A 143,742-nucleotide genomic window follows, 5' to 3' on the forward strand; every position below is an offset into this window, starting at 1 on the left:
AAACTAATTTAAAAACTATGGAACGTGGAATTAAAATTTTATTTTGTTGCAAATACTTTCTCCTTCTCTGTTGGTGGGAGTGTCGGCTAGTCCAACCACTATGGAAGTCAGTATGGAGAGTGCTAAGACAACTAATAAGGACCCGGCGTGATAGCCTAGCTGCTAAAGTCCTTGCCTTGCATGTGCTGGGATCCCATATGGGCACTGGTTCTATCCTGGTGGCCCGCTTCCCATCCAGCTCCCTGCTTGTGGTCTAAGGCAGCAGTTGAGGATGGCCCAAAGCCTTGGAACCTTGCACCTTTATGGGAGACCTGGAAGAAGCTCCTGGCTCCTGGCTGCGGATTGGCTCAGTTCTAGCCATTGTGGCCGTTTGGGGGTGAATCACTGGACAGATCTTTCTGCCTGTGTCTCCTCCTCTCTGTATCTGCAGTACTTGCCGAGCTGCAGGGCATCAGGCGCTCTTGTGTTTTACTGGTTTCTATGTCAGGAGGCTGCTCCTGATGCCTGAGGCTGGCTTTGTGTTTCCAACGCCCTAAGAGCTCTATTTCATGCCAACATCATACTCAGGATGGTTTATTTTTTTTAAAAGATTCATTTATTTTTATTGAAAAGGAAGATTTACAGAAACAAGAAGAGACAGAGAGAGAAAAAATTTGCTGGCACACTCCCCAAATGGCTGCAATGGCCGGAGCTGAGCCAATCTGAAGCCAGAAGCCAGAAGCTTCTTCCCGGTCTCCTGCTTGGATACAGGGTCCCAAAGCTTTGGGCTGTTCTCCACTGCTTTCCCAGGCCACAAGCAGGGGGCGGGATGGGAAGTGGAGCAGCTTTAACATGAACTGGTGCCCATATGGGATCCCAGTGCTTGCAAGGGAAGGATTAGCAAACGGAGCCACCATGCTGAGCTCTTTGGGGTGGCTTTTTTCCAATAGGTCTTGCCAGGAAAGAAGTTTTCTCCCAGAGAAAGAGTTGTGTCTGCCCCACCAACAGCCTAGAACGATGATTGAATGTTCAGGAAATACTCTTAGAAGCACACACGACAGAGCAGATGAGTTGGTGTATAAAGTAGCATGCATCTACATCTTAAAGAGCCCAAAGAGCACACAGTGTTATAGACCTCCTTAAAAACAATAATAACACCTTAAAAATACAAGACCGGTCATGACCAGGAAAGTGTATTTAAAACAAGAATTGAATTCCCGACGGAGTACGAGGTTTTAGGTGATCCAGGTTTCTTTTTTGTGAGGGCTCCCTAAGTAATTTTCCAAACGTGCTGCCGGGTCATATCAGGTTTCTCCAGCATGCAAGCTCTCCACAGCTCCAGGAAGCCCTGCTGCTCACAGGCCTAGACGCACGTGCTTCCTGGTCCAGTGCCTGAGTGTGGCCCCTCAGTGATGGCAATGCGCGTCTCTGGCTCCCTGTCTCAGGGAAGCATTTATGTCACAGGTGCCCTTCTGAGTTAATTCGGTCTCTGTTGAATGATGAGGAAATGTAGAAATTTTATCCTGTGTTATCATTCACAAATTTGAGAAAGTGGAAATTCTTTCATCCATGTTAAGGATCAATCTACTTAACAGGCTCTTCTCAGCTTTCATTCTCCTCGTACTAGGTCCTGCCTTCTCTTCTGATGTTTTTCAGCCTTGTCTAATCTCTCTGTTGTTGCAGGTGCAAAGTTGCTTCCTGAAATAGATGCAGCGTGCTTCCCACTTACGCAGAAGGCTTTGGCTTCCCAGCACTTCCCACAGATGCCTTGGAGAAAGCCTGCTGAGGCTCCTGAGGATGCTGGGCTTCCGCTGCGCTGTTTGCTCAGAGCTTCACCCCGAGCCGGAGAGAGGCTGCCGGGGAAGAAGGACAGGCGGAGGTCAGGCTCTGGCCCGGCAGCAAGCACACAGGGCCCAGGGATCAGCTGCAAATTGGCAACTCCCTTATCAAGTCTTGACTTTCACACTCGACAGCCAAGCAAATCCCCCTGTGATGCCAGTGCGTTTGCGCATGAGTCAAATGTAAAATCATTGGAGCTATTTATAAAAATAGCTTGCAATTGTATAACACATCTGGTTTACAAGATACTTTAATATACAGCCAATGTGCCAGGCGGTATATGCCAGCACTTTGATCTCCATGTAATAATTGAACATACATAAACTTACTGTGTGTGAGGCAACAGTTGTAACAATACAGTTACTTCCATTTTATAAAGTTTGAAAAAGAATTCTTAAGTCCTGAGAGATTAAATCATGCACTTCTGTTTTACATGTGCAAATTGCTAGATCTTGAGGTCTGTTAGTTGGTCGTTTCAAAATGTATCCAAATTGAAGACAAATGTGATGGTCGAGACTAGCAGCAAAGCATGGAAGGCGTGGTCTTGTGTGTAGAAGCTCCAGCGATCACTGTGACTCTGATTAAACATGTGGCCCACACAAGTAACAAGTAAATGTAAACCGATGATACTCAAACCATAAACACAAAAATGAGTGATGTTCAGAACCCAAAAGTGGAAGATAAAGAGCTGAGTTTCATTCATTTTGGTCTTTTATTTTTATACAACATGAAAGAGAGTTCTGCTTAGGAAAGAGGCTTTGGAAGGGCTCTCGTATCACTCGTGTGGCTGCCGGCCCTTCACAACACAGGAAATCTCTTTTCAGCCCTCAGAACTGCATGGCTTTCTGCATTTGTTTTTAAATTAAAAAAGAGAAACGGACCCAGTGCTGTGGAGCGTGGGCTGACCGTGCTTTTACTGGCCTTGTCTGTAGAGCAAAACTCATGGACCATGTGCTGCCAGCGAAAGAGCCGAGTGCTTTCCTCTGAGCCGGATGGTGGTGGTGTTCAGCTGGGACCCCTCAGGAAGGCTGTACAAATGAGCCACCTGTCACTCAGAGGCGTGTCCTCCCATTCTTTTCTTTATCCAAGCATTTTTTTAAAAGATTAATGAATTTATTTAAATGGCAAAGTTGAGAGAAATCTTTCATCTGGTGGTTCACTTCGCAGATGGCTGTTACAAGCAGTGCTGGGCCAGGCGTCAGGAGCCTCCTCTGAGCCTTTCTCACGGGTGACAAGGGCCTGCACACTTGGGCAATCTTCCGCTGTTTTTCCCAGCCCATTAACAGGGAACTTCATTTGGAAATGAAACATTTGGGATACGAACCAGTGACTATGAGATGCCAGCACTGTAGGTAGTAGCTTTACTTGTTCTGCCACAATGCCGGCCACCCAAGTCATTTTCTGTTCTGTTTTGTTTTGGATGGCATAGAAAGCACTGAACAAGTGAGCAAGGGAGCCGGAGAAGAGTCCACTGGTAACCCCTTAAATGGACTAGGGGACGTTCGAAACTGAGATGCAGAAGTCCAGTCCAGACCTCGATATGGATGTCAGGAACCCAACTACTTGAGCTGCGAACAGTGCCTCCCCGGGTCCCTGTTGTCAGGAAGCTGGGATCTAATACACTGGAGTTGGGATCTGGAGTCCTAATCACTACCTTATGTGCAACGTCAAATGTTTTCTCCTAAAATGACTTCTTGAAATGTACTTTACATGGCATAAAATTCTCCCACCTTGAATATGAATTTCAATTTTGTTAAAAAGTATATCAAGTAGTCCAGTTATCAGCACACACCAGCCACAGCACAGGTCTGTCTGCTACCCCCCAAACACATCTTGTGTCTACTTACAGTTAGTCCTGGCTCCGACGCTGAGCCCCAGGCCACCATTGACTTGTTTTCTGTCTTGATATCTTTGATTTGTCTGGATTTTTAAAATAAATGGAGTGGTACTTTGGTCAGACCTTGAGGCTGAACTACGATGCAGTGTGTTGAGGAAGTGTGCCATTGCAGAGGCGTGCCGCACTGTGTGTGTACAGTAGGCAGGCATTCCAATTGCTTCCACTTGATGATGACCCGAGAACAATGAGATAGAATAAGTTTGGGGTTTGGAATCACAAGTCCCAGGCTGAGTCCTAGTTCTGGACTCCACATCGTTAACCACATTCTTTCTTCATCAGCAGAGAGGAGGTCACCCTGACTCCCCTGTGCTGCCGCCCGGGGACTGGTAGACACCAAGTGAGGTAATATGTGTGAAATGCTTCATGAACTGTGAACCAGAGGACAAATGAAAGGCGTTGTTACCAAGGCCGCCTTCTCAGGTGTATTCAGATGGAGTGACTTTCTCAAGATTTCCCTCACATTCATAGAAGAACTAAGCTTCTGCCTTTAGGAAATACCTATGGGGTGTGTGTGTGTGTGAGAACTTGGGGCTCTTACAATCTTCTCTGAATCAAAACCTGCTAAGAAACATTTTAGTGTCATTCTGCCTCTGAAGTTTACTTGCATCTTAACCCTCATTTTTGATTTTCAGCTAAAAAGCTTTCTTTCCTTCTGAAGAGTCTTCAGACGCTGTAGACTCCCTGCTGGAGGTAACAACTCTGTGGTGCAGCTCAGGTTTAATCAGGGTCCCCGGCCCCCCACAGAACCTTTGGTCTCTGCAGTACCTCCTGGAATGATCTGGGGAAGCCCATAGGCGTGGGGGGGGGGGTGCAGCCTAGATGGGCAGGCTTCCAGTCAGTTGACAAGAACCCTTAGCAAGTGTGAGGAGGTGATTAAACTGCTGCCTCACTATATCAAGGTGTAGCCCAGGACCAGCACTGCGGCACACCTGTGACACTCGGGTCCCCTATGGAGTGCTGGTTCGTGTCTCTGCCACTTCACTTCCAATTCATCTTCCTTGGGACCCAAACACCTGCTTAGCAGACCAGGGTAGCGTTCTGGACTCCTCATGTCAGCCTGGCCCCACCCTAGTGATTGCAACCATTTAGGGAGTGAACCGCAGATAGAAGATTCTTTCTCTCTGCTTTTCGAGTAAATGCATGCTTAAAAACACCATTAGCAACGACAACAGCAACAAGATGTGTTCATATACTGAGGGATGTTTCTTGTTGACTGTTGCCTATCAGGCCTGGGTACTGAATTTCCACAAAGCAGAAGAAAGCTACCTTGAGAAGACAGTGTGGACTTCATTTCAAAGAGCAGTAACTCTCCAGACAGTGGGACAGCCACTCAGGAGGGGAGGAATGCATTTAACACCTTGCACCGCTCAACCTTATCTGACACCACAGGCTGCGCCCAAGAAACTTCGTCCTAAAGCTCAAAAGGGATCCTGCAATGGCAGACTGCCAGGCCAGTGGCGGCCCCCAGTTTACTAGAATCTGAAGTGTCGGATGTGAGTTCCTGGCGAGTGCCTTTAGTAGAATCACCCGCCAGGGCAGCATTAGAACTTAGGTGTTCCCAGGGCTGAGCTTCAAATTACTGGACTGTCTGCTTCTGAAAACAGCAAATCCCCAAACAGCTCGAGCGTTCTCTGGGGTTGCACAACACGGGCCACTGAGGTCAACAGAGTCTTCTTCTATATTTATCTTCACTCCATTGTCAATAATTGATCATGGGATCTTTACAAAACTAAACAAATCGTAGTGTATTATGTGCTTAAGGAAGTTCTCTGCTAAGTTTTCATCAAGTGTTGTTCATTATTTTAGGCATAATAGATTCCATCTAAATCCCTAGCACTATTTTTCATGTTTTCCAAGCCAGTCATGGCCGTCTACAGGCCAGCACCATGAGACCAAACTTCGTCGCTTTCACAGGTCTGGCATTAGACATTATCACTCTGTAATGACAGCAATGAGAGCTTCTGTTTCACAGCACTTATCCTGTGTTGGATTTGCTGCTCATGCCCCAATCTCTTTGAAGACCAAGTAGCTAGTACAGCCTGGTTCAAATGGCTTCAAAGTTTTGCTTTGTTTTAACTGATAATCTTTATTTGTATATTTAATCTGATGTACTATCAAGGTTGCGGGTATTTTTCATATTTTTAACTGACAAAATGTATCTATGTGGTACAACATGATGCACTGAAATGTGTTTACGTGGTGGAATGATGAGGTTGAGCTGCTTAACATGCAACACATCTCACATGTTTGCCTTTTAGTTGTGAAAACAGTTAAAAATCCCGTCACAGCAGTTTCCAAGTGTACAGTGCATGTTGTTAACGCTATGCATCATGTTGCAGGTTGGCACTCTCGAACTTTATTTCTGCTCTCTAACTGAAATTTTGTAGTCTTTGAGCAAATCTGTTTGACCTTCCCCATCGACTTCTCAGTCCCAGGGAACGGTCTCTGTGCTTTCAGCTCTGAATGTGCCATTGTTAGGTCCTACTCGTGAGTCAGATCACATGATATTGGAACACAGATATGTCCCTACTGATTACAGCGCATATGCACCTTCAGTAATATGACATACGTCAGTTACATGTGCAGGCAGTACAGATGTAGGCCATATATGTGTACTTCTGTTAATGCTCTGTTTCATGGGTACCTTGGTACAGCTTAAAATTTTTAGATGTTCTAAGCGATCTTGGATTTGAAAGGTGGCTATCTATGTAGGAGTGATGAGACTTCAAACCGACATCAGGTGTGTTCCCTGTGCCATGGGAGACTCCACTTTGTGCTTGGACTCACGTGTACCGGTTTTTCAACAGCCTGCATCCGAAAGGATGCCGCCTAGGAATTCTGCCTGCCCAGGGTGTCTTCCCACGCTCTGCGCTGTCTCCCTGCTGCTACGAAACGTGGCCTATGAATCGTGAAAGTAATCAAACTGCATCATGGGGCTTCAAAAAGTTTGTGGCAATACATATTATATATATATAAAAAATCTACATCTGGCATTCAGCATTTGCATCCACATAGATGAGCCTCCCATTCTTCCAGACTCTGGGCTTCAATGTACTTCTTGAAATTATCTTTAGCCAGAAATGGTGATAGTCTTGGGTAGTGACCTACAGAAGAAGAAGCAGCTGAACACAGCACCCGGCTTCAGTGAGAGTTCCACCGTGCCTCTTTCCCCTGTCTCAGCACCCGGCAAGGATCAAAGCCACAGCAAGCGAAGCAGCCCTTGAAGTCCTGGCAGCGGGGCAGACGCTGTCCGAGCTGGCCAGTGCGGTCCACGGGGGCTCAGCGGGTACCGCTCTGGGCGAGGCAGCTGTGCTGTCTGCACGGTCAAGGGACGTGTTCTGGGAGAGGGGCCTGGGGAACTGGAAATCAACTCGTCGTCGTCCTGCCCTGCACGCTGGGGAACAAGGACCCTGCCGGAAGAGCGGATGGCGGCGGTGGGCGGTTCAGAGCGTCTGTGCAGGACGCAGCACGTCCCCTCTCTTGGCTGCGGTTTCCATGTCCATCACAAATGCCCAGAGGACTCTCTCAAAACCTGTAGTGTCTGCAGTTGGTGTCCTCACAGCCAATATTTCACAAATACGTTTATGCAAAAGAGCCCAAACTTTAGGATATTAGAGTTTAGTGTTTCAACTATCATAAAATAGACCGTGGTCATCCTCATTATAATTTTTTTTTATCATTGTTTATTCGGAGTAATAGCTACAAATAACAAAGCATTTTAACTAGAACTAAGAAAGCAATACAGGAATTATGAAATCATGTGCAAAATGTTACAGTTCAGATGAAAAGATTTACAGTTTAATTTATGTAAAAATGTATTTTCCAAAGAATAGAAGTTAAAATTGTAGCTGTGATTGTATCGTCTTCTCGTACATAGCTACCTTTCATTAAGAGCTAAAGCTAAACACAATTTGAATCCTGTACAAACCAGTGAGGTATTCCTACTGAAATATAGGAACTCTTAAAAATAAATATGAGAAAAGTACATCATTAACATCTAAGAATAATACATTGAAATGATCACATTATCAAAATTCTATGATTAGTTCAGGAGATTTAAAGCTGTCATTTCACAAGGACATTGCCCACTGCTTTGGTCTGCGTCTTCTACAACATCCATCCATTCATTCGTTTGTTCAACAAATATTTACTGAACTTCCTCTGTTTGGGGACTGCGGCCCTGAAGGACACCGGGAGACGTGCAGATGTAGCTGTGCAGTGTGCAGTCTCATGGGGATGACACACGGTAACACAGCAGACAGCACTGCAGAAGGCCTGGGCAGCAGGCTCCCCTCCCACAGGCAGCCGCGGTGGATCTCGGGTCCTCATGAGGTGAGGAAGGACAAAAGGAAGTGAAAAGCAGGTTCAGGTGGAAAGCGTGGGACACAAAGCCCGAGGCACAAGAGGGCTGGTCAATTCTACAGAAGTGCTTCCCACCCCAAGGTGCTCTGCTGCTCACTGGGTGACAGGTGGATGTTTGCCCATCAGAGGGGGAAGTGAGGATACTGCTACGTCTTCTCAAGGCGCTCAAGTCACTTGATTTCAGTGACTGAGTTAGTGACCGTTTTATTTTCTGGCATGGAAATGACCCCTCTTTTAGGAAATGGCCACGATGGTATGTTTTTAAATAGATGCTCCAATTTTTTTTTAATTAACCAAAACAAGAACTGCCGTGGGGAATTTGAAAGTCTGGGAGTCCTGGTTTAAAGAATGACGTTGTGGAAGGTGTTTAATATGGTGAACGGGGGCGGGAACAGAAGGCATCAAGAGATAAGGCCGAAGGGGGAGGCGGGAGTGAGATCATGCAGGCTGCATGATCCTCTGGAGCGACTTGTGGTAGGGCAGTGAAACCGCTCACATTTGTGACAAATCTTTCTGGGATGCTGTGTGTAGGCTGTGCATGTTTGGGCAAGCCACAGAAACTGCACTGTAATCCCAGTGTGAGAGGTAACTGGCAGATGTGGTCAAATCAAAGACCGTCAGAGGTGACTAGGTCACTGGCCACAGAGACATTGTTAGGGACCTGGGAGCGTGGGAGCAGAAGATTCCAGATGCATGCCAGAAGGAGCTCTTCGGTTCAGTGGGGCAAAGACAGGTGCAAAGTGACTGTAGTCACTTGATAGGGAGAATTTGAAGATCTGTAGGAAGTGAAGATAATCAATAGAAATATCAATATTGATTCTTTAAAAATGTAAAGATTCTTAAAGTCACAAAATACGTTAGCCCCATAAACGTGATCCATGCATTAAAATCTACAATGGCTTTAAATTCAGTTAAGGTTGGAAAATGATTCCAAGCACTTCTCTGAGGGAATCACATTTTAAATAGTTTTTAAAATCATGTTTTAAAATATTATTTAAAAATCATGGCAGCTTTAGCGTTTGCCCGTAGAGGTCATACTCTTTAAACAATAGGTATTTTTGAATAACTGGTGGTAGAGGAAGCTTCTTCAGTAAGTCCGGCTGGCTGAGTCGCTGGAGTCCCATAAGCCTTCGGATCCTCAACCGACACAGATGCTGCAGCGAACACGGATTCTCTAAGATAAAGAAGGAAGCAAGCAAATATTAAAGACAGGGTCAGTGGACAGATGCACGGGCTATAGACTGTTTCATGAACGTTGCCATTCTGCCCAAGGTGCGCCTGCCTCAGCGTCTGGTTCTAGGGGCTGTTGAGTTGCAGGTGTGTTCAGACCACACTGTGGTATCCAGCCCCATGGTCGCAGGGATTCAGTCCACCTGCGAGCAGGAGGAGGCTGGCTAGTGCTAAGGGCTCAGGCAGAATGTAACGGAATGAAAGGACGTGGTAGACGAGGGTCATATCCCTGGAGCTGAGCATGGCACACGTGTTTCCTACTTCCTCTCTTCTCAGTTCCTCTGACGAGCTATGACCCACAAAGCTTTGACACAAATTCATGTGTTATTTAGACATCAATCTGAAGCTTGCCAGGGTCTGATATCTAATCATTTTATATTTAAAACATGACTATAAATACCAATGTGACTTAGTATTTGATGTGAAGTTTATCCTCAGTTTAGCTAAGTTGAAATTATGGCACTGATACGTGAGGGACTTAAACAATCCATGGAAAATGGAATTAATAAGTCAGTTTATTTTGATACAAAAGTTTCTGAAAAAGTTTTCACAAAGATATTTTTCAAGAACTTTTTGAAAACTTTGTGTTGGCATGGATTTCAATTTTTTTTTAATTGGAAAGGAGGATATACAGAGAGGAGGATAGGCAGAGAGGAAGATCTTCCACCCAATGGTTCACTCCCCAAATGAACGCATGGCTAGCGCTGAGCCAATCCGAAGCCAGGAGCCAGGAGCTCTTCTGGGTCTCCCACGAGGGTGCAGGAGTCCAAGGCCTTCCTCAACTGCTTTCCCAGGTCACAAGCAGGGAGCTGGATCAGAAGTGGAGCTGCTGGGATTAGAACCGGCGCCCATGTGGGATCCTGGCGCATGCAAGACGAGGACCTTAACCACTACACTGTCGCACTGGGACCTCTTTTTTTTTTTTTTTTGTAAGAAAAGGAACATCTTTTTATTTTCATTTTCCCACGACCCCTCGCCCCCGCAGCAATATGAATTTGTAAGAGTGTAAAAGAACAACCAGGCAGATAACCTGAGAGATGGCCCCTGGACGCTCAGCCTGGGTTACAATCCTGGTTCTGTCATTCTTATTTGTGTGACCTTGGACAAGTAACTTAACCCCTGAGATTTTAGTGCTCTCATTGCGAAATGTGGACAGTATTGGGAAATACCTCCTGTTTAAAGATTAACCAAATTAGTTCACATAAAATATTAAAAAAAGCATTTGGGCACATTGTTACTATTCCATAAATGTTGGCTGTTGTATAATTTAATAAGAACCATAATGAGTTTCTGTTACATTTGAGACTAGGCTCAATTTATCTTTTTAGAAATTTAAGTGTCTTACAAAGATTATTGAAGAAAAATCCTTATCATGAAACTCTGGAGAAAAAAACCTAACTTTTTAAACCAGGTCATAATTAATTTTTTCACAGACAGCTATGTGGGTACTTCAAAATGTTCAAGGAAACTAGAATTAATTCAAATGCTTTTGAAATCTATGTATCGTTTTTCAAACTATGCATTTTTTGGTGAGTTTTCTGAAGACCCCTTGGGCCTTCTGTGGAGAATTCTGCCACCCAGTGGTTATGCACACTCATAGCAATCAACTAGCTACAGGAAGAGAGCAATGGAAAACTTCACTTTTTCCCCGCCTCTTATTCATATGGACTCTCTAAAATGATCAGAATTGGTGACTCTTCCAATAATATCACACAGACTATTATTATTTTAAAGCAAAACCTTGACTAAGATAGGAATTACAGTAGCATTGTAGAAATGTTTTGAAGCAAAGCTCTTTGGAAGTAAAGCAGACAAGGGTTCAATTCCTTGTCATACTGATTTTAAACACATCTTGGCATGTCCCCTTTTAATCTTCAAACTATTTTTTAAAAAGATGTACTTATCTTTATTACAAAGTCAGATATACAGAGAGGAGGAGAGACAAAGAGGAAGAGCTTCCATCCGATGATTCACTCCCCAAGTGGCCAGAACAGCTGGAACTGAGCCAATTTGAAGCCAGGAGCCTCTTCCAGGTCTCCCACGCGGGTGCAGGGTCCCAAGGCTTTGGGCTGTCCTCGAAAGCTTTCCCAGGCCACAAGCAGGGAGCTGGATGTGAAGTGGGGCCGCCAGGATTAGAACCGGCGCCCATGTGGGATCCTGGTTCGTGCAAGGTGAGGACTTTAGCCACTAGACTACCATGAGTGGCTCTTCTCAAACTATTTTAAACTTTTAAATTGCGAAATAAAATGCAGCTAGAGGAACTACACACACAGATTGCTATAAACATCATTCGATGAATACCATTTAATTGTACCTCCCCTGCTCATGAAATAGAATATTTCTAGCTTTTCTAGGATTCCCTGCAGTCACTCTAACCTGGATGTCTTCCTCCATTCCCACCATCACTTCTGACTTGTATCTAGTCACTTCCCTTGGAGTCGTATCAACTGTATGCTCTATTGTTTCAGTGTAGTATTTAAATTGATATGGCATTCAAGTCTCTTTATACCCTTATCATCATCCTTTTCTTTAAGATTCATTTATTTGGGGCCTGGCGCGGTGGCCAAACAGCTGAAGTCCTCACCTTGAAAATGCCGGGATTCCATATGGGCACCGGTTCTAATCCCGGCAGCTCCACTTCCCATCCAGCTCCCTGCTTGTGGTCTGGGAAAGCAGTCGAGGATGGCACAAAGCCTTGGGACCCTGCACCCGTGTGTGAGACATGGAGGAGGTTCCTGGCTCCTGGTTTCGGATCGGCACAACACCGGCCCGTTGCGGCTCACTTGGGGAGTGAATCATCGGACAGAAGATCTTCCTCTCTGTCTCTCCTCTATGTATATCTGACTTTGTAATAAAAATAAGTAAAAATCTTTAAAAAAAAACCCACATAGTTCTGAAAATAAAATAGAACTGAAAGAAAAAAAGTCAAAGACAGCATTAAGACATTTCCTCCACTTAATTTTTAACTTACAAAATGTAGATAAAACTTTCGGTCATTACCTAGGATGTGGCGGATCTCTGGCCATTCTCTCTGTGCTTCTAGTGCAGACTTGAGTTTCGCACACAGGGGCACATAATCCATGTAATCTATCAGCACCCGGGTGACGCTGCCCACCATGTGTCTCAGCCAGGGAACTGTAATAAACTCACAAAACTGAGAGAATTGACGAAATTTAGTTTAACAGTTGTCTTATCCTGTCACGTACATAAGCACTTGTTGTGTAAAACCACTTTCTCTTGTTATGGGAGAGATCTCTTTAGATAATAAAGCAGACATGGAAAATAAGCTACAAAGTGCTTTCCGTGTTTCAGTGTGACCATGAGCCCTGAAGTACATGCATAGCTCTGCCGTTCAGAGATCAACTCAACAGTCCTGCTCCTTTCCATCCAACCCCACTGCCCTACCAGACAGACATAACCTGACACCCACATGCGTTTCACAAGCTCTGTTTCTCTACATTGTTTCTAGTTCTTCCCACACCCCTTTAGCCGATCCTATTCTGCCATTCCCATATCACTGTGAGCAAAAATTTAAGAAAAATCTAAAGTTTAGGGTTGGTTTTTCTCTTCTTGCAGCATTCCTAAGTGAGTTAAAGTTTGCAAGAAATAGAATGATAAACCTGAAGGAGAAAATGCTTTAGCTCACCGGGTTGTCCTTTATCACGCAGGACGTCCATCCTGGAACTACCTCTTCTTCTATCTCTGACCACACAAATGAATTCCCGAAGATGTCCCCGTGCATGCAGTCAAAACACGTCTCCACCTGATAACCATGATTCAACAGCAGCCGCAGCATCACTTCATCATTGAGGGCATACTGAATGGCACTGGGGAAATGGGTGTCATTCACACGCATGAAATAACAGTTGACATCAGCCCCGTAGGAGAGAAGCATTCGGACAATCTCGTGATTGTTGGCCCTGACGGCCACAAGCAGACAGTTGAGGGGATCGAGGTTCGGGTCTGCACCCGCGGTCAGAAGGACTTCCGTGCAGTGGATGTCGTTGTTAGAGACTGCGAAGTACAGGGCAGTCTTCCTCTCGTCATCGTAGCTCTGGGAGATGTGCTCAGCGAGGAGGCTGTTGACGTCCAACCCGTTCTCAATGAGGAGTTCTAGGCACTGCGCGTTTTGCCCGTCCGCGGCTGAGTGAACTGGAGTTAGTCCGCTTTTTGCAATTGCATGCTTGGATGTTACCGGGATAAGATATTTCAGTGCACTGGGAAGCAAGAGTGAGAATATTATCCGTGCGGCATTGAAAGTCAAGAAACCAAAGAGAGCAGCTTCCTCACTAAACAATGAATGCAGTTGGCTTAACTTTTCTTTATGTTCTCAAGAGATTATTATTCAGAAACATAGTTTAGTATAATTCATTTCACTTTTGATTTGTTTTTTGCTTCCTACCTGATGTTTGGTTCTGTGGTTGCATGCCCCCCTCCCACTTTCCCATTTGTTTCTGAATAACACTTTTTAAAAATAACCAGTGCTATTAAAAGTAAAGGATGAAAGAAAAGTAAACCATTTGGGTCCAGCAAAATATCCTAGTGACTAATTCATCACCTTTTGTGTGCCAGGATCCCATATGGGCACCGATTCATGTCCCGGCTGCTCCACTTCCCATACAACTCTCTGCTTGTGACCTGGGAGAGCAGCGGAGGATGGCCCCACGTGTGGGAGACCCAGAAGAAACTCCTGGCTCAGCGCTGGCCATTGCGGTCACTTGGAGAGTGAACCAGTGGACAAAAGACCTTTCTCTCTGTAAATCTGACTTTCCAACAAAAATAAATAAATCTAAAAAGAAAAAATAAAGTAAAAATAAGTAAACCCTTCTGATGCCACAGAAATGCATCGTGAGATCTGGAAGTGACCCCGGACATCAATTAGTCCAATATCTTCATTTAATATGTAGTCTGGAGAGGGAAAGAGACTTGTCCATGGTTGTGTGGTTATATATGAAGAAAGGACCAGAATTTAGACCTTGCGCATTCTCATACATTATTTCTGTTCTTTGCTGTTGGTTATATATATATATATATATATTCTGTCTTTTCCCAGTGCAACATGCAATTGAATATTACCCAAATGAAGAGTCTTTCTTAGTTCATCGTCTTGCAGAAGTCCAACTGAAATAACTAACCACAGCGTCCTTTCTAAGTACCTGTGATAAATAGTTGTGACTTTCTCACTTGACCAACCAGCTAGATGTTTGGAAGAGCCACAGCAAGGTGAAGGATAACTTGATCTCTTGTGCCTAATTCAGAGCTACCAAGTGTGAATTTACGAACACTGGGACTAAATCCAGATAAACTTTAACAGCGTGTCACTTAGCGTCAGTTACGTGTCATCAGCCAGTTAGCTAATGGGGCCACTGAAAATGATCAAGCTGCATTAAGCTGCATCAATGATCAAAGCGTTAGGACTTATGGAATGCATTTGACTTGTTAGGACTTATGGAATGCCCTCGTGGTGGACAATTTAAAAATGATGCTAGACTTCAAAAGGTGCAAAAATTAGGACAAATTTTGTGACTTAAAAATCTAGTCACTGTTTAAATGTAACGAAGAAATATAAGCTTAGAATGAAACTGTTATGTTTAAGAATTTTTTGACATTATACTAAAATATCCTGGAGATACTAGGAGATAATCGAAATCAGACGAATTTTAATCCTTTGCTAAGGGCAGTTTTTAACTTTTTGCTAAACTTTGTTTTTTCAATAGAAAAGGGCTCTTGGCCAGCTTATGCAGAATAACAATAATTTCTGCAAAAGAAATTCTTTTCATGATAAAAATAGCATAAATTCATTTTGAGGAAGAATGAGAAAATGAAAGGGATAAAATCAAACAAGTTTTCATCATCTGAATACAAAACTCGTGAACACTTTGCCCTACTTCTCCTTCAGAGAGCTACTTAGGATTACAATAGTGCAATTTTCATTTTAACCGTCCAGCATTGGCCTTCTCGTTTATTACTCACAGATAGTGTCCCTCATAGGCAGCTCGGTGTATGGGAAGGTGTCCTGCTCTGTTGGGGACATTTGCACTTCCCCCGTATTCCAGCAGGAGGGAAATGCAGTCAGGGTTGCCGTTTCCAGCCGCCTCGAACAACAAGGAGGCACCATCATCCGCCAGAGCGAACACGTTCCCACCTGTTGGCACAGAGCAGGTGGCAAGGTGAGAACTTTGCAGAATTGCTAAAACAGTCCCCTTAGCAGAAACCTGGTGTTTCCCCTTCTGGTAATGACTTCAGATAAAAACTGTGGAATGAAACACATCTAGTTGCTCAATAGTTTCAATAAACACTCACGTAGCAAGGTTCATTTTATCAGAAGTATCTTTGCCTTGCCAACACCTAAGAGAAATCAGCAAATCCATTTTCCTCTCAGGAAAGGACATATTTATGTCTTTTAAATTTGAGACAATAGTCCATACTCTATTTCAATTTAACAAATATCATTTGAGCACTTTGTGTATGCAAACAAGGGGTGTGAATAAATTGAAGTACCTTTAAAAACTTAAAGGGAAACCAGAATAGTGTCACAGAACAATACAACAGTCAAGTGACTTGGGAAGTAGGAGGCTTATGGAATGGAAATGCGTGGGAATTCTGGCTCTGCTGCTGATGGTTAGGTCTGGTCCGGCATTCACTTCTCTCTAGTTCCACTTCTGCATCTGTACCCACGAATAACACAGCATGCATTTTTCGCCGGGCTTGTTTGAGAATCAAGTGTGCCTAAACGGAGGAGGCCTTCAAATTGTTACTTTTTTTTTAATCCCCAGAAAGGGCCCTTGGAAATTGACAACTGATATTTAAGTAACTATGCCAGCACCTTGCAACAAGGAGGTGGCAGAGACCAGGTTACAAACTGGGTCTATCAACTCCTTATCCTGTAGTTGTAGAAGACTCTCTGGAGAGTTTAATGGAGGGCAGGGACACAATCTGTTGGGGAACATCGGGAGAAGACCTACCCAAGTGGGGTCCCCAGAGGTTGACTTTGATCTGAGCTGGAGAGTCCTGCAGCTGAGGGTAAGGGCCTGAACCAAGCACAGAAGGAATTCCAGGCATATTTTGGACTCCTGCAAGTTCAGTGTGGCTGAAATGTAGGATACAAGACGGGAGTGATGAGGGCAATTCTGGACCAACAGTTCACAGAAGGATACAGGGGGAATGTCTTGAGCAATTTACACAATCATGCCTGTCCCTGAAGGAGAAGAACCAAGTTGCAGCAGGTCGTCTTGACACACAGATGGTAACAGGGAAGATCGAGAATTGTTCTGGGATGATCAGATTGCTCCAACAAAGATCCCAGGAAGCCGATCGGGATGGCAGGATTGCAAAGATGGAATCAACGGAGATGACAGGGGATTTTGTAATTGATTAGATTGGGAAAATAGCTGAGGAAGGCGTTAGTCCGGATTAAGAGAATTACGCTAATAGAAAGTTCAGTTTAGAACATGAATGTGAGATCCCCGTATCGCCTTGATGGAATCGGGGCTGTCTCTGAAGACAGGCTAGATCGGGATTACATTTCCATATTTTGAGGTCACAGCTTGTAGGTTTCATGGGATCTTGGAGCAGAGGCTGCGGAGGGGTTAGATATAAGCCTGATGGGCAGTGACTCGCAGGGAAGGACGAGGACGCTGTGAGAGCGGGAGAAACGGAGACCGAGAGGCAGGATAGGTGGGAAAGTGTAATTCCTTCTTACGCACCTTTGTGGATGAGATGCTGTAATACATCGCAGTGCCCATACTCGGCAGCCACACCCAGCGGTGTGACTCCAAAGCCATCTCGCAGGTGGACGCTGGCTCCGTGCTGCAGCAGCAGAGCTAAGATGTCCTTCCGGCCTTGCTTGGCGGCCTCGTGCATTGCTGACCATCGCTTGACACACGGCTGGTCCAGGCTGGTGTTGTGTTTGATCAGAGCAGACACCATGTCATAGGAGCCTTTTTTCACAGCTTGAAAATGATTTCACAAAGAACAGCCGGTGCTTAGTTGGTATTGAACTAATTATCAACTTTTATTATCAAAGTAAATATTAGCTCTTTTTTTTTTTTTTTGGTCTACTGAGGCATATTGTATGCCTCAGACCTCTTCCATCACCTATGCTGAATTTCTGTTTGTGAAATATTACTGTGCGAGATGCTGCTGCCCTCCCTGGAAGACCCAGTGGAGAGAGCAGCCTTGCATGTCAAAGGTGCGCGGTGAGGATGGGAAGTGTGTCTACGCTTTCTGAATCTTAAATTCTTCACCGACCAAATAGAAATAATATCTACTGTCAGGTAGCATAAGTTAACTATAAAGTTAAAATATTTACTGTTGTAATAGGAGTTGAATAAATGATTATTATTAGCATAGACTATACACATATATTATTAATAGAATTGGGATAGCTCGGCTGTTTCAAAAGGGTGAAATCTGGGACAACTAAACGAGTACAATTTAGGGAACTCACTGAATCGAACGGCGCTCTCCTGCTTGTTTCTAATAGCTGGAATCACAGTCCAATGGGTTTTTATCCCTTTTAGATTATTTAGGGAGTGTCCTTGTTCAGATGTCTACACTTCTGGGACAGGAAGCACACCTTTTTTTTTCTTTTCAACAAATAAAATCTTAGTAAGTAACCTATAAGTTACATTCACATACTGATTCAGTACTGTTTATTTTTTCATTCTGTTAATATATGCTATTTATAGAAGAGGCTCTGGGTTAAGCACTGTGGACCACAGGAAAAAGATTTGGTTTTCACTGGGAAAAATATACAGCAGATGTTTTCCCTGCCTTCCATTTGAAGAAAAATCACAAAATTGGCCCCTTCCTGCATAAGGCAGAAGATGGGAGGTCTTCTAGAATATTCTAGGCACCAAGGAAGCAAAATTCAGAGAGGACTAAAGCCAGGATGAGGGAAATGGCTCCAGATGGGCTAATAGAAGGCTCAAGACAAGCTGTTCTTCTCGTCTGCCTGCAGGCAAGCGACGGCTGCGCCCAACCCCAGCTGGTCTCGGCTCGCTGTCTGAAGAGGAAGCTGTTGACAAACGCTGCTCTGCGTTGCCCAGCTGCTGCAGGCGCCTCTAATTGCAGCGATGACCTCACCCTAGCTGGTGTTATTGCAGAGCAAACATCAAGAGAGCTAAACAAGCTGAGAGAAACGTGTCCTCATTTGTCTTCTCTCTCCTGTTGCAGTTTTTATAATTAAAAGAAAAGTTTTAAACTAATGAACCTCTTCTTTCAGGGTGGCTCTTTTTTCACTCCAAGAACATACTGCTTGGTGACATTCATCTCCCTTCACAAGAATAGCAGCGTTTTTAGGACATTTTCAATTCAAAATAAGCTTCAAGATCAAAGCCTGATCAGTTCCAATTTAACTTTTAGGTACCTAAGAATATACCATAAATAAAATTATCAGCATTGTGAGAAAACCCTCTTTAATACATGATAGCTCATAAAAATGACCAAAATGATGAAAACTGGTTTAAGATATCTGACTAGCAAAAACAAGAATTTTAAACAGTTCTTATGCTTTCATACATTTATTAAAATGGTAGAATTTATTAGACACATTTTAAAAAATTCTATTCTTCAGAATTCCTTCAGAAATCTTTAATCTATAAATTTACACCTTCAATAAAATGCTTACAAGAAAACAAATTTAAAGACTGAATTTATACATTTTATAGGTTCTTTGGAACATTTTGTAGTTTTAAATTTGTTGTTTGTTTCTTTTCCTATATATCTGTATTTTGTTTGTGTCATTTACCTATTATCAGCCATGAATGATTTTCTGTTTAGTAAAACATTCAGAGAAGAGGGACTTTTCTGAGATATTTTGACAAGAGCTGGCAAATTGCAAGACGTACAGATGTGCACTGATGTGTGAGAATGCAGAAGGAAAATGAACAGAAGGTCGTGGGTAGTGGGAGAGAGCAGGATTGGATGCTATGCCAAACATCTCCCTGTGTTCTCCTTGCCAGAGCTAATGACCTTCCACCTGGGAGCAAGTGACACCCAGACCACAGGCATGGTGGAGGGGGAATCTAGGTAAAAAACCCCCTCTACGGGTTTGTCAAATCATCCCAACTCCAGTGTGTACCACTGACTGGGCACTCACATGTAACGTGACTATGTTGCATCAGCATGCTTTTTGTGGTGGCCAGCTGACAGAGGGGGAAGAAGTGCCCTGGTTATTATCTTGGCCATCTGAAGGTATTCCATACAGATAAGAATGATGGCAACAGGCTAAGGATGACAAAAACGGCATTGGACAGAAAAGAAGAAACAATATAAGCAGGCAGGTGGTAGACAGCAAATTTCAAAGCAGCCCATTTCTTTCAGAACTAAACTGAAGGTGCCGCGGATGATCCATTTTGCTGTGAAACCTACAAGGACTTGATGCGAGTTCCAGAACCAAAGTTCTGAGTGTGCTAACACAGACATGACGAGGACAAAAGAAACCACTCCAAGGATTTCCTTGTTAAACTTTTGTCCTCTCTTTGCCATAACCAATTGGTCTTAAAAATACATCATTTCCCATTGTTAATTCTATTTCCACTAGGATAGCTCACCAATAGAACTCCTTCCCCATACTTTAGCTAATATTACAGAGAAATGAAGCCAGAATATAGAACTTTGGAATGTGTGTAAATGTTAAATGCTCTGTTGGGGGCATGAAGCATTAAAGGAAAAGGCAAACAAATCAGCGATAATTAAAAACTTAGCTGCTATTTAAAAAACAAGTGGATTGAAAGTAGCAGAAAAGAATAATTTAGCATGTATCTGATAAAGCAATACATTCATATATTCATACGATTCTAGAAAAGAGCACCTTTTTCTAAAACTTAAAAGGTATCTATGGAAAGAGAATCAAGTATGTGGATATTGTTACAAACACTGCATGGGATACGTTTGCCTTTAAAAAAACATACCACCTTAAAATGTTAAACCAGTTCATAGGTGTGTACTCCACTTAGTGTATGTAGAGCTAGCTCAGGAAAAGAATCCTGGTTGATTGATGGGAAGTGCCATGTGATTGCAACACAGACTGGTTAGCATCTAATGGGAAGACTGCCTGCTAATGTTACTAATACAGCCCTCCATACACAACTGAGTTTGACCCTTCGTTCTCATGCTGCTTTCCTTTTAGCAACAGATCCCAGCCCACTCAGATAAAGACAAAGTGATCCCAGCCCACTTAGGGTGGTGATACGACAAAATCTAAACAGGAGTGGAGCAGGGTCTGGGGACAATGTCCAAGTCATCCTAAACAGAAGATGCTGTCCCAGGAGTTACTCCTTCCTGCTCTCTGCTACCTGGGAGCTGGTGCTGCCTACAGCACCCTTGGAAGCCCTTGGAACAGTGGCAAGGCCATCCTGCCAGCCCCGGCCACTCAGCTGAGATGGCAAATCTTTCTTTTTGTGTCACTGCTGTGTCTGTTATTTCTTGTTATAGAAGCTTTGCCAGTGCAATAGCTGTAACAATTAGCTTGTTTGTCTAATCTCATCTGAATTTGGAACGGTCCAAAGCTCTGATGTGTGGCAAGAGCAAGCAAGAGGAATTGAGCCAGAATCACCATGTGCTGTGCCGAAACTCTTCATGGAGCCCAGTGTGCTGGGGGCAGAACACCTGCCTGGGAGATTTCCTGGCTGGACCACCAGTGCTGCATATGCCTGCCCAACACTTAACCCAGTCTTTGTAGATTCACTGCTTTGTTAGCCCCCAGGTTTCTTTGAAGGTACAATATGTCATAGCACGTGTGACACACATTTTCCACCTCAGTTATGTCCTGGCCTCTTTGAGAGCAGCAAGGTTTTCTTCCACTCAACTTCATGTGAACCTGCCCAGTGTAACCCCAGACATAGTGGGAGCTCTCAGTGAATGTTTCTAGCCTAGATAGTGTGAGCTGCTGCTGCTGAATACAAATGCTAAAGATCAGGACTCGTTGGAGTTTCCTTTCGACCATTTTCAGGTTACTTCAAAAACTCAAAGGATTCCACTGTGAATAGCAGCTGAAGTGGTTCCTCACCGCATGGCTTCAGCTTGCCCTGGCGTAGCCTCTTCTCCCACCATTCCCTGATCACATCCCCTGGGCCTGTCCTCTTTCCTCTTCTCGTTCTCCTCCCACTACCATTCACAGGCAATTTTGTGAAGGGTCTCCTCTCCTGAGCATCTCTCTGCATTTTTCTCCAGTTTTTACAACAATTCCACACGGCAGATGTTGCATTTCTGTTTCACACAGGAGGAAACAGGCCCGCAGGTGCACTCTCACAGCAAGGCAGATCTCATAAACAAGAGCCCTGCTCTCCTGCAGTTCATCTCTCTCTCTCTCTCTGTCTCTCTCTCTCTCTCTCTCGCCCCGCCCCTTGAGCAGACGCTCCCCTGTCCTACCTCAGCCATGAATCCCATCACAGGGAGGCAGGAGCTGTATCTGTGTGTGCAGCTTTGGCGGGCTCCATTTGATTCCAAGGTAGTTGGGGTATCTGTGATGCTGATGTGGACCTGGCGTCTCCCTTTCAAACCACTTTTCTACTCTTTCTTGTAGCTCCAAGTTACACAAACACCCCTGCTTGCATCTGGATGCCACCCAGAGAACATTCCTTCGGAACTGGCACGTCTAGCCTCAAGACCTTAATTCAGAGCCCTGCTGGTTAGTTGCATTCTCTGTAGCTGAGTTCTGAAAGCTGCACGCATTTGCCACATCTACTCTCTTTGCAGGAAAGGAAAGCAAAGATCACGGGGCAGTTGAGATGAGAGTTAGGGGAGAGGCTCACGCAACGGGAGGGACCGAGGTCACATCATTTCACCCAAGACACAATGGTTGCAAACACTCATTAAATATTTCTTATTTGTTTCAACCTATGAAAGCTTTAGGGAAAAAAAATCATTTACCTATCAGCAGGGGAGTCTCTCCTTTGTCATTTTTCGTGTTAGGCCACACACCCTTTTCTAGTAAAATTCTCACGTTTTCCGCCCTACCAGCTTTGACTGCCAATGTCAAGGGTGTTTCTCCATCACAGGTCTTGAATTCCCACATTGTCTTGTAAGATGCTGAGAAGTAAAGGCATTGTGTTGAGAATTTTTAAATATTCAAGCAAAAGATATCCAAGAGATCAGAATCAACCAGTATTATGTGCGCACAGTTGAACCACATCATTGATGCGTCTGGCTGTATCATGTGGCTATCTGGCTAGTTTTGTAGGTGGAGACTCGAGAGCTAACTAGCAAGTATTTATTAGTCACAGAGTCAAAAGAAGGTACACTCATAGCATTCTGTAAGATACTGACACGTGAGAAATACTGCGTCACATAATGCTGTCTTCTTTTAAGATTTATTTATTTTTATTAGAAAATCATATATACAGAGAGGAAGATCTTCTGCCCACTGATTCACTCCCCAAGTGACTGCAACGGCTGGAGCTCAGCCGATCCGAAGCCAGGAGCCAGGAGCTTTTTCAGGGTCTCTCCCACATGGATGCAGGGTCCCAGACTTTGGGCCATCTTCCACTGCTTTCCCAGGCCACATGCAGGGAGCTGAATGGGAAGTGGGGCTGCTGGGATTAGAACCGGTGCCCATATGGGCTTCTGGCATATGCAAGGCAAGGGTTTTAGCAGCTAGGCTTCAGCACCGGGCTCTGGCCTTTCTCTTAAGCCAGCATGTCATCTTGAAGTGTTTGGGTTCAAAAGTCTGTTTTACTCCCAGTTCCAATTTCTTGCCAATGAAGATCTTGGGAGGAAGTGGTGATGGCCCAAGCGGATGTGCCCTGCCACCACGTGGGAGACCTGGGTTGAGTGCCTGTCTCCTGACCTCAACCCCAAACTTAGTGTTGACTCGTGCAGCTATTTGGGAAATAAACCAGCACTCAGGAACTGTCCTCCTCTCTCTTGCTCGCTATAAAACACAAATGAATTATGTGTTTAGATTTGGGTTCTATGGCCAAGATAAGGCACTATATAATATGAAATATTCCCAAATCAGGAAAAAAAATTAAAAATCTTATACAATTCTGATTCTAGGTATTTCAACAGGTACTAATGTTTAACACTGGACTTATGTACCACAACATTTGTTCATGTTCATATTATGAAAAAATATGCAATATTAAGAGAAATATTGTAAGTATTAATTATTGCACTAAATAATAATCTTGTGGAAATCCAAGAGGTCGTTCAAGATGAAAAAATAAAACTGACTTCCAAAAGAAAAGGCCTTTCTATTTAAATCAATTAATTTATTATATAGGCAAATTTCTATTATTTTTAGGTGCTTACCGCACCCTCCCTCAACCCTCACCCCACAACTTGTATCATAGGGATGCAAAAGCTGAACTCTAATGTTACAAAATGAACTTGTTTTTGCATCCCGAGTTTAAAACATGGGCACTCCATTTTCCGCACCCCAAAGGATCTTTCCCGGTCCTCTTTGTTGGCTGTGTTCACTGGGAGCCCCCTCAACTTCTACATTGTTGCTCTGGTTTAGTCAAAGTGGTTCAACAGCCTCTTACCATCCAGAACAACCTCAAGGATTTGCTGCCAGGGCTGCACAACAGCTTCATGCAATGGGAACCAGCCTTTCTCGTCAGCTTCGTCCAGCGCGAATTTACACTTCACATACTCTTGGAGCTCAAGAATGTGACCTACGTTGGAGGCATCAACAGGTAACAAAGCTTTACTTTGCCGGGATGAATCTCCATCCATGTCACTGCAGACAATATGCCCATTTACCTTGCTTTATTGCCTTCACCAGTTGTCTGTTTTGATCACTTAAGGGTACAAATCTATCAGAGGAAAAAAAATAAACCATGTTTATTCTAGTGATCTACTTCAAAGAACCAACAGCTAAGTGTAAATTTTTTTTACGTAATTTAATGAAAAGAACTGTAAGAAATGCACAAATCTGAATGTGTCTACTTTAAAAGATGTAAAGGTCTAGGTATCAAATTCAGAAAATGTTCTGATACGTTGGTGCCAAAACCAACATTTTGATTCCTATAAGCAGCAAAAAAGGAGTAAACCAGGACCAGGGCAATGGCTCAACAGGCTAATCCTGGACCTGCAAATGCCAGTCTGATTTTATGATTTGGGGACTGGGGTGGACTGGGGCGGGGAGAGGGAGGACTTAGTTTCTGGGTACTTATTTCTTCATTTGAGAAAATAATGAGACCTTTAAGGCTTATTCCAACTTTCAAAACTCTGTACTCACTAACTATTGATGCTTTCAACTTAATAATTGCTCATTAGACATTCGGGAGCTTAAGGGCTGCGTCACATGTTCGTCTTTCATCAACTTATCCACCAGGGAAAACAGGCACCGCATTGACTGAGGAAGCTTCCAGTCACCAGCCCGGCGGGTGTGAACTATAAACCCTCACAGCTATTCTCCAGGGGATGGCTGGTAGGTGGAAACAAGGAGTTTCATAACAAATGTATTTAATTTTATTAAGAAGAAACAGCTGCTGCATTCTGTGGTGGGGAATACTTCCTGGGGAACTCTCAAACATTTGTTGGAGCTAGGGCAATAAATGAAAATTGCCAGTTGGTTAAATGTAACATTTCCATCCTAAAAGCTCAAAAGCCATAATTTCGTAGCACTAAATCTACCAAAAGTACTACAAATATCCAGAATGTATACAGCAGCGGAATGCTAACATACAGCACAGTTTATCGTTGGTGGAAAGTGCATCTTTCAAGAGAAAATTCACTGTTGCTGTTTTAAATCTTATGACTACTGCTTGTATAATATCTCAGTTTTATGTGTATTTTCACTTGCTAACTCCTGTCACTTGGCTGGTGGGTAATTAGATAAGTGGTAGATTATATACTACTTTGTCCTATTTAATAAAGCTCTGTGACTCTTCACCAACCCATTGAACTTACATGCTTACGTGGATTTGCACTCATGTTTCTATTTAAGGATGATGGACTAGAGCTGTTCGTGCTGAAGGGCCAGTTGTGCCAAGGGCAGAGCCGGAGCCCATGGAGCGCTCTGCACTCCTCTCTGGAGAATGGTTGTATGAAGAGTAACTGCAAATTTATTCAAACTACTCATTGCTTTCTTTGGCTCATATTAATTCAATTATAATTTTTTTCATCTAACCGGTGTCCATTTTCCTCATGAGGTGGGAATTTATGGAAGATCATGTTGCTAAAACGTACACACTGTGGTTCTTGCAAAGGCATTCTGCTTCCAAGCAGAAAAAAAGTAAACATTTTCCTAAAGGAGTCAGGAAATAAAGCAGTTTTGTTGGGAAAAGTCTATTGGAACACTACCTTTCTGTATACAATGCATTCTTGCCCGCTTCGATGGATTCTTGAATACTGAGCTGAACATCGTAACTTGTAAGATGGTCTTCCTCAAGGTCATCGTTACCATCCATGTCTGGGTATAATTTTGAAAAGGGGATTTCACAGTATCGGTTATTCAGGGCTCACATAAAACAAATACAACGTGAAAAGTGAAATTACACACCTTTTCCCCATTTAACAAGTGCATTACATTTTAATCCATAAGAAGCATGAAACCTATTTGGTCAACCTGTATCTGTGATCTCCTTAACTTTGAAATACATTTTCAAATTTGTAAAAAAAAAATGAATATAGAAAACATTGTTGAAAAGAGTCACTTTCAGGGAATTTCCAAAACAGAGTTGACCTGTTTTGTTCCTCTTGTTCCCCGAGGCTAAATAAGCTCAGGCAGCTCACACACTGCTGGGTGAAGTCTAATGGACAAACTGTTCACCCACTCAGTAGAATCATTCTGATTTTGGAGTTCATTGTTTGCACCACTGGCCTTCTGATCGCCACCAACAGAAGGCATCTAACGGTGACAATGTTCAGAGTGTGCATACGTGACATGCCACTAAATGCACTCTCTTCTGCTGTGACAGCCCTGTCTCCTCGGAAGAGGTTCTATCAGCAAATACATCCAACTGCTACTTTAAGTTTTATTTCTTGTTAATTGTTCCTTGTCTGTCTCTCTTTCCTACAATAAGTAGAAAGCAAGCAGTCGGTAACCCTGGTACCTGGAGATGCTCTCTTGGGCTCTAAATGTGTCTTGTGTGAGCGAATGAGTTAAGAAAAGGGCATTGAGCCGTTTCTGTATTGATCATTTCCCTGGAAAGATTCCTCTCACTGAACAAAATTTGATTGCTCACTTCCCGTATGACTCCATTTTGCTCACTGCCATACTATTGTATCTCTTTCTTCTTCATTCATGAGATCTTCCAGCTACTGCTCCACCCCCACAGCCCATACTGCCTTCCTACGCTGGAAGTCCTGGGTGAGACTTTATCCAATCCCTCTCTGGTCTTCTCTATCTGTGAAGAGCTACTTCTATGTGTGTTTTTGTTGTTGTTTGTTTGTTTTTTGTCCAGCATCTGGATTTACACTCATTCTGTATTTGCTTTGCCAAATCTTCACATACTTGTACTTGGTATTCCCACTGAAACTGCCAGCTTTCTAAAGGGAATAAAATAAATCTTACTTATTTGTATGCTTTTTCCCCTCTGTCCCCTCTCAGAGTCAACTATAGAGCACAGCAGCTTTTGGGGGGGTCACTGTTAAAAGGCAGTTAGGTCTGCAGGCAGCGCAACGGGGTCACAAGTTGTGTGGTCACACGCTCCTGTGGCATTGCCTGGTGGCTTTCTCTGCTATCACTGTGGTGATGGGCTGGCATGGATCTGGGGTCAGTAACGGGATACAGAGCCTTTTGTCTGTTACAGTCACGAGCTGAAATTTAAGCCCATTTGACATTCTGGCTTCCCGTATGTGACCTGTCATAGGCTCCTCAGAGAAGCAAGCAGGTTTGTGGAAAGTGTTTTGTTTTATTGTTGGAATGTCCTTCTAGTTACCACCAAAAAGGAAAGGGTTGACGTGATGAGAAAACGCTGTTGAGGAACAACTCTAACCCAACACCAACTCTCTGAAACATTTTGCTGAAAACTTGGGATGAAGCAAAGATTGTTGAACAAATGTGCTAAGCCGCTGGGGCACAATCAAAGGAGTAGCACAGGGATGGTGTGGAGAGATTAACGTGTAAGGCCAAGGGGAAGAGGGCATCTGTTGATATGTACTTGAAACTTATACAAGGCTCACAAAATCCCACTGAAAATTATCCAAATAAGGCAGCATTCAAGAATCTAAGATTAAACAAGGTACTATTTTAATAACTTTTTTAAAAGAAAAATTTTTCTTTCATTATATTTGATAGGCATAGAGACAGATTCTCAAACAAGAGAAAGAGAATTGTGTAGGCAGAAAGGAATACTGACTGTTGGCAGTCAGGGCTGGGCCACTGCTGGGGCCATGAACTCCGTGTGGAGTCTCCGTGTGGATGGCAGAGACTCCCTGCCTGAGTATCACCCACTGTTTCCCAGGGTGTGCTCAGCAGGAAGACAGAATCAGAAGTGAAAACACAACTTGAACCCAGCCTTTGGTTATGCACCGACATCCCGAGCAGTGCCTTAAGCACTTAACCAAACACCCATCCCTTTGAAGCCTTTTAACACCTAATCATTGGTTCTTCACTTTAATTCTCTGAATATTGAGAGAATCCTTTTAAAAAATCATTTTGGATTTCACATCAGGTCTGGATCCAGAGAAGCCAAATAATAGCATAATTTGCTGTTTATGAATTGCTTATTTACAAGAGACTTGGGACAATTATATGTACAATTAACCTCTGCTTTAGGAGCACCAATTAGTCTTGTTTAGGGGCAGGAGGACATTGGATGAAAGCTGGGTTCTCTCTCCAGAGGGACATCATCTACTCCAACATCTCATGCCACTTTAGAAAATTCATGCATCCTCTGACTCTTTCCCATACCCCTGATAAAGATGCACCAAGTTAAAGATTTCCAAGGGCTAACTTCCAACTATAGTATCCATAAATCAATATGTATTAGTTTGCTTTACAGATGAGTTAAATCTTCAATATAGACAGTGGGAAAAGGAAAAGTTTGATGATCATGTAAATTTTAGAAAATGTATTGTAATATCAGAAATAGAGAAATAAGAACTGTAAACTATCAAGTGCTTGCTTTATTACAAGTCCTGTGCAAAGCATTTTCCACACATTACCTTGTTTTGAACTCTTCACTGTGATTCTGTGTTGTAGCGTTACAGAGTCATTGTGCAGAAATGAAAACTGGCTTCTAAGAAGCTGAAAGTCCTACCCAATGTCACAGGGCTGACAAGCCGTCAGAGTCGAGTGGGAATACCTTCACTTCCAAGGTCTTCCAGAAGCTGCCAGAAAATACCATCACACTTTATTGTCCTTATAAGAAAACACTTTGATCATGCTCTTCACAGCCAGCTCTTGATGACAATAAATTCCAAAAATAAAAAAATAGCTTCCAAGGACACGTAAATCTTTTTCTTTGGCTCCATGTATTAAACCATTTTTTTTTCATTAAGGGTGGTCTGAGGTATCCTAAGCTTGTCTCCATTCTGTACCTTTTGTTTTGGAATCTAAACATCACTGTCGAAAAAATAGGATCAGTGTAGCAGTTGGTGCCTGCCTGAAATGGTCAGGAGATTGGGACGATGTTGCAAGGGCTGATGCAGAAGCGAACACGAGTACATGACACTCTCCGCATTGGATTCTGTGAACCAGTTCCCAGCTACCACCTGTCCCAATGTCTCATTATTAAGGTGGTTGGTGAGTTAGTGTTACCTCTCATAGCTTCTGTGGGACATGGTAGCTCTGTGAGTGGGGGAGGTCAGGGATGAGGGGAGAAGGAAGGAGACCTGCCAGGTCAGGGAAAGAGCGGAAACCTGAAAGCCAGGTCCTCTCACCTGCATCACTGGCTCAGAGCCTCATTCCCCGAGTGGCTGTGTCTGAAAGACATCGCATGCTTATTCTCCTGTAATGGGTGAGTGGAGCTGCGAGGTAGGTGGGTCCAGCTCCAGACAATAACAAGCTACCTTTGTGGTTTGCGCAATGGAGGTGCAGGGAGAATAACAATGCTTTGATACTATTCATAGCTATTAAAATAATAAACATTAAACATCTCTAGACCATATACATATATAAACACATAGAAATATATTCTATTTAACAATGTTTTTTCCTGGACACAGTAAAAGCTCCTATCTGTGGCTCAAGTCAAATATTGTTGCATTCGGGGCTCAGTTAAACATTAATGATACACTGCACCTCCTTATCTCTCACTCTGCAAAAATACACCACTAATTTCCTGCCAGTGGAGGCAGCTGCTCAGATCCTGGCCCAGCATTCGCAGCCTGGATAGCTGCATCTGATGAGTGGCAAAGAGTAAACATGACCTGTGATTTCTCTGTGACTGAATTCTTCTGGAACAGGGAAATAGAACTCCAGGATCTGAAGACAGTTTTAGTGTCATCCCTCACCCTTGGACATGCCCTTGCAGAAGCCTGTATTCGCTCATGCTTTGTCTTTCTTAGGTCAGCAGGCTTCAGAGTTAAAGATTATGAGCTCGCCCCACCTGTAGATTCCATTTCCAATATGCCCAGCAGACACTGGCAAGTTCCGCCTTTTGCACTACTGTGACAGGAGCTCCCCATGGTCCCACACAACCCTTCCTCTCTGGCCAGCTTTAACAATTAAGAAAAACATGAAGGGTGAATCCTAATCTTCAAAACACTCTGCCATGCTCTGGGATCGCTTCCACAGAGCCTCACTGAACAAGTGTCCTTCTGCAACAGGAGAAGCCTCCAGACATCTCCCAGGAAGGCTTGTCAACTCTACTGACACTTCTGAGACCTTCCAAGGCTGGACAAATACTCTTCCCACGACATGACCTCACCTCATGCACATCTTGGTTGTTTTCCTGTACACACACACACACACACACACACACACACTTATCCATCTCTCTTTAAAAGTGACTCTGAAGGCCTGATGCAATGGTTCAATGGCTAAATTCTCATCTTGCAAGCATTGGGATCCCATATGGGCACTGGATAGAGTCCTAACTACTCCATTTCCCATCCAACTTCCCTGCTTGTGGCCTGGGAAAGCAACAGAGAAAGTCCCAAAGCCTTGATACCCTGCACCTGCATGGAAGACCTGGAAGAGGCTCCATGCATTCCAGGTCTCCCACATGAGTGCAGGTCCCAAGGTCTTGAGCCCACCTTGACTGTTTTCCCAGGCCACAAGCAGGGAGCTGGATGGAAGCAGGTTTGCTGGGATAAGAACTAGAGCTAATGTACTGGGCCCTTCTACATGTCTTTATGCTCTTGTGACAATGAGAAATAATCAACAGAAGTTGGCACTGGACAAAGCCTCCAAGTTAACCCTCTTCAGTGATTTTGCACCTTTTGAGAAAACCTGTTTATCTATTCTGTTAGAGACACCACAATCGAGTATTAATGTCTCCTGGTAACTGAAGCATCATCGAGAACTACTGACAAATGTCTTCTTGAACACAAATGCATAGTGCCAACTACATCCCTCTGTTCTACTAACCAACGAGACAGGGGTGTCGACCCACCCACTCTTAGTGACCTATTAAGGCCATTCTATGGGTTATTCAAACATATGTATTTACTCTGTTCTATATTCCATGCATAGCACTAGACACAGACATGCAGGGGTTCCTGCCGTAAGGCCATGTATTCTAGACTTTCCCCCGAAACTACCACCAGCATCATCTTTTTGTTTTGTGGATTAGCATAAATTGAGGCACACAGTGGATCCTCAACCCCTATTTGTTCTCTTGAATAATTGCTGCAGCTGACATCTACAACAAACTTAAACACAGTGAAAGGATTATCCCCTTTAATTTCTGCAGCAACCCCTTCTCCCTGCCCCACACACCTCTCACAGAGGAGCATACTGAAGCAGAGAGCGGTTAGGTAATTTACTCGAAGCCTGCGCATCCACTGAGTAATAGAGCCATGCGCCACACATGCAGTCACCTGCCAGCAGAGCTCCTCCGATGCAGTTGGTGACTAACGAGTCTCGTTCCCTAACCTGAAAGTTCGCAAGCCTCAGAAAAAGCTTTCTGAAGGAGTTTGAGCAAATTTAACTAACAACTCCAAAGGAAACAGAAATTTCAGGTAAATTTTGGTTTGAAAGTAAGACATTCCTATCAAAATAACCAACATATAAAATTATGGTATTTTATTAGAATGATTTAAAGTTGTCAGCACAAAGCAATGATATAATCCTGTGTGTGTCCAAAGCACTGCCAGTTTGCAGCAAGCCGGGCAATGTTACACACAAAAGAGTTCTTAGACAGGTGGGAATGACGCCAAGCCAATTTTAAAGGCTTTCCAGACGTAATCTTCTGAGATTTGATTTAAGTTTTTCCTTCTGCCTAATTTAAAGAAATTTTCCAATCTGAACATCAAATACTTATCTTTTGCAAGTGATGAAAAAGCCTTGATAGACATATTATTTTAAAATACCTTTTAATTATTTATACTTCTTATAAGTATATTTATTCTTGATCTATTTTTATGATTCTGTTATGCTTAACAATTATGCAATTGAGTTGATGTTGCATAAACTAACCAAACAAGTGTGACTGTAGTCTACATGTTAGTTCTAGACAGAAATTCTCACAATTAATTGGAAAGAAAGAAATGAGTAGTTACCATCATACGCATTTTCATCTACATATAACATTGCCAGTCCTGACCTACTCTATAAGCTGGTTGGCAAGGTACAGGTCAAATATTTCATAATCTCACCTTTTGGAATGATCATCTTGTCATTCTTACCCAGGGACCTGCCTTCCTGAACCAGAGGAAGTGCCTTGCAGCCAATGTGTTCCTCTGTGTAACTAAAATTAAGTATCCAGTTGGTGGTTAAATTAAGATCTGACCTTGTACAACTGAAACACAAGCGGTCCCTGGCAGGAGGCTGAGTGTCCCCCATGACTGCTCTAGACTCTCATCAAAAGAAACCCAAGCCCAGAGATAAAATAAGATTATCCATGTCCTGATTGATTTAGAAAAACTCTCACAAAAACAAACGATCTGCCAACTGGGTGGCACAGAGGGCTCCTACTAAAGGAACAAAAGCAAATCTCAAAAAAAAAAAAAAAAGTAAACCTTTTGCTTGGAATTCAAGAAGATAAGTTTGTGAGTCTGTGAGCTCACAGACTCCCATCTGCTTTGGACAGATTTTGACACGTGCTGTTTGGTCATTCTTCATCGTTCAGGCTTGGGTTAAATCTCATTAAATGCAGTCTTCTCATGATACTAATTAAATGTATTAAATGTCTTTCCTCTAATTTGCTTTTAATACTAGCTGTGTCATGCACGATTGGAGGGAGGCCAGTGATATCTGACCAAGAATTTTTAGGTCGTGTTTCAAAGAATCCACGGTCCAAAACAGTTGGGTAGCAAATGCAAGGTAAGGAAAAAATTGGAATTTGAATTGAGGAGGGTTTTGTGGGCTTCATTAGGTGCCTGTCTCCAGGCAATCTCTTTGGGAACAGCGTTCAAGTTTCCCACCGTGTACTGCTATGTTGCATATGCCTCACAGCCCCTCAGACTGGGTCTCCAGACATCTCTCACCCCCAGCCTAGGATGCTAAGCATGAGATTTTGCAGCGAGCTCCTGAGCACAGGCATTCATCTGCCTCAACTCCACGGGACTGAGAAAAGAAACACAAATTGGGGCATTTGTGCGTTGACCTAGGGAAAGCAAATGGGAAACACTTGGAACCTTGTCTGGCTTTATGGATTGAGGAACACATGCAGTCTCAAGAATCACCCCTTCCCAGCAGGGAATGAGAGACATGCCGTGGGAACACGGGAAATGGCTGAGCGAGCCTAGGGTTCCTCTTCGGGCAGCCAGGTGAATGTGTTGACTCTGGAGGCCACGCAGTCAGGGCTAGAGGAGATGACTTCTTTGAATGTCAACACATCAAGAAACATGAAATCCAAGGAAACACAGCATCACCAAGAGAACACAGTGATTTTCTAGTAACTGAACCAAAAGAAATGAACATGTGTAGATCTGCCTGCCTAAAAAAGAATTCAAAACAATAATTTAAAAATGTATTATTATTTTTTGAAAGTCTGATATACAGAGAGCAGGAGAGACAGAGAGGAAGATCTTCCATCTACTGGTTCACTCCCCAAGTAGCCAATGCCCAGAGCTAAGCTGATCTAAATCCAGGAGCCGGGAGCTTCTTCCAGGTCTCCCACGCGAGTGCAGGGTCCCAAGGCTTTGGGCCATCTTCGACTGCTTTCCCAGGCCACTGGCAGGGAGGGGAACTGGATGGGAAGTGGGGCTGCTGGGATAAGAACCAGCATCCGTGTGGGATTCCAGGGATGCAAGGCAAGGAGTTTAGCTGCTAGGCTACTGCACTGTGCCCTAAAATAATTATTTTAAGGATGCTTAGCAAGCTAAAAGAGTACATAAATAAACAATTCAAAGATACGAAGAGGATAATAAAAAGAGAAATGTCACAGAAACAGACATGACCAAGAGATGAAAAAAAATCTGTGAGCTGAAAAACAGTTCCTTTGAAATCATTCAATGAGGGGAAGAAAAAGAATGTAAAAGGAAAGCTAAAGGTTATAGGATGCATGGGACACAACAGGGAGTAATAGTATGTATACTATGGGATGCAAAGAGAGAGAAGAGAGAAAAGGAGAAGAAAGCTTATTCAAAAAGCAGTAGCTGAAAATGTCCCAAGTTTGAGTGAGATATGTACATCTAGTTCAATGCAGCTCAATCGTTATAAAACAGGCTCAATATCGAAAACCTCGCTGAGACATGTTATGCACAATTTGTCAGTCACTAAGGAATTTTGGAAGCAAACATTCTGGCCCTGAAAGGGCAGGAGGAAGTCACGGGGCTGGTTTATGTAGGAAAATGTCAAGAGCAGAGTCGAAACTTTCTCTTTACTCTCTCTGCTATGAAGATGTTTTAACACTAAGATTTAGATTCAGGGGCCCAACGAGGTAGCCTAGTGGCTGAAATCCTCGCCTTGCATGTTCCAGGATTCCATTAGAGTACAGATTCGTGTCCCATCTGCCCCATTTCCCATCTGGCTCCCAGCTTGTGGCCTGGAAAAGCAGTAGAGGATGGCTCAAGGCCTTGGGACCCTGTACCAGTGTGGAAGACCCAGAAAAAGCTCCTGGCTTCAGATCGGCTCAGCTCCAGCTGTGGTAGCCACTTGGGGAGTGAACCAGTAGATGGAAGATCTTTGTCTCCGTCTCTCCTCCTCTCTGGATACCTGCGTTTCCAATAAGAAAATAATTCTTTAAAAGAAGATTTGGATTCAGAATTTGTTGTAAGTTAGTAGGAGTTGCTCTCTGTGTGCAAATAAACACGGGACCTCAGCAACACCATTTCTGTTTGCGGCTGAGGAGGAGAAGGCTCTGGATGGAGCGCTAGGAAGCCCGCTTACTGTGTCTAAGACATGTGTTTGGATGGTTTTAGAGGCTTGCAGAGAGCTTCTGAAAAGTCTCCCTGAGATCTCAGGTTTTTTTCCAAAAAACTTATTTAAGAAACACACACACATACAAAGAGAAAGAGAGAGAGAGAGAAAGAGAGAGAGAGAGAGACTTTCCCTCTGCTGGCTCATTCCCGCAGGGCTGGACTGGGTGTAAGTGGAACCAGGAACTCCATCTGCATCTTGCAAATTGGGCGGCAGGACCCAGCGCTTGGACCCTCACCCGCAGTGTCCCAGCACATCAGCCTGCAGCAGAATGGGAAGCGGAGCAGCTGGGACTCAAACTGGCATTCAGTTATGGTATGCTGCTGATGGAAAGAACGGCCTAGCCCACAGCTCTACAATAGCAACCTCATCCTCACAACTTTCGGCATTGGAGAAGGACAAAAAGAGAGAAAATCTGGAAATACACGCGGCTTAAGAAACAGCACAAAGCTTTCATTTTACAACATAACTTATAAGTCATTTTTTGTATTAAGTTCTCCTCACAATTTGATATATATTAATTCAGTCAAAACACTTTCCAAAGCTTTTGCATTATGTTATGCAACTCATAAATGCTTTACATCTAGACAAGGAAAAGGAAGGCAGAAATAAGAAAAAAATATATTCTTAGGACTTAAGTTGGGAAGGCTCCCCAGCACGTGGTATGAAGACTAAGTATCCGGACATTCTGGTTTGCTTTTGTGGATGATCTGTTATCTCCACCCCCACAACCACAGTGCAGGAGAAGAGCCAAGAGTAAAGAGACTCTGTTACTTGGTCAGTTAATTATGATGATATCCTGGTTTTAAATGCGGAGGGTTGGAGAGTTGACGGCGTCTCCCTACACACCTGGCTCTACTTTGTAGAGAAGAGCTTTAAGCCAAGAACGGAGGCAGATAGCACCTGCGGACTGCGCAGCCGGCAGGTGGAAGCCGCTGCTCCAGGCAAGGCGGCACTGCCCTGAGCCGCAGCTGTGCGCGCAGGGAACCAGCGCCATCTGGTGGCAGGAGCGTCGCCCAGGAAAGGGCTCACTGTGCAAGACAGAATTTTGAACTCTCCAAGATTCAGTGTGCATTGTTAGTACTGATCTGTTTTCCTATCAGACCTACCCGGTTGGCCTCTAACTGGGCCTAGGCACTGAGTTTTGGAGTGTTTGGGGGCTTAATCACAATTATGATGGCTAGTGTTTATTGAGATTTATGTTATCGCGAAGCATTTTGTTGGGCCCTTTTCCCAGGACTTCTTGTGCCCTGAAACTTGACTTTGAAGAAGCAAGGAGACTGAAATCCATCTTCCTTTCCACTCACCCCCGTGAGTGTCCTAGTGAAGGGCTGTAGCGACACGGAGAGTGGGGGAAACTCTCAATTGCACAAAAGTGCTTTGTGATGCAGTCCTGGTATCCCTGTACGCCTGAAAAGCAGGTGCTAGATTAAATTCACTGGAGGAGGAAGTAAGACTTAAGGGGCTAAGTGAAACTGCTCAAGGTCAGATACCTTTTGAGGGGAAACGGCTAAGTGTTTCCACAAGCGTGACTGTGTGTGTATAGGTGCTTGTATTGTAGAATCACGGCCTTCCCTACTCCCAGTAATCAGCAAGCTCTGCTGTGCAGTCTTCCTACCTGAGCAGTTCTTGGTCGAGTGGTCCAGAGCAGAGCAGACCCAGAGCTGCTCCCGGACCTCGCAAGTCTGCTGTGATGGCTGCTTCCGGAAGGGATCAAGCAGGGCCGTTGCGTGCTTCTGGAAACAGGCTTTGCTCTCCCAGGATTCCTGCGTGCCTTGCTCACTGGCTCAAATGCCCTTCTTTGCTTCTCTCTCATTTTCTCTGTGGAAGTTCTTCTGCTCTTTTAGGATCTTGCTTAACCTTCCTTCTCCATTCCATGAACTTTTTCTGATACTCCCAGAACCCTTAACCCCCCCCCCCCAGCTTCTGCCATTTGCCTAGCATATTTACTTCATCTGCCTTGTAAAGTATTTATTTGAGTGGCAGAGAGAGACCAAGAGAAAGCTCCCTCCATCCCATTTGTTCACGTCTACAACAGCCAGGGCTGGATCAGAGAGCCAGGAATTCAATCCACAGACAGGGATGCAGGGACCCAATTCTGGGGGCCATCAAGGCTGCATCTTGGGGTTTGCACTCACAGGAAGTGAGAATCCAGTGCCAGTGTAGAAGTCAAACTTAGACACTCCAATGCAGAATGCCAGTGTCTTAGCTGCTGGCCCAAGCATTCGCCCCATACATAGTAATTCTTCACATCAGGTTTTACTGAAACTTCTTTGAGGGCAGGAGCTGTAACTCCTGGGTTTTGCACACAGTGAGCAGTAGTAAGCAGTGAGTTCGGTTAGGCCTGAGGACATGAGCACCAGCTAAAGCATCCCAAAGCTTCATCACGCAGTATGCTCCCACTTAAACATCTAAATTGGTATTTCATAACAGAAGCAAAGACTCCCTGGGAGCCTTACGTCAAATCTACAACGCCTTCTATAGCATGACGGATTTGTTTTCTTAAAAGAGCTGGTGAAGAATTTAATTAGTGTGATTCAACGTAATTAACTCAACTCCCAGGAGCTGAAGGAGGAATAGATTGGCAAATCCCAGGCAGGTTGTAAACCAGTTCTGAGTTAATTTTAAAAATTAATTTTGGCTATAATTATCTATTAAGCCCAAAAGCTAGAGTCAGGCAGAGATTAGCTGGAAGGTGAGAAGGGGACCATTAAGAGCAGTTTTGACATTATTTTGCTTAGGACTAAATTGGTAACAAAAATAATTTGTAAAGCAAACACCTGACTTAAAATTTCTGTGATGAGTACATTATGATATAAAAATTTAACAATGGTTATTTATTTCAAACGTAAACTTAACATTCTTGTTCTTAAATCATGACTAAGAGTTTCTCAAAGAAACTTTGACATCTCATGGGAAAATGTATTACTAATAAGGAATCAATTAACACTAACCTAATGTATAAAGTCAATGTGATCAACATTTTTCCAAACCAAATAACATTTATTATAAATGCTATTCCTTGATTCTTTGTATGTAAGATATCTTGCATGTAAATTGCATCATCACAGATTTGGTTTCATGAAGAAAAATAAAATCGGGTGTTTTAAACAAGTTGATGGAATCTAAGAAATCAAACTCTATAAAGAGCAAGGATCCAGTAGCCTGAATTCCAACATTGCGAGCAGACTGAGCCATAACATTCTAGCCGTTCGTGGAAGGCCTCCCTTGCAATTCAAAGGTGAGGCACTGGATGAAATGACTGTGGCAGCAGCAATCCCCGCTATAGCTCAGAGAACATTCGGGGTGGGCACCGTGGTACTGCAGGCAAACCCACAGAGTCATGGGCATCCTGTGCCAGTACACTGGCTCAAGTCCTGGCTGTTTCGCTTCAGACCAAGCTTCCTGCTAATGAACTTAGGAAATGATGGTGGCTGCAGCCCTGGTGTCTGCCACCCATTTGGGAGACCCTTGTGGAGCTGTTGGCTCCTGGCTTCCGTCGGCCTCAGTCCAAGCCGTCACAGCCATTTAGCGGTGAGCCAGCAGACAGATAATTTCTCTGTCTCTCTGTCATTCTGCCTTTTAAATGAATAAATAACCTTTCCAAAGACGAGTAAATACCAAAGTCAGCCAAGTCTCTCTAATGAAAATAAATACAAAAGCTGGTGATGATAATACCAGGCAAACTGAAGCCTCAGTTTAACTAAGCCTAAAAAAATAATGAATGTATTAACAAACTGAGTACTAAAGGCATAAGGAACCCATTTTTGGAGTTCTGATTATTTGTTTGAAAGACGGAGTGATGGCAGAGTGAGAGATCTTCCATTCACTGGTTCTCTGCCCTAATGGCTGCAATAGCTGGGTGAGGACCAGCCTGAAACCAAGAGGCAGGAGCTCCATTCAGATCTCCCGTGTAGCTGACAGAGACAGATGGGGCAGGGAGCGCGTGAGAGACAGGGAGCTGGGCGACTCAAGCAGTCTGCAAGCCACAGCGACACATCACTAAAACTCCATCCCTCTCTGTGACAACATTCCTCTTAGAGATTATTCAGACTGAACCCCTGTCCCAACTCTGTGCAGTTTGAGCTGCTTCCTTCCCAGGGCAGGGAAGACTGGAACCTTTAACCCTTGCAGCAATGTAGCTCATTGCTCCTACCTGAGGACAGAGGGCATCTGAACATCTCTCCCAGCTGAGGAATTCTCTCGTTACTCGCATCGAGACATTCCCCAGGGCTGAAGCTGGGGCATGTCGGGTAAGTCTGCCATCTGTGTCACTGGCATTCCACAGGAGCACCAAGTTTGAGTCCTAGCTGCTCCACTTCCCTCCCAGCTCCCTACTAATACACCTGGGAAAGCAGTAGACTTGACCCTATTGCTTAGGTCTCCGGGTCTACATGGGAGACTTGGAAGAAGCTCCTGGCTTCAGATCGTCCAGCTTCAGCCACTGCGGCCATTATGAGAGTGGACTGGGAAGCAGCAGGTAGAAGGCTCCCTCTCTCTCTTTCTCTGTTTCTCTCGGTGTGTGTGGCCATGACTATCCCTCTGTCTCTGTAACTCTGCCTTTCAAATAAACAGATAAATCTTGGGGCGGGGAGACATTTTCCAATCCCCTGATCACATAGATGCACAGATGTTGCCATTTTGTAGTTAATTCTGCTGTAATTAGCTGCAGAACACCATTGTCAGAGAAGCATGGAGCACCACTATGAATCTACCCCATACATTTGGCGAGGAAAACCTAGACATGTTCCTACTCATGGAACTGGTCAGTCTTGTAGTACCTTAGCCGGGATCAGTTAGCTCTGTCTAGCCTTGACGTTTCTAGAAAATACAGCACAGCAGAAGCTTGAATCCAAAGTTTATAAGAAATGAGAATGCTTGCATTTTTATAATCACATGGCACCATATTCTAGAAGAAATCCAACAATGATGGACATTCTTAGAGCCTGGAGCAACAGGGAACAATGACCGTGACCTCACAAACCGTGATTCATCTCAGTTCCAGTGATAACATCACCATGGATTGGTTTGGAAAGTCAGAACATTTCTATTCAGTCTTCATGCGTGTGACCAGCTCTGTATGTCACTTCACAGAGAGACCAATGATGCATCAGATGGGTAGCTCCTGTTGCAGGTTCTTCATACTCACCTATGGGCGTGTGTGTCTGTCAGATGTGATTGATACATATATGTGTTTGTTACAATATATATCTGTTCTAATGTAGTTGTGGATGCTTTAAATGCTAGAAATTGAAAAGCTGTGAGAGTAATCATGTATGATAAAAGTTTATTTTTGGGCAATCATGGCTGGAAAAATCATTTCTCCGCAGTTCATGTTTCTAGAGACAGTTCTTCTAAGGAGAAGAGACAATGACAGAACTTATCTACTACTCAATGTGTTCGTTTTATGGGGTTGATGTCACAAAGCACCACAAATAGGAAGATTTACACAACAGAAATCTCACTGAGACCTGGGAGTCTGAAAGCCATGGGCTAGGATATGTTACCTCTCTCCCAAGCTTCTGGTGGTTTTCTGGCAGTCTTTGGTGCTTCTGGGCTGACACAATCATCACCTCCATCTTCACCTTCATCCTGCAGAATGGTTTCTCTCTGTGTGTGTGTGTGTGTGTGTGTGTGTGTGTCCAGATCTCTCCTTTGACAAGACCCCACCTCCATGTAGTTCATTTGCGATGACTTCAGATTTTTATTTTTTTAAAGATTTGTTTATGTGTATCAGAAAGTCGCATTTCCAGAGAAAAGAAGACGCAGAAAGATCCTCCATCCACTGGTTCACTCCCAAGTGGCTGCAATGTCCGGAGATGAGCCAGTCCAAAGCCAGGAGCCAGGAGCTTCTTCTGGGCCTTCCACATGGGTGCAGAGTCCCAAGGCTTAGGGTCATTCTCTGCTGCTTTTCCAGACCCCAAGCAGGGCGCTGCATGAGAAGTAGTGCAACTGGGATACGGACTTGCACCCATGTGGGATCCTGGCATAAGTGAGGCAAGGATTTAACACTAGGGTTTTGCATTGGTTCCTTGCAATGACTTTATTTGCAAAAAGTCACATTCTGACATAGCAGAGATTTACACATCAATGTCTGAATCTCGAGGGACTCCATATTAGGGTTCTCTGGGGAAACAGAATCAATGGATATAGGATAAGGAGCTAAGAGATAATGCTCATTCGTGAACTGTTGAAACAACTTCGTGGTGTGTGTGTGTGTGTGTGTGTGTGTGTGTGTTTAGAAAGAGAGAGACACACACACATAGAGCATGCTGAGATACTTATCATAAGAATAGAGGCCAAGCACCCTCATGGTCAGCCTTCTGTGGGCTGGAGAACCAGGCAAGCTGGCGGTGCAATTTTGTGCCCGTCCAGAGGACTATGCTATGGGACCACTGGTTAGATCTTGTTTGGCGCCTGAAGGCATAGACACATGAGGACTTGAGGCAATGATGTCTAAGGGTGCAGAATATTGGGTATCCCAGCTCAAACGAGAACGAATGGGTCCACCCTTCTTGGCCCCTTTGAGCTTCCAGCAAATTTGATGATGTGTAGCCACACTGGTGGCTATAACGTTCTCAACTTCAGTCTGTGGATTTCATGGTGATCTAACCAGAAATAGTCTCACAGACCAAGGATAAAAACATGGAGAATGCTCTGCCAGCTGTCTGAGAATCTTTGAGCTTGTGCAGTTTGGAGATTTATGTGGGATAAGTTCAAAAAATTAAAAAATCAAATTAGAAGATCAATTTCTTTAAGTGCAAAAACATTTTGAGATCTCTGCCTATGAGGAGTGCTCAAACAATTGTGAGAAAATACATGCCACTAAAAAATTAGGCATGGATTCCAAATTTTTCAGAACAAACTTAGCATTATTGAAGTTTACTTTTGTTTACTTTAAGGGCAGGACGAATGGGAAAGCCAGAAAGGGAGATCGTCTACCCACTGGATTATTCTCAAAATGTCCTCAATATCTGGCCGAGGGCCAGGCGGAAGGCAAGAGCTAGGAATTCCATCTGGGTTTCCCCTCAGGAATGAGAGATTCAGCTGCCTGAGCCATTTGCACTGCCCCACAGGGCGTGCAGCAGGAGGCTCCAAGGGAAGTGGAGGCAGTGCAAGCGCTGGCTTAGCCCTCTGTGTCACAACCCCTGTGCCAACTGATCTTTTAATTCATCCCCCCCCCAAATTGCAGTGACCTGGCATACATGTGGACCTATGCAAGTTATGCTTGTACATATATAATGTACATATTATATAATGTGCAAAATATATACATTATATGTATATGATGCATTATAGTTACTATCTATGTACCCAATCTATTATGTAATATAGATTATGTTGCACACATGTCTGATTGATTCAGGAGTTGAGGTTTGAGAAGTGAGGTGTGGGGCCTTTGTAGCCAGGTATAGACAACAGCTTTTTCTTGATTGAAAAAATTCCACAAGGGCTTTGTGCAAAGCGCTGTTGAAAAAGAGTGCCCTAGCTACCGGGTTGAAAGCCATCAAGGTGAAATGACACATTTATAACAGTTAGTGGATGGTGTTATGTTTCAGATACTGAGTAGGCCATTTTGCACACATTAACTTATTTTATGTATTCTAGAGAGAACACAAAACGATAACAAGGAAACCTGCTTGGGGTATTCGTATTTTTTAAAATGGATTTACAGAAATTCCTTAAATATTCTAGTACCACTTTATGTTAGGGTGATTATAAAAGGTTGCAAGTATTTTCCCCCCACCTGTGGGTTTTGCTGCTTCTCTATACAAGGGTCAGTCTCGGAATGGTACTGTTGAAAGCCTGCGAGGGGCTGGCTTGTGCCGTCCTCGGTGGCTGTTGTGCAGAGTCCCTCCCCTGCGAGGGGCTGGCTTGTCCTCGGTGGCTCATGCGCAGAGTCCCTCCCTGGCTCCCTGCACTTAGTTTCCCCACTGGCCAAAGGATACACACCACTCCCCTGACAATCACCTCTTCCTCCGCAGTATCTACTCTTCTTCCCACAGGGTCGGCATCTTTGTGTACTGGGATTGTAGCCCAGTTTTGAAGGACATTGTAGCTTTCTTTCACTGTGTGTGCTTTCATTATATCTAAGAAACCACCATGGAAGACCAGGGACCACTTTGGACGCTGCTTAAGTTCCACTATCGCCCCCTTTATGTAGTTAATGAAATGATTTCATTTTACATTAAAATTTAACTAATATATAACTTGCAAATATATTTATTTGAAACAAACCCAAAGGGAATGACGAACTCGCTATAAGCCAAACTAAGAGCAGATTCCTAGACCGGCTGTGTCGGAGATCTGTTTCCCTGAACTTCGGGGTAAATTGTCCGTGGCAGTAGGGACAAATGCCAACACGCAGCCCAGCAGCTAAATCCTCGCCTTGCACGCGCCAGGATCCTATATGGAGTCCCAGCAACACCACTTCCCACCCAGCTCCCAGCTGATGGCCTGGGAAAGCAGTCAAGGTCAACCCAAAGTCTTAGGATCCTGCACCCGTGTGGGAGACCCGGAAGAAGCTCCTGGCTCCTGGCTTCAGATCAGCTCAGCTGCTGGCCATTGAGGTCACTTAAGGGATGGATCTTTCTGTCTCTCCATTCTTTCTGTAATTGTGACTTTCCGATAAAAAATTTTAAAAAATCTTTAAAAAAATGCCAACACAAGCAATCACACGAGCCTACAGCCTCCAAAACGAGCCTCGCCCTCGTGTACCGACGGAGCAAGCGTTCCTTTCCGACTTTTGGGACCGGCACCGCACAAGCTGCCCTTGTAGGAGATCCGGAGCTGCAACCCGTCTGTTGCCACGGCGACGGAGCAGCGGCTAGCGGGGTGGATTGAGCAGGTCTGAGGGAGGCGCCACGCTCTCGGCTCCTCGATTGAGCGAGTCTGAGCGGCTCCCAGAAGGCTGTGCGCTGTTGGCAGCTGGGGCAGACATGGCGGGCTTGGTGAAGAAGGTGAGACGAGCCGAGGTCACTTGGCGGGTGTTCCCTGCGGGCGTGGAGTCCTGCCGGCGGCCCGTGTCCCCGGGGGCTGGGCGAGGGACACCCCCACGAGCTGGCTCGGCCCGAGGTAGCCCGGAGTCGTGGCCGTGCCCCCCGTAGGTGGGCGGTGGCAGCCCCGCCAAGCAGCATGAACCGTGTTGTTTTGTGTTTCCGCAGACCACTGGCCTCGTGGGGTTGGCTGTTTGCGAGAATCCGCACGAGGTACGTACTTGCGGTGTTGAGAAACGCCCGAGTTGTCTGTCCGGGTGGGCCCTGTGACCTTGCCTGCGGACACGTCCCAGCCCCCACCTGTTGTCCACTCCGGGGTCCCCAGTGGACAAGCCCTCCCAGCCCCCACCTGCTGTCCACTCCAGGGTCCCGAGTGGACAAGCCCTCCCAGCCCCCACCTTCTGTCCACTCCGGGGTCCCGAGTGGACAAGCCCTCCCAGCCCCCACCTGCTGTCCACTCCGGGGTCCCGAGTGGGCAACCCCTCCCAGCCCCCACCTTCTGTCCACTCCAGGGTCCCGAGTGGACAAGCCCTCCCAGCCCCCACCTGCTGTCCACTCCGGGGTCCCGAGTGGACAAGCCCTCCCAGCCCCCACCTTCTGTCCACTCCGGGGTCCCGAGTGGACAAGCCCTCCCAGCCCCCACCTGCTGTCCACTCCGGGGTCCCGAGTGGACAAGTCCTCCCAGCCCCCGTCTGCTGTCCACTCCAGGGTCCCGAGTGGACAACCCCTCCCAGCCCCACCTTCTGTCTACTCCAGGGTCCCGAGTGGACAACTCCTCCCAGCCCCCACCTGCTGTCCACTCCGGGGTCCCGAGTGGACAACCCTGGGATCGCAGGTCCCCGTCCCGAGCTCCTGGAAGCCTTCCTCACCGGCAAGGCGGTTCCAGGAAGGTCCCAGGAGGGGTGGCAGGGACGCAGACCCCGGGCAGCCTGTTCTCTGTGGCAGGTGCACCGGCAGGAACAGAGAGCAGCCGGGACTTGAACCTGAGCCCGTGTGGGATGTACGGCGTGCAGGCTCCATTTCTCCATTTCCTGCCTTTTTGTCCCCCGGGGTCTGTGTTAGGGGCTGTGGATGCTTGTGACCCTGTGTGGCAGCTATGCCTGAGCCCTCCCTGGCAGTCTGCCCGTCCCACCCCGGGGGGTGCAGGGCAGCACGAAGCTGCAGCCTGGGACTCTGCCAAGGAGGCAGGTACCCCGCGACCCACGGGTCTCCTGCCACCGTTTTGAACTTGTGTGGTTCATCAAGCCTGACTTCTGGGTCTGGGGCGTGAACAGCGCACGGAACATCCGTGGCTTTTCCCCTCTGTTTCTCTGATGGTAAATCTCTGATTCTAAATCTTGTGAAGGATTAAATAGCTAAAAGATTTAGTTCTCGGACTTTATTCAGGTTTGTTTTCTACTGGAGCTAGGACGCCCGTCTCATGCACCTTGGAACGCTGAGGTTTCCGTAGCAAACAGCCCCCGGGCGTGTGTCAATGTCTGGTGCGTTGTGCATGTTTCCATTCGGTGTCGAGCGTCTGGCTTTTCCCGAAACCTGCTTCACCTTCAGGTGGCTCTCACTCATCTCGGTGGCTTGTCACTGCCTTCTCTTGACCCCCTCCGTCAGGAACTTGGATACCGCTTCTGATTGCTTTCCTTGTTTACCCTGCATTGGTGGTATTTCAGTAAATCCCGTGCATTCGACCTTCAAAATGCTGATGTGTTTCCATGATGCGACCTGGCATGCTGTGGCGTCATGACCTGCGCTCTCCCATTGGCAGCATACTGAGGACTGTCAGGCTAACTTCCTCTCTTTCCCTGCTTGGAAACTCTCGCAGTCCTGTTGCCACCGGACGTTGTGCTAAAATGTGAGGCCAGGCCACTGCTCTCCCTAAAGCCCTCCTATGTCTTTGCATGTCACCGAGTGAAAGCCTGGGTTCTTAAAGGGCCTGTCTAGTGGGCCACGTTCTACTGATGTATCTTGGTAGTTGGCTGTGTTTAGAAAACTATAGGTATAATAGGGAGGGTTTTTTAAAATTGTTTTTCTTACTGTTTTCAAGGTTTTTTTTATTTTACTTGAAAGACAGAGAGAGAGAGAGAGAGATCTTTCATCCTCTGGTTCATTCCACTCTTGGCTCTAACAGCCAGAGCTGGGCTGGTCCAAAGCTGGTAGCCAGGGTATTCTTCCAGGTCTGCTGTGTGGGTGCAGGGGCCCAAGGACTTGGGCCATCGTCCACTGCTTTCCCAGGGTATCAGCAGGGAGCTGGATCAGAAGTGGAACAGCCAGGACTCCAACCAGTGCCGTTTTGGGATGCTGGCACTACAGGCAAAAGATCAGTCTGCTATGCTACCGTGTCAGTCCCCTTAAAAACCACTCCTAAAGCTGCTCAAGGCTTGAGTGAGAGAGTGAGTGTGTGTGATACACACACGAGTACATCAAAAAAGGAAAAATAGAATTAAAAGATAAGTTTCTTTTGCTACGTAAGTTTTTGACATTTATTCATAGTGTTTTTTAGTAAGCATTTTCTGTGAACGTTTTGAAGCCTGCTGTATGTGAATGAAATGGATTATTAGCTCCTGTGGATTTTGTGCAGTCACACTAAAATAAGTTTCAAACTTACTGTAAGGAAAAATGATAAAACATTCTGAATTACGTACTTAGGGTTGTTTACCAAATTGTGGGTTGTTAGTTACTGTGAGTTAGGCTAGGCTAAACCTCACGAGGCGACTGGCTGAGGGTGGTGCCAGTCAGCTGGGCTAACCCTCATGAGGCGACTGGCCGAGGGTGGTGCCAGTCAGCTGGGCTAACCCTCACGAGGCGACTGGCTGAGGGTGGTGCCAGTCAGCTGGGCTAACCCTCACGAGGCGACTGGCCGAGGGTGGTGCCAGTCAGCCGGACCGACAAGCAAGAGCACTGAAGCGTTGTGACTTGATGCAGTTAAATTTGATCATACTGATTTAATGATTGCAAACGTGAAATTCAATAAGAAATAGTAAAAAACTAAAAGAAAATGTGTAGTGTCTGGGACCTCAGTTTGTGAAACATTGATTTACTTAGTGAGTTTTTTCTTGAGGGTGGTAAAGCGCAGTAGGTTGCTTTTTTCTACTAATCATCCTATCTGACTTATGTACACGTGGCTGTGTAGATAACACACATGAGTACAGCAGGTGCAGCGAGGCAGGGTCAGGGGTCTTGTGTGTGTGTGTCTGTGGGAAATGCTGCTTCTGTTGTGTGGTAGAGTTTTAACCTGTGGAAATTGATGTGGTTTATCTTTTCAGAGGCTAAGGTTACTGTATGCGAAGATTCTGGATGTTCTTCAACAGATGCCTAAAGCTGCAGCGTACAGAAAATACACGGAGCAGGTCACAAATGAGAGGCTGAGTGTGGTGGAGACGGTGAGAGAGCCCGTTCTGCTGGTGTTGTATCCAAAGGACGTTTAGCAGCAGCAGCAACACAGTCGAGTTTTTACTTTTTGAATATTCCAAACTCTTGTTTCTTTTATTTTCCCTCCAGTTCTTTTCCCCTCATCTTTTTTCCCAGTTATCTAACAAATTACTCTTTACTGGATGTTTCTTATATATTACTCATTGAATGGATGTTCTCTCTCTCCAGTACCTCGTTTTTAAAATTTATTTTCATATTACTTGAAAGAGGCAGAAAGGCAGAGAGAATTGTCAGCATTCTCTTGTTTACCTTCCCGATGTGTACACTGGCCAGTGCTGGGCCGGGCTGAGGGCAGGAGGAGGTGCGCAGCCCAGCAGAGCTGCCGTCTCGGGCCTCCGAACATTGCTCGGCCTTTCAGGAAGTAGACAGCATCTAAACCCACTGGTGGTCTTGGGCAGGTGCACTGTAATTACTGCTGACTTTTCATAACTTACCATATTTTCACCATCGTTAAATTTTCATACTAGCTGTTATTTTGTAGATTGTCTATAATTATTCAAAAGAGAGCTCAGAAACTCTAATTTACCCTCGTGCCTAAGTGGCCTGGTATATGTCTCTTTTGAGATTCAAAACAAGAAAGTTCAAAGAGCATTGTTCTCTTTAGGTGCACAGTGATACAGGTTGATTTGGAACTTCTGTTCGTAGCTTGGCAATTGCAGAAGTAATTTCCAGATATTTCCAGAGTAAAAGATTGTGAAGGGAAACTTAATATTTTTTTTTTTGCTTTATTTTCATGTTTTTTTAAAAAAATGAGCTTATACATTTTCTTCTCATTGAAATCTGAGAAGGTTCCCTTTGTTCACAAAGTGAATGTCCTCGGCTGTGCCTTTGACTCTTGCTCACGCCTGGATTCCCTGGTTTATTCCTGATGCTCTTTGTACCCTGGCTCTGTCGTTAGCTTTCAGATGCCTCAAAGTACAGGATCCTGAGCATTGAGATGTGCTGCCTTGTTAAAATCTTTTTCTTTCATTCTTTCTTTCCTTCTGAAATTGTAGGAATCAGATGTTAAAAAATTAGAAGATAAACTTCAGGCTGGTCAAATAGAAGAGGTGATTCTTCAGGTAAAGGAAGAACTTGATGTTTGGCTTAAATGTTGATTTCACATAGAAACACAACGTGAGACCTAAACAGGGAACTGTGTTTCTTTTCTTATGTTGTCTCATCAAATGTAAATGAACTGAACATAGAAATGGGGTACTTGTAACGGATAGATGGCAGTTAACTGTCATTGATTCTGGACTCAGTTTCTGAGAGTTCACTGGAAATTGGAATCTGATGTTCTTTAAGTTAGCCTTAACACAGTTTAGTTAAAATGATGGCCTGTAATTTTAGTAATGTTATCCTTTTTTTAGATGCAATTGGTTATTTTAAAGTTGATATGTTTTATGTGTAAAAATACTAGATGTTTTTAATTATAAAATTAAAATGTGAATTTTTGATTATTAAGCATTTGGTCAAGTTAAAAAAACAATTTTTAATTTGTGGGTATACTTGAGTTTTATTTTACATTGTTTTCAAATATTAACCCTGATAAGAATTGGTTATTTGTATAATAAAATTTAAGCATCATTGTCAAGAGAAACTGAGATTGGAAAAATTAATTAAAATTATTGTTTACAGGGTTTAGATCTTTTTTTATTCCCTCATACTATAGCAGTATATCCGCACACTAGAAAAAAATATCCTCTAGTCTAATTTTGATTAACCTGAATTTGAATTTTTCCCTGTTTTGATCATGTGTGTGGAATAAAAGTAGTCTAAAGGAGTGGACAGGTTGGAAAAGAATACGGTTTTGCATATTCAAGATTTGTTTTTAGAGTTATCTACATTATTTTTGTTGAAAAATATAGTGTTTTTGCGTAAGGAACAAAGTGAACATAGCCTCTTCAGAACAGTACTGATAACAAAATTTTTTTGTTTCTTAAAGTTGGGTGGGGTATAGTAGCGGACTGGGTTTATGCTGACTCAAAGCACATGCTAAAAGTAGCCTTCAATCACAGTTGGTTCTTACTCTGTTTCACAACATCTAAGTGCTTGGTGTGCAGCAAGATGGCCTGTTTTTCTTTCTCAGTGAAACATGGCTGACAGCCAAGAAGAGAATCAAATCAAACACTTAGTAATATTTTTGGTAGGAAAGTTTTTAAAGTATTTTTTTTTTACAGGGAAATCTTAAAAACAGAAACACCTTTTGCTATCTTGAATAATAGTTTGATTTATATAGTTGTGTATTCTTTTTTTTTTTTTTTTCAACTTATTAGGATCAGGATCTTGAAGTAAAGCTAGGAGTTATTCTTGGTCTGTAATACTGAATTATTTTATAAAAACATCACAGCAGTGTTTCAGAAAATAGCCAGTTTAACTTGGGTTGAAAAGAATGCTTAATTTAACGAGAGGAACTGATTTCTCATTTCTTCTGTTTTAGTTGTGAATTTTCCTCACAATTGGTGATAAACATAGACTTCTAGAATATGTTCTTGTGTTTTGTGTTTTATGAATTATATCACTAATACGCTGTCACAGTGCAACAAACGTTTTGGAGTACCTTTATACTTCTGATCCTCAGAGAACTGGAGAGGCACCGTAGGCTTAAAATCTCACCAGCTGAATTTGAGAACACTAATTACAGCAGGTATCAGGTGCATGGAAATCAGAAAATAGCTTCTCTTAGTCCCAGTTATCTAGTTGTGAGAATTAAGATGATTTCATTATGTGTTATTCATTTGGTGGTGGAATAAATCGTAAGATACTATTCTGATAGTTAAATTTTAGTTAAGTAGCTCTGAAAACATCAGTTGAAAAGTAAAATCAAATGATCTTTTTAAATTTTTTTTAACAACAGGCTGAAAGTGAACTAAGTCTGGCAAGAAAAATGATGCAGTGGAAGCCATGGGAGCCGTTGGTGGAAGAACCTCCTGCCAACCAGTGGAAATGGCCGATATAAATAGGTTGATGGGAAATGGATTTAATGAAATGTGCTATTATTTTAAAACATTTCCTTACTATTGATATTTTGTAGGTATGTAAAAATTTAGAAGACTGATATAAGATGTGTGTGGGAGACTTGGTAAAGTTAGGAATTATGGTGATAGGGTCTCGTGACTCAATTTTTGAATTGTAAAGTATTCACTCTGATTATTTCAAAGATAGTATTTCTTTGACCAGAAAAGGTTGTGGGGAGATTTGAAAGTTAACTGAAAAATTCCCAGGGAGTCTACAGAACAAGTATCTTCAGTTTGTAATAATTGTTATTACCCGAAACAGTTTGAGAAGGAAATGTACTTAGATATTATTGTGTAAACAAATTTCCAGGTCATTGTTAGGAGGAAGTAATAAAAATGTTTTTTTGAGAGAAAACAGCAAAAATAATTGGCATTAAAATGTTGTGTTGTTAACTTATTTGGCTGTGATGTGATGTTTACAAAGAAAAAACATGTTTAATTACTGATTGCCGCATTCACTGTCAATTTATATTTGAATTACTCCATTTATTCCTATTATCTTAATTTTATCGTATTGTTATTCTTTTATCTTTGGTGGATATTATCCTCAAATTACAATTTATTGTACTGCTGAAGAAATTAATTTGGTACTCAAAAGATGTTTTTTGTTGTACAGAGGTAGTTTGAAAATTTTTTCCTTTGTTTCTGGAAGTTGGTTCTCTGGTAGCCTTTAACTTTATTGACCATCTCAGCCACATCAGAATAGATGTAGAATGTCCTTTAAAAAAGTGAGTTTCTTTAAATTAAGTGAGCTTAATGAAGTTCGTAGGAGCTTGGCCTGTGAACAGGCCTGTATCTCTGTTAGGTTTTCAGAGTGGATTCATGAAATGCTTCTTGCCGTGGCACTGATGTGTGCAGCTGGCTGTCTGAAACACAGGACTGCTCTCCGGTAACATGTCCACGGGTCCTCACCTTTCCTCTCCCTGCATCATTTCCAAATACCTCATTAATCTAACTTGGTATTTTTGGCCTTCAGATATAATGCTTTTGTTTGTGGCTTGGAATTCATCCTCACTCTCACACAGCGAGCCAGGGTGTCAGCTGCCCAAGCTCTGCTGCTTGCCCTCCTGTGCGCTGGAAGCAGAAGCAGAACTCCAGCCCAGGCCCTCCGCAGGGGTGCCAGGGTGGGCTGAGCCCAACAAATGACGTCACAGAAATGAGAATGGGGCTGACAGAAGCAAGTAAAACAAAAAAGAACAAAAATAAAGCAAACCAGAGATAACAAAAGGAATCAGGAAACTAAGACAAAGAAAGGAAACAAGGAAGGAAAAGCAGAACTGAGGGAAATGTGGCGTGCTTTGTGTTTGAGCAGATGGTGCCTGATGTCGGCTTTGCTGCCCTTGGGGCCAGGCCCCAGGTGGTCGGCCTGGGAGAAGGGGGAGGTGGCCCCGTGCTTGGGCCCCTGCCCTCCCTGCAGAGATCCAGAGAGAGCTCCAGCCTCCTGCCTGGTCAGGCTCTGGCTGTTACACCTGTATGAGAGTCAGTCAGTAGATAAAGATCTGGCTCTAACTCAGTCTTTCAAGTAAATAAATCTTTAAAGAAAAAACAAAACAAAGCGAAATAAGAACAGGGAATGAAATAGGAAAAAAGAAATTGCTAGTTATAGAATGATAGCTGGTATGACAATGTTTTGATGCTGGCTAGTGGGCGTTGTGTGTAACTGATGCAAATACTGCAGGTTAGACTTCTGTTTCTGATAGCGGGAACCTGACCATGATGTAAGTAGTACAATTTTGCAGCTTGGAGCCTTGGAGAAACAGACAAAACAATGATTTAATAACATCCAAGGTCACATAGCTGATAAGATGTAGAGCTAAGCTGAACATAGTACGGAATTTACCTCCAGGCTCCAATGTGATGGCTCAGTGGCTAAATCCTCGCCTTGCGTGTGCCATAATTCCATTTGGGCACCAGTCCATGTCCAGACAGCACCACTTCCCATCCAGCTCCCTGCCTGTGGCCTGGGAGAGCGGTGGAGGACAACAGAAAGCCTTGGGACTCAGAAGAAGCTCCTGGCTCCTGGCTTGGGGTCAGCTCTGACTATTGAGGCCACTTAGGAGTGAACCAGAATACAGCGAATCTTTCTGTATGTCTGCTTTTCCCATAAAAAAAATAAGAAAAGCTAATTAACATTATGTACGTTTCACTTTTCAAGGGAAGAAATCAGCAATGCAAATAGGAAACTTTCTGTTACAGGCTAAAAAAAACCTTTTTTTTCTCCCAGCCTCTGTGGTTATGTAAACAAGGAAATAATTAACTTCTTGGGGAAATGTGTTCTGGGATCTAGGGTTGGGAACCAAATTGCTAACGTCCGGGCATTTTCTATCTGCTGATGGTTCCTGTTCCCGTTAAAGCTCACTGTATAATTAGTTGTAGCCTATGCTACAATTATGTCATGTTCAGTTTTTGAATAAACTACTAGAAGGGTAGTAGTTTGGTACAGAGGAGGATACGGTTTTGTTTCAGACAATATACACAGGAACCCAAAGTGGAAATATGATAAAGAATTTGAGTTATTGATAGGAACTAGAGAAACTTTAAAGGTGTTTATTTAGAGGTAACAATCCAACACTTTAGGGAATGAAGGAAATTAGTGACTTGTCACAGACTTCCCCCAAGCTCCGTTATGCTAGCATGTCTAAGAAGGATAGAGTGCTCCTTAGAGTGATACCATCAGCACTGTGTGTGTGTGAGCAGTGAGCACCAACACTGTGTGTGAGCGGTGAACATCACTGTGTGTGGAAGTGAGCACCAGCACTTTAACCTTTTATTACAGAATTCTTGCATTTTACCCTTCAGCCAACTAGAGGGTTGATTTTTTGTTTTCTATGTGAAACTGGCCCACAATTCTAACTGTAAATTTCAATTTTAAAAAATCTCTGAAAATTGATTTCCCACCCATTACTCATTTGGAAATAAAACTACCCCTAAACTACACAAAACCTTTGTGATCGTTATCCCACTAGAATATGATTGTGAATATCTTTTACAATAAAGTATTATTGCATTGGGCTCTGGGCTGCTTCACAGAATTTATTACATAACATAAAGCATGTGTCCATATTACCTTTTAAAATCCTGAAAAATTCTGAATATAAAAAACGATCTGTGGGCCTTTCTTAACAAGCTCATAAGGAATTATTGAGATGTAAATTTGATCCAGATAGAGAATTTCACAAGTATCTTTTCAGGTCCTTACTTCTTAAATCAGTCCAGTATTTGTTTTTGAATGCATCATTGCTTGACATGATGTGGTTTCCAGTGTGTCAACAATGGGAAATACCTTGAAATGCTTGATTTCAAAAAGCCACTAGGTGGCATCTTCGTAAAAATAAAAACATTCAAAGAAATAATGTAGAGAGTCAAAACATTAAAAAATGCACAAATGATGTTTCATGAGAAAGATGTTATCTGGACTTGTAAAAACTGAAGAAATGTATGGATTTATTGTAAAAGAAGTGAAAAATGATACCTTAAAAATTACTGTTCTACTTTTGGAATTGAGAGTGTTAAGAGTTGTTGTCAGCTTGCTTTTGCGTTGTTTTATGTAACCAGACAGCTCTGTGTGTGTGTGTCTGGCTCGGGTGTGCTGATAACCTTTCCGTGCTGTGTAGACCAGCCCGGGAGCCTGAGCAGGAAGGCACGTGCCCTGCACTGAGATGAAATGGGTTACGTTGCTGGTGCTGCATTCTCTCTATCCCACAAGGGGCCTGTTTGAGTACCAGCCGCTCCGCTTCAGCTCCTGCCCCTCTCTGTTGTGCCTGGGGCGGATGGAGGATGGCCCAGGTGCCGTGGAAGGACAGGAAAATGCTGCTGGCCTAGGGCTTCAGCCAGGCCTGCCCTGGCTGTCACGACCAATTGAGCAGTGAGTCAGTGAACAGAAAATGTGTTTCTCCCCCTGTATAACTATTCTTTACAGAAATTTAAAAAAGTTGGAGATCTCATTCTCCTTTGTCACTAAATGTATTGGCGTTTAGTTCCTGGGAGTAAGGATTCATTAACATAACTATGATGTCTTAATTTAAAAACATAGGTGACTAAGGTCATCAATGCAGCCAACCATAAGTGGAAAATGAATACCTAGTGGCTGCCAAGCACATGGACATGATAAGGTACTTACACTTGTGTACCACCCTGCTTCCCTGCTTCTGTTCCTAACCTATGGCATAAAGTGAAGAAGTGGGAGGTGGCCCCGTGCTTGGGCCCCTGCCCTCCCTGCAGAAATCCAGAGAGAGCTCCAGTGTGTGTGTGTGTGTGTGTGTGTGTGTGTGTGTATTTTAAAATCTTGGCCCAAGTCAGACCTCTCGGATTTCTTCCCAGATCCTCTACTAGACCTCTATGTGTTCTAGTTTCCTCGTTAGAAAACGAAGCTAATAGTTGCTCTGCAATAAAATCATGATGATTAGATCAGATATTGTGAGGTGTTTACTAACAGTGGCAGTTGAGAAAGCCAGGAGAAGCTTGTTGTATTTGCAGAGGAATTTACTCTCTTCCCGCAATACGATTTTGTGCTTCTGTCCTTAAAAAACACCATTTATATTTAATGATTAACAAAAGTTAACTTATGGGGGAATTATTTAAGATCTCCAAATTTAACACAAGTAGGCACCTGCTACTGTACACCTGCGTTTTTCATTGTGGATTTTTTTTTTTTTTGCCTTTCGATAATTTTTTCCATATTTTGATTTTGTTCGTATCTGTGAGGCTTACATCGCTACGAGTGTATCGTGGGTGTTGGAGGGAGGCAGGCTAACTGCGGGCGAAGGTTCCGGCGGCCACGGTCCTCCCGCTCCCCGGGAGCCTAGCGGGTTCCTCGGCTTCGCCCACCGGAACCGCCGCCTCTCGCTGGGGTTGCTAGGATACGACCGGTAACAGAATCCCGGAGTGCCAGCGCTGCGCCTCCGGAGTCCGGGCACCGCCGGGAGCCCAGCAGCCGCCTTTCTCCGCGAGGTAGGCTTCCCTCCCCTCGAAGGACTCCGGTTCGGGGTTGACTGAGCTCCGTCGGGGCTGGGCTCCGGTTCGGGGTTGACTGACTTGAGCTCCGTCGGGGCTCGGCTCCGGTTCGGGGCTGACTGAGCTCCGTCGGGGCTCGTCCCGCCCGCGCTGCCCCGGCCTCCCGGCGCTGTCGGTGGAAGCCGCGCGAGGACTGGCCGGTTAGGGGCTGCCTTTCCAGCCCGGCCCGTCCGGCGGGAGGCGGGAGGCGGGAGGCGGCAGCGCCGAGGCAGAGCCGTCGCCTCGCACGGGGCGCTCCTGGCGGCAACGGCACGGGACGAGGCTGGCCCCGCGAGGGCCGCGCCTTCCCGCAGACGTGCATTCCAGGTAAACCGTGCGCCTCCCGCACGCTCCCGCCGCCTCTCTGCCCGAGGTCCTCGCCTCTTGACACATTTGCAAAAGCCCAACGTGCCCATGTTTGGTTGGTCGCAGGCTGGACTGGAACCCTGCCTTCCTGCTTACACTAACATCCTAGCTGCCTCATAAATTATGCCAGACATTATAGGTGAAGGGGGGACCCTTGTGTGCGTACCTAGGAAAGTTATTAAACGTTTCAACAGGGTTGAAATGTCTGATAAGACGCATACAGTCGGAAGCGTGGAACATTGCCTTTTACCTACCCACCCCCTGCCTCCAGTCCAGTTCTTCTGGAAGCATTGTGTGCGTTCACGGTATGTGATTGTCGGTGAAATACGGTACCGACTGTTCTGGGCTTTGCTTTGGCACCTAGGGCTGTGTAGGTTGAAGCCGTTTTCTGCAAAGTGGATGGATGAGAAGCGCTTCTACACAAACTTTGGAAACCGTCATAAGCAAACTATCAATACGTGTCACTAGCTGTTATCTAAAACTTATATGTAATCAGCGACAAATAGGCATGAAAAAGGTTTTTGTTCTGATTCAGAAAGCAGTGTAAGGATGAAAGGAAACCGAAGGGTGTTGCTTGTGTGCTTTGTCGTTTATGTCTAGTATCTGACGCAGCAAGAGTAGAGTATTTACACAGGCAAATATAGCTTGTTCGGATACATATGGGAAATGCTAGGAGCCACTGTAAATTAGTTCCTTAATCAAGATGGGTGAAAGAAAAAAATGAATATTATCATAGTGGTCATGTTTTCCACTTAAAAAAATGCAAGCCAGTCTCCAGTAATTGACCTGATGCGCTAACCTGCCCAGAAGCATCCGGGCTCTTAGCTGCCTCATCAGGGAGGAAGCTCAGCAGTTCTGAGATTGTTCTAAGTTGTCAGGACCCTCTGCTCTGCCTCCTCCTGGCCCCGCAGGTGCCTGCAGTGAAGTGCAGCGCCATCCAGCGGTGACGAGCGCACAGTCCCAGCTGCCTGGATTTTGGCCCCATAGCCTCTTGCTAGCTTTATGACCCAAACAAATTATTTACTCTGTGCTGACTTCCTTCTCTTCAAAACGCTCACAATGATACCTACCTGAGAGAATTAGGCAACTTAGTATATTTATATATTTATATATTTATTTATTTATATATTTATATATTTCTTATTGGAAAGTCAGATTTACAGAGGAGAGACAGATAATTCTTCATCTGCAGGTTCACTCCCCAAGTGGCTGCAATGGCCGGAGCTGAGCCAGTCCGAAGCCAGGAGCCAGGAGCTGCTTTCGGGTCTTCCACACGGGTGCAGGGTCCCAAGGCTTTGGGCTGTCCTCAGCGGCTTTCCCAGGCCCCAGGCAGGGAGCCGGATGGGCAGTGGAGCAGCCGGGACAGGACCTGGTGCCTGTATGGGATCCTGATGCATGTAAGGTTGCTGTTGGTAAACTGCTCCCCCTGTGTTGTGCAAGGAGTTGGTGACAGGATATTTTCAAGTTGTTTTTTTCAAGAATACTTTTCTTAATTTTATTGTTTCAAGATTGTCCTTTTGTTATTCATTTCTAGTTTCTGTGGTGTTTCATTGAAATTTTATCAATGCTTTTTGCCTGATTTTTTTTTTTCTAGGCTAATCAGCATTTTAGAAAATTCGGAAGCTACATTGTAGTATATCATGGACGTATACCAGTGTTGGATTTGCTGTTTTGTGTAGAAGCTTTTTCATATGTAGTAAGCATGTTTATCTTTTTCAATTTAGAAAAATGTCGGATCAAGAGGAGAAAGAGTTTGATTCAGTTGACCCGGAAACAGAAAATGAGGATGCGTTTGCTACAGAGAACATTCCAGCTCCCTCAGGAGAGCCTGAAAGAGCAGAACAAACTGAAAAGCAGGAAGCTGAAGCAGATGGGCCCGGCGAGGGCAGGGACGTCCCGGAGGAGGGGCGGAGTGACCACAGCGTTTCAAGCCTTGAGTCAAGCGAGGAAGGGCCCCCGGCGGAAGAGGGTCGCCCACCCAGTCAGACTCCGCCGATTCCAAGGCAGAAGCGAAAGCAGAGTCCAGGGGACAGTCTGGAACTTCTGGACAGAATAAAGGCCGTGAAGGAGGCTTTGCAAACGTCCGTGGTCGATTCTTCAGCAACAGGTATTGGTGCCCAGGAGGGATAGTACATTTCATTTCCTCAGTGTACAGAACGATTCCTTTTTCTTGATTGTTTATTTGAAGACTTGCTTTACATTTACAATATCACTTTCCCTTTTCCTCAACCAGTAAACAGCTGTATGTATTATCTGTTCTTGCTTAACAGATGAACAGCATTAACTTTTAAATACAGATATGTATGTATGTATGCATATGTATATATCTGTATTCAAATGTTAATTATATGCATATATATTTAAAATACAGTAGATTTTAAAAATGTTTAGGGACCTTGAAAATGCAGGCAATTCTTGAGTGTGGCTCAAGCTTCTTTTGCGTTCCAGTTTTGAATTGGTTGTGCATATTTAATAAGAGGCAAGATGGGAACAGCTTTTACTCAAGGATTCCTAGTTCTGTATCAGGTGCTCATTCTAGACTTCATGCTGCTTTTACATACTCCTAAAGTCTGCTCAGTGTTCGTTTTTGATAGCTTCAGAAAGCTTATTGTCTTTTCTTGTAGGCCAATTTTAAATTGATACCCAATGTAACGCTGACCAATGTGGGGCAGAGCACAGGTGAGCAGCCGGAAGGGAGTTGCAGAGAGATCTTCCATTTGCATGTGTAACTGCTGCTTTTCCTCCATATCCTTGAACCTCGAGAGAGTTTCTAGCCTTAGGGTAGAGCACAGGGGCCATCATTGAACAACAGGAACAACCGCTGAGTGTGGCTGCTGAAACGCAGGTTGCGAATCCAGTGGGAGAGTTTACCATGGTGTGGAGTGTCCCCACACCGGTGAAGGGGACAGGGAAGAGAAGTGCCTACAGCGGTTCCACCCGGCCGACCGAAGCAGTCTCCTCTTGGTTTCATTGTTCGCTGGACATTGAGCTTCCATTTCTGGATATTTCTGTCTTTGCCTGTTCTGTGATTTATAAGAAATGTGCTTCTCCATTTTTTGATTTTTCAAAAATTGTTTTGAGCTTCACAAATTCTCTGAATATAGTTCCCTGCCCTGAAGCTACTACTGTGAAAGTTTTCAAATATTTTAGTCATAGGTTTTGGCACCCTTAAAATGGTTAAAATAGCTGCTTGGCGGTGTAACATCTCTTTAACACCTGAAAGTATCCTCTTCGTTGGTAGAGAACTGGAAAAGCAAAGTTGAACAAACTCAAAGAATCTCAGTGATGTGATTGCCTAGTTAAATTTTCTTAGGGCATTATTGGTGAGTGTCTCATTTAGTTTTAAAAAACACCATCTCAGGCATCTCGAAATAAAGAGTTTTCGGTCTACAATATGTGATCTGCACTTCATCTTCATGTGCCCATCAAAATATAAAGCTTTAGATAGAAAAGATTTGCATTGGTTTTTTTTGAAGATTTATTTATTTTTATCGGAAAGGCAGACATACAGAGAGGAGGAGAGACAGAGAGGAAGATCTTCCATCCGATGGTTCACTCCCCAAGTGACCGCAACGGCTAGTGCTGAGCCACTTCAAAGCTAGGAGCCAGGAGCTTTTCTGGGTCTCCCACGCGGTGCAGGGTCCCAAGGCTTTGGGCTATCCTTGACTGCTTTCCCAGGCCACAAGCAGGGAGCTGGACGGGAAGTGGAACTGCTGGGATTAGAACCAGAGCCCATATGGGATCCTGGCGCATGCAAGGCGAGGACCTTAACCACTATGCTATCGCGCCAGGCACTGCATTCATCTTAAAAGGCTGTATTTCCTTCCTGTAATCTATGACTGTGTACAGATTTTATGATAACAGTTTTTTTCAGCATGCAAGCATGTGGCATTTCCTGTTTTGTAGAGTGGGGTATGAACTATATTATGAGCTTTATAATGCCCATTTTTACAGTTTTGGGACACCATTTCTTTCTCAAGATCTCCCTTTCCGGTTCTTACTACACAATAATGCTTGATTTTCTGAAATATTTGCTGTATTTATAACTGAAAAATATAAACCAGTTATTGACAGTGGATGCTAATTCTTGAGATGTTGAATGAATTTCCAAAGCAGAAGCCTACACCAGGATGTTGGTCACTTACTCTGTGCGGTGAGGAGACCCGGCACAGATGGGCTGCCTTCCACGTGGTTAAAGTATTGGTTGATAATTTTGTATCTGCAGATAATAGGTTGCTGATCCTCTATGCTTCACTTCAATTCTTTCTTTTTTTTTCTTTTAATCTACAGTTAAAGTTATACTTATCCCCGTGGGCCAGGAGATTATAATTTCTTACAAAGTTGACAGCATTTTTAAAAATCTCAAGGATTATTTTTCACAATTCTTAAGTGTCCCAGCTTATTTACTGCAGATAAAGTATGCAGGTAAGTTTGGAGATTTACAAAGTTAGTCATAGCTTGGTTAGTTTTAACATGCAGCGAATCAAAACCTTTGGTTTCTTAAATTAAATATTTTGATGTTTTCTTTTTAGATATCATAGTTCTGCAATTTTGTTCTGAACACATTTTTCTTGAGGACATATTTTTCCAACATACTGTGCCAACTACTCAAAGAGGAGATGCGTATCATAGTTTCCACAAGGCATAATGGAAACAGGCGTGAAAAGCCATGGGAACGGGAGGAAGGAGCCTAGGATATTGTAATCCGTCTAAATAATTAAATGATGTTATGGTACTAGGTCAAATCCCAAAAAGACAAGAAGGGTTCAAGAAGTGTTGAATGACTGGAAGTAGATTAAGTATGGGAAATGGGAGCAGAAGCTAGGGAACAAGGGCCAGGAGCGGTGCTGCCCAGGACGGGGGGGCCCGGCAGGGTAGCGTGCCGTGAGGGCATTCCCGTGGCGGCAGGCCTTCATGGTGCGTGCACAGTACTGAGCAGCCCGCTGACGCTGCATAGGCCTTGCATCGTAATAGGAAGCCTCTGAAGGTAACTAGACCAACATAACTGAATATATGTTTTCACAGAATGCATCGTAGGCAAATGCCAATATTTTACCTTAAAGGTTTGGAGATTTGATGGGCAGTTGGTGTTGTGGTTAAATGCCTCTTGGGATTTTCAGTGCAAAACTAAACTTTATATACATACCTTGAAATGCATTCATTTATGTCAGTTTTGTATTTGGAGGGAAAGAAAAGGCAGAGTTCTTTGGACTTCTGAGTGCACCAGGGGGCTGGGGACTGAGCTAATCATGCTCTTCCTGATCTGGCTTGCGGTGATGAATAACACACTGCAGTTTTTACTAGAGCCAATGTTTAGAATATTCTGCTGCTCCTACTGTAGAATGTGTTTTTAAATATTAAGAATTTCCATGTTTATTATGCATTTACTTGCAGTGAGTTGAGACTTGGAGCTCTGTTTACAAGGCTGAATTCCTGCTCACGAAAGCCACTTTCAGTCTTCCTGATTTGAAGTATAGCATATATGTAGATATTTGGTTTGGAGGATTTTATACAAACATGTGAGCAAGAGGTGGAGCCATTAATCCTGCACTAAATAACTAAACATGTTTAATGTTTTCCATCTACTTAAAATGAACACATATGATTAAGCATTTCCAGAAATCTATTGCATATCATGGTAACTATAGTTAATGAGAAAGCTGTATACCTGAGGGGTACTGGGAGAGTAGATTTTAAGTATTTTTTTTTTTTTACTCACAAAAACAAAACTATGTAAAGCAATAGTAGACATACATAGTTAGCTTGACAGGCATTCTACAATGTTTAGATATATCAAAAGATGATATTGTGCACCATTAAAAAAGAAGAAAGCCAAATTACTGTCATGAAATTTCTTAAAATTTTTATTTTTTTAGGAAAAATTGTTAAAAATAACGAGTCTCTAATTCAATATGGAGTCAAGCCACAGGATATTATACAAGTGGAAATCTTTTCTGCAAATCAGGAACTGTATCCAATCACAAATGTAGCTGTACTAAAAAGGCTCTCTCACATCATAACTGTCACCATAGAAACTGGTTAGTTACTTGATGCTTTTTGGACAAAGTATTTTACACTTTCTTTATACTGGAAGTTTCATTCAATTTTGGATTTTATCTCTTCAGGCATTGATCAGTCCCAGGAGGTAGTTGTTGAGATTATCAAATCTGACTTTCATAAACCATTTCTTGGTGGATTCAGACATAAAATAACAGGCGTAGAATATCATAATGCTGGAACGCAGACTGTACCTAAAAAGATTTCTGGAAGACCTGATGTATTTTGTAGGGATACACAGGTAATATTTTTAATTTTTTTCATTTAAGTTTCTGAAGTTATAGCATCAGCAATCACTATAACATATGAATCTAAAAATCTAAATGTACAGAAATTAAAGTAATAGAAATTAAATATGTAGAAAAATAATTCTCCTGGCTCTGTATTTACATAGTGGGCACTTACATTTCCCATGTTTTTATTTTAGACAGTTTCTCTGAGAAAAAAGTTCCAGCAGACTGCAAATACAGCATCCACACAAATGACTAAAATTGGTGTGTATGTCTCCAATATAACTGACAAATTGGTAACACCAGGAAAATACTTCTCCTCTGAAGACCAAGGTGACCGCAGATTACAGGCGGTGAGAGAACTTGATAGATGAATATGAAAAATATGATTTGAGTATTTAAATCAGTGAATTGTTCCTTGCTGTCTGTGTGTTTGACTAAGCCACACAGGCTTGCGAAGGAATTCCTGTGTGTGTGGGCCTTGTTTTATGGGTGATAAAATGAATCTTTATCTCTAATATGAGGAACCAGAATATTACATATTTCTAGTCTGAATAATTTGCATAATGAAATCCAGGTGCTTTTTATGCTGCGTTTGGTCACCATCAGCCTTCTGAACAGTTCTGTGCCATGATACTAACTCCTGTTACAGAATAAATGGCTAGTGCTGAGCCATTTCGAAGCCAGGAGCCAGGAGCTCTTCCAGGTCTCCCACGCGGGTGCAGGGTCCCAAGGCTTTGGGCCGTCCTCAACTGCTTTCCCAGGCCACAAGCAGGGAGCTGGATGGGAAGCGGGGCTGCCAGGATTAGAACCAGCCCATATGGGATCCTGGCACTTCATTGACATCTCAATTTTTAGTTTATACATAACCGACTGCTATAAAACTTACAATGGTTATAGGGTACTATTCAGCTGTCTTGTGTCTTTTTTTCTTTATATTTACATTTAGCAGCTTATAGTATTCAAGCACGATTTTTACTGAACTTCGTGTATTTTAAGATAGTCCAAACAGGCTTATAACTCTAACAAGTCATATGGTAACAATTGGGGAGCAGAACAGTTTTAGGAGGGCTGTGCAGAGAAATCTTCAATAGCTTAGTGAGGAGTAACTGATCTTTGTGTCCTGCCTAGGAAGGTATATGGGAATGCAAGCTGACTTTCTCCTCTCTGTACTAAGCTTTCCTTAGTGGTCTGTGTCTAACTGGACTAATTTTGGGGGCTTGGGAGCAACCCTGGTGGTCATTGCAAGAGAGGGTGGGGAGCCAAAGTTGGAGCTAAGTAAGGACCAGAGAAGGCTCCTCTCCTGAGTCCCGAAGGAAGTTGACTGTTCTTCTGTTTCTGAGGAACATACCTGTATGTTTAGAGACTACAATTTTACTCAAGTATGAGCCTAAAGTAATGAAAATGGAGATAACCTGGAGACGATTAAGGTTGATCACAATAGTAGTATTATTTATTGAGGATGTGATGCGCAGGATTGGCTAGGCAATGCATGTCACCATTTTACACATTGAGGGTCTTCAGTAGAGCAAATAGCTTACCCCAAATCAGTTAGTGAGTAGCAATGGAGGATTCAAGTTGATCGGTGCGCCTAAGCATTGTGCTGACAGCCAACGGTGAAAGTGTGATAGCCGGACCTGAGAGCCCAACAGCAGTGACAAGCCGTGTCTGTGACTTTACAATTCACGTTTTGAGAAGATCTTGCGGGGAACGAACCACACGTAGATCCCAAGGTTTTGTTGTTGCAGCTGGATTGGAAATTATCTTTGTTCCCTTTTTTATCATCTGATGAAAAAGTTACCAATAGGCTTCAAAAAAATTTGCTTTTAATGTGCCTGTAGGTGATAAAGATTCAGACGCACTACAGGCGATGGCATGCCAGGGTCTTGGTAGAGAACTTAAAAATGCAGAAGCAGCTGAGACTGGAGTGGGAAGCTGAGGAAGAACTAAGGAAGCAAAGAGAAAAAGAAGAATGGATGCAACTGGACTATTACCGGAGGCGTAATCCTAGGACGAACGATGACTTCGAGCTTCTTTATAATGCGCTAGAGCGTAAGTTTGACACTGACTTTGCATAAAATATTACCTTTTAATTTTCCTTCCATAGAAAAAAATTTTACGGGAGACAAAAGGAAGACTGTTACTTTTATGTAGATTTGCTGGGAATCAGGACTAGAGAATTTAGAAAGACAAACAATATCTTACATTTGGGACAGGAATTAAAGCTGGGATAAACTTTGAAATGCTTTCATGTTAGTCGATAGTTGACACAATATGTATGCTGCTCTGTGAATTTTAAGTTTTGCTATGTGATTTAATGAGATATTCTTGCTTGTGACAATGAGGTTTTCTGATGGATTGGGCAATTGGTGTGCTCAGAATGAGATGTGCTTTCATCCATCAGTCTGGCCTCTGGGGCGATTCTGCTGAGAAATGGTTTTGCAACAACCTCCTAATCCCCACCTATTTGTAATAATATGTGAATGTACTCACCTAGGGTCTGAACAGTGACACCTGTACTTTCCCTCCCACCCCCCAGTACTTGCGTCAAATCACCAATAAATTAAAACTTCACTGACTAGCAAAAGCCAGGCACTTTCTCTGCACCATTCCCTTCCTTAGGGTCCTTTCCCTGTTGCCCACTTTTCAATCTCAAGTTACATGTCACCTAGTTGAAGTCTTATGTGATTGGCAGAGTTACAGCAGGAGAGGAGGGCTTGTGGCAGAGAGATAAAGAGGAGACCAAGAGGAGAGAGACAGAGAGAGAGAGAGCGCGCGCGAGCTAGCGAGCCATTCACTTTCCAGATGGCCACAGTGTTTGGGGCAGCTTCATCCGGGTCTCCCACTGGTGCAACAGTAGGGCTGTCTTCCGCTGTTTTCTGGGCGTTGGCAAGGGGCAGTTCAGAAGTGGAGCAGCTGGGACATGAACCGGCACCTGTATGGATTGCTGGCATTGTAGGGCGTGCCTTTATCTGTTATGCCACAAAGCTGACACTCAGTTTTATTTATTTATTTTTTTAGTCAAAAAGTTAAACCTTGACTTCTCCATGATTTTGTTATAATTTCAAACAAGCTCTCTTGTATCATTACGTTTCTGTAAACAAACTGCCGTTTTTGCGACTATTATGCGTGGATGTACTTTCAGGTGTTGGGTATTGGGTCTGTCAAAATAGCTGTGAGATGATATAAACTTAAGATGAAGTAGTTAAACTCTAGTCTTAACGCAAAATTGAGTGGTTTTAGTGATGTGTGCATCTTAACGGTGTGTGAGATGACTTTGAGCCTGCTGTCTAGATGTGTGTCAGTTCCTCCTCCCCTCCAGTTGTTGACTTCTGGAAATATAATTTATCTTACTTTTCATTTCTATTTCCATTTTTTCTGTGAGATGATGGAAGAGATTATTTTTAAGTACCCGTAGTTCAACAGAGAGCATTGTTAGCCAGAGGCCTAGGAGTAGAACTCAAGTTTTAATATAGCAGAGACCTATTTAAAATAATATTTGGAATTTTTGTATGAGTTAATTTATAGACTTAACCATTGCTTTTGTTTGGCTAATATGCAACTGTAAAATTAATAAAAAATATGTTGAAGGAAGCTCTTCTTTTTTAAACTTTGTGATTTTATTTTTTTCCAAACCTCAGTTTGTTCATCCATGAAAGTGATTTAGTTTCTGATGCATTCACTTCAGAGAATTTACAGTGAAAAATACAAAAAAATTGCATTTATAAAGTACTTAAGAATATCACATTCTAAGCATGTAAATTAGTTACAGGAAATGATTTTATGCAGAAGTTTTAAGTTAAAGTAGAGCCAGTAACTTCATATCCATTCACACATGATTTTTATGCAGAGAAAAAAATGAACCAAGTGAAATTTCCTGCATAAGAGACATCTTTCAGTAATTTATTTCAATGATAAAATTCTAAATTAAAATATTTTGGTTATTAATCTCTAAGTTTTATTTTGTTGTAGTTAAAATTTCTTCTAATTTCATAGACTTAATTTATACTGCTCTTTTCATGTGGGTTTTCCTCATGCCGTATTTCAAACTCCAGGCTTTGGAATTGCTGCCCTCTTGTGGCTAACATTGACAATTGTACTTGAGCTCCGATTCATAGCACAGTTAGAACCTTCGGAAGTACTCTCTCATTCAGTAATAGCAGTAAAAAGATGTCTAATTAAGAGAAATAATTTCACTATGTGGGATAATTTATTTAGATGCATTCGTATACACATACAGGAAATATTTTTTTTCTTGTGACAATATGTTGATGGTGACTCATTGAATTGATAGTAGGCCTGAAAACTGAAAAAAAAAAAAAAAGCTACAAGTGCTAAGTATTCCTTATTCTAAAGAAAACCTGACATCCCTGAGTTTATTTGTCAGATTTCATCATTTTGTATAAGTGGACCTATGCAGAATGCTTTTTTTAAAGCTAGCTTTTAGAATTCGATATTGCCCGGAGACGCATCCCTGCTAGGCACGCACTGTGATGCTCTTTCTCCCTATTGGGCACGCCATGGCCCAAGTGTACCACAATCTCTGCGTTCATTTCCCTGTCCACTTGTTTTTCTTTCAGTTATTGTTAAATATAACTGCTACAACTTTTTTTTTTACTGAATACCGACACACATACACCTCTCTATGTATGTATATATATCTTGAGTAGAAACTTCTTCTGGGTCTCCCATGTGGGTGTAGGGTCTCAAGGCTTTGGACTACCTTCTACTGCTTTCCCAGGCTGTAAGCAGAGAGTTGGATTGGAAGTGGATCAGCCAGGGCTTGAACCTGTACCCTTGTGGGATGTTAGCACTTGTAGGTGAAAGATTAGTCTGTTGAGCCATGGTGGTGGCCCTGACTTCTTCATCTTAGGCTTGAAACCCACCAGCTCCTCCTTTCCATCTCTTTACATAGTATGTAGTTGTGAACTACAGTTGTCCCAACCTGCTGAGGACAATCAGACAGTGTAACTGTGTTTCAGTGTTTTGATCCACCCTCTTTCTGTCCGCTCTCTGCCTGCTTTTCCCAGCCTCTAGTAATTAGTATTTTAAGTTCAAATCAGTTTTTGGAACTACTGCATAGGAGACAGAACCTGTGATATTCATTTTTCATGTGTTTGGATTATTTCACTTACTGCAGTAATCTCTAGCCACATCCACTTTGTTGTGAATGTTGGGATTTCATTCATTTTTAATGGCTCAATAATGGTATATTGTGTACCTAGACCACATTTTCTCTATCTGTCAAGATCACCTAGGCTGATTCCATGTCTTGTGAATAGTTCTGCAATGAATGGAGTGCGGGTGTGTCTGTGATAGGCTGCTTTCGTTCTTCTTAAACACATTCCTGCAACTGGAGTAGCGGGTCGCTGGGGCGTTGGGTAGAACCATCTAAGCGTCTGAGGCACACTGCTCTTCAGAGAGGCTGTCTTCATTCCCACCATGAGTACATGGATAATGATTCCTTTTTCTGTGTGTTCAGCAACAGTTTCCGTTTTATGACTCTTGGCTAACTGTCATTCTAACTGGGATGAGGTCGTACCTCATTGTGATTCTGATCTTGATTTCTCTGATGCATAACAAATACTGCAAATTCCGAAAATTTCTAAACATGTTGGTTGGCCATTCATTCTTCTTGCTTTGAAATGTCATTCCTTTGCCCTTTTATTAACTGGATCATTTGCTTTGTTGTTGTTTACTTTTTAGTTCCTGATTTATGAATAAATTGTCTATAAGACTTGAATGGTTGGGGGAATCCCAGAGCCTATGAAACAGTGTCACATAATACAATGTAATTAATAAAAAAAAAAAGACTTGAATGGAACACTTGTTAAATGCATATACTTGGGGACTGTGGTGTGGTGGCAGAGTATGATTGTCCTCTGCCTGCAGCAAACAGCATCCCTTATGTACACCAGTTCAAGACCCAGCTGTTTCACTTTCAGTCCCTCCAACAGCCTGGGAAGGCAGTGGAAGATAATCCAAGACCTCAGGCCCCAGCACACAAGAAGCTCCTGGCTTCTAAGTTTGGACTGGCCTAGCTCTCATTGTGCAGCTATTGGAGAGCAAAACAGAGGGCAGAACCTGTCACTCTGTGTCCCCCGCCCCTCTTACTCTGACTTGAAGATAAAAATAAGTAAGTCTTTAAAAATGCATACATTTGAGCTTCAAAAGTTTGATTCATTGAGGTTTAGAGTAGGACTTAGCAATACATATTCTGATATAAGTTAATTTTGGGAATATGATATTCTTCATACATAGGGAATTTACTAAAAGTTTTTGATATTTTACATTTTCTCTTGGAAATTATTTCATGTGGCACATTCTATACTGATAAACGTTATAATTTAATCGAATAATAAGTAAATGTAGGGGGCCAGTGTTATGGCGCGGTGGTACTTGACTGAAGGAGAGAGTCAACAGTTCTACACAAAACTCTGTCATTTTGAGAAGCAGTAAGTTGGAGTTAGAAGTAAAAGATGAGGGGAAGAGGTCAAATTAGAAGGCCAGAAAATTGCAAACTGGGGAGAAATTTAGCACCTGCACAAGTTGAGAAAGGAGAGGAAAAAGAATGTGTGGTGAAAAACTGGTGAAATCCAAGGATCCCATCAGTCGGTGCTTGCAGGACTGACTGGGGAAAGCCGCGCTGCTGGGCAGGCACAGGGAGGCCCTGACACACTCCCTGTTTCCTATAACTGATACATCCATGGGCTGTGTGGCCTTGGCACCAACAATGTGGGCGATCTGAAATTTTGGGGCTGTCAGCTACAAGCACTGCTTGTGGGAACTCTGAGAAACACATAGACAAGGCTATGACAAAACTTAAGCTCTGTGTGTGTGTGTGTGTGTGTGTGCGTGCACACATGTATGCTGGGGAGTGTTTGTGTTGATTGGGCAGCATAATTTGATGCTATCTGCACAGTTTTCTTTTTGCTTGTCTGACTCGGTAGCTTCAAGTTGGTTAGCTCCCATCATCCTATTTTGCCTCCTCACAACAGGTGTACAGTATCATTCTGTTCACATATATTGTCTAAATTGATATACAAATAAACTGTCATGGTAAAAAATGATCTGTGTAGAATCAGGTTTTGAAAACTCATGAGTCTTCGTGTTATTCTTCTAGTCTGGAAGCAAAAGGAACTTGACTGCATTAACCAATCTTTCACTGGAGCTGAAAGGAAAGCTGCTTTGTGCGAACTGCTGGAGAAAGAGACCCAGTTAATTGCTTCCGTTGGGAGACACAGATACGATGCTTATATGACGAGCCAGGAAGAAGCAGTACAAGCCTTTTTGGATAAGGTCAGTGAAGAAAATGCTGTTTAAGTATAGTACAGAGTAAGTTAAAAAAGACAGAATCATGAACTAAAGGAGACTTGTAGTAAGAGTTTCCATGAATTTTTGTTGAGCATTTTGACTAACCATTTCTTTCAGTTCTCTGTAGGAATTTTTCATCTGATACAGTATGCCTTGGATTTTAACTGCAGCCTAGCATATAGATGGACAACCAACACGAAATTGGCATGTCCTTGACGAGAGGGATTTGACCAAATAGGGAAAGAAAGAAATGCCTTGTTTGTGACTCGTTCATATGATTTAGGCTGGCTAGATAAATGAGTCACATATTCTGATAAAAAAATCTAGAATATTAAAGTCTCTGAATTTCCTGGTGCTAAGCAACCCGGGGACATTAGCTGGGGACTGGGGCTCTGACTTTGCGTCTCTACACCATCAACTGGCTAGAAACTTCTGAACAAAAGGATGAACGATTATTGAAGGTCATGAAACATGGAATTAAGGCAAAAAAATAAAGTAATTACCCTTTTGTGGTCAAAGTGCTTGTTTGATATTGAATAGTCTGTTTCCATAGTGACCAATTTCCTTTTATAAACCTGATCTTTCCAAGCAATTAGTCAATCCAGCCAGAAGAAAGCAAAAGCATGCAATTCTTCAAGATGTTAGCCACGATCCTGGTTATTGGAGAACATTTGTTCCTCACCACTATTTACTTTTAATTTCCTAAAGGTGCCCCTCTCATCTAACTGTGTTGTCTCCTGTCTGATGTCAGTGAACCAGTGACGTGAACCTCAATTCCTGACAGTTTCAGACTCTAATAGGAGCTTTCAAATCACACATCCAATGTCTGCTATCATTGCTCTCCAGATACCTTAACGGTACCCATGGCAACTCATCCTGTCCTCCCTCACCCCACTCCCCTGCAGGTGGATCCAATCCTGCAGTATTCACACAGCCTGTCTCCCAATGTGTCAACATTTCAAGAGAAATAATTACCTTACCGCAACTTGAAAATAACCTGGAGAACAAATGTTTATGTTTTGCCTTTAATATCAGTCCAAAATTATATGATTTATTAAATCACTATTTTATTTTCTTTATATATTTTAATATTTATTTTAAAGAACACGAAAGAGTGTGCAACACACACACACACACACACACACTTAATCTTCCATCCACTGTTTCTATTCCCAAATGATTACAGCAGTCAAGGTTGGGCCAGGCTGAAGTCGGCAGCCAGGAATACCATCCACGTCTCCACATGAGGGCAGAGCCGAGCATTTGGGCTTCCCAGGTAGTGGGAAGCTGGACTGGGAGCAAATCCACTGGGACTGGACTGGCTTTCGAATATGGGAAGCAGGGACCGCAAGTGGTGGCTTAACCTGCTGTATGATGACAGTAGCTCCCACTATTTTATTATTTGTTTTACTATCCTGATCATAGAATTTATCTCAATCATTAATATGATTTTAAATTAATCCAAAGAATTAAACTAATAAGTTGTAATAGTTTTTTCTAGTTCTCATCTTCATAAAAGGCTAACTCTAAAGATTTTTTGAAGCGTAAAACAATTTGTAATTTTAACACATTAAACACTGGCTTCCATAGGTTATGACATGTTTAAAACTGTGTACAGAAATCATCACCTTATTTCTAACACATCTTTTAGGAGCTCTTTACCCAAAGAGATAATCTGATTTTCTACAAGAGATTTTTCCCTAGAGTCGGGACCAGTTATTCCTTTGATTTTTTTAATTTGAGCAGTACTTGTCACAGTTAACAAGTTTACAGAGAGTGGAGTTCATATTAGCTGTGTTGTCTAAATGCTTTTTCTCCACACTCAGGTGGCCAACTGCTAATGGGATGGAAAAGTGAAACCATCTCTTTCTGAGTATGCGTTAAACAGGACTGCCACTCTGACTCTGAATGGACAGAACCTCTCTGCTGCGAAAAACAAAGTAGATACTCCCCAGTGGCCTTGGAGGGTTAGGGTCTTCTCAATTTGTGCTTTATGGGCTAGAGGATTGATTGGCCAGGAAGGCACAGGTTCTCTCAGTGTGGTCATGTCTTGTCTTTGTTGAAGCCCCCTACTCTAAGGGGTTTTTCCTCCCCTCCACCCTGCCCTTCACTGAGCTGTGTCTTGCTGCTGTTCCGTTCCCCCCACCCCCGCCAGAGCCTGTGCCATCTGATTTGTTGTCAGCTAAATGGAATTGATTGTGTTCCTATTTTCCTAAAGTAATTTAGAAACGTGATTGTTGTACATCTCTTATTACAAGCCAGAGCATTCATTGACAAAAGGAAACGAAACAATAAGTTGACATTTTCCTGTCAGAAAGGGAAAAAAACAAAAAGTACCCGAAGGCCTACAATCAAAGAAGCTTAGATTTGAAGGCATAGTTGTCAGAGTTGGTAAAATATATCTAGTATAAAACCAACTTTGCCAACCAGATTTTTATGTGTCTTCTTGGTATCAGCTCAGGGAGCTTGATTCTTTGATTCTTTGATTATATCTCAGGTCCTTTTCATCTGCCTAACTTCTCATTGTTCCTTCAATTCTGTGGTTTTTTTTTTTTTTTTTTCTCCTCTTCACTAGTTAAGTGCTTCATAACAATGTCTGGTTATCTAGTTACCTGCAATGATTGCTCATAGTCACCCTTTGTTTTCCTTGGATCCATCTTCATGGAAAACGAAGGGTTTTGATCCGCAGTTGAAGAACTGGAAGAATTTGGTTATAGAATATATTTGGGACAGCTTAAGCTATTACCACAGCCAATTATGTTCCACAGGGTAAAGGCTTGAAAGGGAGATAAGGTTAGGTCAATCCACCAACTAAAAAAAAAATACAATGAAGGGATTTCATTAAGTGGTTACTGAGTTTCAATTACTACTAATGAAGTGACTTACTAACATGTACAGCAAAAGATACTGTTGACGTTTTTGATAAAAAGAAAATTATATATACACAAGTATATATTACACATATATAAACAATAAATATTTGAATGACTTATTTATTTGAAAGGCAGTTTTATTAAGACCGAGAGAGTCAGAGAGAGAGAGAGAGAGGTCCTCTATCTGCTGGCTCGTTCTCCAAATGGCTGCAGTTGCCAGGACTGGGCTGGCTGAAATCGGGTGCCAGGAGTTTTCTCTCTGTCTGCTGTATGCATGGAAGGGGCCGCAGCACTTGGGACACCTTGTGCTGTTTGCTCAGCTACACCACCAGGCAGCTGAATCACATGTAGAGTGGCTGGGACACTAACAAAGGCTCCTATGGGATGCTGGTGCTGCAGGCAGTGGCTTAACCCACTGCACCTCAGTGCTGGGCCTCAAAGAAAATGATTTTAATAGATCAAACTGGAGGAAAATCACATGCAAAAAGATGAAGGCATTAGATAGACTTCAGAATATTGCAATATGAGCGTAGCCTAAGATTGCTCATTCCTTTACATTTTCTAAAGGGGCTTTGAAGCAAGTTTTCAAATTCATTCTTAGATCTGCCCAAAGTACTCATTATTAAGTAATAAACTATTTTATTATTAATGTTTTATTTAGTATATTTGCAATATCACACTATGCATTAATTATGGGACTGCAAATTCTCCTTTACTGTGTGACGATCAGGACGGAGACTTGGGAATTTCTGGTGAAGTTTCCTAGCTTTAAACAACATCGCTTTTGCCTTGTATCAGGACATGCCTTTACTATGAAAATGTATCAAATAAGTTGTTTTTAAGACATAGCCTTACCCTTCCCATTGCTGGTAATATGAAATGGAATGAAAGTAAACTGATGTAATAACTAAAAAAATTGTTCTTGTTACACCATCATTTAAATACAGCCTTATATTACATCTCTGGGTTAGTCAGCATTCCTACTGTATCTTCCAATATGGAGAGCTTCCATTTAAGCTTTAAGTTACATCTAAAGGTTGACTTACTCCAAGTGTGGCATAAAGCGAGCTAAAAGGGCACACTGTGTAACTATGTGCCAATACTGTAAGGAAAGTAAGAGCCAGAAGAAAGGCCTGTGAGCCTTCTCAGTACAGGTGCAGCGTTTCTTTGTCCTTTGGTGGGTTGAATTCCAAGATGTGGAATGCAAGGATACACACGTCCTGCTGAATATTTGTCTCACTGCAGACATCTGCTTCATGAAGGATTTATTTTTTTAAGATTTATTCATTTTATTACAGCCAGATATACACAGAGGAGGAGAGACAGAGAGGAAGATCTTCCATCCAATGATTCACTCCCCAAGTGAGCTGCAACGGGCCGATGTGCACCGATCCGAAGCCGGGAACCTGGAACCTCTTCCAGGTCTCCCACGCGGGTGCAGGGTCCCAATGCACTGGGCCGTCCTCAACTGCTTTCCCAGGCCACAGGCAGGGAGCTGGATGGGAAGTGGAGCTTCCGGGATTAGAACCGGCGCCCATATGAGATCCCAGGGCGTTCAAGGCGAGGACTTTAGCCACTAGGCCACGCCGCCGGGCCCATTCGTGAAGGATTTTGAAATGGTTGAAGTTTATTTCAATGGGACACCAACCATAATTCACCAAGTCGGTCTGTTTTTATGTTTAAATATATTCAAGATTGTCACAGTTTTTCCATAAAAGTTGTTTTCAGTTGGAAAGGCATGATCAGCACGTACTTATATAATCAGTATAATTGAACAAAGCAGATAAAATTTTTGATAACACTCTCAATAGCATGTTCCTGCACTCCCCTATGCAGTTAATGAATAATTCTGTATGCCTAGCAAGCTATCCAACAGACTAATTAGTACAAACCAATTAGAAATCCTGAATCCTACAGAAGTGTTTTCACTTGTAAAGACTGAAAGCTCTTTCTCAAATTTAAAAACTGTTTTACTCCTGCCAGGTCTATAAAATCCTTCAATTATTATTATCTTTTAATTGGTGATACATTTTAGCCACAAGTGATATTAAAGTAAACTTTTCGGAGACGGGGTGAAGTGCTGAGTGCTAGCCTTTACTCAACCGCCGGTTACAAGCATAATGTTCTTTTGAAGTGTTCCGCTCCGAAGTCATGGAGAACAGCTACGGGCAACATCATTGAGATGGACACACAGTTCACCCTCAGAGCCAGAGAGCTGCAAGACATCTACAAATGCATTCTGCTGAAAAACCTCTCTCAGGACGAGCGACTGGACGTGCTGTTGACGCTGAAGCACACTGTGAAGGTATGTGCACTTTCTGAGCTTTCGGGTGTGGGCGCCATCAATACACAGTTGGAGACCAAAATAAGCAAGTGAGAACCATTATTAATATTTACATATAAATTTCATTTTGCCAACAGCTGTACTGTTTAGATATAATTTGAAGACCAACATGATTGCTACATTAATTTTTACCCAAGAGTTCTCTAAACACATGTTATGATACATAATGAATGTACATATAGGATTAATATTCTAAAAGTAAATGCACCTTTATTCAATGAGTGAAAATATATGCAAAAATGGAGCATCACACTCGTACTTAGTTCAATTAAACAGTATCTATTTTGATAGTGTCAAGGAAAATGTATCTGAACTATTTTAAAGCAGCACTAGTATACATAATGTTATCTTTTTTTCTGATCAGTTGTTGTTTTGCTCTGTTTTTTTATTCCTGGCTTTTAATGAAAACAGAGATGTCTGCCACAGGTCAAATTTTCTCATGAAAAGCTGGTTCTGAGATGGCGAAGTGTGTTCGAGCAGTTTGCTCACTATGCTGTCGGCAGAACTGCAGTCAGGAAGCAGAGATGGGGGGTTTGGCAGCTGGGGAAATTACGGTGTGGTGCAGTCTTGTCATGACCAGCCGGTCTCCTGGGAGCCCTGGAGCTGGGAAGCCCTTCCAGAGTTATCTTGAGTTGTTGCAAAAGGACAGAATTATTTAACTCCCAGCTTGACCGCTGATTGCCCATGGGCTGCCCTAGGGAACACGTGACTGAATGAGGCAACTGTCTTCACAAGAGAGAAATTCTCAGAAAAAGACTCAGTTGAGAACTCTCAGGCAACAATTTACTGGGGGGGGGTGGTGAATACTGATGTTAGGACTGGATGTGGTGGACACAGCACTTCACTGCTGCTCAGATGTATTTATTTTGTTGTTTTGTTTTTAATTTTACTTGTTTTTATTATCATTTTACAATACAGTCCCAATTCTCTCCCCTCTCACTGAGTTCTCCTGTATCATTACTATGGTATAGTTCTTCACACACAATCATATGTCCATCATTGTGGGCATGGACAATGGCAGAGATGTATTTGTTTTATGCCACATATCTCAGTAGTGTCTGCTGGAAATTTGGATTGGCCCATTTTTTTTTAATTGGAGAAACTTACAGGAGCAAGGATCCTGAAGGGAAAAAAGCAGTCTCTATTGTTGTTTCTGGCTTCAGGTCATGATACAGAGTTATTTTCCCACTTTCCTTTGAAGAAAAGATTTATTTATTTGAAAGGCAAAGTGACAGAGATGAGGGAGAGTGGAGAGAAATGGAGGAAGAACGGCAAAAACAGAGAGAGAGAAGAGAGCAAAATCCTAATGCTGCTTCACTGCCCAGTGCCCGGGACGGCTGCGTCTGGTTCGGACTGAAACCGATAGCCTAGAATTCCATTTGGGTTTCCCAAGCGGGTGGGTGGCAGGGGCCCTGGTACTCGGGCCACACCTGCTGCTCTGCTAGTGGAGTAGTCAGGATTTGAACCAGCATTTTGGCGTTGCAAGAAGCAGCTTAACTTGCAGTGTAACAACACTGGCCTCACCCATTGTCTCTTTATTACTCATCTTAGATTGCCTTCACCCTCTGCACATTTGGGGTGCCTACATTTTGGGGTAACCTGCGCCCTGAAAGATCTAACTAACCAGACTTCCACTTACTGTCAAAATAAGAAAAAGATATATAAAAAATGTCAATCTCTTTGTCTAAACATATTCCTGTCCTCACTGGATGACAACAGCCGTACTGCCTTTGGAAGCTCAGAGTCAGTGACCTTTGTAACCATGGCGACACTTTCCTCTCATACTTGAAGAACGAGTTGTACGGAGCAAAATTCTGACCGCTCTAATTAGGCCACTTCTACCCAGACTCCCTTAGTTCCAGGGTAGGACGTCTGCAGGATCTCCCACGTGGTCTTTTCCCATCTCTTAGCTCTTAGCCCACTCATCAAGAAATCAGTGGTGGGTTGGCTACACTCTCTGCTATTCCATTCCGGTTTTTTTTTTTTTTATCAAGAAAATGAACACTGGGTGAGTCTGAGAACCCAGTAAACCTACTTGGATATAAACCTGGGCCAGCACTGCATATTTTCTTTCCACCTACCCTTAATTCTCATAGTTCTGGGACTTTACACCTCCACATTTGATATTTTTGAGAAGAAAGCCTGACTTGGGGTAAGACAGTTCTTTTCAGCAAACGGTAGCTATCCTCAGCCAAGATGGCTCGTTTCCAACCAGGGTGACTGCAACAAGAGGTTTAGGTGAGACTTGCAAGCTGCCCCAACCCGAAGCTGAGACACTGAGTGCTCCCCTCGCAAAACGGGGGTGACCTGGCCAGTACCCCGCAGCAGTTACCACAAGGGATAGGTTTTCTGTATTCCTCATCAAAGGGAAAAACTCTAGGATCATTGCGACCACTTCACTTCCTTTTCACAAAAAGGATTGAATTACTTTATTTCAAAGAATTACAGAATTATAAGCACTGGTTTACTCTCCAGATGGCTGGGTGAAGCCAAAGCCAAGAGCTTCTTAGGGGTCTGCCATGTAGCTATCTGGGACCCAAGCAATTGGGCCACCTTGACCACCTTCTCCAGCACGTTAGTAGGGGGGTGTGTCAGATGTGGAGCAGCCAGACACGGACAGTGCCAGGACAGGTTGCGAGTGGTGTAGATGTGGCTTCACATGCTGTGCCACAGCTGTGGCCCCAAAGGGCTTCCTCAGTCAACCACACTCTTTTCTGTTTTTATTAATTATTGTGAAGTATTGATACATGTGCATAAATGCATACATGATGTAGCTTAGCATATATTAGATCTTAAATGGGCCATCGCCAGTGTTTCCAGCATCTTACTCTCCCTTCCAGTTGCAAACCTTTTCATTTCTTAGAAGCAGCTGCTACAGTGTCCTTCCTGGTAGTCCTTTTCTTCATGTTGCTTTGTAGTTTGACCACATCTCTATGAATCTCTGACCATGTAGTTCAGTCTGGCCTACTTTTGAATTTTGTCAATAAAATTATATTCTATGCAGTATTTTGTACTTGATTTTTCTAAAAATTAATAATATTTGAGCTTGTTATTATCTATAGTAATAGTTCATTCATTTCTGTGTATTATGTATTGTTCTGTTGTATGAATAAGCTATAATTTTATCGGTCATTTTCTTAGGGATTTATGGTTGTTTCTAACTTTTGGCTGCTGTGATCAATAGTCCTTCATGCCTGTTTCTCTAATGCACTGAAGATACAATTATGGAAGATTATACAGATCTTAAACTTTATTGTTATATAATACCGATTTTTTTTTCCAATTAGTAGTATCAATTCACACTTCTGTGAGCAATGTTTCACTTTTTCTGTAATTTAGCTGCTGGTTTGCTGGGATTTTCGAAAATAAACTCAGTGATACTTAAAAGTTGATGCTGACTGTTTCTGTATTTTGTTTAGGAACATGCATGTAAACTGACCCAGGAAATCCTAGAGCTGATCGACAGAGAGGTCGACCTCACGATGAGAGGAGTCAGACCTCATAATCTTGAAGGGCTCAGGAAAAGAATTGCAACGCTCTTCTTCCATTATATCAAAACACCTCTATTTAACCCTGAAGTTGCAAGACACCTGAAGGTAGTCTACATTTTCCCTGTATCCATTTTTCAAAATCCTAGGATATAGTACAGCAAATAGAAGAATATTCAAATTTTGCCTTTCTACTTAACTTGGAGATCATGAGGAAGACCATTTTAGTAGTGAAATTTCTCTTGAATTATTAGCATTTTCATACTAACAAATTAGGCTACCACACTGGGCCCCTTCCTTAATTCTTTTCTTAAAGTTTTTTTTAGTGGCATATTTTAAGTTCACTACACAGGCTAATACTATATGAGTTAAAGAATTGGACAAGTAATAAGCAGTTTAAGAAAAATCCCTGCTATTCATCAAGAGTACGAAAAAGCTATAAACAGTAATTAAAAAACTGTCAATCTCATTCATTTATGTTACTTTTTTGGTATTTTATGTATTAGTTACTACAGAGAAGAGAGAAAACATGATATTTGTCTTTTGGGGACTTAGATACTAAGCGTAAATGTTTTCAGTTGCATCCCTTTTGTAGAAGACAAGGCTTCATTTTTGTTGTAATAGCTGAGTTTTAGTCCACAGTATGGCACCACATTTTCTTTATTCAGTCGTCTGCAATGCGTGTCATGGCTGATTCCACATCTTAGCTGTTGCGCTCAGAGGTGTATAAGCACAGGTGCACACACTCTCATGTGCTGATTTCATTTTGTTTGGAAGACTGGGTCATATGGTAGCGTGTGGCCTTCATGCTCAATTGAGGTAGACAGCATGTATCCACGTATCTATCCAGTTTTCCCCTAGACTTTCCAATATGCTGGCATATAACTGTTTGCAGCGATTCCTGATAATTCTTTGTATATCTGTTGTATCCATTGTCATATATCTTTTTCATTCCTTTGGGTACTCCCTTTTTTTTTTGGTTAAATTTTGTTTATTTTTGGAAAAATAACAGCTCTTCGAAAAAACACACTAATCTTATGTATCTTTTTTGTTTCAATTTTGATTATGCTTTCATTTTTGTTATTTCTTTCTTCCTTCTAACTTTGGGTTTGATTTGTTGTTGCTTTTCTAGATGCTTGAGATGAAATAATAGATCATTTATTTGATGCCTTTCTGATTTCTTGATTCCGGCACTAATTGCTATGAACTTCCCTGTTACTACTGCTTTCACTTAGATCCAGTAATTTTTTAAAATATATTTTGCTGCCATCTTCATTTTTCCATTTAATTTTTCTTTTGATTTCTGTATGACCCTCTGTTCATTCATTCAGTAGCTTATTGTTTCATCTCTATGTGTTTGCATATTTTCCAGAGTTTGTAAAATTATTGATTTGAAACTTCTTTCTGCGGTGGGTTGGAGAAGACATGTGGTATGCTATTAGTTTTTTGAAATTGCAGAGACTTTTTTTGTTATGGTCTATTCTAGTGTAAGTTCCATGTATGGATGAAAAGAACATAGACCCTGCAGCTGTGGGATGACATGTTCTATACACATCATATTAGGTTCATTTGGTCAATAGTATAGATTTACTTTGTTGTTTCTTTGCTGGTTGTCTTTCCATAAAAGTGGGGTGTTGAAGCCCCTCTTTTGATTCTATTAGATTCTGTGTCTCCCTTTAGATTTCTTACTACTTTAATAAATGGCCAGTTGTGCTGACATTGTGTGTATCTACATTTGTTATAGCTATTTCTTTTAAACGTGTCCCTTAACATTATGTAAGCCCTTCTTCATCTCTTTTAAAGCTTTTGTGTTAAAGTCTGTTTTGTCTGATTTTAGAACAGCTACATCTGCTTATTCTTCCTTTCTACTGGCATAGAACATGTTTTCCATCATTTCATTTCCAGTCTGTATGTATCTTTGTTGGTGAGGTGCGTTTCTTGTAGTTAGCACACAGATGGGTCTTTTCTTTTGTTTCCGTCCAGTCCGTTTGTGTGTAGCTTTTGATGGAAGAGTTTAGGTCATTTGTATTCAGGCTTATTATTGAAAGGGTAACAAGTTTGTCCTACCATTTTTCTAAAATAAATATTCTCATTGTTTGTCTTGGATTCATTTTTTTTTTTTTTTTTTTGCTTTTACTAGTTTTTCTACTTTTTCTTTCATCATGGTGTTTATCATTCTTTATTTCTGTGGGTAGCACATGCTTAAGCATGCTTTGTGGGGCTTGATAGGTATCACAAATTCTTTCCATTTCTGTTTGTTTTTGAAGGGCCTTCTTTTGCCTTCATAAATATAGGAGAGCTTTGCTGGATACAACCTTCGGGGTTGGAAGTTTACTTCTCAGAACCTGGACTACCTCTGTGTTCTCTCCTGGCCTGTAGGTTTTCTTTCGAGAAATCAGCTGTTAGTCTAATTGATAATACTTTGAAGGTAGCCCTACTGCATTTCTCTCATGTAAGTTTTAGGATCTTCTCTTTGTGTTTTACTATTGAAATTTTAACTGTGTGACATCATGGTGAAGATCATTTCTGCTCATGCTCTTTGGAGTTCTGTGTGCTTCCTGAACTTTCTCCACATTAGGGAAGTTGTCTGCTATTATCTTGCAGAGTAGGCCTTCTAATCCAGTCTCTCTTACCTCATCTCAGAGTATAATGTATGTTTAATTGATTACTTGTATGTGAATCCAGCTGGTGCCTATTGCAGTAATTAATGCAATGTAGCATATAAAAAACTAAATTCTTCTAAAAATTAAATGGTAGAAGCATCTCCTATTTGTTTTTTATTCAAATTTTCTAAGTGGCTTTAGCATGTATTATATAGGGGTTGACGGGTAATAAATGGGTTTTAATATTTCATCATGGTACATAAATATGGTTTGAGGCTTAAAATTTTGTATAAACAGAAAAACATTCAAAAGTAACCAATTTTTGAAAAACTTGAATTCTAGCATTTGTTAGCCCTCAGTGCATCTTTGGAACAGTATTTGACTTCGAATTTGTATCCCTTCTTCCTGTTTTTATTTATTTATTTTTTTTACTTAAGGTCCCTCAAGATCCGCTAAAGTTTTATAGGAAGATTTATTTTTGTCACAGTTGCCAGCTCTATTTGCCTTCGACAGAATTTCCTGTGTCATCTACCACGCATCGCATCTACCGATGTCGTCACTGTGTTAACCTGGAGAATGAGACACGGCAGCGAGAATCGTTTTTGAAATACAAGTGTTTACTTCAGCGGCTCTACCGATCGGAAGCTGAGTATGAAGATGATTCCAGAATCGCCTTTTTGATGCAGGTACGGTCAATAAGTGCCGCCAGTCATGACCTAAATTGGTTTCTGCCAGGGATGTTGTCTTCAAAATGGTTGGGAGTTTCATAAAGTGAATTGCAATTGAGCATTTTGGTGTATGAGAAATACTGCCCTTGATTCTTTTATTTGGACAATGATTGCACTCCTGACATGTACGTGCCGACTTACCCATGGTGTTTACTTACTGTTATAATCCAATCCTTGCAATCTGGAAAAGAAGACATAATTGAAAAACATATTACAAATTCCTGAAAAAAAAAAAAGAGAAAGCAAGTAATGGAGGCTCTTGTAGCTCTGAGGTCAAGAGTTGAGCACTCTGGAAGCATCAGAAAGATTAATTAGTTGACTGGCGCACCAAAGCAGGCTTTCCTGAGGATGCGACCTATCCAATGGAATCCACGGAAGTGGATGCGCAAGGGAAAGGAAAGTAAGTCAAGATGTAGACTGAAGGCCAGTTGTACCAAGGTAACAGTGCAGCTAGCTGCACAGGGTTTCAGGGCCCCTACGCTCAGGTCAACATCTGCAAACGGAGGCTCCACATTCTCCTCCGCCAAGCGGCTGAAGCACTGCCACCACTCTCACCACCCTGAACCTGGCCAGCCAGCAGAGCAAGTTTTCCAGACGGCAAATACAGGACTTTCTCGCTCTCGCTCTCGTACCTGCTGTCTGGAAGACTTGCTCTGCTAGTTGCACAGCATGGTGGCTGTCACTCATGTTAACATCGTGTTCAGTGAGAAGAGGATATTACTGATGAGAAATGTATAAGCAACATAAATATTGTTGATACAAAAAGTCTTGGATTCTTCATAATTTCAGAAAGAAACTCAGATAAATGAGTTGCAATTTTAAAAATAAATCATATTTTATTTTTATTCATGGACCTCAAATTCTTCTTTTAAGAAAGACGTATTCATTTTTATTGTAAAGGCAGATTTACAGAGAATAAGTGTATTAACACAAACAATCCTATTTGAAAGGTATTATTTTCATCCTGCAGGTGGGGAGAGTAGGGCACGGATAGGTTAACCAGCTTCCCCTAAGCTCGCTCTAATAATTGGCCTCTCAGGCTTTGAAGCCTAGGCTGTCTGGGTCCCAGAATCTGGCGCCCTGCCTCACACATGTGCGAGGCGTGGAGGGAGCTTCTGGCTCCTGGCTTTGGCCGTTGTGGCCATGTGGAGAGGAACCCAGGAGATGGAGCATCTCTGTCTCTCCTCGCTCTCTAACTTTGCCCTTCAAATAAATGATAAATAAATCTTTAAAAAGAAGGAATTTAAAAAATCAGCTGTAAAGGATGAGAGCAATACTGCCAAACTTGTTTTTTTATATTTAATCCAGATTATACAGATATAAGATCCTTTTAAAGGGATTTTACTACTTATTTGTGATTATTCTTATATATTCTGTTCAATCCAAATAGATTCATTCTAATTTCCATCTGGAAAACTTGCTTTCATCCAGTAAGGAGCAATGCATAGTTTGAAAAGCACAGATAAAAATTATTACATGTTTTCTTCAGTGGAATTTTATTAAGTGATGTTCATTTCAAAGTATAAATCCATTTTATTTTTGAGAGAGAAGGAGAGAAAGAGGTTGAGCTCTCATCAATTGGATCATTCCCTAACGTCTCATACTAGCCAGGCTTGTGCCGTGCTGGAGCGAGGAGCGTGAAAGGCTCCCAGGTGTCCCACAGGCGTGGCGGATACCCAACGAGTGAAGCCATCAGCCTGCACTGTCCAGGATGTGTTCCAGAAGGAAGCTGCAGTTGGCTTCAGAGAACTCAAACTTGGGTTACCCAGCATGGGTTGTGGGCATCTTAACTGCAAGGCTGAACACTCATCCTGAAAAAGTTTTAGCTAACACGAAGTCTTTTACCTGATCTTTATTCAATCGCAGCTGCTTCATTATTAAGATGGCAGTAAAAAAAAAAATACACACCTTATGGGTCCATACAATGTCCCTGAGTGTAAGAGATAATCACTAATGAGTTTCTGAAAAATGTTTAATACCATATAAGTATCGTGGTTATACTAATTAGTCATTGAGGTTATAACAAGGTAAAATTAGTTTACTGGAAGAAATAATAGATCTCATTCTGGGTTAAAGATGGGATTGTGACTGTGAGCCTGGAAGTGTAATTTAGGCAGAATGAACAGGTTCGGTGAAAGATAAGGGGCTGTGTGTAACTGAAACCTCATGGATAGTGTCTGGCTTTCTAAAAGCGTATTCTATACAGTCATTTGCTGTTAACATAAGAGTTTGTCTGGAAGAAAACTCATTTTGTCAAACTTACTTTGACGCGCAGCTACAGGATATTCAGTACCTGACAGAGAACATCTGGGCGTCGCAGTCTGTGCTCAGTGACTGTGACGATCTCGGCGATCTGGTCATGGTCAGATGGGACAAGTCCTTGGAGTGGTCCCCTTGGAACTGCATCCTTCTCACCAAGGATGAAGCAGCTGCTCATCTCAAGCTCAGAAGTGTCGTAGAGGTGAGACAGGCAAGCTGCGATTCGGAATTAACGGGACCGATTAGAGATATATGTTCTCTGTATGTAGGTATGTATGATTTAAACTTCCATCTGATGAAGGACCAGGAGTCGCGGGTTAACAGTAACAATATGCAGGAACGGTGTGGACGGCAGAGATGAACGCTCAAAGCGAGTGGTGCTAAACCTGAACCTGCTCCCTGCTCAGCAGCACAGTGAATTCTACAGAAGGTTCCATGCAGGCAGGGATTTTGTTTATCTGATGTGTGTCTATATGCCTCATGCTGCATAAATGCCTGTCAGACGAAAGGGACTCAACACATAATTTTTTGAATGAATAAGTGAGTGTATCCACCAGACAGGCTCAACAGAGCATCTTTCCTTCTTGAAGTAATCATCGCACACTCAATTCTCAAATTAACTTAGTTCATAATTTTGATTTCTGAATGGCAACAGAATTGATAGCATTACATTTTTTGTTTACTTTCAACTAAGTAGAAGTGTTGGAAGGACTGCGAAAATTAAATGTGATTCATTTTCAATTATTTACAAGATGAATGCTGTAGGAACACTTTACTGAACAGAACTGAGGCACCGCTAACGAGTTCTTAGAGCTCCGTTTACACGAAGTCAGCCCAGGATTGCAGAAAGCCTTACCGATTCTCTTCCGTCTGTTGAGTCAGTTGCTTCGCCTTTCGGCGTACACAGCACGTTAGCTAACTGGAAATGAAGAAACGACACCAAATGTGATCGTCATTCTGAATGATGCCATTCCCCTCAACCTCTTGTGAGTGAGGTGTGGGGGAAGTACGAAGAGAAAAAGTTAAGAGATTTTACCCATTTCTTCAGGAATTTTTAATAAGCCAGGCTTAGGATAAGTTTCACTTCATGGATTGAAAGAAAGGGCAGCAAGAAATTGAAGCTGTGTTAAATGTTGTATTTGGTAGCTAAACGAAGCTGCCTTATAAATATTTAAGTACTGGAAGCACTGCCATTTCCTTCAGGGCCCACACTCCAAAGCTGATATCCCAGTCTACTCTATTTATATCCCTTTGTGTATTAGTCAGATTTCTTCAGTATCAAATTAGATGTTCTATTCACAAGTATTTCTAACTTCAGAGTGCAATCTTAAATGGATCTAAGTTTCTCAATTACACAAACTCAAAAAAAAGTGTCAATCTTATGGCTTGGGGACTGTTGTTACCTTTTTAGATATTAATACTCAATGTGGTTAAAACTCAGTTTATATCTTTTTAAAAAAGATTTATTTATTTTTATTGCAAAGTTAGAGATACAGAAAGGCGAAGAGACAGAGAGGAAGCTCTTCTGTCTGTTGATTCACTCCCCAACCTGCTGCAACGGCCAGAGCTCTTCCAGGTCTTCCACATGGCTGCAGGGTCCCAAGACCTCGACTGCTTCCCCAGACCACAGGCAGGGAGCTGGATATGAAGTGGAGCCACCGGGATTAGAACTGGCACCCACATGGGATCTCAGCACGTTCAAGGCGAGGACTTTAGCTGCTAGGCTGCTGCGCTGGGCCCAAAAATCAGTTTATGTCTTACAAGAGTTTAAAACAATTTTAGAATTTCCTTAATGCACTGAGATGCATACTTTCCCAGGGAGTCAAAAATAATCAAAATACTGAAATACAAAAAATATATATATGCAGAAGTATTTAAAATAATCTGACATCCTTAATCATGACACGATGTGTAAGAAAACCAGGAGACTGTGTGCGTTGGGAATCGTGGGGCAGGCTTCCCCCGACAGGGTGCCCACTGAACTAAGAGGTACAACCGTGAACTTCACATCCAGTCCTGACGCAGCAACCTGCACGGCGGTTAGCCCTTCCTTGTTTGCTTCCATATGCTTTCAGAAAGATTAACTAGCAAAGTGCAATTGGTCAAAAGAATGAGGAGGATCCCTGGCTTTGAGTCCTTCCTCCACCATTTGCGATCTAGGACACATCGGATGAATCTGTTAATGTCTCACGGCTTCACTTCACTCCTCTATGAAAAGGAGGTAACAGTTTCTCACCAGAAGGGAGCTCCAGGGACTAAACAGGCTCTGGTTAACTCTCAGCTTAGTGCTTGAATTGAATCAGTTTAGGGAATCACTATGTTTTTGAAAGCATTTTAAAATTTTTGATGCATTCTATCTTTTTTTAACCCACTTTATTTACTTTATTGGAAAGGTAGTTTTAGAGAGAGGAGATACAGAGAGATCCTCCATCCACTGATTCACTCTCCAAATGGCTGCAACGGCCAGAGCTGAGCTGATCTGAAGCCAGGAGCCAGAAGTCTCTTCCTGGTCTCCCACATGGATGCAGGGGTCAAGGATTTGGACCATATGCCACTGCTTCCCCAGGACACACACAGAGAGCTGGATTGCAAGTAGAGCAGCCAGGACATGAACTGGTGGCTATATGGGATCCTGGTCCTGGCACTGCAGGCAGAGAATTAGCTTATTATTCCACCATGCTGGCCCCCAGTGCATTCTATTTTATTTTTTAATTAAGAAATTATTTTGTATATATGTATATTATATATTTGCATGTGTGTGTGTGTGTGTGTGTGTGTGTGTGTACACAGAGAGAAGGAGAGAGAGAGAGCTCTTGTTGTTGATTCCCTCCTGAAATGCCTACACAGTGACCAGGAGCAGCATGGGTCAGAGCTGGTAGTGTGAACTCAATCTAGTTGTGTGTGTCATGAGCCCAATTACCTCCAACATCACCACTGCCTCCCAGGGTCTTCATTGTTAAGAGATCAATGAGAAGCAGAGCCAAATGATCAGGCCCGGGCACCTGGGTATGGGAGACAGGCATCCTAACAGCTTAACTAGATGCCCACAACACATTTTAAATTAAATTACAATAAAAGCAGTACATTATTGTTTTTAAAAACTCTGAATTGAATACAATCATGTAATCTAGAAAATAATAGTCTTGGGCCTGGTGTGGTAGCCTTGTGGCTAAAGTCCCTGCCTTGAACACACTGGGATCCCATATGGGTGCCAGTTCTGATCCTGGCAGCCTTACTTCATATCCAGCTCCCTGCATGTGGCCTGGGAAAGCAGTCAAGAACAGCTCAAAGTCTTGGGATCCTGCACCTGCGTGGGGGACCTGGAAGAGGCTCCTGGCTCCTGGCTTCAGATCAGTTCAGCTCTGGCCATTGCAGCTGGTAGGGGAGTGAATCAGCAGATGGAAGATCTTTCTTTCTGTCTCTCCTCTTTTCTGTATAGCTGAATTTCCAATAAAAATCAATAAATCTTCTTTAAAAAAGAAAATAAAAGTCTTTACATATCCACCTATCTCTATCTTCATATCCCAGGGATAGCTACAGTTTCTTACCTACAATTTATTAAAGTCTTGCTAGAAGTAGAAACAGAGGTATGTCTACTTTTTTTTGTATAATTTATTTCATGCTGTTTTGCAAGTTTGTTTCTTTGTTTTATTTAACAGTATATGTTTATTAATTTAGCAATGGTTTACTTTTGAATGTGTTAAATTCTTGTTATATGTGAGAAAAATGAAAATTTAAGAAATGTGAGTCCACATTGTTTTGGTTGTATTTGAGTTCAATCACAAATGCAGAATAAGCAAATTACATTGGTTTAATCCAATGTGGTTTGTGGAACAATTCAGAGGCTGTAATTGTGGCTACCGGGGTGGCCAGGCAATGCCTTCAAACAGGCCTGCCAACCTTTGGCCTTCTGTAATGGTTGCTTTTCACTCTTACGCTGTGGACACTGAGAGATAAGACAGCAGCAGCCTCTGCTGCATCCCGCTGGCCCAGGCTCGTGGTGCTTAGTGCAAAGCCGGGAGAGGTTTCTCGCGTGTTTGGGCGGGCGCGCACACACACACACACACACACACACACACGAAACCTTGCCACATGGCCACCCTTAGCCTGTGTAAAGGCTAGGGAAACCAGGTACGTCACAGCCAAGTAAAAGCAAATGGAAGAGTTGTGACTGTTAGGAGGAATTAGCAATGGTTTGGACCTAGAGAGATCAGAAGGGAAGTCGGGGAAGGCTTTCGGGCTGAAACACCCTGAGAGGTAGACCCTTCAAAACGGCAGACAGAGTAAAGGAAAGAGCCTGCTCCGGGCAGCAAGAGCCAGTCAGCAGAGCCGCTGCAGCGCCTGTGCCGTGCGGACCCCTCGTGCCGTGCATCTGTAACGCACTGCATAGAATCTGACTTTTTGTTTTGTTTTGTTTCCCTTTGCAGGGGTACAGACCCTTGTTTATCCACACGATCAAACACAAGCACATCCTGGCGAAGAACTATTTTGCTCAGATTCCAGCACTCGCTTCATTTATTCTTGATGATCCTGAAATAGAGGAGATCAGAAAGAAGTATCACTCAGATACTGCACCTAAAGTTATAAAAGTCCAAAAGCCTTGTACTTAGAAGACCCGGGAATATTTGATGATCAGCAGTTTTGTCCACTGCTAATAGAGTAATACAGACGTCACACAATGTGGGAATGGAATTTTATCTTTTTGTTGACTTTAACCGTGATCAAGTTTAATATGGACTAGTCTTTGTGCCTTGGGGACTATAATGTCAAGCAAAATGCCATCTATACCCTCAAGGAAACCTGACAAGTAATCGCAATCTTCCTTTGCCTCCTTATCTATAGGATGCCAATACTTCAACACAGGATTGTTAAAAATTAGAATGTGCATGTAAATAAATATGTGGGACATAAGAGGTTTCTTTTTAAGTGAGTGAGTAACATGGTGGTGTTATTTTTAAAGACAGCATTTTAAAAATTATTTTCTATGCAATATGCTAGTGGGAGACTTGCAATACTGTATCTATCCTGAAGTGATCGGTCACTTTCTTAGTGGGACTCATGGTTATTAACTAAAGAAGAATGAAAAGACACTGGATCCAACAGCACATATGTCCTTATGTCATCCCAGTGCCATTTCTTGTCCTCACCGCTTCTTTTTAATGTATATGAGGACTACGGGAAAAGAGGATTCTGCTCTACCGAGGCGAGGGGCCCACCGGCAGGATGTGGGAACGGCCACTGCTGCTAATTGTGCAAGTAAGAGGGAGACTATGGCAAAGACTCAAAAAATGACAGGGGGCCCGGGGGGGGGGGGGGGTTCGGGGAGAGAGAGAGAGAGAGAGAGAGAGCGAGCGAGCTTCAGTTTCTCAGGAGCTTGATCTGCAAATGGCTCGTGCAGTCTTCCCGCCCACTCAGTGTGGCTTCCTGCTAGTGTTTCTCTCTGGCAGCCTTCAGTGGCCTTCAGACCTCACATTTCTTTTTCTCAAATTAGAGGCAGCTGGGCAATTTCAGAGAAACAACAACTCACTCATTTTCTTTTCTAATTTGTAATGTCAATCATTGCCTCAAATTTCAAAAGACTGATTTAGCTTTGCAAAAAGAAGTGTAGTGTGGTCCTAAACTTTTTAGGCTTTATTGTTTCACAAACATCCTGTAGCACTGTGACAGCTTTAAGCATAGAAATTATTAGAAAAAAATAGTGCATATTGTGACAGCTCCAGTCTCCTTATCAGCTATAACTTAATATTGGTTTAATTTCTACAAATAGGCTAGAAAAGGACCTGCAATTTAAAGAATAATTTTAGAAGTACTCTGGAGTGAAAAATAAGGAATTCTTAGTTGAGAAAAACAACCTGCAGTGAGCAGGGGGAAGGATGGAGCGAGCGAGCAGGTGAAAGAAATTGACATGTGTTGATCCATTCCTCACATGACAGCACCAGCAGAACCATCCTGGGCTCCCCTGGGGGACCGGAGCTCAAGCACATGAACCATTCAGCTGTATGCCTTCCCAGGAGTATTAGCAGGAAGCTGGATTGGAAGCCCAAGGTTAGGACTTGACCTAGCACTCCGGTATGCGACACAGGTGTTGCAAGCTGTGGCCCAGCCCACTATGCCACAGTCCCTGCTCCTGAAAGCAATATTTTCTAAGACATAAAGTTGACAACCTAGGACAAGACACTCATAAAAAGGACTGGAAATTCTTCAACAACCTCTAGTTGTAACTTTTATTTACAGTGACCGAAGTACATACAAGGAACTGTATTTTTATTTTCTTATTTTACTGCTGAGGAAAAGTTTGCATGCAGTGAGGAAGGTATTCCTCGGATGCCTGCAACACACAGGATGGGCCATGACTAAATCCAGGAGCCTGAAGTTGAATGCTGGTCTTGCCCAGGGGAGACAGGAATCCAGTTGCTGGAGCCATCGCTGTTAGTTCCTGGAGTCTACATCAGCAGGAAGTAGACCCAGGAACTCTAATACAGGATGCAGGAACCTTAACCAGCATGTCATATTTTTTATATTGGTGATTTTCTCTCTTTTTGTTACTGATCAAAGAATTTACCTCACTGGGGTCTATCTTCTGCTTTCTTGGAGTTTTACAAAGAACACATTTCAGACAATGATTTTTTTCTGTTACTAGCTGCCTATCTCATTGATACCTCCTGTTTTTATTAATTCCTTGCTTCTACCTATTTTGGGCTGATTTGTTTATCTTTTACTAGTGCCTTCAGTAGAAACTTGGATATTTCATTTGAAATGTTTCTTTTCTCACATACGTTTTTCATGATGTAAATTTCTTTCTAAGCAGTTTTTTAAAGCTGTATTTAATACGCTTACCATATTTTAATATAATTTTATTAACAGTGCAAAATGGGTGCGATTGGTTTTATTTTGATTTTGTATTTTATTTCTCATTTTTGCTTTTGTTTTAAAATTTTATTTATTTTTTAATGTATTTTATTATTATTGTTATTATTTTATAGTACAGTTTCATATTCCCTTATCCCCTCCCCAGTTTCCCCCCCCAGTTCCTCTATATTATTACTAACATATAGTTCTTCATACTCAGTCATATGTCCATCATTGCAGGCCTGGACAATGGCAGAGTCCAGAATCCTATTGTCAAGAAATAGTAAACAGTTTCATTGTAAGTCCATCTTTGTCTGGAAGCAGAAATGTGTACCACACTACATTCTCACATCTGAATGTTAGTCTCCATTTCACAGCTACTGTACATCCCTTTAAATGAAAAGTCATGATTCAAAATCAACAATAGAAAGAAAAGAGGAAATTTACAATGCCATGAAATTAAATGACATGTTACTAGATATGACAGTGCGATTGGTTTTATAACATCTCTAGACTCATGTTTATTTGACTCTGTTAGTCTTCAGATTCACATATAAACTGCAGACCAATTTCTGAGTAGGAGAGTTTGAGGCTGATTTTCATTCACATGCAGTTATATGTGTAATGCCTAACTTGACTTTGAGCATAAAAATCACTTCTTCTAAAATAATTTATGAATGTATAACATCAGTTGAATTTATGAAGATATTAAAAAGTGGTCAGTCTAAGAAATAGGAATGTTCACTCAAGGTAAATGTAGTCGTTTCTCATCAATAAAATCCAAATGATGAATGTTTTTAAATTTTAATATCAAAACACTCTAAGATTTCTATCTCCCCATGTGTCCATCCTATTTTCTGAATTGTTCTGGCGCTGCATTGTGGGAGAGGCTAAACTTGCCTCAGAAAGTCCCTACTTGCTGAAAAGTGGCAACTACCGGTAGGGGTGAGGGTGGGGGCAGTTCCAACCACGATTCAGATTAACACCCTCTGTGCAATGGTGCGTCCTTTCTTTGGGGGAGGCATTATTCAGGAAGGAAACAAAGATGCACTTAAAACTATCCACAGAAAGAATATCTAACCCAGCATTTCTGACTTAACATTTAATAACCTCCCTACATTTGTCTTGTACAGGAGCACATTATCTAGGGTAGTGAGATGAGCCCTACAGGTTGCACAGGTAATCAAGCTCGTGACTGGCATTTTCATACATGTTTTCTGGGCTCAGATGTATATAACACATAAACCAAAAAACCACAGGGAGCCACTGAAAGAACTGTATCTCTTTGTCATTATAATGAAGTACCTGGCATAGCCTGCTTATGGGAAAGAAGGGATTTATTTAGTTTGCAGGTATGAGGTTCAAGGGTATGGAACTGGGTCAGTTCTTCTGATGGCCTTCTGTCTTGGCCACACCACATCGTGGTTACTGTAATGGTGAAGGCAGGAGTTAAGGCAAGAGTCATGTTCCAGACTAGAACCAGAGAGGATCAGGGTTACTACCAGGCTTGTTCCTTTTATTTTAACGCTCTTTCTTGAACTCAAACGTTTGCAAGAAATGATGTTTTGAAAGCATACCCTAATAATTCATGGACCTCCCAACAGGTCCTATCTCTTAACTATTCCCCATGTTCCCATTCCGAGGACCAAGCCTCCTGTCACAACGAGCCCTTGGGGAGCGCCTGAATTATATCGAGACTGTACGAGGTGTGGAGGTACCCTGCCTTAGGTTTTATGCCCCAGGCTCTGTTTTACCAGGTGTATAGTTTTGGATAAGCAATTTAATTTCTCCATGTGTGCAAGGAGCCATTTGTCCACATAATCTTTGTGGTGCCTTGTGGCTCTAGGATTTGTGGAATGAAATAAAAAGAGTTTTAAAAAATCAGGATTTTTGCAGAGTCAAAGGTGAGGACTTACGTTGGGGCAGATAGTCTGCCAGGGTGATCTGAATGGACTTGGTTCAAGTGGAGCTTCTGTACGTTTCCAACACAGGCCGTGTACATCTGCTTCTTGTGAGATCTATGACATCTGGTTATAGTTGAGGTATAAATGTATGGAATGAAACTCTGTGCATTTTGATGCTCTCCACATCCAGGTAGTGGCCAGACCTTGGCAATCAGTCGCCTGAGAACCTTGAGCTCCAGGACCAAGCTGTCATCATGTTCTAGTCTTGCTGGATCATTGGGCTGGTTCTTCATTCGGGGGTAGGTGTTTGCTGGGGAATCCCAGTGGTATGGCTTTCCCTCAGCACAGTCTTCATATGGTTTGACTAATTCTAGGCCCCTGACGTTTCTGTGTTTTGTGAACCCATGATGGAGATTGTCTTTAGGGTCACAGACTATCCTAGATCTGTAATAAACCAAACAGGATCAGAATGTGAATATGTTCAGGCGAGAAGAATAACATGTGGAATATATCAGTATTCTTTGCACTTGGCGCACTGTGTTGATGGCTGAGTGCGTGTAGTGCTACTTTTGTCAGCTGGGCTGCAGGAGCAAAGTATTTTGCTTTAAGTAAATTAATTCAAAATAATTTTGAACCATTTCATTTCTTATTGATTCTTTTCCTCCTTTCGAGTTTCCAAACTTTCAGGTTTTCCAGAATCATCTGAATCTCATCACAGTTAGGGTGTGGATGAATTGACATTTTCACAAGCAGTTGTTCTGCAGTGCGTGGGAAATTCTTGAGCAGTGGACACTGCTTCCTTGGAAGGACGTTGTCTTGGGGAAGATAGTTTCTGCAGCTGTCAGACACTCAGAGACTGACTACTTCTGTAGAAACTGGGAGGAAATGACGTACATCTCTCCTCTGCATAGCTACCTCGTCCTGTCCTTGCTGACTACGATAATTTTTGTGGAATATTTTTTTTTTTACCAAAGGCCATTTGGATACTTACAACATCATTCATGGACTGTATGACATTATTAACTTAAAAATTAGGCTGCTATCAACTTATTAGACTTTGAGCCCTATTCGCACTTGTTTTATCAGCACCAAACCAAATGATTTCACAAGCCTCATACAGCCCTTTGGTCTGAAATTGGATATCAGGTGTTTTTAAAAAGTAATTACTCAACATATCGGTTGCTCTGGTTTTAAGAAGTGTTTGTGACTTATAATTTTTTTCTTACATTTAATTCAAGGTACAATCAGAAATCTGGCTAATAATGAAATACCCAAATTCACCCACTGTGAATCAAACTGTGTACCTAATCATATATATTTCCTTAATCCTGGAAAAAATTTGAAGTCCTTGGGTTCTTCCTGACAATGCAGGAACAGCTATCGAGTTATTGCAGACTGGAGGCCACACACCCACAACAGAGAGTCTGTAGGTCCCTAATTTACAAATATTGAATGCTTGAATTGGATCTTTCTGTTTTGTGTGTTTGTTTTTTGTTTTGTTTTTAAGATTTATTAGTTTGGAAAGGCAGATTTCACAGAGGAGTCAGAGAGAGATCTTCGATCTGCTGGTTCACACCCCAAATGGCCATAGCAACTGGAGCTGAGCTGATCCGAAGCTGGGAGCCGGGAACCCCTTCCTGGTCTCACATGTGGGTGCAGAGTGCCAAGGACTGGAGTCTCCCTCCACTGCTTTGCCAGGACATAAGTAGGAAGCTGGATCTGAAGTGGAACAGCCAGAACACAAATTGGCACCCATAGAATGCCAGTGCTAGCAGGTAGGGGATTAGCCTACTAAGCCATGGCTCCTATCTTGGATTCATCTGATGGAAGATCCCTCTCTCCAATTTTCCCTGTTAAAAATCTTAAGGCAGAATCACTTCCTCACTATGGCCAGAAGGTGGAGCACTGTACCAGAGATTATACTGGAGCCTTTAGCTTGAGTGGAATTGGCCTTGTTTCATCTTGGTCTTACTTGGGATTGGTCACTCGCTCCTTCTTCACCGTTTCTCCTTGTTTATCTAGCCTGTGATGCTGCAGGGTCTTGGCAGCACATGATTTCTCTGGTTTTACGAGTTCACAAGCCAGAAGGCAGTTTTGCCTCAGCATGAATCAGATCTTTTTCAATTTTAATATTTCATTTTATTTGAGAATCTTCCATGCACTAGCTCACTCTTCAGTTATTCGCACCACCAAGGGGTGCGCATGGCAAAGCCGGGATCCGGGACTAATCCAGGAATCCTACATGGCAGGCATGGAGGTGGTATCTGAGCCACTCCTCGCTGCTTTCTGTGGGTGGGGGTATTGAAAGCCACAAGGCCGGAAATCAAACCAGGCACTTTGATAATTGATGCAGGTTTTTTTTTTTTTTTTTTTTTTTAAACCATGGGAGACGCTGAGATCCCTGCTGTTGTCCGGCGGGTTAGTCAGAGAACTGGTATGGTTGATTCTGCCTGGGGACCTGAGCAACAGAAAGCCAAGCGGGCAGGAGCTGGTGGACGCCACGCTTTCCCGCAAGCAAGGCGCGGTCGGCTGGCTCTGCTGGGAAAAGCTGAGATGCCGCGCCAATTCCCCAAGTTGATCCTCTCTCAACTGGATGAGCAAGTTCGGCTCCTGGCTTAGAAGGTGTTTGCCAAAGTACTCCGAGAGGAGGACAGCAAGGATGCCTTGTCCCTTTTCACCGTCCCAGAGGACTGCCCCATTGGGCAGAAGGAAGCCAAGGAGAGGGAGCTGCAGAAGGAGCTGGCTGAGCAGAAGTCTTCTGAATTAGATCTGCCAGTTGATCGTGGTCAGAGAGCTAGCCCTTAGGTGTTAAGACTGAACCAGCAAATCTTGTTGTCCCTTCTTGAATGAGTGATTCTGAATGGGTTCGAAGAAACAGCGACAGGCTGGCAGCCTCCCTTCAAGGTTACCTTAGCACCACTGACTTTTTCCAGTTGAATTTCCACGAGACTCAGGAGGAATCGCCAGTCGCAGAAACGCTCAGCCGACCTCTGCGCGCGGAGGATGCTCTCCACACTCGGAGCAGAAGTGTTCTTTTTTTTTTTTTTTTTTGCGTGAGCAACAAAGTCTTTATTGGACTCAGACCAGGAGGCCGTGGGTCTTGAGGGCCTCTATGAACTTGTTGATCTTCTCCACGTTCTTTTCGGCCTGTTTCCGTAGCCTCATCAGCTGCTGCTTCTTGCAGTAATGCATCTTGGCCTTCTCCTTCCGCTTCTCCTCCAGCGTGGCCGTCACCGCCTGGTACTTCCAGCCAACCTCGTGAGCCAGGCGTCCCAGGTAAGCAAACTTCCTCGTGGGCTTCAGGCGCACAACCTTGAGGGCCGCAGGCACCACCATCCGCTTTTTCTTGTCGTAGGGTGGTGGGATGCCATTAAACACCTTTAGGCACTCCAGGGCGGTCTGACCCCGCCATGACAACCTTGTGCCCTGAATCATGTGTTACGTCTCATCAGTACTTGATTCAGGTGAAATAAGAAGTTAAAAATCTTTGGAACTCACCAGCTGGAATGAACTTTGCGTGTGAAAGTATGGAAGTCCTGGTGGGCCTGGGCAGAAATGCTCATGTGGCCCTTCATTCCCTAAATGCTCCTGTTGCAACCCTAACTCAAGATTGTGCTTGGGTATAAGAGCCCGACGGAGATAATGACATCTGAATGGGTTCAGCTGAGCAGAACTCTGATCCCACAGTGCTGAGATTCTGAAAGAAAAGGAAGCAACCCCAAAGTGTTCAAAGTGTTCTCACTTTTACCAGGTGAGGACTCCGGAGAAGGTAGACTTTAATGAGGAAGAGAGGCATCCCCAGCATCAGATGACACCTTAACCTTGAACATCCCGACCTTCAAACTATGAGGACAGAAGTTCCCGTTGCTTGTGGTGGGTATCTGTCGGAGCAGCTACATCCTGGTATGGGAGTCCTGCATCCCTTACCACAGAGCCTGGTTTGAGTTCTGAATACTTGGCTTCTGATTGTGGCTTCTAAGTAACACCCAGCCTGGGAGGCAGCAGCAGTGTCTGGTTAGTTGAGTCCCTGACACTTACGTGGGAATACTGGATTGAAAACTGAGCTCCTAGCTGCTGGTCCAGCCTTGGCTGTTGCGGACTGGGGGAGTGATTCTTTTCCTGTATCTGTCTCTTCCTTTTTATTGTCTCTATCTTTGCCACCTTTTTTTGTGTCTCTGCCTTTCACATAAAATGCAGATCAGTACAAATTTAAATTTCTACTATTCAAGCCATCCAATATACAATTTCGTACCACAATGACCCTTACATATGTATGTATCTAGATGCACATATGCATATGCTTAATGCTTGTGTGTGTGACAATGTATGCATGTGTGTTTTATTGGTTACATCCTTATGTTTTCCAAGGTTCTTCTGTCTTACGGTTTGACATCTGTCATTTATTTTGAAAAATCAATGCCGTTGTTTCTTGATATGCATACTCTGCCCATCTTATCTTTCTGTCATGGTCATTATGTGTGTGCTAGACCATTTTGTCTAGAATCAAACATTCATATGTTTGGAATTTTTGGCTATGTCGAACTCTTGAATTGTAGGCCAAAGTCATACAGCTTATTTTAATTATTTTAATTTACACATTAAGTAATAACTCAGGATCCTCTTTTGTTAAAAGATTTGTGACTAAGAACCCAGTGCAGTAACCTGGTGGCTAAAGGCCTTGCCTTGAACATGCCAGGGTCCCATATGGATGACGGTTCTAATCCCGGCAGTCCTGCTTCCCATCCAGCTCCCTGCTTGTGGCCTGGGAAAGCAGTCGAGGACAGCCCAAAGCCCTGGGACCCTGCACCCAAGTGGGAGACTCAGAGGAGGTTCCTGGCTCCTGGCTTCATATTGGCTCAGCTCTGGCCGTTGCAGTCACTTGTGGATGGAAGATCTTCCTCTCTGTCTTTCCTCTCTGTATATCTGACTTTGCAATAAAAATAAATAAATCTTTTTGAAAAAAAGTTTTGCTATTTAGTCCTTAGAATAACTGCTATTACCAACAATTTACAAGAGGTTTTAAATGATGACCAAATGAAAGTATCAGTATTTCACTTGGAGACACGTTTTTAACCCAGTTCTACTAGAGAAGTCTCTTCACTTGCACCTTGACTTGGCCCCTGCATGTACATTCTGGGGACTCTGTTTGCGGTGACACCGCAGGTCACACTCAGCCCCTCTGTCCCTGAAGACACTCACCAGCTTCCACTATGATGTTTCCCTTCCCAGTCTAAGTCAATGAGGTGTTCTGGGGATGGTGGTAGTGCTTAGTGCCTGCCTCATGGCTTCTGCACCAGTCTAGGCAGGTGAGACAGTCATAGAGAGGAAGAAACTGCATTGTGCTGTGCCACAATAGCTTCCTGCAACCATCAAAAGGAAGCTATAGAAGGATTCATGATATGCTTTATGGGCATTGATGTCCAGTGATCAGTAAGGAAGTCACTGGGGAGCTGGCACAGACTGCAGCTGAACCCTGAGGATGAGGGTTCAAAGGAGGCTGCCTTGCTGTAGGAAGAGGCTACCATGGGTACTGAAGAGCTGCTCTCAAAATAGCCTTTCCAACAGTGCATCTGGGGCTGGGATAGGTGAGAAACAGGGTCCCGGGGCCCTGAGGAGGAAGGATCTAAGGACCCATCTAAGGAAAGTCCCCCACAAGAAAAGGATGCCACAGCCAAAGCCCACATGGGTCTACCTTCCAACCCAAAATGTGGCACTGAGGCAGGTCAGGTTGGCACTCCTCCTGGTGAGGCTGGGCCTCCAAAAATGGCCTTGAGTTGCTAAATCTGGGTTCTTTGCAGACAGGGAGGAAGAAGTGAACAATGCAGTGAGGAAGAGGATGGTTAGAGTGGTGAGGAGGCAGAGTGGAGAAAACAAGGGTAACCCCAAGCATCCTGAAGACGAGGAAGAGGAGGGAGACATGATGGTGCCTGGGATGGAGGGCAAAGAGGCGTCCGCCTCTGCCAGTTGTGACAAAAGAGTGGAGCTGGCTCCGACAGGAGGTAAGCAGAGGGTTGGAGCCAACACAGGAGACTCACTGTTTGGTTTCTGAGGCTGACCACACGTTAGCCACGTCCTGTGACCACAAACCAGAGGAGGAACTGGAGCTAGCTTGCATCAGGAATGCTTGTGGTGAAGTGCATATACAAGGGGGAGTCCCCAGGGTCCCCAACCTCCCCCAAACCCTTGGAATCCACATCTACAAGAGCCACCAGGACCTTCTGTCTGGAGATGAGATGGTTTCAGCCCTTCCAGACATCAGGGTGCTGCCTCTGGCTGACAGAATGTCTGGGCGGCTCCGGAATGTGATGAGCAGCCAGGAAGCTGCAGACTTTGCTACCAAAGGTCGGCCTGCTTGAGGTTCAGGCAGAGTCTCAGTTGCTGCCATCTCTCTGGAGAAGCAGCCGGATCAGCACCAGGCACTTCTGGGCACAGCACAGAGTGTGACAACTCAGCCTGTTACCATCTCCCGCTTCAGCCCGGCTCTAGCTAGAAAGTGCTGTATGGAAATCAGAGTTCTCTGCAGAGGGGGCTGAAAAACATGGCAACAGCAAAATCAAGAAGGCCAAGTGAGGCTGGCAGTCACCCAGCCCCTTCCATCCTATACTATTTTCTGAAACTTCTGGATCTGGGACTGAGCTTTGTCCGTCTCTGTTAGCCTCAGAAGTGGGGGTGAGCTGGGTGGCTTGGAGTGGGCCCCGTTCCCAAGAGGGCTGTTCTTGCACATCGCAGCCTGGACCGCCCTCCCCAGCCCCCTCCCCACTAATGGCCTGTGCTCTGCTGTGCTGGAGGGAAGGACAGGCACTTCTGTGTTTCCTTTGTGACCACTTTATTGAAGGACATTCTTTCCAGTTGGTGGCTCCCGGGTTCTCAGTCAACTTGTGTTATATACTTTCAGTCAATATTTGTTTTTCAGACTAAAGGCAAAAACGGCTAATCCTAAAGAAACAATTATGTGGATTTACCCATCAAAGAAACAGTAAACACTAACATACAGTACTTCATACATTTCACCCTAAGGAAATATCAGATATTTGAGGAGATATGTCTGTCCCGTTTGGATATTACACACACTGTACACACGTATTGAAATCAAGTGCTACATGTTTTAAATGCACTCTTTTCAGAATTTAAAAGCACAGAAGCATATTTGGGGACTGAAATGGAGCGTATCGCTCAGATGCTCACCGGAGGGCATGTTGGCTGATGGTGGTCCCCAGCGGGCTGCTTTTCAGTTCCACAGAGCTCACTCTCAGATGTCACGCCCCTCTCTCCCCCGTTGCTCTGAACCAGCGATGGGTTTAAGCACACCAGCCTGTTGCTATGGCTGTGGGATCCCTGCACTGGGCAACATTCTCTCAGGGCTTGGTCTGCCTTCACCAAAACTTGCTCTGACTCGCACAGCTGTCTGAGGCTCTCCCTGCCCTCGCCCACGTTCCCCACCCCGTCTCGCACACATGTCAGCTCTGCTTTGTAGTCTGAAGACTCGCTTGACATCTGTCCCCTTTAGGCTCTGTAGCCTTTTTCTTTTTTTTTTCCCTACTAACATGTGGCCTTGTCTTAGCATGTGCTGCTGGAAGAACCTGAGTAGTGAACATCCATGCACAGTGCGTGCCATATAATCGGATGAACTCCATCAATCCTCCCAGTTAACAGAAAGAGACAAATTAGTCTTCACTTATGCAAAAGAGGTACAATTCTCTCTTACAATTCATATAAACATGATAATATGACTTTTCAGAATGAACTAAGAATGCCGAGATAAATTACGGAGCACATCTCACAAAAGGCTACTGGAAACAGTAAATTCAAGATTACAATGATGTAGACACCAATGTAACTAATACTACTGCAACTATTGTAATTTATGCTTTTTGAATATTATAGCAACAACAATAAATTAGTGTTATTATTCATTACTTAATTTTAATAATTCATTGTACAAATAGCTAGATTATATTTGAGCTGAAGAATATGCTAAAAGATAGTATTTCTGAAATAGTGTATATAAATTTGTCAGACTATGATGTTCAACTATTGCAATAATTAAAAAGAATTATGTATGAAAAGTCAGAAATAACTCCATTAATTTCATTAGATGTTAAGATTAAACTTTTTCTGTTTATTAACAAGAGAGAAAAATATGTACTGCTAAAAACTAATGAATTCAGCTGCTACCGTTATTTTTATGTGTTATTAACAGAATAGGATAAATATTTTACAACATATATGATGAAATGAAAATGAACTTACACTCAAAAGTCAGTGGATTTAAAGCTAAGCCCAGCTTAGGACAGGGCCAGGCACGCGCCAGCCGTAGGATGGCTGATTTTGTCCTCGATTCCAGCCTTACTAGTCCTTAGCTCCGGTTGTACGAGCATTGTGACTCTGCAGACATGTGAGCTGACCTGGGACAGTCACAGGAGGCACAAGGGAAAGAGGGTAAGGAATTTGACAGAAAGAAAAAGGGAAAAAAGAAAATGGAAAGATAAACACATCAACTTGTGATCTATGCAAAGATAAAGATACAAAGAAGAAAATAAGGATGGTAAGGATGAAGCAACTATAAGAAAGCAGACAGAACACTCAACAGGTGTTTTAAAAATTGTATAGATAACCTACTCATTTTAATATATTAGATCAAGTCATAAACTTCATTTGAAACATTGTTACTGATGTTTCCAACTATGAATCCTGCAGAATCATCACCAAATGAAATGCTAAAAATGTAGCGTCCAGTCCGTTTGCAGGTGCACTGGATTAAAAACCTGAGGGTGTGGTCTCAGAGTACCTGGAGCTACTCGAAAGTGTGTGTGTGTGTGTGTGTGTGTGCATGTTGTCATTATTATTTCTTTTACACTTCACAGTATGTTTTCAAGGTCCCGAACTGGAAACACAATGTGAGGACACTGAGGGAGATGAGAGTAAAAAGAGGAAATTGAAAAAAAAAAGATCATTAATTTAAAAAGGAACAAATATTGAGGAAACCTACTTTGTAGGCATACTGAAGCAGGAGACTCGTTGGCGTGCAGCCATCCTTCAGTGTATGAGTTGAGAGGGCTTCAGCAGATAGAACAGCCCTGGGCTGGGAAGCTGAGGCAGAATGAGAGAGGAGCGGGGAGGAGGCTGTGGCGCCTTCACAGCGCCCACGAGCTCCTCGACGTGACCGTGTGCCTCAGCCTGGAGGTGTGGGACACCCAGAGCCAGCAATCTGCTCCCGCTTCCTCCCCAAACACACTGCAGCTTGTAGATTCTTTCTCCTGTCCACTGCTTACCAGCTCACAGCTCTCATTTCAGGTTGCTGTCTGATAACCTTCCTCCTCTGTGTCTGCTAAGCTTTCTGTTTTAATGGTGGATCTTGTTTGTCTCACAAGTGTTGGCGGTGCACTATTCTCACCGGTTTATCCGTGAGGGAAGGAGGCAGTTGATGGAAGATCATTAGAAATAGGTGGTGGGCACTAGCGCGACCAAATGTATTTTCCTATTTTTCATCCTAGCAACAACCGGTCTGTAGGTATATTTGAAATCCAAATTACTTTCACCAAGAGAACCTCCAAGCTTTCACTTGTTAAGCATAGTTTGCTTCCTGGGTAATTTCTGTGATGTAACTGACCTCTTGTGTTACAGAATAGGCCTGTATTCTTGTGTTCCACACTCAGAATGGAGGGCCATTTTACCATTCTTTGGTACAGTACTCTTCATTTAACTTGTAGACATTTCACAGCTCCCCTTCATGTTCATTCCTCATTGCTACAGAGGTGATAACAAAATTGAAATTTCGTTATGTGAGGACACATGAACAAATCTTGTTTCACCTCACTCCCTTCAGCTTTATTTCGAACGGGAGGTGCCACAAGGTAATTTTCCCCAAGGCCATGCCTGGTCTTGGGGGACAAAATGCAGGCCACCAGCTCCAAGTTTTGACTCGTGCTTCTGATTCGTTCCGAGTCCAGGACATAATCAGGTCCTCTGAAAATCTCCCGCCCAGAGCTGACTGTTCGGAAAGAGTAGCTACACCGACAAGAAGCTAAGTTTTTTTCAGCAGAAGTGATTTCTTCAACCTCTATTCCACTATTCTTCATCCTGGCTATTAAAATTCATAGCAGCAAATTCAGTGAGCACTAGATTTGTGTGGGTTGGAGGTAAATTTAGGCCTTAATGGAAGATGTCACTCACAAGGCAAGATAATTTAAGGATGGTCTCTTTGCATTGGAATTTTAAAGCACTACAGCAGGAAGAAAGAAATGTTGCCAGTGTAAATTTATGTATGAATCCGACTTTTGGAAAGTATCTTTAGAAACAACATACGGATCATAGAGCTCCTATATTAAGCTTGGATAATAAAAGATTGCCTACTTTTATTTCTGCTTATTTTAAAAAAAGATTTATTTATTTTTATTGGAAAGGCAGACATACAGAGAGGAGGAGAGACAGAGAGGAAGATCTTCCGTCTGATGATTCACTCCCCAAGTGACTGCAATGGCGAGAGCTGAGCTGATCTGAGGCCAAGAGCCAGAAGCCTCTTCCGGGTCTCCCATGCGGGCACAGGGTCCCAAGTCTTTGGGCCATCCTCGACTGCTTTCCTAGGCTACAAGAAGGGAACTGGATGTGAAGCAGGGCCACTGGGATATGAACCAGTGCCCATATGGGATCCTGGCACATGCAAGGCAAGGACTTGAGTCGCTAGGCTATGACACTGGGCCCTCTGCTTATTTTTAAAGATGAATTTACACATTTTAATATCCTAAAAAACCAACGTTGTATTTCTAGGAAAGAAAGATATATATATATATATTTCAATAGTTCAAAGCCAATTATTTGCTATCAAACTTAAAAGCTACAGGACAACCTTATTCGGCCCTATAGGGAAATAATATTAAAACAGATAAATTCTAAGCAGTATCAGTTATCAGAAGAACAAATAATTTTGCACTAGTTATATTCTTTCCCAGTGTGGCTATAGTACCACAAAAGTAATTTCATCACATATATGCCAAGAATGCCAACAAACATAGCAAATGTTAAGATCAATTTTGAATGACACAATCCAAGATTATAAATATATTTTTCTCTTTTATATATTCAAGATTCAAACCTATCCATCCCTTATAAACATGTATTATGTTGAACTTCAAGATATTTTCAATAAGGCTTTAATCTGGGACCTACCAAAGGGCATTGTAATATAATTCACATTACTTTTATTTAGAATATCAACCATCATAATAATTATAATTTGATGCAGCTATGGTTAACAGATGCAGAAATAGCAAAATAAAATGCAGTGACTTAAGTACAATAGATACTCATTTTGTTCCTGTCGTTCAAATGTTTTGAGACAGGCAGTCCAGGATTAGAATGTGGTCCAGTTCCAGAAAATTCTTTTCTGCTTGGGACTCTGTGCAGTATGTTTGTCCCAGTGGCCCAAGATGGAACTTACAGGTCAACCATCAAATCCTAGTTTCAGCTACAACAATGGAGGCTAATGACCAAAGGTCTATATCTGATGCCCCGGAATTCTTCTGTTTCTGTTGGTTATAGCTCACTTGTCTGGCCAAGCTTTACTGCATAAGCCCAGACAGCATAAACTTGATTTTGATGTACCAAGTATATCATGAGTGTTGGATCATGGGAGTAAGGATAAACGGTTGTTGGAAGACAAATGGCATTGCCTACCGTATGGTTCTATATGCATATATCGTGCTATAATCTATTTTCTGTATCTCACTGGTTTCTAAGTATCTTTGCTGTGTGAATGGGATCTCACATTGCTAAAAACCACTAGTGCAAAGATGTAGCATGGAGACAATGTGAAGGATGATGATACATTAGCATTAAATATATGCTGTAAAAACCCATCACACTGTATGCTACAAAGAGGGGACCAAGCTGTGTGTCAATAAAATAAAACTAATCAACGTGTGGAATTGACTCAAGGTAAATCCAGACTGATATTATGAGACACATCACATTATTTCAACTCTTAATATGAAATGAGAAATTTTAGATTTCAATATAAAAATGTACAAAATCTATTAAGTTTTCAAAATTCCTTAGGAGGCATTTAAGTGTAAATATTTGAACTAAAGATACAATTGGCTTGTCTTATGTGGTTTTAACTGAACAAACCCTACAATTCTTTACCTGGACAGTGTCTGTGTTTGGATGGTTGAAACTGCTTGACTCCTGTTGTACCAGGCAGATGAATTCAGTGAGTGAAGCTTTCCAGGTATCGACACGATCATACATATGCATTGATCACTGGGAGCCAGCACTAACCATGAGTGCCTCAGGGACAATGGCACTAAATTAAAATGCAAATACTTGGGCCAAAACCCATAGCTTTGTGGCTAAATCATTTCCTTGCATCCACCGGGAACCCATATGGGTGCCGGTTCCTATCCCCACTGCTACGCTTCCCATCCAGCTCCCTGCTTGTGGCCTGGGAAAGCACTCAAGAATGGCCCAAAGCCTTGTGACCCTGCACCTGCATGGGAAACCTAGAAGAAGCTTCTGGCTCCTGGTTTCGGATCTGCTTATATCTGGCTGTTGCAGCCACTTGAGGAGTGACCAGTGGATGGAAGATCTTTCTCTGTATCTCCTTCTCTCTGTATATCTGATGTTGCCATAATATAAAGAAAATATTTTTTAAAAAGTTCAAATACGCTGTTTGAAGAGGCCAACTGACTCTTAAGCCTTGGGTAGCCCAAAGTTCCAATTTGTTATGAGAAGCCAGAATTATGCCTATTTATGGGAGCTTTTCTAGCTTTTAAACATTAGCAAAATACTTTACAGATGCTGCAGGTCAAATGAGGCACATGTTTGTCTTTTTTTCCTTCCAATTTCTGTTCCCACTCAGCTCTTTTTCCTTTTCTGTAGTTCCCTTTGTAACTAATGTTGACCTGAAACTTACCCATTATCAGTATTCATGTAATAATTTTGTGTTCCTTGCTTCCAAAATCAGAAACAATAAAACAAAAACAAACAAAAGAAAACTACAAAAGTTTGGTTGAATTTTACCAAAATATAGTTCTCACATACTCTTGTGTGTTGGCTTAAAAATTCACCATTCTTTTACTAATTAATTGTTTTCTATAAATGAAGCATCATTCTGTATAGCATATAAACTTAATCATCTGAAATAAATTTCTGCAAAAATTTTTAGATAAAATAAATTCTACAAAGCAATGTCTTTTAACTCATTCCATAAATGAGGAAACCGAGGCTTAATGGAGTTGAGATATTTATTAAGGCTATAGAGACAAGTTTTTAACCATTCTGCTAAATAAAGCTGGAGCCGTTTAGGACAGATTTGCCAAAGGGAGTGGGAGAGTCACTAGAATGTTCAGTCACATTTGAATATATATTTCCTGTATTTTTGTTTTCCATGCACAACAACTTTATTCTAAAGATTTATTTTTTGGCTTTATATGCCTGCTGAAATCTGATTGACAAGAATTGAAAAGAATTTCACTAGGCCAGAACTAAAACAACCTATTAATATTATGCGTACATTTTAATAAATGTTCCTTACTCCTTTCTCCATGTTTTTCTATTCTCAAAAGCTCCAAAGAGCAGCAGAACCAGACTGAACAGAACACAGTGAAACTCCTTAGCAGTGTTTTAATTTCACTTTTATCTGTTCTTATCTGTATTAATCATTTGCAACATTATCAGAATTTTAGCAAGACAAGCTATTTGCATTTTGCTCCAACCAACTTAGAAAGCTCTGTTAAGGTAGCAGCGGAAGGCATCTGGAACCCTCGTCCTGATTCTCTAATTGCTCTCTGTAAAGTGTTTTGCATTTTATGAACACATTTGGAAAATCTGCGCGTGAGTCCTGTTAATCAAGCGGCCAGGAGAGCCAGCTCCTCAGGTGCGTTCATTGTCGGGGTGAGACTCAGGGATCTGTTCCAATATCATGTGGAATTTACATCTTATTCCAGGCAAGATTCCAGGGAGAGACAATCATGAACTGCAAGTTCAGGGAGGCCACGGAAGGAAGAGGTGTTAGGTGAGGCGTGGGGGACACTGGGCAGCTCTCTCAGGCCTGCGGGGGCTGCTGCAGCGTGCAGAGCTGACCTGCCCCCAACCTCAGTGCTTCTTTTTCCAAAGTTGAGCTCCCTGGCCATGTCATTTCTAGTTTTTGTCTTTTTCCTCCCGCCTCTTTTGGAGCTGATGAGTTGTTCGCTCCACGTATCTCCAGATTTCCCTACAGTTACTGTTGGTGACAATGACAGTGAGGGGAGGATGGGCAGGGGATTTCACAAGTTACTCATTCAGCCAGAGTTCTGATATTTTTATCTTTAGTATTCTTAATTCTGGCTACAGTATTTCAAAACCAATGTCTCTCCTTCAAAAAAAAAATAAGCATTTGTTTTTTAAGCTTAAGTTTGATATGAGTTTCTATGGAATTGCCCTCTTACAAGTCTCAATAGTGGACGGGCATCATTTCTCATTGGGTTTAAAAGGCAGAATTATTTGTGCAAGTGCCAATTTCTGGCGAAGTTCAGAACTTGGCAAATGACTGAGGGAATATTTTCATCTTCCTGTTGTATTCCTGCCTTCTTCTCGCACTGTTTTGACACCAAACAGCAGAGCCCGAGATCCTGACATTCTGTTCTGTTTTCCCAAGAGGTCACCCCGTTCAGTTCTTTTCCTTTGGCTCCTGTGTCTCAGTTCATTTCTTCATCCAGCTGTTTACTGGTGCATTTTGAAAGTAATTAGTGAATGTCTACCACACACCAGACTATTCCAAGAAAAAAAAATCATCTTGTCCCCCAGGTGTTGGGAGATAGGAGATGGTCTTCAGGTATATAATGTCATTGTGTAGGTCTGTGATGTGCTAAGTAGTGCCTTTGGATGAGTGTATGATGAGTGAGCAGGCAGAGTAACAGAAGGAGGGAGAGGACACAGAGTGAGAGAGATCTTCCTCCTAAAGGTGAAAGCTGGGTCAGACTTGAGCTTGAATTCCTTCTGGTCTCCCACATGGCAGCAGTTGTCCTGTGCCTCCCCAGGCGCCTTAGCAGGGAGCTGCATTACACGGGGAATGTCTGGGACTCTAACTGGCACTGTGGTACGGGATGCTGGAGATGCAAATCACACCTTGCCCCACTGCATTATAATCCCAACTCTGAATGTTGATTCTTTAACACGATTAATTAGTTTACATCATGGATTCTGGTATATAGCCAAACAGTTACGTAGAGAATTCCATAGCTGGTAAACTGTACTGCTGTGGTTCGTTTTCCGTGTAAGTTCACTTACAAGGAAGTTATCAGTGAAATCTGGAAGTAAGGATATACCTTGGTGAGTACTTATATGATAAACACATAATTGTAATTGCTGTTCAGATTCAAATACTCGATCTGCTTGCAATTCATCCTGGTGCATGGTGTGGAGAGAGGCTTCAATATTATCTTCTTTGATTTAACCATCCTATTTTCCCACACTCATTAAAAGTCATTTCCTCGGTGATTTCAGATGTCTCTACCTCATAATGAGATTTCGTGTCTCTTTTGATCTACACTCTGATCTATCAAGTTTTCACTGGCCTGCTTATTTATATATTGAAATTACACTGCTTTATTTAGTAAGATTCATAACTATGTGATCTGATCATGTCTCCTCACTGCTTTTATTCTTAAGGCTTGTCTCTATTCGTTTACAAACAAATCAACTAACTTGCAACTTAACGACAAATACAATGGTATTTTACTAGACTTGTTTTATGTTTTAAAATTTTCCTAGTGAGAATTGGTATTTTTATTTATTTTTTATTTTTTTTAAAAGATTTATTATTATTGGAAAGCTGGATATACAGAGAGGAGGAGAGTCAGAGAGGAAGATCTTCCATCCGATGTTTCACTCCCCAAGTGAGCCGCAACGGGCCAGTGCACGCCGATCCGATGCCGGGAACCTGGAACCTCTTCCAGGTCTCCCACGCGGGTGCAGGGTCCCAAGGCTTTGGGCCATCCTCGACTGCTTTCCCAGGCCACAAGCAGGGAGCTGGATGGGAAGTGGAGCTGCCGGGACCAGAACCGGCGCCCATATGGGATCCCGGCGCGTTCAAGGCGAGGACTTTAGCCGCTAGGCCACGCCGCCGGGCCCGAGAATTGGTATTTTTATAATGTGCAATAACAATTTGGGTAAATTATTTGTTATTCTTTTTTCACTTATTTGAGCAATAAAAAATTTCTACTTGCTTGTTTACTTGAATGCCTACAGTGGCTGGGTCTGAATTGGAGCCAGAGCTGAAAACTGGGAGCCAAATCCAGGTCTCCTATATGAAGACAGGCACCCAGTTAGTGAGCCAGTATCAGTGCTCCCTGGGTTTGTACTAGTAGGCACATAGAATCTGAAACCAGAGCTAGCCTAGACAGGATATTGCATTGCGAGACACACACATCTTAACTCCCAGACTAAATGCCAGCTCCATGATGCTGAATAGTCTAAGAAATGAATGTGTCATTCCATTTAGGTCTACTTTTGTGTACTTTTCAGAATTTTTTTTATAGTTTTATTCTTATTTTAAGTTGGTGTTTAGGTGTTTTATTTTTGGTAAAGTAAATGTATCTGCTTTTCTTGTGTTTATACACATAAAGGATATGTATGGATTACTATATTTTAATTAATTTTTGGGGGAGGCATGGTGCAGAAACTCAGGGAGAAAAAGGAGCTTGAGGTTCCTCTGATCTACTTGTTCAGTCCTCAAACGCTTGCAATGGCCAGGGCTCGGCTGAGTCTGGAGTCAAAGATGGAAATGCCAAGTCCAGTTACATGAGCCGTCACCGTGTCCCAGGGTCTGCACTGGCAGCACACTGAAATACAAGCTGGAAGGGTGAAACGAAGCCAGGCCCTCTGCTGCGGCTGCTGGGCCCGCAAGTGCTAACTTGAAGGCTGCTTCGAGTATTTTAATTGTATATGCTATGACAATTTATCAGAATTGTAATGCTATTTACATTTAATGCTATTTACATTTACAATGCTATTTAATTTCTCCCATGGGCTCTTCTTTCAAAAAAAAATTTCTTTTAAAGACAAAGTTACAAAAAGAGGTAGAAAAGGAGAGAGAGAGAGAGAGAGAGAGAGAGAGAGAGAGAGAGAGAGAGAGAGAGAAAGAGAGAGAGAGAGATCGCGCGCTATGCCAAAGCCGGAAGCCGGAAGCCGGGGATGCTCACCAGGTCTCCCTTGGGGGTATGGGGGTCAAAGACTTGAGCATCTTCTGCAGCTTTTCCAGGCTCATTAGCAGGGAACTGAATTGGAAGTGGAGTAGCTGGCACCTGGAGCTAGACCCTCACAGGATGTCAGCATTGCAGGCAGCAGCTAAACCCACTGTGCCACATCATTAGCCTCTTTCATAGCTTTTCTGTTTTATTTAATTGTAGATAGGAACATCACTTGTTACCCATTTCCAATTTCATGCTTTTATTAAGTTTTTAAAATCTAGTTATATGAATGAAAACTCCAACTCAAAGTTAAAACACAGTAAATACAGTTTTATCTCTAACTCATTTCAAGTTTTATCAGGAAAATCTCTAGTAAGTTTCTGTTATATGAATGTTCTGGCCTTGGGGCTGGGATATGTAAATGTGTGTATGTTTGCATGCACATTTACATGCATATATGTAAGTGTGTATATTTATAATAGGCAATCATAAACTCCCATTTATGTAGTTATTAAATTTATCAGACAAAATTTCTGTATTCATTTCCTATAGGCATTGCTTGTATTCTCAATTAAAAATTTTATTTTCTTAGTTTATTAGAGAGAGAGAGAAAAACAGAGAGAGAGAAACTCCTGTTCATTTGCTCACTTCCAGAATGCCAGCAATGACACAATTTGTGCTAGGCAGAAGCCAGAAGTCAGAACTCAATGAGAGTTTCCATGCGGATTTAAGAAGCTCCATCAGGTCCAGCGCGATAGCCTAGTGGCTTAAGTCCCTGCCTTGCACACACCAGACATCCCATATGGGCACTGGTTCTAATTCTGGCAGCCCAGCTTCCCGTCTAGCTCCCTGCTTGTGGCCTGGAAAAGCAGTCATAGATGGCCCAAAGTGTTGAGACCCTGCACCCCTGGGAGAGGCTCTTGGCTCCTGACTTCTGGTTTTGGATTGGCGCAGCTCTGGCTGCTGCAGCCATTTGGGGAATGAATCAGTAGACAGAGGATCTTCCTCTCTGTCTCTTCTCCTCTGTATGTCTGACTTTGCAGTAAAAATAAATAAATCTTAAAAAAAAGAAGAAACTGCACCACTTGCTCCTGACCTGCTGCCTCCCTTGGCACATGCAATGAGAAAGCTAGAGCCGGCGTGGCACTGGGACACAAAGCCAGGCACGGTGATACAGGTGCCAGCAAACCAAGCACTTGCCCCAATTCCCACATTATTAAAGTTTTGTTTTGTTTTTAATGCCAGTAGAATTTGGTCAAAATTTTCTTAACAATGTACACTACTTCCTTCCTCAGAACTTTTAACTCGATGAATGCATTAATGGAGTTCTTGACACTAAATCACTTCAGCGTCCCAGAATTAAACTGTAGTTCCTCACCACAATGTTTTTAAAGGTCCTTTTGACCTTTCCTTGCTAATCATTTATTTAATATTTTTATGTAAATTTTCTCAGAGGAGATGTCTATAACTCCGAGGAGTTTGGAAACATTTGGACATACTGTAATATGGTCCATAAAAAGACTCTGTGAGATTTCTATCTGGGGACTTAGAACTGTTTGTGTGGTGTTAGTTTTCCTGTATCTTGAAAAAGCCAGTAAAATTGCCTTGCGAAGATATGTGGGCCTGGAGCTCTTTTCCCTGGTTGTGTTATGGAAAATGATCTATTTTGCAACTTTTTATTTTGGTTGAAACCAATTTTGCAATATTCTCCTTTTTTCCCTACAACATTACTTATATCTGCTAGAATTTTAAATCTGCTGACATAAGATCATGCACACTTATCCAGCCAGTGCGATGGCCTTTTATTTCTGGATCATACTTTCAATGTGTCTTTACAGATTAACATCTTATATTTAGTATGGAAGCCTTGTGGGATATATGCACCTCACTATTTTTTTTTTCTGAGTCTTCTGCTGGCTTATCCGCTTCCATGTTAGAGAATTTGCTATTTTGAATTCCTTTGGTTGAACTTCATCAAGTAGGCAGAGTTCTTTTTGCAAATTCCTCCCTCCTGCTGCTTCCAAAATATCTTTTGCTGTTGGGACCCAGAATGTACCACACATCTGAGACCATGTGGTAGGTATGGAAATGTAGTGCGCAGATCCTGCTTCAAGACAGAACTTGCTCCTCCAGTATGGAGAGTGTACTAAAAAGACAAGCTCCAGCCCTTCGCCATTTGGGATCTACTTCAGCTGCAAAATGAGACCATGAAGCAGATATGAGACCTGTAAATTGTGACCCAACATAGACATGCTGACAAGTAATATTTGCTCCATATCTTGGGGCTGGTTCTATGGCATAGCAGGTTCAATCACCACCTGTAATGCCAGTAGCTCATTTGGACACCAGTTTGAGTTCCTGGTGCTCCATTTCTGATTTAGTTCCCTGTTGATGTGCCCAGGAAAGCAGTGGAAGATGGCCCAAGTACTTGCGCACTTCCCATCCATGTGGGAAAACTGGAAGAAGTTCTTGGCTCCTGGCTTCAATCAATCGGCTCAGCTCCAACTGCAGTTGTCATTTGGGGGAGGAGCCAATGAATGGTAGACTTGTCTCTGTCTGTCTCTCTGTTCCTCTGCTTTTTGAATAAATAAAATACAGTAAATCTTTTTTTATTATATGAATTTCTTTTTTTAAAATTTATTTATTATTTTTAATTCATTAATTACATTGTATTATGTGACAGTAAATCTTTAAAAAAAGTTTTTGCTCCATTTCTACCTTGTTGATGAGTTACAGTTTTGTCTAGCTTGCAACCTTCTGCCTCATCTTGCTGCCTCTTCTTCCCATTTCAGGCTTTGATAAATTCATACTTAAATCTTTCACTTCACTCTTGTCTCTCGAGACTCCAACCAGAAACGGACTACTTACATTCAACTTTTGAAAAGTACTTATTTATTTTTATTTGAAAAGCAGATTTACAGAAAGAAGGAGAGAGAGAGCTTCCATTCACTGGTTCACTCCCCAAGTGGCCACAGCAATCAGAGCTGAACCAGTCTGAAGCCAGAACAAGGAGCTTCCTCCAGGTCTCCAATGTAAATTCCAGAAACTCAAGGCCTTGGTTTATCCTGCACTGTTATCCCAGGCCAAAAGCAGGAGCTGAATTGGAAGTGGAGCAGCTAGGAGTTGAACCGGTGGTCATATGGGATGAAAGATTTTCCCTGCAGATAAGTTAAGCTGAGGAAGGCTGGCCTATAGCTACATATTCCAGAAGGAGACTATTATTGGATCCTCTACCTCAATCTGGAACAACAGTAAACACAAATGACAGATTTTATTTTTAATTTTGTTCTCATTTTCTCTGATTTAGGTAGAACTTCTAGTCCCTGTGTTCACCAGAAGTGTGTCCTATCATCAGGGGTTTTGAGTTTGTTTCCTTTTCTTTCCACCCAAGGCCCAAATCCCTAGATTTCACATAGACTAATATTTAATCCCAACTCTGGAACGTTGATTAAACTTTATTTGCCTGAATTTAATCTCCAGTGGCCTAGAGTGAAAACCCAACTTTGCATTAGGAACCTTTTAATTTTTTTTTTTTTTCCCAGATGCCTAGAGGAACTACGAAGCAGAAGTGCTTGATTTGCCTTTTCAGCTGGGCTGTTGAGGCTCCTGGGTTCCAGCCCCACGTGCGCAGCAGAGGTCAAAGTCCCCAGAGGCTTGTCTGTGAACTCTGTAGAGGCGGTTCCTCTCTGCCAGCCCACACAACAGTCCCAGGCTGAGACAGGGCTCTGCCTACCTTTACCCTCTGGTGTTTGTGTTTGCTTGATTTTGAACTCCACATCCAGGGGGCTGACTGTCAGAGCCACCACGTCTGAGCTCTTGTTCCAACTCTCCACATGATGAGCCGTCTTGGGTTCGCTTTCTCACTTCCTTAGGGTTCAGTGAGCTACAGACTTTCTAGGCTGACTGACCCAAGTCCACAGAGAAGCTGCCAAATGCATTTAGTGCATGCTCAGTTTTCTAGAGCTGTGCTATTTTGTGTGTGGCTTTTAAACCTCTGAATTTTCTTAGCTATCTCCTAATCCAAATTTTGCATTTAAAAGAAAGTATTTTTCCCCATCATGTTCACTAGTTTGAGCGGGAGGTGTCTCCCTCCACCATTTTCCAATCTTCCTGGCTATAGAAAACAGAAGTAGATCGTCTTCATTTCGATCTGATTTGGATTGGGTCATGAGCCCTGAATAAAAGGTATTATATAAATTATGAAAGATGCTGATAGTAGTTGAATGCAGACTGACATTACTGCCCTTTCTTTGATTTGGCCAGCCTGTGGCTGCCAGGTATGCCAATGGGCATTCAAGAAGAAAAGCATTGTCTCTGAGCCAAAAGAATAGTTACGCAAATGTAGTTCTAAGGAGAAAAATCAGAATTTTTTTTAAAGGAAAAAGGGAGAACAACTACTTGCAGCTCTGACATGTAGTCTATCCAGGGGGCTCCTGTGAGCAAAGGTAAATGCCAACTAAAGGGCAGCCGATTAATAGAAAAAAAATCCTTTCTATTAATGTTTTACTTAGCTTTTATTTATTTAAAATGAAGAGTAACAGAGAGGAGTGGGAGACAGATTAAGCTTCCATTTATTAGTTCATTACCCACTTGCATTCAACAGCCAGGGCAAGGCCAGATCAAATCCAGAAGCCTGGAACTTAATGTAGGTCTCCCTTGTGAGTGGTAGGGACTAAAGCAAGCTTCTGCCCTGGCCTCTAAGATGCACGTTAGGAGGAAACTGGCTCAGAAACAGAGCCATGATGCAAATTCTAGCACTCTGAGATGGAATTTGGGTATCCCAAGTGGCATAAAAAAAGATTTATTTATTTTTATTTGAAGGGGATTTATGTGGCTGTCTGTATACTGGGTGGGATATTGTGCTTTTATTTCTGTATTTGAATTTTTAATAAATATGTATTATTTAAAAAAAAAAGAAGAAAGGCAGCTTTAGAGAAATAAAGCTCTTCATCTACTGGTTCACTCTCCGATGGATGCAATGACAGAGCTGAGCTGATCTGAAGACAAAAGCCAGGAGCTTCTTTCAAGTCTCCTATATGGATTCGGGAGCCCAAGATCTTCGGTTGTCCTCTGCTGCCTTCCCAGGCCACAAGCAGGGAGCTAAATTGAAAGTGGAGCAGTTGGAACTTAAATGGACACCCCTATAGGAGGCCAGTACTGCAGGCATAGGCTTGAAATGCTTCCTCCTTCCTTCCCTCTCCCCGACAAAGTGGCACTTTAAGCACCAAACAATAATATCTGCTTGAGAAATTTGTTTGAGAAAATAGCTTTTGAATTTTATTTGAAAGTCAGAGTGATATGGAGATAGGTACATAGAAATAGATAGAAAATATCTGTCTATTGGTGGTTCACTTCCTAAGTGCCCTCACAACAGCCAGATAAGAGCCAGACTGAAGCCAGGAACCGGGAACTCCAGTTGGATCTCCCAAGTACTTGGACCACCTTGCATGGTTTCCAAGATGCTTCAGAAGGGAGCTGCATCAGATGCACAGAGCAGCTGGGATTTTGAACAAGTATGGGTTGTGGGTGTCTTTAGGGGAAGCCTCACTTTCTGTGTCACACCTGTCCCCAAGCCATTCTTTCAGGTGACTCATCTGCATCTCAGAGTGGCTTGGTGGTTGACAAATGATCACGACATACTATGAGGCTACTTGTGACTATCTTCCTCAAATGAATAACATCTGGAAATGAGACAAGTTAAACTAAACCAGTTTTATTCTTTTGGTACCCATTTATAAATAAAAAAATAGTAAGACCAGTTGTATTTCAAACAGAAATGATTAACATGAACATTTTAACAGTAAAATCATACAAATGCTACACAGTGCTCAGAGTGGAGCTGCTGGTGTACACAAAATGGTGAGTATTCTGTGCATGTTGTACTGACTTATCTTCAAACACAGGTATAGCAGCAATTGGACTGGGTCTATTTCAAGAGGTTTGTTTATGTTAGAAGAAGAACTGGCATTTCTTATGTTTTGCAAATACTTTTGCTCCTAGGACTCCATTCTGGGTGAGCTCTGGGTTAATTATGAGAGCTCATCTTGGCTCTGCTCTTTCCCAATGATATTCTGCTCCTCACTTCTCTTCCCATATGTCTCAGCAAATGCTGTGAACAGGTTGATGGGTGATGTGTGTGATATCTTGCCTTACATGAACGTCTAAAATATATTCTGAAAAAAGCAACTGGAATCACACTTTGGGCACATGCAGAGGAGACAGATGTTGCCAGGAGGGAGACCATGCTCTTCGTGGCTATAGAGCATCTTTCTCTGGGCCCAACATTATGTTCCCTCCTGACACGCCTTGTGTCAACGGCTGCAGATGCTTCTTCTGTGATGGCACAGCAGAATCATTGATCCTTGAGGCTATAATCACTCCCCTTTAATTGGTAATGGTATACCCAGCACTGTTGACAACGTTTTCCTTCCTGGGAGGGACAAGCTTCCACGGTCACATAGCGATTCTACTCTGTGTTGCTTCCTCAATCTCCTGCTTGCATGCCAAGTCTCTGGTCTGCTGTAAAATCTCCAACCTGAACAGGGAACAGCACTGTATACAGTGTTTTCCTTTCTTGGTCCTGATGCAAAACTCAAGGTCAGTTATTACTGTTTTTCTCTGAAGAGGAAAGGGTTTCACTCATTAACTTCAACTCACTTTTCTACTTCCATTGATTTTCTTGGGACAACTTGAATTCTTCCTTTTTTGTTTCTGCTTATTTTCTGCATACATTTCTTCTTATTAAAGATTTATATTTTTATTTGAAAGGCAGATTTTACAGAGAGAAAGGAGATACATGGAGAGAAGGACAAAGAGAGGAGAACCTGAGAGGGAGTTCCTTCATCTGTTGGTTCACTTCCCAAATGACTGCAATAGGCAGAGCTGGGCTGATCCAAAGCCCGGAGCTGGGTCTCCAACATGGGTTCAGGGTCCCAAGGACTTAAACCATCTTACTCATTGTTCTAGGCCATAAGCAGAGAGTTGGAGGGGAAGTGGGACAGCCAGGATTTGAACCAGCTCCCATAGGGAAATGCCAGCACTGCATGCGAAGACTATGTCACTATGCCAGATCCATACATGTCATTTCTTTTCTTTTTAAAATAAAAACTACACTCTGTTTTGAACTCTGTCCACTGTCCACAGACATGAGGTCTGTCTTTATAATGCACCCTAGAGAAATCTACTTTCCACGCAAGGCTGGCTGACCTCTCTTCTGGCTACTAGACCATGAATCCAGTACACAGGCAGAGGAGAGTCCTCTTGGCCCTCCCAGAAACAGTTTTGAGTCCTGGTTAGTTATATAACTGATCCATTCTCAGAAGCACGCTCCCCAGAGCCGTTAGTGGCTTTCTACACTCTGATAATGCAGTCGTAATGTTACCAGTTTTTAAAGTCAGTTAACATGCCCCACGTTACTTGTGAGGGTCCCAGCACGGTGCTGGGTTTTGGCTAGGACACAGTTTTGTCTCCCTGGAGTGTGCCCACATTAATCATCTCTTCTATACCCAGGTCTTTATTCTGCCACCCTGGCGCAGCACCTAGACGCACTCTCAGACACCAGAACTAGATGAAGGGTTCCAGCCAGCACAGCTGGGACCAGTATGCACTTTAAGTAGGAACTGAGTGAGAGAAACTGTCAAGAAGATGGAGAACAAGGTTTCAGAAACAGTTTAGTGTCAGTGTGATCCAATGGGGAATGCCATCATACATGGTCAAACCTTTAGGTAAGGTAATATCATCCAATACATAGTAACCATTTGCAATAAGGCTGATGGAGGCAGATACTTTCAATTGCCAATACGTACCATGGATGTCTGTATTTAGCTGTTACTGGAAATAGCCCATAGCAGGGAGAAGTTGGACACATGAACCAAACTGATGCAGCAATAGCAGAGGCTCAACTCAGTCACCAAAACAGCTGGTGGCATCATTTATCAAAATATGCTTCCTGCAATGTTAACGCTCAGCTGAAATTAAATTCCTGAATCCTCACTAATATTTCACTTGGAACGTATTATTCCCCTCTCTCTATGCATTTACAATATCACCTGTTTTGTCTCTTGCTTTACACTGGCTTAATATTTTTGAGTTGCTATTCATTGTTTATGTGGCTGCCACACTAACTGTAAATTCCCTGGGAGTAATCATCGTTTTCCATGGAAACTTGTAGGTCGAGTTATACATTCACAGTATTAAATACATTTTAAGACATGTTTCATGATGTGTAGCAGAGTTGACAGGAAAAATACTATAGGGAATCCTTGTTTTCCTTCAGTAAAGAAGTTTTCAATGTATCTTCTAGTTAAAGCTGAAATTTCTTATGCTGTGTTTTCATGTCAGAGTAAGCCGACTATATATGTGCATGACATGAAATGAAATAAGGCTATGCTCGAAGCCTGAGAGACAGCAGTCAGTAGTGATATCCCTGGGGAAAGCTGTGGTCACATTCCAGAGGAAATCCTTGAAAAAGGATTCATTACAATTTATTGGAGATAAACTTTTCTTTAGGTAACAGTTACAGCTGCCCAGAGTGTATTTTCATTTCTAGTTTGGTAGAAAAGAAACATGTCACCCAGTAATAGAAAACAAATAAGCAGAAGAGCGCTTGGCAAAGAAAAGCGTCAGAAGTGGGAAGGAGCCTTTGCAGTTGTTCTCAGGCGCACGGTGCAGTGCGGTGTGTCTGGAGAGACTGGCTGAGACAAATGCAGCGCATCCTGGAGTGCCTGGGTTCGATTCCCGGCTCCAGGTCTGGATTTTAGCCTCCTGCACTGCAGACCCTGGGAGGGGGCAGTGATTACTCAACTACTTGGTATCTTGCCACCCATATAATAGGACAACTGGACTGAGTTTCTGCTTATTCCTCCGTGTGGCCCAATCCTCAACTCTAAACCATTGTGGGCATTTGGGAAGTGGCCACAATGGATTAGAATTCGCTTTCTCTCTCCCCCCCCCTCTCTCTCTCTCTTTCTCTCTCTCAAAATTAAAACGGAGCCAGTGTGGTGGCTCAACAACCCAATCCTCCACCTGCAAGCGTCAGGTGAATTCACCTTTTTAAATTCCTTATGCATATATACAGGGTTTTCTTTCTCCAGTCACATGATAGTGGATGCCTACTTGATTCTATATCCTGCCTTTTGCAAAGATGGTACAATAAATCTGACTCAATATAGGCATATCTTTAGGATAAATTCCTAATAGTAGCAGTATAGGATCATATGGTAGCTCTATTTCTAGTCTTTTAATAAAAGGTTTAATTTTTCATATGAAAGCAAAGAGAGAGGGAGGCACATACTTACACGGGTGAGGGGAGAAGAGAGTGAGAGAATGAGAGAGAAGAAAGTGATGGGGATCTTCTACCCATTGCTTTACTCCCCAAAGAGTTGTAATGGCTGGGCTTGGCAAGGCCAAACCTCCCTCTGGGTATCTCACATGGGTAGCAGGGACCTGGCATTTGGGACATTTTCATAGGCACATCAGCAGGGTACTGGATAGAAAGCAGAGCCACAGGGACTGTCACTCTGATATCTCATGCAGGCGTCACCGGAGGCAGTTTTCACTCTGTGCCACAGGCCAGAAGTGTTTCTTTCTAAAAAAACTGATTTCCACTGTGGCTGAACCCATCTTCATTCTCCCCCATGGTGTCTAAGAGTTTTCCATTCTTTATACTATTTTCAGCATTGGTTACTGTCTATCATTTTGGTTATAGCCATTCTAATAGAGGTGAGCTGATATCTCATTTTGGTTTTAATTAGCATTTCCTGATGGTTAGTGATATTGAGTGTTTTTTTCCATACATTTCTTTGTGTTGCTTGTGCTTGAAGTAGTGCTTGCTGTAACTGCAGTTCGGGGCACCCCTTAGAACTGTTGAGGGGACCAACAGACTCTCTTTAGACTTTGGCTTCTTGACCGACAAGGACCAGTGATGTGGCATAGCAGGTGCTCACGTGGGCACCAACTCCCAGGTGTTGCTCTGTTAGTGAACAGGCATGAGGGCTCACACTTCCTTGCGGCTCAGGTTCTGTTGTCCTCACAGGCTCCTCTGTACCGCTGACACACAGGGGCAGTGCAGGAGTCTGTGTGCTTGGCCCTGCTTATTGAAAATTGGAAGCAAAATCTAAAGCTGTCCCAGTAGCTGAGACCACAGCTCTTTTTTCATGGGGGGCAATTCACCTCATACCTGCAGCTTTAGCTGTTTAAACACAAGAGCTGTGAGAATAAAAAAAATCAGGAGATGCGGAAGGAGATGAATATATGAACCTCCTTACAGAGGAGAGATTCAGAGGAAGAGTTAAACTTTGTTGTTGTTGTTTTTCTTTTCAAATCCTGCACTATATGAACACATAGTTTCTGTGTGTCTGTCGAGTTCCTTTCTGCTATAGGCGTTCTTTTATGCCCTTTGCAACCTTATGGCATAGTCAGTATGATTATCTCGCCCAGTGGATAAGGAGCCAAGGCCCCTGGGAGGTGAAGTAACTTGCCACCAGGACATGGGAAGTAAGTAATGAAGCCATCCTGGCCGCCTGGCTGGCTGCAGAGGCTGCCTCGAGCCGCTCTGCAGACGCGCTGCAGAAAGGTTGAACCGTGGGAAGAAGGCTCCTGGGGCTGGGCAAAGGGCAGCCCCTCCACTCTGCTCTGCTGCACTGGGCAAAGGGAAGGGTAGACTTAAACATACAGCTCCTTTTGGTCTCAGCTGAATGACCTTGAGCTGAAAGTGGTCTCTGTTAGTCATGCTCTGAGGCCTTTGAAGGAAAACCAAAGGTGGGAAAGAAGATCATTTCACACTTTTGTTGCTCCTGTTGAGTGGAGACAGTTTATTGCAAGTCTGGTTCTTATAGGGCAAGGCCAGATTGATTTATATTCTTTCCTACAAAGAAAAGAAAGAATTTTTTTTATCTACAATGGAAAGATTCTTAAAGTCTGTAGGAAATAAATAGGATTTTTACAAAGGTTAAAATTTTTCTCTTTTGACATATTCTGCCATGCTGACATTTTCTGTGGTGTTTGTTCAGGGGTGAGACCTTTTCTGTTTTGCTTTGTTTATGTTTGTCTTAAGCAAATCAAACCCTTTTGTTTTAAACTATTTTTATTTCTTTCTTTTTCCATTTTGTAAGAGCATGTTTTTCAAGAAAACGCTGAAGTGCTTTCATTTAGTTCAAGGTAAAACTACAGCTGTAGAATTAATTTACTAAGCTTTCTTTTGTTTAAAAAATTTATGTTAGAAAGATATGTAACCCAGAAGAAAATTGAGTACTTCTCTGTTTTAAATATCTTAAATATTTAGCCTCTAGAAAAATACAAAATTATATGAACATTGGAGCCATTTTTATGCAAAACAACTTCGTTGAAATGGATTTTCATAAACATGATGGATAATGCAGGTCAGGGCTTTTCCTTGGTGGTTAAGAAATTCCAACATAGCATTTCACCAACATATACAATTGAAATGTTCCCAGCTGATACTCCGAGTTTAGCTTTCCACATGGCAATGAATTATGGCGTAACAGTCATGAGGATCCAATTGTGTAGATAACTGCTGTGCTTTGTAACTTTTCTGGTTATGAATAAGAGAAATTTCAAGACTTGAAGGGACTATTAGTTGTTTTTAGTCTTTCCATGAAATAAACACACCTATCTTGAGAAATTTTGTATTTACTCCAAAAGAAGTGACATTCCCCCTTGTCAAAACGCATATTCTCCTTTGCAAATATACCCCATTGGCACCTAATTCATTTTTCACTGGCCGCCTACTACCGTGGACAAGACAGTTTCCAAAATCAAAAATGTATTCTCTCATATTTTAAGAGGTGTCAGTCCAGAAAAGAGTGCTTTTTTAAAAGCCATTCTTCACTTTTATTTAACTGAAAGGCAAAACAAGAGAGAGAGTGAATTTTCCATCCACTGATTCCTCCTCGAATGCAGCAGCTACAGCTGGGCCAGACTGAGGCCAGGAGCCTGAAGTATCAAGTATTCCACATGGGTGGTGGGCCTCAAGGACTTGAGCCATCACCTGCTGAGCACAAGGATGAGTCTCAGCAGGAAGCCTGATGGGAAGTGGAGAAGCCCTGCCCCAAAGCCAGCACTCCATCAGGGTATGCAGGCTTCCTCAGCAGGGCTTAACCCACTGTGCCACAATGCCATCCCTGGGTTGGTTAGAGGTTTTACAGAAAAATTTGTTCCACACATTGCTCTGTTTCTGGTAGTTTCAGTAATCCTTAGTATTCTTTGTATTCTTTGTAGCTGCATCTCTGCCTGTATCTTTCTATTATCTGCTCTTCTGTGTGTATCTTTGAATTTTCCTCTTAGAAGTACTTTCTAGTGTCCGCAGTCACTCAGTCAGGATGGAATTTGTGAATCTACATCTTTGTTCTTATCTGACTTCCTTTTTCTTCTTGTTTAGCAGTCCTTGTCAAGAGAGCATTAGCCATGAAGGATTTATCTGTTCATTCAGCACAATTCTTAAATTTGGGACAGTTGTCACCGATGTAATGGCGTTTCAACTGAAGCTTGCTTTCTGTGGAATATCTGTCTATCAAATAAAACATACCCTAAATGCACATCACAGAGCACTGAGTTACAGCTTGATTACACAAGAAATATTTCACAAAAAAGGTTTTTCTTCAACATTGTTTCAAGAAATGCTCTAATTTTGCAGTCAGAAACCTCAACTAACTGCACCGTTTGCTTATCTTATTACTATAGCAGTAGACTTCCAGTTCAATAAAACATTACTTTAGAAACTACTTTGGTATCTATTTACTCATAACCTAATTTTCTATGGACAGTAATAGGAACTACATTTACACTTTTTAAATATCTTTAATTTGTTTATTTTGTAAGTGATTGGATTGTTAAAATTGCTATGATCATTTTCCACTGTATAATTTGTCGGTCTAGGGCTTCCTCCCTTCCCCCATCCTCCCTCCTCATTTGCTACCTCCCCGAACAGTTCCCCCATATCATTACAATAGTATATAGTCTTTTAGCTGCACTCACAACATTCTGCTGTTTACATGTATCACTACATTATAGGTATAGGTGATGAAATAAAATCTAGTATCAAATTATCAAGGTATATTTAACAGTTTCATTGCAGCCCTTCTTTTATTTGGGAGTAGAGACAGTTGTTGGAGCCATCCTTTGTTTCTCAGTAATCTAGTCTCCATTACACAGTTTGTTTGTAGGAACATTTGTATATACTTCTTTTTGTATATACTTGTTTACCCATATATCTGTTTTGTATTTTGCATGAAGGTTGTTTTGACAAAGTAGATAAACCTGCAGTTGCACAACCAGTATCTCCTATGGATGCTGAATCTTCAAGAAGAATATTGTCATTAAGTATAGTCATTTTACTGTCCAGCGGGTTTCTTTAAATGAGTCTTCTTGTCTAATTGATATTTTATTTTTTTGGTCACCAGCTCCTCACTTCCAGTCTCTGGTAACCACTGTTCTACCCTTTCTCTGAGCTCAGTTATTACTTTTATTATTTAAAAAAATTGTTTATGTAACTGAAAGTCATTGTTTCAGAAAGAAAGAAATACAGACAAATCTTCCATCATCAGGATCAATTCCCCAAAGTCTGCCATGACCAGGGCTTAGCCAGGCCAAAGCCAGCAGCCAGGAGCCAGCAGCCAGGAGCCAGGAGCCAGAAGTTTCATCTAGATCTTCAATGTGAGTTTAGGGGCCCAAGCACTCGAGCCATCTCCCACGGTTTTCCCAGTTTTCCACAGTTTTTTCAGGGAACTGGATCAGCAATGGAACAGTTGGTACTCAAGCCATAGACAGTGGCTTGACTCGCTGTATCACAGCACTGGGTGCTCAATTATGAATTTGGAATACATTTTCAATGCCTAAATAATTTTAAATATATTATATGTGTTAAAAGCTTCATATTGATATTCGTATGAATAACCTAAATCTAATTTTCCTAGCAAGTAGTCAAAGCTATTTAAGACAGATAACAAAGTCAAATCCACTGAAAAATAAAATAAAAAGTGTGATTTAACCTAAAAGTCTTTAACTTGGAAACCAAAGTCTGTTTTTCAACTCTTATTAATCAGTTGAGCTCAAATTTTGTGAAGGGGAAGATGTTAGTTTCATTCACTACTTGATTTATTGTGTCTAGAACAGAGTTAACCTCTGCATAAAAGCTAGTTTGTTAAATGTTGGATGAATGAGCTAACCAAGCAAATGTAATAAAGCTATCGTTTTCTTGTAGTCTGTAGCTCCATTGTCTGATGCTACTCTAAATAAGCAACATTGCCTTCAGGATCTTTCATACTGGGACCCCCTGATCTCACCCTCTAGTTTTACAGGAGAGAAAATCAGGGCTCATCAGTATTGTCTCTCTCTGTTTATCGTTTTAATAGTTTACCAGAGTATGAACAGAGCTGACCCACACAAGTGAGAGCTGAGTCACAAATTAACTGTAACATTTATTAGCTGTAGATATTAAACATTGATATCTATAGTATATACATGAGTTACTAGGACATAATACTTAAAACAAACACAGAAAGAAACCTATAGGAACTCCCTACATGTAACACCCAGCCTGGACTTGAATGCTGTGCACTGTAAGTTATTTTGCCAATTTAACAACATTCTCATTTGGTTTGTCTATCTAATAACTTCTGAACTTGCTTTTGTTTCAGTTTAGGTTGGAAAGAGAGGAGTTTCCAAAATATTTTATCTGTACTCCACTTGAAATGAATTGACAATTCAAAATCTGCCATTTCAGAATCTGTTGAACTCAACACTAACCTGAATATTTGGTTAGATATTTTTACACCTTTTTACATCTTTTGTCTTGTCCAGAAAGGCGCCTGTGTCTCTGGGCACCTGATGCCTCTCTTCAATGCTGCCCCCCCAGCAAGAGGAGGCAGAGCAAAACAAGCAAAAAGAAGCCAGCAGCCAAGTGTTTCCGGACTCTGAAGATTGGCACATGTGGTTGTTTCCATCTTTTCTTTGATGTAAATAGTGCACAAAGTTTTAAAATGTATTTGAGCATTGATCTCTAGTCCAATAAAACTGCTACAAAATCAGGCAATTTAATCACAAGAGGTTACCATCCATTTGTGCTTTAATCACTGCTTTAGAACTTGGTAGGTCTTGATTACTGAGCTTTTTAGGGTCCCTTAAATATTGCACATCTTGGCCCAAACGTTCTCCTACTAGACAATGAGGAAGACTTTAAAATGATATGTGGCCTCTCTTATAACTGTGGGTTTGCTTTATTTTTTTATAAAATTTGTTTTTCCATCAACATGCAGTGCACCAAAAACCAGTTAACAAAGAGAATGACTGATCTTACTTCTTTATTTTTTCCAAACTGCCAATAGCCCATTGGCTAAATCACATATTGATTGCTTAAGAAACTTAGTATTTTATTTTTGAGAAAGTTGAATTTTGCTTTCTCTCAGGGAAAAATCATGAGAGAAATCATTATTTAGGTCCAAGATAATTCTAGGTGAATTAAGCCCAGGGCAACCTGTGCTCTTTTACAGGAGTCTGGTTTTTCAAGTTTGTGCACAGACAAAAGAAGATCTGTAATAACAAACTATATTTACACAAATGATCCCGATTAGTGAGTATTTTATTCCTTAGAACTAATTACTGCTGTAGTGGAATTGAAGAAATACAACCTGGAACCAGCATCATGGACCAATAAGTTAAGCCCCCACTCTAGCATCCTGCATCAGAATGCCAGTTGGAATTCCACTTGTTAATGTGCCTGGGAAGGTGGTGGAGGATGGCCCAACTACTTTGATCCCTTTCAGTCGCACGGAAGGTCAGGACGGAACACTTAGTTTCTGGCTTCAGAAACTTTGGCCATTGTGGTCATTTCAGGAGTGCACCAGCTGAAAGATTTAGTATTATTTTTAATGATTTATTTATTTACTTATGTTGTTGGAAAGTCAGATTTACAGAGAGAGAGAGATACAGAGAGAAAGATCTGTCCACTGGTTCACTCGCGAAGTGGCTACAATAGCCAGACCTGAGACAATCTGAAGCCAGGGGCCAAGAGCTTCCTCTGGGTCTCCAACTTTGGCACAGGGTCTCATCCTCTACTGCTTTCCCAGACCACAGGCAGGGAGCCAGGTCGCAAGTGGTGCAGCTGGAACACGAATCAGCACCCATAGTAGATCCTGGCACCTGCAAGGCAAGGATTTAGCCACTGAAAGAAGATTGTTTTTTTCTCTTTCTGTCTCCTTTCTTTTCATTCTGTTTTTCTCCTCCATCCTCCCTCTCTGTCATTTTTGTTTTTCAAATAAATAAATTTTTAAAAAGCAAATGTAGCCCAAACGGGAACACAACATATAAACGGTAGAATATGCTATAACCACTTGTTTTGATAGGCTAAAGTGAAAGGAAATAGTTGAAAACAACATTTTTGAAAACACGTTGTTTCATAGGGGAGGGCAAGTATTTCTACTGTGCAAATACAGTGGAAAGAAGACGGATTAGCAGTCAGTTTTTATATAAGTTTTGGAATGGTTATGACACACTGCAGAATCTGAACCTTCACTTTAGATTTCCCTTTTTTATCTCCTTATTTGTTTGAACTGTGCAGAAATTTAACTATAAAACTCACTATGTTAGAAACAGATAATCATTGGTATATCTATTTGATGTTTAGGAAGAAAACCAGGTAATTAAATATGGGCCCTAAATTTCTTTTCCCACAAAATGAGAACATTACTATGTGTGTATTTAAGAGCCTCAAGGGTGTTATGATGAATAATGGACTTTGACTATGAAAACATTAACACTATAATAAACTATAAAATAATATTGTAAGTGGAGTTATAGTAATAAATATCTTTCAAAAAAGATTTATTTAGTTTGATTTCAAAGGCAGAGAGCTACAGAGAGAGAAGAAGAGACAGAAAGATCTTCCTTTCACTTGGTCACTCCCCAAATGATCACAAAGGCCAGAGATGAGCTAGTCTGAAGCCAGGAACCAGGAGCTTTGTTGAGTCTCCCACATAAGCGTAGGGTCCCACGGATTTGGGCCTTCATTTGCTTCTTTCCTAGGCACAGGAGCAGAGAGCTGGATCAGAAGCAGAACAGCTGCAGCTCAAACTGGCACCCATATGGGATGCTGGCACCAGAGGCAGAGATGTAACTTGTTATGCTCTGGTGCCAGCCCCCAAAATGCTTTTTTGAACCAATTACAAATATATAATCTAACTAGTGCAAATCTGTCTTGCCATCCTCACATATTCCTTGAAAAAAAAAATTGAACTAAAAGAAAACCATTCCTCAAGCTCTTGGATCCTGATATCCTGCTATCCTGTCTGAATTTATGTTGCACCTTTAAATTAAATTTTGAAAAACTTTCCTTCCCATTTTTGGCAGAGAGAATGACTGGCTACAGTTCTTCATTAACTTTGGATAATGCCATGTGATAACACACTTTACAGGGCTCTGTGTTGGGTAGAGCATATGCTTGCAAGCCTTGACATTGGGCTTGTGTGTGACTTTCTTGACTTGTGGAATGTGAGTAGATCTGATATGAGCAAAGCCTTGAAAAATACTTTCACTGTCAAGTTTGCCTTTTTGTGCTGTTGACTGTGACTTGGATATTTCCTGTTCTGAGGAGGATGAGATACATGTGAACAAAAGCTGGAAATGAATTCAGTATTAGAGTTACATCTATGGGAGCTCCAAGATGGCTGAATAGAGGTCTCATCAATTCTTTTCCTGTTCTGCAGAGGCGAACAAAATTAATAAGGAAATAATTGAGTTTGAAGTGAGTTCAATACCCAAGGGTGAACACTGGAATTCAGCAAGGTAGACACAGGAGCCCTATAGAATGTAAACCTGAGATAACAACATGAAAAGAGGAACAAGGTGCACTTGTAATTGCAACCCTGAGCCTATGGTGGCGACAGAGTCGCACTGCAGGTAAAGTGCAAACAGTACAGCCTTGACAGTAGAGACATCAGTAAACTTGGTTGTAGAGGGAGCCACAGTTATCCTAGGCTTAAAGTACAACAAAGGAAACTACTGGAGCAAACATGGTAGCATTGCTTCAGAGGAGCTCACACTGTTTCCCCTTCACTTAACCTCCAGACGACAAACTGCAGTAGCACGATGCCATCTTGAGAAAGGAGTTATTGTTAGACTCCATGCTAAGCTAGGAGATAGAAGCCCCCATATGTCTCCATTCCTGGGACCCAACAGACACTCATAAACAGCTTCATAAACCCAATTGGACTTAAGGGTAACAGAGACCCCATCACCTTAGCCCAGGCAAGGTTCTGTGTTATACAGGATAGGTCATTTGGCACAGCAGGCCCTTTCCACAAAGGACAGCATGTGCATGCTCCAGACTTGAACCTGACCCCATCATGGATTGTTTCCTGCATCTTCTCCAACTTTGTGGGTGGAATATGGATAATATGTAGCCATTGCGGACTTGGGTCTGTCTTGTTCAAGACCCTTGCCACTGCCTCTAAGCCCACACACCCATGCTGGGACTGAGAGGAGCACCTCCCACATGCTCATGCTGTTGATGCTATCTATAAAGATAGAAAATGTAGGAAGATCACACTTCAGCATCCAGTGGGAACTAAAGCCAGAATAGCTCACCAAACCAGCACCTTAACACGCAAATTCAAGAAAAAAACCTTTGATCCAAGAAAGCCAGCCTTCAAAAGTGATAGACAACCGACCCTTCATATGGGCCAATATCAACATAGGGACACAAGAAGTATAATCAAGTGAAGCAGCATCATGACCCAAGAGGAACACAATGAGGACTAAATATCAGGTTCTAACGAAAGAAAGATTGACAAATTGCCTGATGAAGAATTCAGAAGCTTTATTATAAGGATACTTCAAGAGATACAAGAGAATGCAAATAAGTGAAATAGAGGTGAGTGAAAATAGGAAATCAATGCATGAACTGAATTAGATAGATAGATAGATAGAGAGAGAGAGAGAGAGAGAGAGAGAGAGCTTCAAAATAGTCACACAGAAATTTTAGGAATACAGAACTCAACAAGCCAAATAGAAATGTAGTTGAAAGCCTGAACAACAGAGTAAATCAAACAGTAGAAAGACTGAAGACCAGTGTTTTGAGATATATCTCAATCAGATCAACAAAGAAAAGATAGAAAATGAAGAAGGAAGCTAGGCTATGAACTATTTGGGACACCATTAAATGAATTAATACTGGAATTTGGGGAATTCTCCAGGGAAAGGAGCAAAGGCAAGGAAACCTAGTCAAAGACATCATAGTTGAACACATTTCCATGTTGAAAAGTGGGGAAATTTGAGCATAGGAGGTCCACAGGACCCCAATTTGTTATGACTAGACAAGACTCTCACTGTGACACATTGTAAACTCTTACAACTATGAGTGTACAAAAGAAGAGACCTTTAAGGAGAAGGAAGAAAGGCAGCTGTAGTGGCAGAGAAACCAGAGGAGCCATTAGGGTTATCTGAATAAGTGATTTATAAGGTGTTGGCACCTCCTGAATCATGTGAGAGCCAGATCTGGGAGTGGGCCAGGCAGAACTGGGCTGTAGCACCCAACAGAAGAGCTGGATTGGGTGTGGGCCAGTTGAGCAAGGCCGCTGTACCTGCTGGGACAGGAGGTTGGCCAAGTCAGGCCAGGCCAAGAACGCACTGGCTACTCGTAGGTGACCTGACAGATGAACCTGGGGATCTCCTCCGTCAAGTTGAAGACCTTGATGGCAAGTGCAAGAACCAAGGCTCGGAGTAGCCAGACCAAGCCAGATTACAGTATCCACTGGCATATGTGTGGCTCAGGTCTGGGGAAGGGCTGGACTGGGCCAATTTATAACACTCACTGGAAGATGTGAGAATCAAGATGGAGTGAAGGACAGGCAGGTTTGGGCTGCAACACCAGCCAGTTCACATTCAGTCTGGGACTGGGGGCTGGCTGGGCTATGCTAGGTTGTAGCATCTGACAGCATGAGCTGGAATTGTGTTAAACATTCACTTGCTCTCTGACACTATCATTCCATGTTCTTATACACTGTAAGTCAAATGCACTGAAAACCAGAATGTGCAATAAATAAGATATCCTAGAGCAGGGATCCCGTTATGTACCCATACATCATTGCATCCAGACTAAGCAAACTAGATTTATTTATTTCCATGAAGTAGAGGGAGTGTTTTCTTTTCCTCTCCCCCCCCCCCCCATGATACAGTTCCATGGGCGCAGAGATTTCCCCTGCTCCCTTCAAGATGGAGTGCTTTCTGGAAACAATGTGAGCTGGACAGTGGATTTTCTGTCTACTTAGGCAATGGGAATTCTTTCCTTCCAGCTGAAAATCATAAGCAAGTGAAAGCCATTATGAAAATAACATCCTGGGCATGAGAAGCAACAAAATTAAATACGGTGGCATTTCAAAAGCTTTGTGGAAATTCAATTAAAGTATGTGTATTTTGCTCCAAAATATTTTTGAAAGTAATGTGTATAAGAAGACTTCTAAAGTTTGCAGAAAAATATTATTGGAAAGCCATGCATAGTCTTTAATTTTTTGCAAAGACATCTACAAAGGCCATCTATAGGTTTTTGTGTAAACAATACAAAGGCGTATATCTCTGAGAAAGGTTTTCAAAGTACAGGATATTTTATGAAAAAAGATAAGGAATATTATCCATTAAAATGTTTGTGACAAGTCCACTTCAATTCTTTTTCTAGCCTCCTGCCCCTAAATATATTCACATTATAAGTTCCTTGAATAAACACTTAGTCCAGAGGCTGAATTGGAAAGTAGGGATCCTGATATATACATGGTAACTATAGTTACAATTGTCTTTTCCCTAGTTATTGTAAATAATACAGCATCATTGTGGAAGTCATTTTGAAAGGCTTAATGAGATAAACACTCATTTTTTTCTAGGCAGTGTTCCTATTGTTGAGTGCTCATCATAATTTCCTTCTCTTAGTGTAAAGAATGATATTGAGCTGTTGAGCACAAGCAAGATGTGAATGCTAATGCCTTACAACCTAGAGAACAAATCTGCTAATTAAAAACATTTCCTTTGGAAAATTTTTTTCCTTTCTTAATGCAAATGGAATAACTAATTTATTTAATTAATGATTTTTCCAAAAGCTACTTCCAGATAATGATTGTATTGAGTCATAATTGGGAAATCTATTCAAACTTGGCAAAACATTAGTGTAAATCTGTTTTTTCCTTTTAAAATGTTCATTAAAAATTGAAACATTTCTCCTAGCTAAGAGAATAATAGTAACAAAGAGAATAGATGCGACACCAATTCAATGATTTGGGAAGGGGCTCTCCTACCAGCACAGAAAGGAAAAAAAAGTTACCAAACCTCTTCTTGTTTCCCTAGTTTTTATTATGAGAAAGTATTTATGAGGAAATTAAAACTTGTGTTCTTTGAGTTATACTAAAAGGCTTATCTTTAGGAATTCAAAAGCATTTTAATGAATGTGATTTAAAAAGGAAGTTTGGGGTTGGAGTTGTACTGCAGTGGATTAAGTTGCTATCTATGACTCTGGAATCCCTTGTGGATGCTGACTCAAGTCCTGGTTGATCTGCTTTCCATTGATCTCTGTGCAAAGGTACCTGGGAAAGCCACAGGTACCTCAACTTGCCATACGGCCAAGCCTGAGACAGGAGGAAGCCAGGAATCCGAAATTCCGTCTAGGTCTCTCATGTGAGTGGCAGGAGTCCAGGTACTACAGCTGCTTTCTGCTGTCCTCCCAGGAACATTAGCACGGAGCTGGATCAAAACATAGCAGCCAGGGCTTAAAGTGGCACTCTGAGATGGGGTGGTGGCATTGCAGGCAGCAGTCCAACCCACTGTACCACAACACCAGCACCAGTTTTATGATTTTAGCACTTCATTTTTGGCATACACTTATGAATTGGTTCACTCCCCAAGTGGCTGTATGGCCATATCTTAGCCAATCCGAGGCCAGGAGCTAGGAACTTCTTCCATGTCTCTCACATGGGTGTAGGTCTCAAGGTTTTGGGCCTTGACTGCTTTCTCAGGCCACAGGGAGGGAGCTGGATAGGAAGTGGAGCAGCTAGGATTAGAATTGACATCCTTATGGGATTCCAATGCGTGTAAGGCAAGGACTTCAGCCACTAGGCTATGGTGTGGGTTCCAGTGTCTACAATATTTTAAAAAGGCATTTGGCTATAGATTTAGTTAACTGTGTGGAAACAGACTGAGAATTGAGCATGTTCTGGATGTTGTGTAGGCCCCACAGAATTTGGTGCCCCAAAGGCTCAAATGTTTATACTGTAACAGTTCTCCTCCACTCAGAAGGTCCTTATTTCAGACACTGGAGGTCGTAGTGTTTTTGGAGTTACTCTTTCATTTCCTGATGGGTTTTAGTCTACTTCCTGCTCTAAAATGCCTCCTTCCTCAGAGGATTCAGATTCAGTGGATTACAAATCTGGTTTTGCTTTCTGAGAGTATCATTATAAACAGTATAGTTGTCGCATAGAATTCCCAACAGAGTTCTAGGGTTCTCTCAGGATACAAATTCAAGCATGCTCACTATCCTTATATCCTTTCTCTTTTTGTTTGCTTGTTTACTTTTCCTTATATCCTTTCTGAAGTAAAGTACAAGCACACACTGGTCACTAGTGTATGCAGTTATCCCATCACTGCCAATGGGCAAATACAAACCCAGTTTTCTTATCATGGTCAAGGATACGCAAGTTCTGAGAAGAATCCATTCTATGGGAGTTTATATGTAAGAATGCCAGTGCATAATCTGTAATCAAGAAGTCAATTAGAAACTTACTTTAACTGCTCAACAGTGCTTGCTACAGGGAAGTTTCTTTGCAAAGTAAAATCAGTATAAGAAGCACAAATCTGTTTGGAGAGTGACAGACACAATTTATGTGGCAATTCTAGTTTAGTCTTCTTCTTTTTTGCAAGCTAGTGTATCTACAAGATTCCGTTTGTCTGTTTTACATTTGTGCAGAAATACTCAGACCTCAGGACGCTGAAATCTCAGGTTGTAGTATTCACTAAAGGTCAGCGGTGCTAACACAGTGAAAATTGTAAAGAAAAGCCAAAGTAAATTTCTTTCTAATTAGGCAGGTTGAGTCATAGATCATATATTGAAGCACTTGAATTTTCTGAAGTGAATTATTTTTAGTAAAGCAAGATTATTTGATTTTTCTTTGATTTGTAACAAAAAATACCTAATGTGACAAGTCTAATTAGCTGCTTATTAAAACATATTGATTGCATTAATTGCCTTTTGACTTAAACTTTATTTTTGAAAAACCTCCTGGTAAAGCAAATAGCAAAAATTATTATTCTATGAGTCAAAAGATATAATAAGCACTTTAGAAATAAATTTTGTGAGCATAAAAATAGTGGTATAGGGCCTGGATGGTGGCCTAGCGGCTCCAGGCCTTGTCTTGCACAATCCCATATGGGCGCTGGTTCTAATCCTGGAGGCCCCGCTTCCAATCCACCTCCCTGTTTGTGGCCCGAGAAAGCAGCTGAAAACAGCCCAAAGCCTTGGAACCCGGCACCCAGGTGGGAGACCCAGAAGAGGCTCTGAGTTCCTGGCTTCGGATCGGCTCAGATAAACAGAGAGAAGGAGAGCCGTTGCAGTCACTTGGGGAGTGAATCATTGGACGGAACATCTTCCTCTCTGTCTCTCTTCCACTCTCTCTCTATCTGACTTTGCAATAAAAAAAAATCTTTAAGAAAAATAGTGGTATAGCCTACACTTACGTCTAATGCTGCCATCCACACCAGTAAGCACCCTCTGCAGTAGGAAAGCATGATCTTGATCTGGGTAATAAATAGGCTTTAAGTTTGCATTTTCCTGGGAAACACCAGAGTACTGAGTGGGGAATATTTGTTTTGGAGAGAAAGCCAAGATAACAAAGGATGTTGAGCAAAACTGAGGCAGAACACAGGCAGACGGGTACCCAAGGTGAGCAACGGGTCATGAGGTGAAGTCTCTTCAGCGCATCACACAGCGACAGGTGTAGACACCAGGAGAGATTGAGATGTGGGCAAGATGGGAAGTCTTTGTTTCTAGATATTGAGCCCTCACTAGGTCCCTGAGGGTGGCCACAAGAGAAAAAGCAAAGTCTCACTTTGGGAGCGCCAAGAAGAGCTCAGCTGGGAGCCCTGAGCCACTTGCTCAGAACTGCCTTATTCCAGGCGGGCCAGGTGTTCTACTGACCAGTACCAGAGGAGGATCTTCTGTTCTCTTTCTCAGGGTTGTCTAGGGGGTAAATGGGAACTTTGGAAGCAAAAGACTGGGAATTGATTTTAAGCTCTACAATTGAGCAACCGTGGGATTTTACACCAGTAACCCCAGAGCTTCAGTTACTTCTCTGAAAAACAGCGTGAAACAGGAAGCTGCCCTGACCTTTTGGAATCCTCCAGCTCCACAGTGATCATGTGTCTGTCGAGCTGCTACGGGTGTCCACCAGGTTCAATGCTTCTCACATTCCTATTATTCCCCACTCCACTGGTCCTTATAGGCCACGGACTAGCGGGGAAAAGGCTATTACTTAGTCTAGAAAGTAGTATATTTCCTTAAATAAATGAAAAGTCTTTGCTATATTCCGGTCTTATTAATATCTCAAATAACACAAATGTAAACATCAATGTAGCCCAGAGAAAATTTAAATTAATTTAGTCTGATTTGAAATCTTTTTCTAGTTCCTTAGATTGTGTTTGTGAGTCCGGTTCCCTCTTGTGCTTCACAATTGCAATCAGTTGGCATATACCTGGAGATCATTCTGCAGGTTCCCATTTGCAGAATCACAAGAAGGCAGAGATCCTCACTGCTGTCATGCCTAACAGTTTTGACTCCACAGGAGTTGGATTGTCTTGAAGAGCATGAACTGTGGAGCCAGGCAGTAGGTTATTTATTTATGTAGCACGATCTGATCTCTGTGTGCCGCACGTTGCTGCTTTCTGTATCGTTCCTCTCGTGTCTGGTATCTTAAATTAATGTTTTTTAACATCTGATTTGATATTATATAGAGAGCAGATGTCTTGCAGTATTTGAGCATGGTGCTCAGGAATACCTAGAAAGAATTAGCTGTAAAAATCATTAGTTTCTGTTTTTCCAAAATGTAGGAAAAATGCTTTCTTGGCTGTTTTTCTCTTTCCACAGTAACGTTCTTGATTTCATCTTTAGAGGTCGATACGCTGCGTCATATCTACATTAAATTCACTGGAGTGAGGCCCTAAGTACATTTGTCAAGTGTCCAATTTGGCGATAACCAAGTTAACAACTAACATTTATTATTAATTAGATCAATAAAAATATCACAATCTAATGACTGAATTTTGACTAATAGAGTAGGAGCTTTGAGGGATGAATATTCAAAAGCAATTAATAGACTTCCTTTTAGGCCAAAAAAAAAAAAAAGCTTGCAACATTCTAATAGCCTTTTTGCAGCCTTACCAGACTTCAGTCAAATCAAAGCATCTCTGGCTAGGAGAAAATGTAATCAGGTTTTCCAAATTAAATTCAATGAACTTACCTCTGCAGAAGGTCAAGTAATATACTACCACAAAATAAGAAGTGTTCCTCATTTAATGCACCAATTATTAAAAAGGTGCTCTAGTTTCTTGTTTGGGTTCTATTTATTTTTTATTACTGCATATTAATGTGACTGTCTTGCCAACATGCAAATGATATGCTAACTGAACAGGATGAAAGGGCCAGAGATCGATCAGTGGCATTATTATGCCTAACCAATGGAAAATCACTGAGCTTCCAGAATCTTCTTGCATTGTATGCTAACACAACTAAGGGAAAAAAATTAAAGTATAGTAGATGGTTTTTTAAAGAAAGTCATTAAAAACTTACAGAATCTTGGAATTTTGTACGTTCTTTCAGGTGTAATAATACTCCATATTACTTTATGAAGAAAGTGGCGGGGGCAGGGGAGAAGAGAGCAGGTAAAGAAGAACCCAGAGAAGTACATTCCCTTTTATTGTTTTTTAGTAATATATTTATTTTATTTTTGATGATGTTTACACAGCTGAGAAGGATGCATACCCATGTGGATCACCAATTAGGGTGGGGAGGGTTGAGAAATGGGGGAAAGTGGATGAGACAATTGTTTCCAATTTCCTTTTTTTTCCTATATCTGGAGAAAGTTGGCAGAGAAGGGAAGGGGGCTGCTCCCAGGAGACCAACTGAATCAATACCCAGGGATGGGGGATGACCAACCAGTGTTATCGCTGGGTCCCTGCTGTGGAGCTTGCTGAGGATACTGCTTAAGTGTTTGCTCCAACCTTGCCTGGCAAAATCCACAGCTTGGCCTTTGCCTTTGGATATTGCATGCTGGCCTGGTCTGGTCTGCCCCAGTCCCAACTCTCACTGGTGAGTGCTGTAGCCTAGCCCTGCCCTGCCCTGCCCTGCTCAGCCTGCCCCCATCCATGGCTTTCATGCAGACTGAGAGGTATGATAGCTTAGCCTGGCCTAACATGGCCCACACCTATTCTGGGTCCTGCACATTCCAGTGTGCTACAGTTTGGCCCTGCTTTGTCCTGAATTTCCCTCTCCTACCCCGCCCCCCCCCCCCCCCCCCCCCGCCAACAGCCATCCACACACCTGCCAACAAGCAGAGCAGCCTTGTCCGGCCTGACCAATACCTGGTCTGACTCATGTGCTCACCAGTGCGAACTACAGCCCACCAGTGGATTTCCTCAAGTTACCCCATCAGGCCCATCCCAGACCCAGATCTCATGTGGGCCAGTGGGTGGCAAGCCCCTACCCAGCACAGTCTGCCCCCTATTCTCAGCCTTTGTGTGTGCTAGTAGATGTTATGCCTCAGCCACCCCACAATCAGTTCCTGGATGAGCCTGCAGGTGCCACAGCTTGGAGCAGCCTGGCCTATTTCCAAACCCCCATACATATGAGTGTTGGTGAATTCCATTGTCATGCTTACCTTGGCCCATCACCACCCTCAGCCCTGGAGTAAGTCAGCTGGTATGGTAGTCCCATAGGAGTGAGCACACAAATCTACAGCATCTGCTCCCAGACCCAGTTTTCTCATGTGCTGGTTAGTATCATAGCCAAGCTTAATGTGGTCCACACCCTGCTCCAACACTCACTGGCAGGTACTGTTGTTGAACTCTGCCAGGCAGGCCCTCTAGTCATGGCTTTCATGTATGCTGGTATGTGGCGGCTGATACCAACTAGTCCAGCTCACTTCTCCCATGTGGGCAGGTGTATTGGCTTGGTCCTGAAAGGTTCTCTGGATTTCCTCCTAAAACCACCTGGTCTCAACCCCCCCATCCCCGTTCCCCACCCCGCAAGTGCAGTAGCTTGGTTTGTAGAAGTCACTCTTCATCTGTCACGTTCTCCCTCAGCAGGCCTTCCTCCCACACATCTCCAGACCATTTTTCTCTGAGCAATCTATATAGCTCCCCCTGCCCATGAGCACATAGATCCCCAAGCCCAGTCCTACTGGGTATTCTGTTCTGGTCTGGGGCCTTGCTTACCTACCCAGGGGATCATGCACCCTTGTGCATGGGTTCCCTGGCCCCCTCTGCTGCTGTGCCATTGTCTGCCTTCCACGTATCTTTAAAAAACAGATTAGGCATCTACGCCGGCATATCAGTATAATTAACACAAGTTTGGCATTAACCAGGCCCAGAATGCCCACCAGCTATTAGCTGCTTTTCTCCCAGCAGTATAACACTTGCCTAAGTACAATACAACCTAGGCAATTGCCTAGTGCTGGGGATTGATTCTGTTTTTTTTGTAATAGGGAATGCAGTCCATGGTCATTCACGATATCTTGTCAAACACTGCTGGAAACAGCATGAATTATATATAACCTGTAAGCCTTGTAACTTCACCTTAGAGCTAACGAAGTAAAGATTTGTGTTCCAAACAACTTGTCCAAGATAAGGGACTGCTAGTTGACTTTGAACTCTGATCTTTTCATTGCATCATGTTAACCAAAGACATTTGGTATCTAAATTGGGGGGGGAGGGCAGTAAGGAAAAGAATTCATTTCAGTATTACGAAAATAACATATCCATTTTAGTTTCTAACTTAATAAAATGGATTTGATTTCAAACAGTGAAGATGCCGGAGATGGATATTGAGGTTCCTGAGTAAATATGTATGTGGGTACTGTACAAAGTTAGTGGGGAATGGAATTGATGCAAGAAGCTTATTTTGGTGCAAATGTCAGCCATTTTGTCCTTGGGTAGTCCTTCTTATTGCAAGAAGAAGAAAAACTGTAAATAAGCTGAGGTGTGATAAAGATTACGACCGTAAATAAGGCCTGCATAGCCCAAGAGAGAGCTCTCCAGGGAGACGAGCAGAGTCCATCTCAGCAGACAGTGCTGTGGTCCAAGGTCCCAGGACAAGATCCCCCTGCCTACCATGTGATGTGCTTAGGGGCACCTGGGTTCTGGAACTTGGATATCTATCAATCTATTTTTTTAAAAATAGGATAGATATGAAGGTACCTCAGAAAAGTTACTGGAATAACACATTTAAAAGATAAGTTTATTTTGTACAAAATATTTTGAAGCCTATGCATAAATCTCATATCGTATGAATTTTCCTTGAACTGTTTGAAGACTTGTGTATTTCTTCCATGTCATAAGATTCACCCTTTGAGATTATAATTAGTAGATTTACAAGTGACTATTGATTTCCAGAAAGCCCTACTCATTAACAATCATTTCTCATCCTTCCCCCTCTAAAGTCTCTATCAACTACAATCCTACTTTTTGTTTTGTGGATATGTTCATTCTAGCACATTTTACAAGCATCCATAAGACCACACTTTCAATGTGTTTCCAGATTGGGCCATGAGGCATCCATCTGGCATCCTGTGTTGCCCAGGGTAGTTGGAACAGACCCTGTGCAACATCCCTCAACCCTCTCTAAAGTGCTTGTCATCAACATCAGTCCCAGTTCTAGTACAATGATATTTATGAGCTTTCACCCTGCAACTCATAACTTTGGGATTTTGTAAACTGTGGACATTAGAAAAGAATGAGAAACTCCTGTAACTTTGTGTTAATGAAAAACATCTATCATCTAATATCTTTGCATAAACAAATATAACTTATTAGAGCCATTGTTTCAGTGTTTTTTCTCTTTGTGCTTCATTCTCATTTTGCTAGATATCATTTGTATGCCATTGAGATCTCCAGCATTTGAGTTCCTTGAAATCAGTGGTTGATACTAAAAAGTCGAAGATTACCTTAGAGCTCATCTTCATATGTTGATAATTCTGTCTCCTTTCTCATTTCAAGCATAACCAGATTCCGTGAATTGTAACAAATCATTGAAAATGTCCTTCTTACTCCTTCCCGCACCGCTGGCTTTCTGCGATCGTAAAGTCGCTACCACGTGGTACACTTCTTGATTGGACCACAGCCACTGTCCTTGTAAGCTTCTCTGCTTTTCCTCTTGTTTCACCTCATTATTCTCTGCATTGCTCCCAGCTACTTTCAGTAATCTGAATCTGCTCATATCTTAGCTCATCTTGAAATTCTTGAGACCACGCCTGTGGTTGTCAGGACTAAATCCACAATGTTGCCATCCCTTCGCAGTCCGCTCAGGCTCGGCTTCCATAATGCCCGCTTGTGCTACCCGGAATGACTTTCCTGGTCCTATGGACATCAGTCAGTTTCAGGTTCTCTGTCCCTGCCATGCTTTGCCACTGGCTGGAAGTTCCTTCTTACTGTATGCTTCCATTAATTGTCTTTTTTAGTTACTGATTTTTTGTATTTATTGAGTGAACTAACCACAATATTAATAGCATTCTTTTGTGTAGGATTTACATACTGTTAGGTGAGTTTTTTCCCCCTCTCGCTTTATTGATACATAAAAGGTAAAAATTGTATAGACTTAAGGTTTCCAAAAAGATCAAATGATAGGCATATATATTGTGAAATTATCACTATAATTGTACTTTTCACTTGTGTGTGGTGGTAGTGGTGGTGTGGTAATATTTAAGACCTAACTTCAGCAATTTTCAAATATATCATACATTATCATTAACTATATGTCAACTCTGATATTCTGAAGCTCCTGTATCTTCATGGATGAAGTCTGGTTTGTTGTTGCTCACTGAATGCTCTGCTTCTTACTCTGCTGCAGGGCCTCTCAGTTTTTTCCTATTTTCTCATAGGAATGCGCTTCTCAGTGTCTCCAACCACCAACTTACGGAAAACAGATTTATATCTCACAGTATTTAGTGTATGTTGAGTGAAAGCAAGGGAGAGACATTAAGAAAGGTAAACGAGGTGCCGTGGCCTAGCGGCTAAAGTCCTTGCCTTGAACGCACCGGGATCCCAAATGGTCACCAGTTCTAATCCCGGAGGCCCCACTTCCCATCCAGCTCCCTGCTTGTGGTCTGGGAAAGCAGTAGAAGATGTTCCAAAGCCTTGGGACTCTGCACCCGCATGGGAGACCTGGAGGAGGCTCTGGGCTCCTGGCTTTGGATCGGCTCAGCACCAGCCGTCCAGCCACTTGGGGAGTAACTCATTGTATGGAAGGTCTTCCTCTCTGTCTCTCCTCCTCTCTGTATATCTGACTATGCAATAAAAATAAGTAAATCTTAAAAAAGAAAGATAAATGAAAAGCAGCAGAGCTTAAATGTTGCTTGTCTCATAGTTGACTCACGGTGGAATCAATATTTTTCCCTTAAACCCTGTCATTGCAAGAAAGTAAAACAGACTTTATCCTCTTGATGCATGAAAGAGTTGGGGAAAACATGAAGAGAAAGTTGTATCAGAAAACACTTGTCAAACTTTATTTCACGACTCTATTTTACCTTTGTTTCTTTTCTGCCCTGACTCCTTTCTCTCAGCTCTTCCCTTTGGGTCTTCTCTTTCCTGGGTCTTCACCTTTTGTTCCCATCTGCATTTACTCTCAGCAAGAATCAATTCTCTCAGTGACAGTATGTATACTTGTTGAAAGGATATAAGGGAATTTGACAGCTTTGTGGTGAAATAAACATAGGTTTATTTTTTGACACCAGGAATGCCACTGAAGTGAAAACAATGTTGGGAGAAAAATAAACATGATCGAAATATCTAAGGACAAAGAAAACTAGTAATGAAACAGCAACACATGTGAGATGTCAAAACTTTTCCCAAGATGGAAAACAGATAACAGGGTTAGAACAGGCAGACCTGAGAAAGGAAGAATCATCAAGAGGGTGTGTCAGGAAGAAGCAGTTCAGTTCAGAAAGACTCGGGACAGGCTCGCATCGTGCAGCAGCTGGGAATGAGGCACAGCTGAGAACGGAAAGCTTTGGCCAAAGGCCTCACTGAGAGGTTATTAGACCCTCCATCTTCTCTTCCTACCCCTCTAACCCAATCTCATCAAGAAACATCAAGTTTAGTTTGATAAAATAAATATAAAAAAACAACAGGGATAGTGGCAGTCAGGGTGGAGTGATGCCATGAAAGAATGATAATGGCTACACATGGAAACGTGGACTCCACCTGAGCAGTACTTGCCTTGTGAGCGTTCACACTCAGGCTGCAAGAAAGGATTCTCTTCCATGGAAATTGAAACATTCCAACAAAGAGGCAGATGGATGTTGTCCTGGCGGGAAAACAGATTCCCATCAGATGACTTAAATGAAGAGAGGCTGATAAAGGACCTCTGTACGTTACATAAGGGAACAGGCTAGGGATGGTGAGTCGCACAGCAACCAGCAATTGTGGGAACCATGGAGACTGATGGGTTGATTGGAGAGGTACATCGGCGAGACACGGTCTGCTCAGCAGAAACTGAAGGTGGAAAACGACACACACTGCGCGAGGCTGTTGGAACAGAGGAAGCAGGGAGAACACTCGCCAGGGTGCCTGCTTGCCGGGTGTAAGGTTTCAGGGAACCCAGGTTTCAGGGTGTAGTTTTCAGTCAAAGAACATGACAGGAAAGAACAGAGAAAGGTTGTGGTGAGCCAGTGAACAAACAGAATACCCACCAAAGACACTGGCGCAATGAAATTGTTGAGCTCCAATTTTAACATTCTTTACAGGTCTGCTAGAGTATGCTTTTACATAGAGCTGTAGCATCACAGCTTTAAATACAGAGGAATGATCCAATAGTTTGGAAAAATCTCCAACTTGAAAGACAATTGAAAGGCGAACAAACTAAATAACCAATTAAAAAGCAAAGAACTTCCCGAGAACAAAAAAAATAGGAATTTTAAACAAGATATTTAAATCCGTATCTTCAGAGAAATGACACATGATGCTTCATTTCTAAAGCAAAGACCCGAATGATATTGTAAAAGAAGCAACAAAATCACTGAGCTTTTAGCGATGAGAGATAAAAATAAAACAAATCAATAGGATTTTTTTAAAGTCAAGAAAATCTTTGAGAAAACGGAACAAAAAGCAAAGAAATTTAAAGTCGGCGAGACTACCAGATGATAAAGTCTTGGGACTCAAAGCTGACTGGACAGCGGGAGGTTAGAACTGTGACCGCAGCTGAGGGGCTGCACTATTGCAACGGGACAAGGGGAAGGCAGGAAAGGAAGAGTATGGGAGAAGCCCTAGCCCTGCAAGCCTGTATAATGGAAAATAAAAAAGAGATTAAAAAAGAGATCCTTTTCCCTCTCACTCCAAAAACAGAAAGCAAGTTTCTAGTAGTATAGTAACATTGTTTTATTTATTTATTGCTAAGAATATGTGACTTCAGAATGGAAAGGACTGAAGGCTTGTGCATCAGGCAAAATTTAAATCACTAGAAATAAACATTCTTCGAGCTCTGCTGTTCCTGGATGTTTTTAAACTAAAAAGGCATGTGTTCAAATTCTGACACCTAATGTAAGGGCATTAAGAAATAGTGTCTTTAAGGGCCCGGCGCAGTAGCCTAGTGGCTAAAGTTCTAGGTTTACACACACTGGGATCCCATACAGGTGCCGGTTCTAATCCCAGCAGCCCTTCTAGCTCCCTGCTTGTAGCCTGGGAAAGTGGTTGGGGACAGCCCAAAGCCTTGGGACCCTGCCCAGCGTGGAAGACCCGGAATAGCTCCAGGTTTTTGGCTTTGGATCGGTTCAGCTACAGCTGTTGCGGTCGCTTGGGGAGTGAATCATCAGAGAGAAGATCTTTCTTCCTCTCTCTCCTCCTCTCTGTATATCTGATATCCTAATAAAAATTTATCTTAAAAAAAAAAAAGAACTAGTGCCTTTAGGGGATGATGAAGTTACAGGAGCAGAATCTTAAATAGTGGGATGACCACCTTAACATTAAACAAAAGGGATCCTTGCACTAGCTCCTTCCCTTGCAAGTGACAGGATCCCATATGGGCATGCTTTCTGCCAATGAAGGCCCCACGAAGCAGCAAAGATTGCTCAAGCACCTGGGTTCCTGGCAGCCACCCGGGAGACCAGGGTTCAGTGCCTATCTCCTGTTTTCCCTGCCTACTTATGGGCATTTTCGTGGAGTAAACTAGTGGATTTGAACTTTTTGTCTCTCTCACTCAAAAAAAAAAGTCTTAGGTTGGAGAAATACACGGATGGGTGATGATGATCAGCAATCTTTTGCTGTATAATTTTGAAAACCTGGAAGATTTAGAAAATCCCTTCACAAGGAAATTATAAATGTTTGAGTTGATTGTTACACATCGTAAAAGCAGCAAAAGCTCACACTTAAAAAAGATGTATAGTCATAGTTTGGGCATTGTGGCCCGACAGACAAAGCTGCCGTGTGGGACGCCTGCATACCATATTGGAGTACTGGTTCAAATCCCAGCTGCTCCATGTCTGATCCAACTCCCTGTTAATGTAGCAGTGATGGTCCAAGTTCTTGGGAGATGCTGGCTGTTACCATCATCTGGAAAGTGAGCCAACAGACTGAAGATCTTTTACTCTTCATTTATAAATAATAAACTAATGAGGACCAGTGTGGTGGTGTAGTAGGCTAAGCCTCAACCTGCAGTGTTGACATTTCACATGGGTGCCCCAGATAGAGGAGGGAGGCATCAGAAGCGTTAGCAAGGGCAAGAGAGCAGTGACAGGAGGAGGATGGATAGCAGACACCAAAATAGAGTTAGACAGGAAATAAGTTCTAACACTCTGTAATACAGTGGGTGGCCTCCGTTTACTAGAATGTATTGAAAATTTATAAAGAACTACGAAGGGAGCCTACAGCTCCCTAATGGAAAAAAATGACAATAAACGTTTAAGGAGGCGTAAATGCTGACTACCCTGATTTGATCATTATAAATAGTATGCGTGCATGGAACTATCACACACAAATATGCAAAACTATGAATAAAACACTTAAATGTCTTCTTTCTACAACCCGCCCACACCCCCTGACACACACACAGAAGAGTGTGGTGCCGGGACATGACATGTTTCAAACAAACTGCACCTGCCACCGCGTAAGTCAGCCCAGCCTTTATCAGAAGTCAGCGTATGAATAGCCTCTTTGAAAGGAAAGACTATTGGAAAAGGGAAGGGCCATTTATTCTACCCTGGTCACCGAGGCACTGATTTGTTTCATCCATAAGGG

General features: G+C 42.4%; 4 protein-coding genes across 8 annotated transcripts; 2 read left to right on the top strand and 2 right to left on the bottom strand.

Annotated features, from left to right (window-relative positions):
• Positions 1-9,028: 9,028 nt before the first annotated feature.
• ASB15 (ankyrin repeat and SOCS box containing 15) lies at positions 9,029-39,602 on the bottom strand. Of its 3 annotated transcripts, none has more exons than XM_058655074.1 (11): positions 39,455-39,601; positions 28,370-28,534; positions 25,562-25,670; positions 24,017-24,069; positions 23,797-23,928; positions 22,184-22,342; positions 17,014-17,259; positions 15,281-15,452; positions 12,954-13,524; positions 12,308-12,461; positions 9,029-9,251 (listed from the first exon to the last, which is right to left on the bottom strand). In XM_058655074.1, exons 3-11 carry the CDS (start codon positions 25,666-25,668, stop codon positions 9,079-9,081), a joined length of 1,767 nt encoding a protein of 588 aa, XP_058511057.1. In that variant the 5' UTR covers positions 25,669-25,670; positions 28,370-28,534; positions 39,455-39,601; the 3' UTR covers positions 9,029-9,078. The 3 variants fall into 3 exon arrangements, with proteins under 3 accessions (XP_058511057.1, XP_058511058.1, XP_058511059.1); XM_058655075.1 differs by lacking the exon at positions 39,455-39,601 and adding an exon at positions 31,967-32,079; XM_058655076.1 differs by lacking the exon at positions 17,014-17,259 and having other exon boundaries at positions 39,455-39,602.
• Positions 39,603-43,536: 3,934 nt separating this feature from the next.
• Positions 43,537-50,345, top strand: NDUFA5 (NADH:ubiquinone oxidoreductase subunit A5). 2 transcript variants are annotated; one of them, XM_058681378.1, is made up of 5 exons: positions 43,537-43,633; positions 43,838-43,882; positions 46,927-47,043; positions 48,088-48,153; positions 49,932-50,338. In XM_058681378.1, exons 1-5 carry the CDS (start codon positions 43,613-43,615, stop codon positions 50,031-50,033), a joined length of 351 nt encoding a protein of 116 aa, XP_058537361.1. In that variant the 5' UTR covers positions 43,537-43,612; the 3' UTR covers positions 50,034-50,338. The 2 variants fall into 2 exon arrangements, with proteins under 2 accessions (XP_058537361.1, XP_058537362.1); XM_058681379.1 differs by lacking the exon at positions 43,838-43,882 and having other exon boundaries at positions 43,590-43,633; positions 49,932-50,345.
• Positions 50,346-54,956: 4,611 nt separating this feature from the next.
• On the top strand, positions 54,957-87,983 carry IQUB (IQ motif and ubiquitin domain containing). 2 transcript variants are annotated; one of them, XM_058681397.1, is made up of 13 exons: positions 54,957-55,041; positions 57,174-57,556; positions 59,740-59,874; positions 61,326-61,487; positions 61,575-61,747; positions 61,934-62,089; positions 63,578-63,788; positions 68,860-69,035; positions 74,058-74,228; positions 77,687-77,863; positions 80,796-81,044; positions 83,362-83,547; positions 87,773-87,983. In XM_058681397.1, the coding sequence occupies exons 2-13, from the start codon at positions 57,178-57,180 to the stop codon at positions 87,953-87,955; spliced, it is 2,358 nt and encodes a 785-aa protein (XP_058537380.1). In that variant the 5' UTR covers positions 54,957-55,041; positions 57,174-57,177; the 3' UTR covers positions 87,956-87,983. The 2 variants fall into 2 exon arrangements, with proteins under 2 accessions (XP_058537380.1, XP_058537381.1); XM_058681398.1 differs by lacking the exon at positions 54,957-55,041 and adding an exon at positions 55,690-55,754.
• Positions 87,984-95,152: 7,169 nt separating this feature from the next.
• On the bottom strand, positions 95,153-95,533 carry LOC101520799 (putative ribosomal protein uL13-like). The gene has a single exon (XM_058681263.1). It carries the CDS (start codon positions 95,531-95,533, stop codon positions 95,177-95,179), a length of 357 nt encoding a protein of 118 aa, XP_058537246.1. The 3' UTR covers positions 95,153-95,176.
• Between the last annotated feature and the right edge of the window lie 48,209 nt (positions 95,534-143,742).

The sequence above is a fragment of the Ochotona princeps genome, chromosome 25 (assembly GCF_030435755.1).
Source record: "Ochotona princeps isolate mOchPri1 chromosome 25, mOchPri1.hap1, whole genome shotgun sequence".
Classification (NCBI taxonomy): Eukaryota; Metazoa; Chordata; class Mammalia; order Lagomorpha; family Ochotonidae; genus Ochotona; species Ochotona princeps.

Bases quoted from the DNA above. Each gene is read 5' to 3' on its own strand.
- NDUFA5 (XM_058681378.1), top strand. From the start codon at position 43,613: ATGGCGGGCTTGGTGAAGAAG. The intron at 47,044-48,087 runs GTGAGAGAGCCC...CTGAAATTGTAG, and splicing joins GGCTGAGTGTGGTGGAGACG to GAATCAGATGTTAAAAAATT. The intron at 48,154-49,931 runs GTAAAGGAAGAA...TTTTAACAACAG, and splicing joins TAGAAGAGGTGATTCTTCAG to GCTGAAAGTGAACTAAGTCT.
- LOC101520799 (XM_058681263.1), bottom strand. From the start codon at position 95,533: ATGATTCAGGGCACAAGGTTGTCATGGCGGGGTCAGACCGCCCTGGAG.
- IQUB (XM_058681397.1), top strand. From the start codon at position 57,178: ATGTCGGATCAAGAGGAGAAAGAGTTTGATTCAGTTGACCCGGAAACA. The intron at 59,875-61,325 runs GTAAGTTTGGAG...TTATTTTTTTAG, and splicing joins ACTGCAGATAAAGTATGCAG to GAAAAATTGTTAAAAATAAC. The intron at 69,036-74,057 runs GTCAGTGAAGAA...GTTCTTTTGAAG, and splicing joins TACAAGCCTTTTTGGATAAG to TGTTCCGCTCCGAAGTCATG.
- ASB15 (XM_058655074.1), bottom strand. From the start codon at position 25,668: ATGGATGGTAACGATGACCTTGAGGAAGACCATCTTACAAGTTACGAT. The intron at 17,260-22,183 runs GTAAATGATTTT...ATCATTTTCAAG, and splicing joins AGAGACTCCCCTGCTGATAG to CTGTGAAAAAAGGCTCCTAT. The intron at 12,462-12,953 runs GTGAGCTAAAGC...CAATTCTCTCAG, and splicing joins GCGTGATAAAGGACAACCCG to TTTTGTGAGTTTATTACAGT.